At 40.2% G+C, this 121,896-nt stretch overlaps 1 protein-coding gene and 1 long non-coding RNA gene across 2 annotated transcripts; one reads left to right on the top strand and one right to left on the bottom strand.

Annotated features, from left to right (window-relative positions):
- Positions 1-2,619: 2,619 nt before the first annotated feature.
- On the bottom strand, positions 2,620-102,291 carry UBE2H (ubiquitin conjugating enzyme E2 H). The gene is made up of 7 exons (XM_060156688.1): positions 101,796-102,291; positions 45,501-45,577; positions 44,845-44,919; positions 27,844-27,883; positions 26,483-26,535; positions 11,762-11,890; positions 2,620-6,873 (listed from the first exon to the last, which is right to left on the bottom strand). The coding sequence occupies exons 1-7, from the start codon at positions 101,846-101,848 to the stop codon at positions 6,749-6,751; spliced, it is 552 nt and encodes a 183-aa protein (XP_060012671.1). The 5' UTR covers positions 101,849-102,291; the 3' UTR covers positions 2,620-6,748.
- A 1,167-nt stretch (positions 102,292-103,458) lies between these two features.
- LOC132524570 (uncharacterized) lies at positions 103,459-104,455 on the top strand. Its single transcript, XR_009541920.1, has 3 exons — positions 103,459-103,597; positions 103,709-103,743; positions 104,087-104,455. It is a non-coding gene; the product is annotated as an uncharacterized LOC132524570 (long non-coding RNA).
- The last annotated feature ends 17,441 nt before the right edge of the window (positions 104,456-121,896 follow it).

Raw genomic sequence — 121,896 nt, 5'->3', positions numbered from 1 at the left:
AGCTGGAGAGAACAGAACTTAGGCTGAAGCTTCTCAAAGGGAGCTGCTAGCTCTGTGCTGGCTGATTTAGGTGGTAGGAGCCAAGGGAAGGGGAGCTGAGAGAGACCTGAAGGCCAAACCCTACCGGCTGTCCAGCAGCCCCTTCCCAGGTTAATTGTCAATGATGTGGCAGCCAGAAGGGCCAAGTTTGTCTTTTAGGGAGCCCAGGTCTGTTCCTGCCACCCCCGTCATTTGACACCAGAAGCCAAGTTTGAGCCCCAAATAGCTCTGAGGAGCCCTGGCCCTTTTTCAAAATTAAACATCCTTCATTATAGACATATATGCGTCTACCCCGCCCCCCCCCCCCAACACACACACACAAAGTGAGAGGGGAAACGCCCCTGTGTCTTTTACCTTCAAACATTAAATCCCTAGTAAGGATAACTCTGCAGTTCTAAGAAGTTCTGGGTGCACAAACCCTACCATGTGAGGCACTGGAGAGCAGGGTTGGCCTGAGGCAGACTGTCCCAGGCTCACTCGGGCATCTGAGTCCCTGAGAAGCCTGTGGGCTCCGCATAAGCAAAGCTGCTCAGTCTGCCAGGTGGCCCCCAGGCCTCCGCAGGTCCAAGGATTGTGGGAGCCAAACAAATCCTCTTTGCCCTCGTTCTAGGTAGGGAGCAGAAAACACCAGGGCCCAGTGTCATAGAAATTTATTCCCTGGGGTAGAGAGCAGCCTTCAGAGATAAGAAGAGCTTAAAGTAAGTAAAAGTTCTGGGGCTCTGAGCCCATAACTTTCTGTTCCAGGACAATATGTTTCAGAAACCCTGCATTCCCCTTCTCAGGAAAGGGGCAGTGCCTCAGGCAGGCAGTGGAGAGCCACCTGCTGCTTGGGAAGCAGCTGGACTGAGGCTGAGAGGTAAGAGTGATGCTGGGAGAAATTACTGGTGGGGGAGGGACCCAAGCCCCACTGGATGCACTGAGATTCCTCATGGAATGTTTTTTTAAAAATGAATTTATTTATTTATTTATGGCTTTGTTGGGTGTTTGTTGCTGCGCGCAGGCTTTCTCCAGTTGCGGCGAGCAGGGGCTACTCTTCGTTGCGGTGCGCGGGCGTCTCATTGCTGTGGCTCCTCTTGTTGCAGAGCACGGACTCTAGGCGCACAGGCTTCAGTAGTTGTGGCGCTCAGGCTCAGTAGTTGTGGTGCACGGGCTTAGTTGCTCCGCCGCATGTGGGATCTTCTCGGAACAGGGCTCGAATCCGTGTCCTCTGCATTGGCAGGTGGATTCCCAACCACTGGGCCACCAGGGAAGTCCCCCTCATGGGGTTTTTAAAAGCAGCTGCCTGCGTGAGATCAATAGGATGACTGTTCATGTGACCCACAGATCTAATTCTTTCAGCTGGAAAATGGGTGCTCTAAATTCCCAAAGCTCTTTGGGTCCTAAAACTCTAACCTCTGGTCTTGAAACCTTGGTGTTTTTCAGGTTGATATAATATCCTCTCTCAGGATACTGAGTCCCATGGTATGGTTTCATTTCAGAGCCTGTATGGAGTTCTGAGTCACAAAGTGTCAGAACCTACTAGTTTAGGGACCACATGTTAGAGATGAACCTGAGGCCCACAGAGCTCAAGGCCGCACAGCTGGTTATCAGAAGAGATGGCACCAGGACTCACAGCACTGGTTCCGTCCTTTGGTCCACTGTGACCATGGCTGAGGAGTTAGTGAAGACCAACAGCAAAGCCTTCTGTTGACTGTTTCGTTTCTGAGCACTGGAGGCAGCCAGGGGCGCTTGAGATGTTGGCAGGGTTCCTGGGTGGCCTTATTACCCTCCTCCTCTCTGGTAGATACAAAGCTGTGCCTACAGTCAACTACATCGGGATGCAGTGAGGAAAAAAAGGGAGTGTGGGGGAAATGAATAAGGAGAAGGAAACAGTGGAAGAGAGTTGGGGGAATGAGGGCATGTGACCAAAGGACAACTTCTCCCTTTGTCTAAAGGGTCTTCTAACTAAATCCAGCAAAAGTAAATAGACTAATGAGGCAACATCGCCACCTGGTGGCAGATGAGGACATATGCTTTTAGAAAGGAACTAAATGTTGGGCTAATGCAGTGATCAGCTTCAGAAGCAACACCCACGGCTTTCCCCCTTCCTTGTTGAGGCAGACCAGCCCCAGCAGGAAGCTGTACTGTCTGTGAACTCCAGACCAAGTGGGTACCCTTTGCTCAGCATTAGTTAACAGGGTCTAGAGGTTTGGGCTGAACAGCAACACAGGAGCCATACCTGTTGATCCACATGGGGGTAGGCGGGGTCCTCCAGGCTACAGGACTTCACAGAACAGATGGCTTTTCCAGGCTCTGGTAGAGAAGCCTCAGAGCCAGCCCTGTTTATAGCCAGCAGTCACCTGCCACTCCAGGTATAGGGGTAGGGCTCTCGTAGGCAGGGCCTCTCAGTTACTACTGCCTACATATGACAATCCCTTCCCAAACTAACCCAGTCACCTGCCTCGTAAGAGAGTCTCAGTTAAAAAAAAAAAAAAGCCATCGTCTGCTGCTCAGAGGAGCCGGATGAGTAGGGGGGGGTGTTCTAAAATATCGGGCTTAGTAATCATGGGGGCTACTATCTTATTGATCAAGGTCCAGCCATTTGCCAAGGTATATACACATTTTATTTAAAAAAGTTTACAGTTTTCATTATACACAACTATTAAGAGGTTATAGTCAGAGGAGGCATTTGTCCTGTTGACAGAAGTGCCCACTAGATCATCACAATGCAAGGTAAAATGTGGAAGGGAGGAGAGGGGGCAAGGAAAAAATAAGTGATAAAAAGCTTAGATTTCAATTAAGGGCTGGTAAGTCCCTTTTATCTCTTCAAGTATCACACAATATGTACCAAATACAATCAGTAAATAATGGCCATTTCTTCCCAAGCCCACGGCCAAGATGAATATTTGCTGAATTAAGAGTCCTGGCCCTTCCTCAGGTGAGTGGAGAAACTGCATACCTGAGGGTTTACTCTCCCTTCCCCACAAGGGGCCTCCACTCCATTCAGTCCCTATGGAATCACCAAGGTGTTCAGTGGCCAGAGAAAATATGAACATGGATTCAGAAGTCCAAAGAAATGCAGGTCTTTGAGCTCAATCAGAAATGATTTCAGTCAACAAGGCTGTGAACCCAGTCAGGAAGTTGGTGAGATGAATAAAACTCTAACTTTTGTTAATGGCTTTCACTTTTCTAATTGAGTCCCTAGAACACAGAAGGGTCACATGCCATTTAAAGTCAAACACTAGTTCCCAGAAAGTTGGTATCTAACAACTTCACCACGGGGGCTAGCAGAAGATCTGTCTTTCATGATTCTCAGCCATCCCAATAGGAGGCCTAATAAAAAGCAAGTGTCAGGCCAAGGCCAACTAGGGCTTCAGGGAGCCTTGTGAGGGAAAAAATTCCTTCGAGGGGAGACACTCTTCTGGAGCTTAGATCAGCCAGTTGGCAATTAGAACAGCTTTTGGAGTGGAAGAAATACGTTAGGTACTGGAGAGAGATATGGCAACTTCTGATAATTATCTCACTAGTATAAAACGCTGGTTGAAACTGCACAGCAACCTCAAGTAGCGCGATACGACTGAAGACAAAAGAGCAAATACGCCAGTGTCTAGGTTGGCTACCTTAAAACGCAACCCACGAGGCCCCGGTGCTGGGGCGGCTGGAGGGTAGCGGATTGCAGGCTGCTGTGGTGCAGCCATCTTGCTTGTTGGTGTTTGGCGAGAGCTGGAGCTCAGTCATTTGAACAGGGGCAAAGAATGGCTTGCGCTGGTAAACCACAAGGCAGGATTTCAAAAATGATGGGTACTAAAGAAGGGAAGGGAAGGGAAACTGCCAGAAGCAGCTCTGACCTACCACCACCACCTTTAAAAGCAATAATGTGCAGCCTTTCTGAGGGGCTCTGAATGCTTCTCTGAGTGTTATGATGGGACAACGTGGAAAAGCTTTTGGTGTCATACCACCCCCTGCTCCAGACTCACTCTACCATCTACTACTGGGGGCCCAGAGTCCTCAGAATCACAGCCAGGCCCTCTTCCAGCTTCCTCTCCTACTCCTACCTCTCCCAGGCACAGGGAAGGGACGAAAAGTTAGTGTAAGAAGGGATTCTGTTCAACATATCAAAAGTCAATTTCCAAGTGGAGAGGAAAAGCTCCACACAGAGCCAAAAACATGCATGGGATTAGTGCCCAAAAAGGATAGACTTGCACAGAATGAGAGGGTACAGTGTGATCTGAGCAGCAATTTCCAGGAGCTTCCAGTGCTAGCAGAGAAGCCTAGTTACACCTTTATCACACAGACTTGGATGGGCGCGCACACACGTGCATACACACTGTAGCCATACTCAGATCTGCTTCTTAACCCCTGCAACCTCCAACAAATCTTCATTTGGAAATTCTGCACCAACAGATTCCTAGTGCTGGAGTTCTCGATCACAGGCAAGCCGATGTCTTTTGGTTAGAGAAACATGGATTTAGTCAGGGAGCAGAGCTGTGGCACTGCTCACATACCATCCCTAAACTTGGTTCTACTAGTTTTTGTTTTTGTTTTTTGACAAGATTAAAAGCAATTATTATCTGGACATTATTTTCTTTGAAAGGTAATTAGAACACTATTGTTTATACAATATTGAAAAAATACAGTTTTTTATTGTTTGAACTCAAATCACCACCCAGCACTTTAAGCCTACCCTAAGTCGCACCTACAAATAACGGTTATAGCACAAGCAAACTGCTAATTCAGCAGGTAAGCAAGTTAGACAGTGCCAGCAGAGACCCTCCCTCCCCCAAAGTAATGAGAAGACAACGTGCTAGATAAGAGTTAAAGTACTCCATTACATGTTAAATAGTTAATACTACCCTTCCAACAAGCCACAAATGCTAGATAGATAACTCAGTACGGTTAACTAACCACAGCCCTACATAACTGCACTTTTAATTTTTTTTTAAAAAAGAAAACCTTTTGCTTCATGCCCGTAATTAACATAAGTAAATTCTTTGTTTTTATTTAGGAAAATAATCATGCTAAAAACAAGTTGTACTTTATATAGATTTTCAAAGAAAAGATTGTGCTTTTTGAATAAAAAAGATAGGGTATCTTCAATCTCATTGACTCAAATTTTGTGGAATATAGCACTTATAAACTAAAAACACACAGAGAGAAGGATTAAATTATCCCAGTAGGACATTCAAAAATCATCTCGAGAAGATTTCAGGATTGGCTAATTTTGCTATTGTCCTACTGGTTGTGTCAACCACCCCCCACCCCCCCCACCAGCTAATGTCTGAAGTTCTCCAAATTCAGCAGGCAACACTCAGATCTGAAAGAAACTCTGCCAGCAACCTGGACATATGGTTAGCTGAGTAAACATTTGATTAGCAGGCATTTAAACTGATTTCCTCTTAACACATACAGGAGAGAAAATTCTCTTCCTTCAAAACCTGTTCTACATCATATTTCTGAATCCTTTCCTCCTATTCAGTCTCACTCTGGAAAAAAAAAAAGCTGTTTGTTTTTCCCATGTAGAGTCACTTTGGGTACAAGAACCTTTATTTGTTCCAATTATTACTCATTTTAAATTTAGAATGTGAGTTGGGTCTAAAATACCTATTTCCCACTCCCACGAGCAGACGATGATCAGGCTGCTGCCAAGAGCAGCAGCAGAAGGGAAAACAAAATCAAAACCTGAATGAGAGTACCCAGGAGTCACAGCCACCAGAAGGGTCTTCTTCCCAAGTCTAATGGTCCACTGAGTGGCTGTCCAAGAAGGAGGCCATCTCTTGGTAGGTGAAGATTAAATTTGCAACCTAAGCACAATGCACACACACCAAAAAGAAAAAAAAAAAAACCAAACCCCACAACCATCCTCAAATATAAAGCTCTGAGTCCAGGGTAGCAGTCTCACAGTGGCCAACAATAGGATGAGGATGTGACTCTGCACGTGTTGGATGAGAGGAAACATCTTCCCAGTCACTTTTCTCTTCCTGTCCTGTCCTCTCAAAAAACAGGTCTGGATTACAAATTCTACCCCCAAGAAAAAGAATCAGATTCAGAAAACATTTCCAAAAGGTTCTCCAAAGCAAAACACTTGTGGCTGCAGGGCCTGGTAGCGAGAAGGGCAGGAATCTACATATAAAAATGTACTTAAAATCCAAGTCAAAAAAATTATTAGCTCCCTGTTTTATACTGTTACTCCACAGAAATGGGGCCACCTAGGATGCACAGGAAGAAGCAGCTCTGATTCTGACATGGCTGGCTCTAAATGCTCCCAAGCAGGGGTTTTCCTCCCCAATTTCTTCCTTTCCAGTTTGAAAAAGTACTATTCTATCTTCACATCCAAGAGCTGGTTGGTTTGGTTTGTTTCTTTGGAACCGTCAATAAAAGAAGCAACTTTTTCCTGTTATTTTTACTCATGTCTATCTATCAGAGCGGCTGTTTCTTTTGACAGTTCAGTAGCACACAGGCTGACTTGGCTAAATGGACTTATGAATGCATGCATTCGGACCGCATATTGCTACCAAAATGGAATGTGGGAATATGCTATGCACCTCAGGTTGAGAAATGACCAAGAAATCAAGATCTAAAGGGTGATATATAATATATATATATCAATGCTATTATTCATAAAAACCTTGTTTAGTAATAAAAAAAATTGCTTTGTTTAAATATGAATATTATAGTCTGCTTCTCATGGTTAGGAAATAATAGTCTTTCTGAAAAGCAGGTGCTTTTTTTACTACAACTCCATATCCTGGGCCTCATCTTCCGAAAAGTCAGACATAGAACTCTCCGATGAGCTGTCTCCGGTGCCCTCTTCCTGTTCTTTCAGTGCCTCCTCTGTTGCATATTTCTGGATGTACTCTGCACAGGGAGTTGGGATAAAGAAAACACAAGGATAGTGAGCAGGCAGGCATGTGCTTCAGCGACCCCAAAGCTGGCAAGTCCCAGGGAGGTTCAAGCTTTCCCTATTCGGTTTGGGAAGTAGGGAACAGACAATGACAAAGATGACAGTTATTATAGTCACTAAAACTAAGGGGAAAATTGTGCAGGGAGGTGTCTTTGGAGTTTATGCATTTCACCCTCTTAGTAAGAGAGGCAAATCTGAACACTTGATTTGCAGGGGAACAGATACACTGCACCACCATGCTAGATCTTCTTTGGGCCATTACCTCCCACGTGGATGTGTACAAGACAGCCGAGCACCCTGGGCCTCGCCTGCAAGGCTCAGGAAGGTCGGCAGACGTCCAGGACAGTGTCTGGGGTTAACCAGGCCCCAGTTCTCCAGCCAGGGCGCTCCCACTCTCTCCTTGTTGCCTACTGATATGGCTGCACTCCTCCAAACTTGATGGACGGGGGAAATGTAAACCTCACATTTTCTTTTACTTTCTATGTTAATAAAACTATTCACCCCCCAGATAGAACAGGACTAGTTATGATTCCATAGTAACTTATAAGGAAATCCCCCATCATTTTTAGATTTGCAGTTATATAATTACAGTCAGCCCAAATCTATTATTTTAGAAATAGATTTTAGTCTAAACAGATCCTGCCTGTCAGGTTTTTGAAGCAGCTGGTGAAGACAGTCTCTCAATCTGCTCAGGAATGAGCTGCTACCTGGGGACACAGCTAGCCTGAGTGACTTTACCACCTATTAATTTATTTACCTGAAGATTTATGATGCTATAGCCTAGGCTGTATCTGCTAGCTGAAAAAAATGTTAAGAACTGCTGAATACACAATTAAACGTTTTCCTAAAACTCTAGGTGCAGATGGTTTTTCAAGTAAGTAGCCTACACACAATATGAAAAGACAGGACAGAATCCTATCGAGAAAAACACATCCTCACGTCTGAATGCTTTGTTTTTCCTCCTATGGAGTTGCAGGGACTAGAAGAGAAGGTATATGGGCCAAGTCTGAATGATGCAGTGCAGGGCCAGCTAAGATTATTTTCTATATTTTCAAAGGGCTGTTAAAAAGGAAGAAAGAAAGAAAGAAAGAATGAGTATGTGACAGAGACCATATGTGGCCAAATCTGGGCCTTTACAGAAAAAGTTTGCAGGCTTCTGACTTACAACCCTACAGATTCATTGGAGCAAAATTTTATGCTGAGATAATGAGATTTCAAAAGCCCCTGGCTAGGTAGGAACTTGCCTTCATTTTTTTGAGAGTGAGAGAAATGTTTACTGAAGTCTTAGAAATTGTATTTTTATTCTCTATTGGGTTGGCTACTTTTTCTTCCTTTGTAGAAAGAAGTTGCTGCACTTTGGCACTGCTCTTGGACACTGTAAGTCGACACTATCAGCCTTCTTCAGTATATTCAAGGAGACCAATGTGTATTAAGTGCTTACTGGGATAAGGCCTTTCAGGAGATAGAAAAATGAAGAGCAAGGTCACTAATGAGCAGGAAACACAGACAAAGATAAAAACAGTTAGGGGGTTAAGTGCCATCAATGGGAAGCAGGAGGAAGGGACTGTGGCTCCTGAGAGCCAGGAAGGCAGTATCTGCACTGACCCTTGAAGCAGCTCTGGCAGCTGCAGCATAGGAGACGCCACTCCAGGGGAAAGGCATAGACAGCCTTGCTGAAGCACAGGTGAGAAGGAAGTGGCTGGGATATTAAAACACATTAAGAGAGAACTATATTTGTTTTCTTTCTTTTAAAAAATCTGAAGCAAGTAAGGCAAAATGTACAGGTTTTGCTACAGTTGGATAGTGGGTACGTAAGTTAAGTCACTCTGTTTTTCTGTATGGTTGAAAACTTTCCCTGAAGAACTAAGGAAGCAGATACAGTTGGGTATCTAAAATTCATCCAATTTGTGTGTTACATATTGATATATTTAGAGGAGTAAAGGCAAAGATGTAGATCACACACAGTAACAAGAGAGCCCTGAATGGCAGGCTAAGATGCCACTCAGGGAAGGTTTTTGAGAAGTGACATATCTTTAGACAGCTCCAACGGTGCCCCATCCTACAGACAGTCCAATATTTCTTTTTTCTTTTTTTTTGCGGTACGCGGGCCTCTCACTGTTGTGGCCTCTCCCGTTGCGGAGCACAGGCTCCGGACACGCAGGCTCAGCGGCCATGGCTCACGGGCCCAGCCGCTCCGCGGCATGTGGGATCTTCCCAGACCAGGGCACGAACCCGTGTCCCCTGCATCGGCAGGCGGACTCTCAACCACTGCGCCACCAGGGAAGCCCAATAATTTACAAGATAAAATAGCACCAACTAAATATGAATCATGTTCACGGTAAGAAAGGTTACATACATTGACCTCAGATGTCAGGCGTGGAAACTGACTACCTGGAGGGGATTATCTAAAGCGGTAAGGGGTGAATTAGCTCCCTAATGGGTGGGGGAAGGAGAGAGGGGCCGAAGGACCCAAATCTTATGAGAATGATCACGTTTAGGAATGGAACGAGAAGAGTTTTCAGAAAGGTAAGGGGTAAAATACCAAAGCTGCAGAGAGGAAAATGGGTCATGAGAAAAATCCAAATGATTAAGAAGACAGGAGGACTTTCCTGGTGGTGCAGTCGTTAAGAATCCTCCTGCCAATGCAGGGGACACAGGTTCGAGCCCTGGTCCGGGAAGATCCCACATGCTGCGGAGCAACTAAGCCCCTGTGCCACAACTACTGAGCCTGTGCTCTAGAGCCTGTGAGCCACAACTACTGAGCCCGCACGCCTAGAGCCCGTGGTCCACAACAGGAGAAGCCCCTGATCGCCGCAACTAGAGAAAGCCTGCATATAGCAGTGAGACCCAATGCAGCCACAAAAAAAAAAAAAAAAAAGAGGAGAGAGGAGGGGAAACAAACAGCAGGACTCCTAACGGAGTCCACAGAAACAGATAAAGGCTTCCGACATGGGGATACCTTTGAGTATGGGGGTGGTGGGTAACCAGGAAGAGAAGGAAGACCAACAGTGCTAGGAGGAAGGATAAATGGAGAACAAGATCATGTTGGTGGGGGGACTGGGTCCGAGAAATAAGATCTCTTATTTCCTGTAGTAAGAAACAAAGAAAAGATTGGCGGGGGTGGGGGGGCGATATATATAAAGGTAGGAAGCTGGGGTGAGCTCAGGTCTGATAGTCATGATCTTCTCAGATTACTAAGGAAGTGATAGCCAACACTAATGTTTCAGAAATCTAGAGCCCCCTAAGCTAGAGCTTGCTGTTCAAAGATAAAAACGTAGGCTAGGTTCCTTTTGTAACTGGGACTATAACAGATATGTACTAAAACAGGAATAGTGTTAAATAGAGGCATAATGAATACAAGAACTATAGAAATATGCTCTGCACAGAGATATCTGTGGGTTGCAGACACTGTTAAGTGATTCTTATGTCAAAGTAAGACAGTCTCATAACAGAATTTTATCTGGTTAAAAATGAAATACATGTTTTCTTGAATTATGTTTCTTCGGCTATGTCTGGTTACATAAATTAGATATTAATTTGCAAAGCACCTGAGACCTAAGTAAGTTAATTAGAGTAGATTTATTTTTACTTTATCTCAACAAAAAGTACCAAACAATACCCTAAGCGACCAGGGAAGAATGAGAAGACGAAGAAAAGGAAAAACTACTGTTCAACAAATAGGCCCAGATGCTCACATCCTGTCTCATACTTTCATATTTAAGAGTGAAGACCTATGCATTCTGGGCTCTCATAAATTATTTCTACTGCCATCTCCTGCAAATGTACTCAGAGGGGCTATACACTTTGCAGAAGCTCATGTTCTGAGCTGCTGTGCAGATGAACAAGTCAAGCTAAAAATTGGATAAATACCAATGCCTGCCATTTGTTAAGAAGAGTAGGCCTATTTTCATGGACTTTGAACTCCTCTCCTTTCTGGTGGAACTTTATGTATCTAGACTTTTCACTATGAAAGTTCTCAAACATACACAGAGGTAAAAGGACAACGTGGTGAATGCTGGTAACCCTGTGTGTAGCTTTAGCTGTTCTTTCACAACCACATTTTCATTTTAATGAAATTCGTGTCCCATTAGCCTGTAAACTGAGAATGGGAAAACAGGATCCTAAATCTTAAAGGATGAGCTAACTAGTGCTACTACCATTTGCACATTTCTAAACTTTAATAGCACATTTTAAGTTTTAATAGAAAAATCCATAGCACCAGGGCACTGGGGCCAGGTATCTGCAGTAGAAATGTGCCTTCGATGTAAACTTCCCAAAATGTAAGCAAATCAGTAGGGGACCAAGAAAAGAAGCCAGTTGGGTAATTTTTATTCAACAGGTAAAATGATATAATAAAACAAAGTCTAAAGATGAATTTGGTAATTATTTCCCAACTCCCAAAGTTAACTGCTGTCCTGAAGGGCCAGGATGATTCCATTTATAAACCAATGTGAGACTGTGCCTTTCAATTAATACTTTACTCTCCAGTCCAATTTTCTAATTTTCTAAGACAAGAGGAAGCAAATGAAAGCAAAGGTTCTTTCATATAGGGGGGGTCACAGGGATTTCTGGCAGGGTTATGTCTACTTACCACCCAACTAATAAGTCACCCATTTCCTCATCTTTCCTTTTTTGCTTTCTCTCTCCTTTCTTGCTGAAACCTCCAGCTTTCTAAAGGTGTCTCTGACCCTTGAACCTACAGAGGCTAGTGAGCTCTGCTCTGGCCCACAGCTGTCTCTTTTTAGGCCTGAGAAAAATTACGAGTAACTAAGAAGGGCTTTTAATGATCAAAACCTAACAGACTTAAGTTCTTCTGTCTCAAGGCTAAGCTATTTGCCTTACCTTTAATTTTCTGCTTGTATTCTTCTGGTCGATGGAGGTACATAGCTGCAGCGTCACCATTGAGAGGATCTATGGGGTTGGGATAGGCCAACAACTGGGGCAGGAAGGACTCAAATATATTGGTAAGATCTGAAAAACAAACAAGAAATATATCATGCACGGAACAAGCAAGTTCACCTAAAATTCACTTGAATTCAGTAGTCAACATATTTAACTACACTGATATTTTTTCATAAAACAGTGGTCCATTACATGTGACTTATATATTCCTTTCAATACCAATTTTTAAATTTAATTTTAATTTGAAGAACCAGGTACACTTGGTATTCTCTTTGAAAGGCAACTGTCCCAATTCGAATTCACTCCACTCTGTAAACTGAGATTTTAGAAATACTACATGGTTTATTAAAACTTGTACCCCAATACTGTACAGCACTCTACATTCTTACAAAGCAAGCAGTTAATTTCTTAACATCGCCATTTTCTACAGCTTTGAAAATCCCCACTCTGAAAGTATTCAAGCACCAGATCTTAAAAGAACTGAATACAATTATATAAGCCTTGACATTTAATTCAATTCTCCTAACTTCTAATGGAGGTAAATATAACCAGTTTTTCAATTATTCTAGGTAATGAGGGTAGGAACCTATATGAATCACTTAAAATCATAATCATAAGACAGATAAGTACCAATTTACTGCTTTTATTAATAATCATTTTAATAAACATTAACAACTCCCTTCTTACTAGATTCAGCACAAGGTGCTGGGTGCACATCTACATACACAGCAAAAACAACAAAAACCCTGCAGTTACCTAGTGTTTTATAAAGGAAGTGGGGCTTGAAAACCTGTAAAATAAACCACACATCCACATAACTTCAGAGATGCTCTAACTTCCATTCTATTCGCTGCTCAGTTAGCAGACAGTGAACTGTGGAACCTTAGCGCTTCCATCTCTCTGCCCACTCTAGTTACTCATCATGTTTTATAAAAAACATTTCTGTTTCAAGAGGGAATGCTAAAGTATAGTAGCATAGAAACTACTCTTCAATTTATTCTGCTTTTCTAATGGATTTTGTTTTAGAGTGAGTGCTCTCATGCAGTATTGTAAGTGAATGTTTTGTCAAGCCATGTCACTTTAGATTAATGATTCTCAGCCAGGGGTGATGTTGCTTCCCAGCGGCCACTTGGCAATGTGTAGAGAAATTTCTGGTTGTCACAACCGGGTGGGGGAAGGTGCAGGGGTGCCACTAGCATCTACTGGACAGAGGCCAGGGATGCTGCTAAACATTCTACAATACAATGCACAGGATAGCCCTTCACAACAAATAATTATCTGGGACCAAAATGTCAATAGTGCTGAGGTTGAGAAACCCTGGTCTAGATAAAAGGGGTCAGCAAACTTTTTCGTAAAGGGCCAGAGTAAATACTAATTTAGGCTTGGTGGGCCACATTTGGTCTGTCACAGCTACTCAACATTCAGCCCTGCCACTAGCACAGAAGCAGCCATAGATAATAGATAAACAGATGGGTATGGCTGTGTTCCAATAAAACTATATACAAAATCAGGCAGCCAATGTTTGCTGACCTCTGCTCTAGAAAATCCTATGAGAAGCAGATCATCCTTGTCACTATAAGGTAAAAAAACTGAGCAGTCAAAAAAAACCTAGAGCTGCACTATTCAATAGAACTTTCTGCAATGATGATAATGATCTGCATCTGCTACCAATATGGTAGCCATGTGGCTACTGAGCACGTGAAATATAGCTGGTTTGACTGTGAGGACTAAATCTTTCATCTTTAATTCTAATTAATTTAAATTTAAATAACTACATGTGGCTAGCAGATCCCATATTGGACCACTCAAGTCTACAGAGTGATATATGGACTGTGCTAGCTGTACTTCATGACAGCCAGCACAGTCCTATCCTCATGCACCAGATACTAACACAGAGCAGGTTTACCTTCAACCCCAATTTAGGGACTTGGTATTACTGATAAGGCCAACTTTCCAAAGAACCACATTAAAGTAAAATTCCCACGTACCAGGAAACAAATGCAGAGATCCTTAATCAAAAAAGCAAAACAAAAATGATCTTCCAACATAACCCCAACCATCCGTGGCAGGATTTTCACTGCTGTTTTACATATATATATTTTAAAGGAAGCAACATATTTAACAAACCAATAACTATTCATGGTACAAAATCATTGAAACTATTTGTAAATGCTAAGGGACAGAGAAAAATGCTTATTTTCTAATGCTGAATAGAGAAAGTCTGTAAAATATTATGTTCTCTAGAATTACAATGATGTACACAGTATGATGCATAAAAATATTTTAAAAGTTATGCATAAGAATATTTTAAAAGTTATGTTGGACTTCCCTGGTGCTCCAGTGGTAAAGAATCTGCCTTCCAATGCAGGGAACACAGGTTCAATCCCTGGTCAGGGAACTAAGATCCCACATGCCGTGGGGCAACTAAGCCCGTGCACTGCAACTATCGAGCTTGAATGCCTCAACGAGAGAGCCCGTGTGCTGCAAACTACAAGGCCCATGCGCTCTGGAGCCCACACGCCACAACTAGAGAGAGAAAACCCGCAGGCCACAACTAGAGAGAAGCTCGAGTGCCACAACGAAGAGACCACGCACTGTAATGAAGGATCTCACAGGCCTCAATGAAGATCCTGTGTGCCCCAGCTAAGACCTGACATAGCCAAAAAAAAAAAAAAAGGAAAAATTAAAAGTAAATTAAAATTTTAAAAAAGTTATGTCAAAGCAAAAGGCTTGTATTTTCACACTTCAAATGACACTTTACTTTTTTTGCCTTTAAAAATAGTATTTGCATATAAATGTGTCCTTTCTACTTTTGCATATGTTTGAAACATTTAATAAAACATGGAAAGTCTGAAAAAAATTTTCCTCTCTTTACCCTTAAGTGGGTGGGTTATCAAGGCAATGGTAGAAAATGCTAAAAGGTAAGCAAATTAAGAAGAAAAGGGGTGTGAACCCCAAGTTTTACAAACTGAACATGATCCCAAAGCAGAGTTACAGTAACACTAATAATAGTAACAGTAATAGTAATGGCAGCAAGAGTTTACACTTACACAGCCCTTACTACAAGCCAGGCCCTGTAAACACTTTACATATACACTCTTTTTTTTTTTTTCCGGTACGCGGGCCTCTCCCGTTGCGGAGCACAGGCTCCAGACGCGCAGGCCCAGCGGCCATGGCTCACGGGCCCAGCCGCTCTGCAGCACATGGGATCCTCCTGGACCAGGGCACGAACCCGCGCCCCCTGCATCGGCAGGCGGACTCCCAACCACTGCGCCACCAGGGAAGCCCCTATATACACTCTTAATTTCACTACAGCCAATGAGGTAGGTACCATTACTATCTCCATTTTGCATATGGGGAAAATGAGGCACAGAGAGGTTAGGTAACTTGTCCAAGGGGCTGGGTTTCAAACCTGGGCTTATGCACTACACTGCTTCTGTTAGTGGATGAAAGGAACACTGTCTCAACCATGATGGCAAAAGCTCCCCACATCTCTGCATCAAACTGTATACCCTCAGAAATGGCCACCCTCCTCCCCAAAGTTTCTCTTTCTCACATGTTCAAGGCCAACAGGATGGTCTCTAAGCAGAGAATGTTCAGGAGTAAACTGGGGGCCTCTCCTGCCACATCAGCATTATTGGTGCTGCCCCCAAAAGATTAACAGCTGAATGTCCCTATCAAACAACAAAAAACTTGAAAAAAAATAAAGTGCAGGTTTTAAGTTCAGAAGCACTTCAGGACTTGAGAAATACTGCAGACAACATGTCTCATAACTAGGTGTTTCATGTGTTCCAGGAAAAGATTTTATACCCCTCACCATTACTTTTAAGTTTTTCAAGCTACCAATAAGTGGCTTTGCCTATGTATTTGGTCCAAACAAATAAAAGAACCCTCAATTAAAAAAAAAAAAAAAGAACCTTCAATTATTGGTTTCTCCTTTCCTGTGTCTACTGTCTTCCGACATCAACATACTTTTGATCCACTTTACAGATGTGCTGAGTCACACCTCTAAAACAGAAGAGCAGGAAAGGAAAAGTACGCAGCCCAGTTTTGGGTAAAGATGACAGCTTTTGAAGGCCAGGATGTTGTTGCCATGGCCATTTTAAAGCAGTAAAGTATTCCTGAAAGTGGCTAACAGAATGACTACCATTGAGAGGTTCCTCCCCAAAGAAATATCTCTCAAACATGCAGATGTGCACAAAATCTTCTTTCAAGATAAATATTCTAGCAGAAGAGACATAAACCATAAACCAAGAATGAAATAAAGATACTCATCTTTGGAAAAATCCATCATAATAAAAATTTTTCCCCCTAGAATTGTTAATAATATAAAACATCTATCAGTTCCAAAGTCTTTTAAAAAACACTGACCTTCCACTTTTTGGAAGGGAGAGAACCAGACATGGATCGCACAATCTAGAGATTACAGTCAGTGCCCCCATTACTGGATACCTTAATTTTTTTTTTTTTTTGCGGTACGCGGGCCTCTCACTGTTGTGGCCTCTCCCATTGCAGAGCACAGGCTCCGGACGCGCAGGCTCAGCGGCCATGGCCCACGGGCCCAGCCGCTCCGCGGCATGTGGGATCTTCCCGGACCGGGGCACGAACCCGTGGTCCCCTGCACTGGCAGGCGGACTCTCAACCACTGCACCACCAGGGAAGCCCTGGATACCTTAATTTTTAAAGAAAGTCCCAAGAACCCTGATAAGTATGGTCTACCATGAGCAAACAGCTCTTACTTTTGCCTTGGACTAAATCAGCACTTACCAAAATGCAGTCCATTAGGACTGATTCTTCAACCTGATCTTACAGTATTAATGTTAACAATATTACAACACTCATAGTTCAGCTTAGGCACATAAACTAATGATTTATATCCATACTTAATTTTTAAAAACACTCAAATTATACTTATCTCTCATCAAAAGCAGCATTTACCCCACTCAGTCTACAGCAATGGTTCTTGGGCAAGTCTAGGTCCTGGTTGTTCGTCCATTAAAATTACCCACAGGGTTTTTCAAAATATGCATACCTACCCCAGGGCTTCTGATTTAGGATTGGTTAGCATCTGCATGTTTGTGATACGTGTGCAGAAATGCACTGCCTACTCTACACACTCCTAACCCCAGAGACCAAATGGGAGGAGCTATGTGCTTGTGGGTTCTCTAGCTCAAGAAAATGTTTAGGTCTTGACAGCTAAGCTGCTGAAGAGGCTCTAATTTAGTAGCCCTCCCTGACCCTTTCATTGTCCTTTTTCTGCACACTGCTGTCACCATCATTCACTCCAGGTGGAGGTATTCCAAACTATAGGTAGGAAAGCAGGTCTCTTCCTCTCTGCATCTCAATTTCTTCATCTGCAAAAAGAGAATACTGCAGCTCCTTACAAGAAGAAATACACATTTCTAAAAATGACTATAAAATAGGCTTCAAACTACATCAAAGGACTAAAATATTAATACAAATATGCCATCTTCTCAGAAGAAATTACAGCTACCTGTATCCCTCAAGGAATACTTATTAATAATTAAAATGAGTCACCCACACAAAAATGCACCAATTCTTTTTTTTTTTTGTCTGTGTCGGGTCTTCGTTGCTGTGCGCGGGCTTTCTCTAGTTGTGGCAAGCGGGGGGCTACTCTTCATTGCAGTGCGCGGGCTTCTCATTGCAGTGGCTTCTCTCATTGTGGAGCATGGGCTCTAGGCACGTGGGCTTCAGTAGTTGCGGCACTCGGGCTCAGTAGTTGTGGCTCGCGGGCTCTAGAACGCAGGCTCAGTAGTTGTGGCGCACGGGCTTAGTTGCTCCGTGGCATGTGGGATCTTCCCAGACCAGGGGTCGAACCCGTGTCCCCTGCATTGGCAGGCGGATTCTCAACCACTGTGCCATCAAGGACACCCTGCACCAATTCCTAAAGTAAAGCCACCCTACTCCAGGTGACTCACAAAAAGATGGGTACATGGCTTAAAAGAGAAGACACTCAGGAGGGGATGAATCACATATCTCATGTTTTATTCTTGGCTGTTTATGAACCAGTGACCATAAGTTATTTCTTCTTCCTCTATTTCCTTTGAACATTAAAATGGAAACCTTTGTAAAGCATACTGCTATCTTCAGGTTAAAACCCTGTGGATGCCAAAGCTTGATTTGGTCAGCCCCATCAGGAACCACAATTACCAAGCCAGCAGTCCTCTCAGAGACTTGAACTTGCATAATCTTTGTTTTTCAGATTTAACACCCCAAATGCTGTGACTCAGGAAACACCACCATGGTACAGCACAGTCACGGCCAGGTACCACCAGCCATCATAGCCCTTCTCCCTTCTCCAATGCCACCTATCCTTCCCCCCTTTTCTCACCCCACTCCTTGTTCCCCAGATGTCCGAGGCCCTGGGTTCCTTCTTTTTAAAGCCAAACAAAAAACATACAAAAAAACTTGTTTGGAAAGACATCAGCCACCTGCTCAGCAATGTGAATTCTGTGGTCTTTGTAATACAGAGTGTATTTTATACTCTTACTCCAGGAAGCTCATCATCTCACAATTTTAAAGAAATAAATCTATGCTGATAACTAGCAAATCCTTCTAATTGGTCCTTTACATTTCTGGTCTTAAACATGCCTAAAATTATTTCCCTGAACACCTATTCCTTTCTCCTAAAACCTAGATCGACGGCTCCAAACCTCCGGAAGGACCTTGGTTAGGCCTTCCTCCTTTATTCCATGTACTCAGTCAATTTCCCAGACTCACTATTAATCCTAGTGAAATGCCTCTAGTTCCTCTTCTGTTTCCACTGGCATGTAACTACATCAAGCCCAATGTATCTTTCTAGACCTGGATTAGGACAACCATCTCTGGATGGCCTTCCAGCCTCCAAACTCTTACCTTTGGAAGCAGAGAACACTTCCTTAAAACACTCAGGTCATTGCCCATAAAGAGCAAGTTCCTTTTCTTTTCCTACAAAACTTCGTACTCCAGAAGCATGCTATCCAAACAAACTTACATTTTTCTGACCTTCTCCCTCCTGGAGGACTCCTGGCTTCCAAAGCTCAGAATCACTGAGTTAGCCATGACTCCTTAAGGTATTTAACTGTTTTGTAATTCAATAGGGAGCAGGGCTAAAAGGAGAGGAAGAAAGGAAAAGTCCTGCTCACAATCAGAGAGGTAAAAAGCTGGGTAAAAACCCACAAGAAGTAGATTCTAGTGAACCAGAACCAATGACTGCGACCTCCTCTTTCCATGGCTTTTGGCCATTATAGTTGAAGCTGATGGCTAAATAAGTTGAGATCACCTGGGAATTAAAACCATGTTATCCGGGGCTTCCCTGGTGGCACAGTGGTTGAGAATCCGCCTGCCAATGCAGGGGACACAGGTTCGATCCCTGGTCCATGAAGATCCCACATGCCGCGGAGCAACTCAGCTTGTGCGCCACAACTACTGAGCCTGTGCTCTAGAGCCCGTGAACCACAACTACTGAGCCCACGTGACACAACTACTGAAGCCTGTGCACCTAGAGCCCGTGCTCCATAACGAGAAGCCACCGCAATGAGAAGCCCGCGCACCGCAACAAAGAGTAGCCCCTGCTCTCCGCAACTAGAGAAAGCCCGCGTGCAGCAACCAAGACTCAACTCAGCCAAAAATACAATAATTTTAAAAAACCAAACAAACCCATGCTATCCTTGATTTGCTAGAGAAAATCATCAGCTGACCTTTCAAAATCCCATTGATTGACTTTGCTCATCTTATAAGGAACTGTAATTAATTCATCATATTGCTAAGCAAGCCATGAATTTATAGTTACATGTTCAAAATAAAAACAATCATAGAATTCCATTTCATTTGCTCAAGGTTTTTTTTTTTTTGTCCTTTTTTTTGGGGGGGGTGGTATCTAACTATATGTATGAAAACACACTGACATATATGTGGTCAAAGTTTACAAGACTGAAAGAGGACAAATAAAATTTCCAGATTTCTTCAGGTTATCTAAGAATTTTGGGTTAATTAATAGATCTTTACTTTTCTACTCTTGTCAGCTCTTAAGAAGTTGCACTATTAATGATGAATTTGAGTCTTTTACTTTAATTTTCTTCTGCTTGTAGTCTGTGAATACTAAAAACAGTGAAATTCTACCCCCTAAAAGGAGGAGGAGCCAGAAACCTATACCTCTCTTCAGCTGGAGGATCAGCATTGCATATAGTCAAGCAGTTGTTATGTATGAAAGACTGAGTAAGCAGTGGGCCCTAAAAGGTGACAGACATCCCCTAGAGGAAAACCTCAATAAAGCCAATTAGGAGGAATGCCTTCAGATAGGCAGGTAGATTTGAAAAAAGAAATGGCCTTGAGATTAAATATTCTCTTACTAGCTGTTTGAGGGCACACATGTGGCAAGCTGAAGCAGACCACCACAAAGACTTGTGTGGTGCTGTGACACAGAACCAGCTGGCCACTGAATGCTAACATGCTTTAATGGAATAATACATACAGCAAACCAGTATCCCAGATGATATATTCAAGAATGTGTCCAATCACTTAACTGAGAGGGTCTTCTGTGTGGATAAAATATACAAAGGGTGTGAAACTCATTAGATGTACACATGATCTCGTGTTAGTCCATGCGGATCTTTTAAAGATAGAATAAAGTCTCATGAAGAGGGTCATGCATGCAAAAAACAAAACTCTTCCCTCCTCACACCTCTTAAAAAAGAGAGAGAGCAATCAGCAGGAATTAATAAGAATCAGCAAACACTTGAAGAATTTTTGCAATATTCCTGAGAGATATACTTAATCTCACTACACTACCATTACACTTTTTTAAGTATTCCAAGCTAAAAATAGGTATTCCTGTTATATGTGGGAAAGAGCAATGTCAAAGACATAGGGTACTAATTAAAACTTGGCGGAATACCAGATATATCCTAACTGCCAGATCACCAGGTCACCAACCAGAGGTGTGTAGTTTTATAACACAGAACGTTTTAAAGCATTCCACTGTCTTAGAAAATCATCTTCCATCCATTGCCTAATTGCAACTCCCTCTCCACAATGTATTTAAACCGTAGAGATCTGCAGAAGGAAATGAATGCTACTACATAGATCAGAATGAAGAAAACAGACTTTTGTTCACCAAAAAACATTCCCCTTGTTGCCATGTCGATCTCAAAACACTTCCCACCTTACTTAGGTGTTCTTGAGAGGTCAATTCATCCTGGCTTAAACCTGGTATGACCCTGCTTACCTTAAAAGATTGCAAGCTAAAACATGGTAGTAGGATTTGTTATTACCCTTCTAGAAATGAGGGCAGTTAATGTATAATTAGCTAGTTGGGTATTCTTACAGTCATACTAAAATTCATTATTAAAGTTTTAAATTACTAGGCAATAATTTAGTTTGTCTTTAATGTCAGAAAAGAACAAGATAACTTCATGCAATTATAAGATAAATGACCATGCATGGGGAAAGACTTTACCTAGACACAGTGGTCACAAGCAAATGAAGACAAAACAAATCCATAAAATCACAATGGAGCCCTGAAGCTACAGCCCCAAAGAAAGAAAAACATGGCTGTGGCTGTCTTTCAGGACCATAGCCTGGCTCATATCCCACGATCCACAAAGCCTGGACCACTCCATGGTTCTAATGCTGACTGTCAGTGAATGTGGTGTTTTTAACGAATTTCTGCTAGGTTGTTCAACCCAAGAAAGCCCCATTTTTCTATGTATAGCTAATTAAACTCCTGGGGCACATGCCAACACCAAATCTAAATATTTACAAGCAGACAAAGGAGGTGGATCATGGAGCCAGCATTGTGGAAACCATCAAATCCCAAACTCAGCATATTTCTTCTTTATCTACTACAGCTGACCTTTCTCCATAGTACTAGAAAGAAACTGCTCTACCTGGGTCTGTCTAGGAGACTCATAATGACATCCAGCTGTTCCAAAAGCAGGATGATGTTTGTGATTCCAGCATGGATGGATCAACACTGAGTTCTCAAACCTGTTGAAACAGTGGTTGCTGGCCACTCAATCATCCATGCAGATAGATAAATGTATCTCTTATCTCTGCAACTATACTAAAATGTCTAGAAACATAGCTAGCAAACACTCATGCAGCATAAAGCATTATTTTAAGATAAAGTTACCCTCAGCCAAAATCTGAGTTGTTTGGAAAGATTCACAGGCTACCTGACTGAAAAGAGGTATGTAATAACAATGTACTTCCAACATGAAAAGGCTTAAATTCATTTAGCCGCTTAAAATCATTAGGTTACAGCATAGTACTATTAAGTAAATTTATGATTTAAAATTTTTCTAAATGCCTAGTAAAAAGAAGCACTGTTTCTCCTAATTCTAATCCCAAAGTTCCTGAAGCATTCCTTTTGTTGTAGTCAAACTCATTTGTCTGTTACTGACCGCCCCCCCAAATGACTCTAGGGGAAATAATTTCCCAAAAGTTGATTTTTCTCACCAGCAAAATAAGAGGACTATCCAGTCCATTGGCTAGCAACCCTAAAGGTGAGAATAAAATTATAAACTGCCCAATTTTATATGAAAATTGTCTTCTACATTACTTGTCCACAACTTAGTCCACAAATAAGTAATTTACCAAGTCAGTCGAGAAATGAGTAAAACGAAAGTCGGAGAGAGAAACACAATTTACGAGGGTCAAGTATGCATGGCTCAGAATGGCGGGAGGGAAACTGAAGCTGTACTGCAGTGAAGGTACCTGAGCTTCCAGGAGTGTGGGGTGAAAACACAACTATGGATAAAATATATTTGAGTAAAAAGGAAAACAGAAAACAAGCTACCTATGGCTTAATGAACTTTCCTTTCATCAGTCTTTAAAATTAGTTGTTTTTGAAATTGAAATCCAGATCCCCTTGGCTGAATTTTAAGTTTTCCAGAGCTTTTATCATTCCTGTCTGGAAGAGCACGAAGGGATGTAAAAAAAAAAAAAAAAAAAAAAGATGCCATCATACAGGAAGCCAAAATGAATCAATTCTGTGATGGCATCTGCTACTTTCCTTTTAATGTCACAAAGAGTAACAATAGTAACTTCAAACTCAATAGATAGCTTCATATTGATGACAAGCTTCTTTACAAAATTAACCACTATAATATGCTCTCTTTCAAGATTAAATATAAAATTTTAAATTACTGGGTGATTAAACTACAATTATACCAATTTTGAGCTTCTGAATGAACAAACTGCATGTACACTTGGCAAAGGAAAACAGGAGGAGAACAGAGGCAAGGAGTCAAATGGGCTGCCAGAAATCAATTTTCTTTTGTGGAGTTGGTGAGGGGTGGTGGAGGAATAAACATAAACATTGTTTATTATCAGGTTATGATGAGTATAAATCTGAATTTCATCTGGGAATTGCTGTTATAATAAAAATATGTATATCTATTGCACAGTACATGCATGCCCTGGGGCAAAGGTAATTGCAGGAAATTTCACAAGTAACTCCCTGCTCCTTACCATATTATATAGTAGAGTTGAAACAAGTTTTGGTTACCAAGCTAAGCCTTTTGCTTTTCAGTTGAATATCTGTGTTAACTTGCCAACTTTCTCCTATTAGTTGTTTCGTATTAAGTTAGATTTGTTTTTGTCCTTTGAACTAAAATTCAAGAATCACAGCAGGAAATTGAGTGATTAAAAATTCACCAATGATGAAACTAACCTTCAATGCCGGAGGGTTTAGCAGCTTGTAATAAAAATTCAGTTTAGATCTCAAGATCAGATAAGTCTAAAAGAAACTTCAAGGTCATCTAAACCAACCCTTTCTACCAGTACTTTCATATAGATTGTATTTACGTGCTCCTAAATCTTTCCATGAAAGAAATGTTGAATTTTCTTGAGGAATAGTTTGGACTTGAGAAAAATGTCAAAACAGTTTTCCCATGCTGAGTATAATTTTGACTATACTATAAAAATATTTTCTTCCTGCTTTCCTACACTTACCTGTTAGTGTGTTCATGTTCTTGTATTATGGAACACTTAGTGGTAACTTGTACACATGTAATACAGAAATCAAAATTCACTTTCATCAATGTGGTTTAATTCTTGTTACTTACTAAATGCTTTGCAAGGTAATACAAGAACATATTCTAACATTTTATAGATGTGATGAAACCTTAGTCACATTGGCCTGTTGCTTGAAAGTCTATTCTGAACCTCATACACCTGCTGGCAGGAATGTTAACATGGTACCACCTGGGAAAATAGTTCCTCAAATGGTTAAACAAAGTCACCATATCTCCGAGCAATTCTACCCCCAGGTACATACCCAAGAGAAATGAAAACATATGTCCACAGAGAAACCTGTGCACAAATATTTATAGAGGCATTATTCATAATAGCTAAAAGGTGTAAACAACCCAAATGTCTATCATCTGACAAATAAAAATGATATCTGTAGACCAGAGTATTATTTGGCCATAAAAAGGAATGAAGTACTGATACATGCTACAACATAGATGAATCTTGAAAACATTATATGAAGTAAAAAAGTTAGTTACAAAACACCACATATCGTATAATTCCATTTACAAGAAATGTCCAGAATAGGCAAATCTATACAAACAACAAGAAGGTTGGTTATTGCCTAGGGCTGGGGGATGGGGCTGGGAAATGAGGGGATGATAGCTAAAGGGTACAGGGTTTCCTTTTGAGGTGATAAAAATATTCTATGATAAAAATGTGGGAATGGTTGTAAATAACTGTGAATATACTAAAAACTATCATCAAATTACACTCTTTAAATGGGTGTATTTTATGTATGTGAGTTATAATTCAATAAAACTGTTATTTAAAAAAAATCTGTTCTGAGATGTGAGGTACTTGACAATCAGCAAACCTCTTCCACAAAGCTCTTCTGGTCAGTAGTAAAAGAATTAGTTAAACTAAAGTCCAATTTACTTTATTGTCATTGGAACCAGCTTGCAGCATTTAGTTATGTATATTTCTACAATGTGAATGCAGTTTAAGAAAATACATTATTACATCAGATATTCCAGGCAACCTGCCACAAGACATTTTTACCGAAAAACCATCTTAAAAGGAATCCCTTTAACCAACCTCAGTGTATATGTCCTTTCTTGTTGCCTCATCTCCTTATAAGCTGCTGTTTCCCTAAAACTCTCATGTTAAACAGTACTGGGCATGATTAATTCACTTATTAATTCAACAAATATGTGAACCCTCATTGTACATGGGCTACTGCTTTAGGCACTTGTACATATGTACACGCACACATGCACGCATGCGCACACATGAGACAAAGTCCCTGATCTTGTGGAGCTTACAATCTGACAGGACAAGATAAACAATAAATAAATTTTAAGGTTTTTAAAGAGGGTGCTGTGCTATGGAGGGGCGTTATTTCAGATCAAGTGGCCAGGAAATGAGGCTTCTCTAAGGAAGCATGTTTGAGATGATAAAAGAAGGTGCCAGCTACACAAAGATCAGGGAGGATAACTCCAGGCAGAGGAAATAACTCTTGAAGGAATTAGGAGGAGGAAAAAAAAAAAAAAAGGATTAACTGTGTGCTGCTGGTGACCAACCTCTGTGATTCTTATCACCATCCTAGTACAAACAAGGTGACTTGCAGATGGTGGCTGGAATAAGGGGTCTTATGTACCTTAAGACCGCTAAAAGGTCTCACAACTCTCCAACAAGGGGAGGCCGTCTCTAGGTAACCCCAGCCTGAAGTGATCTTTCCCGCTCTGCACCTCTCAGCAAGTGTTTGTTGTCTGTACCACTCATTCTTACAAACACATTGGTGCGAGGCACCGTGCTAGGAGTGCCAGGACTTAAACACAAATCAGACCAGCACCCTGACAGCCCTTAGGGCAGGAAATAATCCAGTAGCACAGAAAATGTAGGCACAGACAACAAACACAAGGTAGAAAGTAAAAGCAGGCCACAAAAAAAGAGCTATAAAATTTAGGCATGTCCAGAGATTACTTCCAGCTGGAGCATCAGGGGAAGCTTCACAAGGTGGGTGCACGAGAAGAGGGAGAGTCTGTGAAGCCTGAGAACTTGGACATGTGCGGAGAACAGATTGATTTGTTGTATCCCTAATAAACTTTAAATATATTTAAAAATACTTTTAGCTCCCCAAGCAAGTTACAAGGCCTGATAAGGCTTCTCTCTCTCTGTGATCTCAATTTACATGCTGATTCACTGTAAGAGATCATATGTCAATTTCAGCACTGAAGGTAAGGCTAAATTATTCTTTGCTTCATAACAAAGTTTTCACCTTTGAAACAGATGATGATCCCCCAAACCTCTTAATACACCATCTCATTTCAAAGGGACATTCCTAAGAGTTTTTCCAAAACTAAAAGGCATTACAGATAAACATGTATACAATGTGCTTCAGAATAACACATATATAAAATGTCTGCGTATGTATTTGTGTGTCTGCATATGTGTAACACTGTACATTAATTTCAGAATCTTACAAGATAATTTCAAACTTCCACTGCTAAACCAAAGTCTGTACTCATGAGAAAACGTTTTTTTCACTGATTAAACTTTCCCACCGGCTTTCAAAATCCTTTCCCATTCCCAACAAAACATTTTAAACCAGAGAAGAAAATCCAAACAACATTTTTTTAGGCAGTGTCTCAACATCTCTAAAAAATATTCCATGGCCGAACTCACCATACAGAGCTGTCCAAGTTTGATTAATTACATCTAGACACACAGTTCCTGACCTGAAACAGATGGAAAGAATGGCATTTTTTAAAAAATTAGAAAGTTAGCTGCATGTATTTGGCAACTAGTTTAATCATCAGGAAAAATATTTTTAATAGATTAAAAAAAAAAACCCAAAGAATCCCAATTGGGGAAAACATGATGAGGAGCAGAATATACACAAAGTCTTGTGTCTACTTACAGATTGAAAGGGAAAACCAGTAACTATACAATGGAGAAACCAGACAACACCTTAACCATGTGATGAGAATTACCATTGGTTATCAGGGCAGACAAACTTGTGTGCCTCCAAAAAGGATACCCTGAGGAGGACACAATCTCATTTTTTGGTCTTCTGGCCTTAAGAGCATACTCTGAACCTAATTATAAGGAAAAATCAGACAAACCCAAACTAAGGGACAGTATGAAATAACTGGTCTTTATTCCTTAAAAATGTCAATTTTATAAAAAGCTGAGGAATGGTTTCAGATTGAAGTAGTTTAAAGAAACATGACAACTAAATGCAGTAGATGATACTGGACTGGATCCTTTAATGAATGAAAAAAAAAAGTGCTAAAAAGTCCATTACCAGAATATGGCAGTAGATGAAAAAGTACTGCATTAATATGTAATTCCTGAATCTGACAACTATACTGCAGTTACATAAGAGAACATCCTTGTTAAGATGACTGATACATGAAAGTATTAAAGGACCATGGGGCATGATGTATATATGTACATACAACCTCTCAGAGTTCAGAATACTTCATATGTATGCACGTGTGTGCGTGTGTGTAATATCAAAATTTAGTGCCATGACAAGGAAAAACTGCAGGACAAATAGTATTCTAAATAGCACTGGCAGTATAAAATAGGAGGCACTGATATCACATTTTAAAATATCACTAATAAAATATTAGAAGGAAAGAAAGGGATAATTAAGATTCATTAACTGTTTGCTTTACTCTCAACGACTGAGAAATACTTTAAGGGCTGAAAATAATATAATCTGTACACTGAAGACAGATCTCTGGACAGTGTCTATACAAAGAGAACAGAGATATGGAATATTACAAATGTTAGCTGGATATCAAGGGAAATGAAAGACCCATTCATGACAGTGGAAAAAACCAAGGAGTCCAATAGTGGACCCTGAACTAAGGTGGAATATTGTAGTCCTGGATTCTATAATGGAAGTGACCATTCTTACAGTCCGATCTGTTGTTAAAATCCAAAAAGATAATTGAGGTTTTTTTAATCACAGAGAGATGAACTCTAACCAAGAGCAGCTGCTGCTAAGATTTAAACATTTTTAAACAGTTACTTACGCTTCATCAATGTTGGGATGGAAAATTTTATTCATGAATCCTGTAAAAAGAGATGTTAATTAGCAGCAAAAAGTATCCAGAGAACAATTAGTTTAAAAGTATTTCAGTACGGAAACAATTTCAGTATTAGGATAACTCATTACTTTCAATCTTAGATCTTTGGTTACTGGTAAGACTATATTCTCCTGAATGTGTCAATTACTTAAAATACATCAGAGTTCTACTAATCAAATGAGCAAACTCTGAGAGCAATGCAGCTTCTAATACAAAATAATCATTACAAGAAATTATTTTCTGAGCTATGAAGGTACTTGCCAAGAAAATTTATAGTACTAAATGGTTTATAACTAGTGCCACGATAAAAGTTAAGAAAGCTACTCTGACTTTCCTCCCCAAAGTTTTATTGTTCAATCACTAAATGTGGAGGTTCTGCATTTGAACTTCTCCTTCCGAAGCTCAGTTACTCGTATCATTGTGCTACACTGTGTGCGGAACATGAATGAAGCTGCTGAAATGCTAAAGAAGTACTGCTTCCAAACCGCAAAGGATTTCATAAGAACAGTGACCAAAGTATTTCCTTTAACTTTAGTCTACTCATTCCAGGAAACCCAGTTTTGATTAAAATTGGGGCAACCAAGAAATTAGGCAAGGTGTTTAAAAAAATTCTGTAAGATGGCTGTTATCTGTCAGGGATTCAAATTTTTTGATTTATTCCTAGAAAAACAAGTATGTATAGACTTTTAAACAAATATATTGATATTTAAATTCCAAAAAGAAATTATTTTCTAACTCAAAACCAGTGAGTTAATCAGTTTGTATACAAGCAAATGACAGTATTCTAAAGCAGAGATCCACTGTCAAAGCCCTCATTTTGTCATCCTTATCGCCTTACTTCCTTTTTTAAATTTAATTTTATTTATTTATTTTTTGGCCATGCCACACGGCATGCGGGATCTTAGTTCCCTGACTAGGGACTGAACCCGTGCCCCCTGCGATGCAAGCACGGAGTCTTAAGCACTGGACCGCCAGGGAAGTCCCCTTACTTCCTTTTTAGACTTCCTTATTCCGTACCCTCCTTTCAATAAATTGAAGTTCCTTATTAAGTGGCTATCACCACGTCCCAATCCCACCCTCCCTCACCCCACCCCCACCTTACATGTTCTCTTTCATTCATTCAAAATATATCTGGTCAACATCTATGTGTCAGGCACTGTGCTTATTTAGGGTACAAAACCAAATAAAGACAGTACTCTATTCTCGAGGAGGTCACTGGAGCAATGGGACAAGACACACAAAGAAATAATGCAGTGTGCAAAAAGAGGCGACAGGGGGCTTCCCTGGTGGCGCAGTGGTTGAGAATCTGCCTGCTAATGCAGGGGACAAGGGTTTGAGCCCTGGTCTGGGAAGATCCCACATGCTGCGGAGCAACTAGGCCCGTGAGCCACAACTACTGAGCCTGCACATCTGGAGCGTGTGCTCCACAAGAAGAGAGGCCGCAATAGTGAGAGGCCTGCCCATCACGATGAAGAGTGGCCCCCGCTTGCCACAACGAGAGAAAGCCCTCGCACAGAAATGAAGACCCAACACAGCCAAAAAAAAAAAAAAAAAAAAAAAAAAGCCAAGCATTTGAAGCCCTTTAAAAAAAAAAAAGAGGTGACAGGGGAAGCATGTATGAGGAGAGGAAGATGTCAGGAAAGATGCAGACAAGTGGCATCAAAGGAAGATCCTCAAGGATGAGGTGTGACAGAGGTCATCTCCGAAAAGCTAAGAAACTTCTCTAAACTTAGAAAACGGGGATGAGACTATATGAAATCCCAGACATTCCAATCCTCACGTGCTCTAGCCACTCCAAGTACTAATCATGCTTCCAATTTTTGTTTTTTAATCTTTTGTGTTGAAATAGCTTAATGTTTTATTTACTACTATCAAGAGAGCCCATGCAACGTTTAAATTACTCTGACGCAAAAAGATTTGTGTTCAATTACCATTTCACATTCATTTTTCATTCAAGATGTTTCAAAGTCTACATGTACAAGGTATGTGTTTATGAGGCGATTATACTAAGCCAATTGAAATGTTCATGCCTTAATGTTAAGAGAAAAAAAAGCAGAATAAAAATTCTATCGAACCTTAGAAAAACACTAATACATGTGTCCAAGAAGGCCTACGAGGATATCTGTTGCGGCAGTGTTTATAAAAGCCAAGAACCAAGTTCAACCCCATCAACAAGGGATGGGAGAGACTGTAGTACATCCTTATACTGGGAGTCCTATACAGCCAAGGTAGTGAACTAGGTCAGTATGTATAGAGCCAAAGCTGAGGGGAAACAAAAAAGTTGCAGGATGATATATTTACAGCATGATACCATTTACATAAACTAAAACAAAGCAACACTACATATTCTCTATGGTAACGAGTACAGAAAACTGTATTGGACCAACATATACCAAATTTATAAGAGTATTTTAGTGAGGGTGCAGGGTCAAGGTCACGGTGGGAATAGGTAACAGAATGAGGAATGGTGATTAAAGATGAATTTATCTGTAAAACTATATTCCTTTAAAAAAGAGCTAGCTCTTGCTTCGGCAGCTCACATACTAAAAAGATATATGTGCTTGTATATTATTTGCCCTGGTATTTTAAAAAGTGTGCACATAGATAAAAAACTGGTAACAAATATGTACAAATATCAACAGTGCTTAGTTCTTAGTGGTGGGGATATTTTCTCCGTTATCCTTTTTAAACCAGCCCCACCCCATACCAGAAGTAGGATCGCAGCAATGGAAATGGGTTAGAAGGAATGAAGCTTCAGAAAACTAAAAAGAGAATCATCATATGATCCAGCAATCCCACTCCTGAGCATACACCCAGACAAAACTATAATTCAAAAAGATACATGCACCCTTATGTTCACAGCAGCACTATTCACAAGACATGGCAACAACCTAAATGTCCACCGACAGATGAATGAATAAAGATGTAGTACATATATACAATAGACTACTACTCAGCCATAAAAAAGAACAAAATAATGCCATTTGCATCAATGTGAATGCAACTAGAGATTATCATACTAAGTGAAGTAAGTCTGAAAGAAAGAATACAATACAAATGAACCCATCTACGAAGCAGAAACAGAATCATGGATGTAGAGAACAAGCTGGTGGCTGCCGAGGGGGTTGGGGGAGGGATGGAGTGGGAGGTTGGGGTGAGCAGATGTAAGCTATTACATACAGGATGGATAAACAACAAGGTCCTACTGTATAGCACAGGGAACTATAGTCAATATCCTATGATAAACCATAATGGAAAAGAATATGAAAAAAGAATGTATATACGTGTAACTCAATCACTTTGCTGTAGAGCAGAAATTAACACAACACTGTAAATCAACTATACTTCAACAAAAAATTAAAAAAATAAAAGAATGAAGCTTCAATAATTTGATGTCACAGGGAACCTCAAAGGTATAAGTCAAGGAAATAGCTATGGTGAAAAAAGCTTTAAATGTTTATCAAAACTGTCTCTGAAAGATTAAGGTTCCTGCCTCCCTCCTTGTACAAGGTCTGGAGATTACATTTGGAATCAATATAGTTTCCACACTGTTTTCAATTTAATCTAGATTTTGGCTTGGTTGAGTCCAAGACTATATAAGAAAGAGGGCCAAAAAGGGCTTAGTAAACATATTCTTTAGTAATAAATGGGTTGGAGCCCAGTCCCCAGTGCCCCTGATAAATATAAAACCCCATCTGAGCTCTGAGGTGGAGAGCAGAATCGGACTGGAAAGAGAAAAGTACTAATAGGGATTTGGCTTCTAGTCCCAACTCTGCTATTAACTGCAGGCCTTGATCAGGTCACTATACTTCTGTGGGTCTGCTTCTTTACCTGCAAAGAGAAACAGCTGGGCTACATGACCTCCAAAACCTCCACTCTTATTCTGTCTGTAAAAGGACCATCAGCTCTAAAATCTGGGATTTAATAACAATGGCCAGACCTCTGAGAACAGAGGACTTAAGGGGAAATGGCCAATGGTTAAGTCCATAAAGGAAATTAATTCTGTGAGGCACATTTTTAGGTACATAAGTATTCTGGAGAATATAATACAAAGTTACTAACATGCTAAAATACCACAAAGAGACACAAAATCCACTGACTATTCCAAAGTAGGCAGAAATGGAGTTTATAAACTTGCCATTGAGCAACAAGCACAACCAGACCATTTCTACTAAAAAACAATTTCCACACTACAATCATCTCTTCCTATACCAGGCTTTTTCTATTGTTAGAAAAATACCCAACGCAAATAAATGGAAAGGGGTAGATTTATCTATATCTGTGTGTGTGTGTATATATATATATATATATATATATATATATATATATATATCCTTTAAATTTGTCCTTGGACAAGCCGTGGGCAGCATTTCTGGCAAAGCTATTTACATTCTGGATAATGATGGCAACAATGGAACTTCTGCACAAGGAGGGGAGGAGAGAAAGAACAGGCTAGGAATTCAGAGAAGGAACATTCTCAGGACTGAGTGTGTTTGCCCTGGCATGTTTTCCTTCCTTTTGGCAATGCTATCACCACATTAATGAATTTGTCTGCAACAAGAGAATTTTCCCAACACTTGTTTCCATTTGACCAGGAACTATTTTGAAGATATTTTAAGAGAACATATTTTGAAAACTGCTTTTATGGAAACATGATAAGTGGAAGCAGCAAGTCACATTTAATCCATATGATTTAAGATTTTATTCACTACCAGACATTTTCTAATGATAACATTTCAGTGATTTGATCAGATAAAATTCAGAACTCCTTTGTTTAAATTTTTTGGACAATTATTCTCTGGCATGGATCAAGCATTTATAAAAAAGGGGGACAACAGGTACAAAGGTTTAGCTAAAAATCTTACCACCTCTGTCCTCTGTCTTATCAGAAGGGAATCAGGAGATTTATAATTCTGGAGGAGGAATCCAAACCATGCTTAGTTGATGAAAAACTACATATCTTAGAAAACAAAAGCACAGATTATTAAAATAGAAAAATATGCCATGCTTTTGCTTGTTCCACTCCAATACTCAATTGCTCTAGAATAACAAATCTCTTGACCCATAGGCTAATAAAGAGAGAAAGTAAATAACGCTGTGCCGAGTCATGCTGAAAACTGTTTTTTATTTCAGACTGTTTCTGTGTCCAATCCCAGGAGGGGATCTACACAAAGTTGTACACTTTCGAATAACTGATATTGGGGTCAATATGTACATGAAAGAGGCAAAAAATAATTATACTTCCGTCTTTGTTCCATTTACAAGTGGGGATATTTTTAGTGATCAAATTTGTGGATACAATGAAATACCTAAGGGCCAGTCATCTATCCAGAAATTTCATCCAGAATAATCTTGAAGAAATGAGGTCAAACAAGGTGACACATGAAACAAGGTAAATCCACCCTAAGGTAATAGGGTGAAAAGCACAAAAGGCAAAAATGAAAACTTTATCCCAGAGATAAAATGAACCTGGACTGCAGATGGTTGAGGCAGCTGTGGCTGATATGATTTAATTATAAGCTTATGAATTCCTGTGAGAAAACAGTAAATAAATATATTTAATTACTCTGATATTCTATCTTCAGGACAAATACCCACATAAAGTAGACCATTCAGAATGAAACTGATTAATTCTCTATTTTTAAAGTAGATATAATTATTTAAAATATATTTATTAAAGATTAAATCCTATCTCTCCTAGAAGTATCTCAGACTATAAATTTTTTAAGGGCAATAACTTGGATCTCGATTCCAAGCATGCAGGAGGTGATCAGAGTTAGGGTGTTCCAGATAAAAAAGGGGTGGGGATGCTGCCAGCTTCACTGGTGACAGCTATACTGCCAGCTTTGTGCATTAGTGCACTCTCAGATAGATTTTCATCTTACCTCAGACAGCCAGGCCCAGCCCGTGGCAGCCTGCACCCAGGCAGAAGTCTCTTCCGAGAGCTGAGCCTTTCCTACTCAGGAGAGATGGACCTGGGCCGGTCTCTTCTTGGGTGAGGAACCAAGCAAGGAGCTCACTCTCATTGCCCTGTGTCATGGGAACTTCTGAACTGATCCTGTGTGTGTTCAGGAGATCTAAACTCAACAAGGGGTCCTCTTTTCTGTTTCTTCCTTTCTCTCTGATAATATGGAGTCTGAGGAATGGGCTGGATGGATAAGAAAAGTTCATTTATTCATTTATAACTAAGAAAAGGTGAAGTGTTATCCTTCAACAGTGTAACTCTTCTACCAACCTAGCAGATTACCAAAGCCTGCAGCCTTAAATCTACTCTCCTGCACATCCAATTTTGGAAGACTGTAATCTCTTTCCTATCTCCATAGTTTATCTTTCTCTCTCCTGGTCATTCATATAACCACACTGTCTGAATCAGGCAGGATTTATTTTCATGGTCAGAGGCAGCAGAGTATGGACAGAACACACTGGACTTGAAATTTCGAGACCTAATTTCAAGTCTCTGCCACTGTTACTACACAAAGTCGTGGTTAAAAGATCAGGCTCCAGTCAGACTGCCTAAGTTCCACTTAGACCTACTGTATCTCTTTGCCTTTCTGTCTCCTTATTCATAAAGCTGGGTTAAATAATGGTATCCACATATCACAGGACTGTCACCAAGATTTAAGGAATATATATGCACAGCATGTGACCAGTAACTCATGAGCTCAGGCAAGTAATTTCATCTCACTTTTCTCATCCTAAAAATGAAAATATCTGCCCCTACATATCCATCTCTTAATCCTTTAGCAATTGTCAAGAGCATTAGAAGGTATTTTGATTATGGGATTTTTTTTTTTAATAACCCTATCACACTGGAAATGGCAAATACAGTTACTCTAATATTTACTATTAAAAAGATTGTTCTGATTGTATTTGGCATATGGAAAAAACACTGGACTGGAAGCTAGAAGGCAGACTCTGCAACTAATTAGTAATAATATATCTCCGCCTTCCTGAGTCTCATTTTTACAATCCTTCAAATAACGGAACAGGATGATATAATCTCCAAAGTTCCTTCTAGCAATATGGTTTTCACCAACACCAAGAATATGAACAAATCTTGAACTGTGTGAACAAGCTTTTCCAAGGGAACTAAGATATTACTCTTATTTGTTTTTAAAAGAATTTCAGTTTAACTAAAGAAAAATGAAGCTAAGAATATGTTTTCATTATAACACCAATCCTAAAGGGAAAATGAATTTTATGCCCAGAAGATGTCAGAATAACCAACCAGCTCAAAAGCTAGAGGAACTAAAGTTCAAGTAGGAACTAACCTAAACAGCAAGTTAGGTGGAACTTTTATACAGCAAATGGGAAGATTATATAATAATGAATTGCCAAAGGCAGAATTAAAACTGACATAAGCCAGCCTCAAGAAGGAAATGCACAAACCTTCTCACAGAAGCAAGCATGTGCAAAAGCAAGGTTACCCCTTAGAGGTGGCCTGGGGAAGGGAAATCAAAGCCGACTATTATTTTTACTCTGGCTATACAGCAAGATGAAGCTGAATAAATTTAGATATTACAAACTGCTAACAACAGGTTTTTCATTGACAGGGCCAATTTGACTACTGACTTCTTCCATCATTGAGAACTTCAGCACCTAAGCCAAGTCTCTCCCCCACCAACTCCTGTCATTTTTAGTGACATTATTACCTACATAGACCACCCTCCTCACACCCTGGGGCCTCTCAGTTCTCTAAGCTTCTTCTTAATGATCTTTCCTCAGTTCTATCTCATTCACACTCCCAGGACATGCCTTGAAGTCTGGCATCCCTACAAATAGCTTCACTTCCAAAATCACAAATTCAGACATACCCTCTCCAACTACGGTCTCCTATCCTTGTCAAAGAGCTTCCCACCCCATGAACAATTCTTTCACCTGTGAACTCTAATCCACTCACCCTCCCTCTTTATTCCTACCTACCACCCTCTTATTTTCATGTCTTCCCCTAACTAGATTTAAGAGTTATCACCATCATCACTCTCTGGCAATTCTCTGCAAATCCCCTGCCCTCTCCCCTCCAAAATACCCATCTACAACTGGAGAAAACCAATCATTCACAATTCTTGGACTTGAGGATGTCTCTAAATAGGCATTCACTCATTATTCACTAACTCACTCAACAGATATTCTTCTGCAGAACAGGCAATGTATAAAGCCTGGAGGTGGGGAGACGGATTTTTAGTAAAACAGACCCAGGAACTGCCTTCATGGAGTTTATATCTATTGGGTTGGCAGGGAGGAGAGATGTAAGTAAACAAATGTATCAATTTTAAAAAGTATGCTCTATAACAACTTTTGTGGATTCAACATCCCCTATAATTTTCCTCTCTTCTTTCTCTAGTAGCTTGCTCCCCCATTCTCCAATGACTTGGACATTTTACCATTATTCTGCAAATCTCCCATTCCCTTTGCCCCTCCATTTCTCACTTTGACTTAATAGCCCTGCCCATTTTTTTTGGAAAATGGGTGCCAATTGGCAGGATCCCTCATCATCCCCAACAAAATCCAGCCGCCCACATGCTAATTCTTCCTGCCTCAACAGCTTGCTCAAATGTTCATGTTCATGGTCTTCTCAAGCACCAGTCTTCTATTTGTGTTCTGATCTTGTCCCTTGCTACAGTGTCAAAGGCATTGCTCCTTTAATTCTCCTCCTGACGTCCAACATCACCAAGCCTTCCCTCTCTTCTAGACAACTCCCTGCAAGGAGCAAAATCTCCTATTCAAGAAATAAAAAGTAAAGCCTTCCTTTTATCTTCCTCTAGGTAACAGCCTCATTTGTATGCTTTCCTCTATATAGATAGGTTTCTTCAAGTAATGTGTATCTATTGGGTTGGCCAAAAAGTTCATTCGGTTAGTGAATAATTGTTCAATAAAAGTATTGGTGAAAATAAAAAATGTGTCTTTTATTTTTACTTAAAACCGAACAAATTTTTTGGCCAACCCAATACACCAGAGTTTTCAACCTTGGCACCTTGATCCAAACCACCAGTATCTCTACTCTTTCCCCACAACAGCAGAGTGATCACTGAACCTGTTTAAAACGTTGCAATGATTTTTTTTCCATTACATTAAGAATATAACTCAACCATTTAACCTGGCCAGCGAAGCACTTCAGGACCTCGCCCTGCCTACCACCTGGACCGCTTCTCATATCTCATACTCTCGACCCAGCCTCCCAGCCTCATCTCTCTTCCCTGAGCATGCAAAGCTCCTGCCTCGGGGTCTTTGTCTTCACAATTTCTTCTGCCTAAAATGCTCTCAATCCCTGACCTTGGAGGATCAGGGCTGGCTTTTTTCCCCTTTTCATTTAAACCTCAGCTTAAATTTACTTTGTCAGAGAAGCCCTTCCTGAATACCTAATCTAAGATAGCTATCATGTCAATTCTATCACATCAGTTCTCTGCATAAAGCTATCAGACATTTAAAATTTTGTTTTATCTCCCCCTCCCATCATCACAAAAGGATTTAAGGGTGAAGGGAGCAATTTGTTCACTTCTGTATCCCTAGCACCTAGAATAATGCCCTGCACACAGCTGGTATCTGATAAATTTGTGGAGCTGATTAGAAGACATGATGCAAGATGTATCCATTTTATGAGAAAGCAGGTTGTGCCTCAGCTGCTAGACATAATCTTTTCAAAAATCTATCCTGAAAAATCTCATTTTCAGAACTCCAGTAAAAGGAGAGCTTTTAACAATGGCTTACATTCTCATAGCATTATCTAAAAAAATTTTTTTAGGAAACTTTTCTACTAGAATGTAACTGAAACAGGAACTAAATTCAAACCCAAGGTTGCAAAAGTAGAGAAGTATATAGGTGATCTTAATGGAATTTGCTTCCTCAGTCTAAGAATTCATTCTATTTGTGGAAATATAGTGGTTCAAGTAGTCTTTGTTAAATGACTGACCCCAAACCTCTCATGCATGACACACTCCTCTCTACTCCCAATCCTGGTCTACTCCTGACTAAGCAGGGCTCAGTTAAGTTACTCACAATAGTTCCTGAGGGAGTAATTGTACAATGTTTCCAGCTAGGAAGACACAAAGTAAATGGTAAATATTCTAAACTCTACAGTTAGTCATACCATATGTTATAAAACTCCATTCCAAAAATACTGTGAGGTAATTTCTGGCCATAGTGAAATAAAAAATGTATTATGCCAGAAGAGTCTGTGAATCTGCCAACGAAAAAGGTGAAAACATTTCCTTTAATCACTGGCACAAGTAAAAAGAATATGGTGCACTGAATATCAGAATATCTTTTAATTAAAAACTGGTGGCAGATTGGGAAATTTAGAAGGAACTCAGACAGGTTATCTAGTCTAGTTTCCTTTGGAAAAGAATGACCTAAAACCATTCTATTTAGATGACAGTCTGACCTAATTGTAAAGGCCACTGGTATAGCTCAAAATACCATTCTAATTTTTGTTATTGTCCATGACTCTTTCATTTTGTTTCTATTTACTCAAATGGACTTGGCTAGCTCTTGCCATATGCTATTGACATCAATTACACTGAAGAATGAGCTTGGGTTTTTCCCTGGCCATTCTATCAACATTCGGCAAACACATTAAGTGGTCTCTCCAGAATCTTGTTCTCAACCATTCCTCTTACACAGTCAGCTTTGGTATCATCAAATTACAGTCCAGACACACATAGCATATAGCCTGCTCCTGAGAGGGTCCTCCTCACTGTTAATATGGAGATACACACAGGCAGTATTTCAAAAGTGAGTTTCTAGACTTGTTAGCTGGCTCTTACAAAAGAGTTTTCTATTTTAAAAAAGTATAAATGGTGACAGAGTTCCCAGGCTGGTCTTAAGGCTATCTACAAAAGATTCTAAAATACTCTATAGTTCTATCTGAAATTAGTAGAATACATGTCTATTAATATACTAGTCAGTAGACATTTAAAAATAAGATTAAATGACAACTTTAAAATTTTCTGTTGAATGCTAGTGTTTAAGTAAAATAAGTAGATCTGATGGAGACTACTGTAGATCTTGAAGGGAACTTTTCAAGGTACTTTCAAGACCTTTAGAGCAGGGGTCCCCAACACCCCCGCCATGGACTGCTAGCGGCCTGTTAGGAACTGGGCCATACAGCAGGAGGTGAGCGGCGGGCGGGTGAGCGGAGCTTCAGCTGCCACTCCCCATCGCCTGCGTTACCGCCTGAACCACCCAAGCCCCCACGCCCCCCGCGGAAAAATTGTCTTCCACAGATCCAGTCCCTGGTGCCAAAAAGGTTGGGGACCGCTGCTTTAGAGGCTGAAAAGCTTAAATTTAATATTGTATGTTGTATTTTATCAGAAGACATAATTTTGCCCTCTTGGGTGAGGTTTTTCCAAAGTATTACTGTTACTGGATTTCCATGGTGGTGCAGTGGTTAAGGATCCACCTGCCAATGCAGGGGACACAGGTTCGATCCCTGGTCCGGGAAGATCCCACATGCCACGGAGCAACTAAGCCTGTGCGCCACAACTACTGAGCCTGCGCTCTAGAGCCCGCGAGCCACAACTACTGGAGCCCACGAGCCACAACTACTGAAGCCCGTGTGCCTAGAGCCCGTGCTCCGCAACAAGAGAAGCCACTGCAATGAGAAGCCCACGCAACGCAACGAAGAGTAGCCCCTGAGTGACTCAATGAAGACCCAACGCAGCCAAAAAATAAATAGAATTTAAAAAATAAAAATAAATAAAAATAAAAATTCTGCCTGTTGAAAATAAGAGAACAGATTCTCCCCTCCCCTTCTGTTTAAAAAAAAAGTATTACTGTTATTATTAGCTGTAAACGGGAGCCTTCTTGGTTCATATGAAGAGAAAAATGGAACAAAGGGAAACACAAGTGGAGGAGTCAGACTGAAAAAAGAAGCAGATAAGAATTGCTCAAGTAACAAGGGAAGGGAAAAGGGAAAGGAAGAAAAGGAGTGTAGAATAGCTATACTTAAAGGTTTATTCCAAGATGGAGTAAACTAAACTGTAAGCAGAGAAACAAAGGAAATAGTAGGTACACTTACACGCACAAATAATTAAAACTGAAGGTAAAAAAGAAAGGAGGGTGGTGGGAAACATGGGGGCCAACAGGCCCTTAGCAAGCTACCAGGTAAGAATTCTGGCCAAGGATTGCTTGGTGGCTTTCTAGAACAAAACACAGGAAAAGCATAGACTCAGACAAAGATGTAGACAGGACACTCAAAAGACATGCACTTGCCATATGTTTTTAAATATTTACTTTTATAATAAAAGGGAACTTACTGCAGAATATTTGGGAATTACAGAAAAATGGTTTTAATTCCCTTAACAGCCATGGATAACTATAGCCAGTATTTGGCATTCATACTTGGAATTTGCGTGGAAAAAATTATTGTTACACTATATAATGTTATACATTTTCCTGTGTGTTCCATTATTTATTTATTTATTCATTCATTTATTTTTTGGCCGCACTGCACGTGTGACTTACAAAATCTTAGTTCCCTGACCAGGGATTGAACCCAGGTCCCTGGAAGCGACAGTGCCAAGTCCTAACCACTGGTTGGCCAGGGAATTCCCTCCTATGTGTTCCTTTAAAGATGGTGTTAAAATATGAGTAATGGTTGTGAAACATTTTGTCCATTAAAATGTACCACAATTTAACTACTTTATTATCAACTGGGTGATTTAGGTTGCTTCCAACTTTTAAGTTTTAAAAATAACACTGCAATTTACATACTCTTGTATATAAATCTTAGTGTACACCTCTGGGTATTTCCTTATTTTAAGTAAAATCACTCAAAGGATACAAAATTTTATCAATATATACTGTTAGGTTGGCTACATCATAATAACTTTGCCAACAATGTTTAACCTGCCAATTTGATAAGTCATATATTCTCTTATTTTTTTAATCTGCATTCTTTGGATTAGACACAAAACCATTTGTATCCTATGCTTATCGATTATTTTTAATTTTTATAAAAAATTGCTCCATGTGACCTCTGTATATATGTGATCACTCATTTTTATTTCCCCACACAGCAACTGCAAGTCTTATCTTTGACGGATAAAAGCTCTTCCTTAGTAGATGAGCACACGTGTAACGACTGAAAACTGTGAATCTGGAGAAGTATGGAATATGGCAGTCTCTGTAGAAACTCCTCTGCATATAACATAATCTTCATGGGCTGGGCATTACTTCGGTTTTGAAAGAGTATTTGTAAAGTCCTTACGTTCGCCTTCACATCTCTGAAGCTTTGTAAAGACTATTCTCAATATGTGAAATACAATTCTTGTAAAAGCCTATCTCCTCCATATACTCTTTCTTCCTCAACTGAGCTGCTAATTCACACTTCTCCTAAAAAGCAAGGAAATGCTGTCACTAAAGCAAATGCAGTATTTTGTATGTGTTGACTTTTTCCTCCCAACTAGTGAAAGCCTTACACAGCCTTCCTAACTATTGGGTAGAATGCCATATATCATGTATTCTGAGTATTTAATACATTGGTCAATATCAAACATGCAGAGTTCATTTAATTCCATTATCTCATTTTCTAGAAGAGGAAACAACAGTTCTGATAAGTATCATTCTCACAGTCAAGGAGAATCAGGGCCAGAACCATTCTTTCCCACTCTTTCCTGAACCAGTCCACTGACCAATCACATTCGCCTAACTACACAGTGACACACCCAGCAGCACTGCTAGCATTCTAGGAATGTTTCTGAATGAAAAAGATAAAAGTCTGTACTTTCAAATAAATCAGAACTTAAAGATTCAAATATAATTTACATCAAAGCAGTCTCTCTGGAAAACAATGCAAATATTTCAATGACATTACAATTGATTAAAGGAGTTTTATAATTTCCTTTTGACAGAGCCCATAGGGCCAGTTTAAAAGAAAACATAATCCTTAAACTTAAGTCACTTTCACAACCATATTTCATTTTAGATTTCAACTGATGTTACTTTGTTTTCAATTCATCTTATTCTCTAGAATTAAATGACCTTTAGCCATTTCAAAAATTTATATCCAGCTTCAAAGCATCAAGATTTGCCATCACTCATGATATTCAAAGAGAATGTAAAATTCCAAAAGATGAGCTTAAGATGTTTGGAACAATGATGGCATTGTAAGAGTAAGCTCATAACTTCCCCAGGAGTCTGTTTATATTCCTTCTCTTTCCACAGAGGAGTTGAGGGAGTTTATTGCTATTTGGGGGTAAAAACTTACTTAAAGACGTAAACTGTTTCTGAAAGGACTTTTGTAGTTATACCTCATGCAATCATGTAACTACTGAAAACTCTCTAAAACTGTATTTGGAGTATATACCAAAGATGAGCCTGTCAAATTACATTGCATATACACTTATATATGCATAGAAAAATGTTTTAAAGTACATTTTTATGCACTTTATGCAAATAATGATATCTATTGAGGGATAGGACTATAAGACATTTTAATTTTTCTTTACTTTTGCTCACCTGGACCTTCTCACATTCCTACTGTGGATATGGAGCATTTATACAATTTAAAAAATACATAGTAATATTAAACAAAAATGTATATACATATACATTTTAAAATTCCAAGAGCTAAACATTAAAATACTTAATCTAAATTTGCACATCTCAAAATTTGGCTCAGAAAGAAGGGTATGCCTGCCTAGATACTATAGAGGCAGGGTTTAAAAAGAGCAGTGAAGTTGGATTTATCTTATCTCCTTGCCCTTCTGTATAATTCTGCAACTATCTATACAATTCAAAAAGGAATCTTTGCCTATTCTACATGAGCCACCACCTCTCAAAATGTTTAACGCACATTCTAACAGTAATTACATTGTTGACGACCTGAAAATGGGTCACCCCACACAACTGATTAAAACTCTCCTATGCAATCTTCCTTTGGAGGAAACAAGGACAGCTTGTACAAATATTTCAACTAGATCTACTTCCCTAAGAGAATATGGTACACATTTGCAGGTATTACCAAGTTCTAAAAGCACACAGAAAGGCAAAGGAAAAATTATAAAGAAGTTAAATTTGCCTAGTCATTTGTCCTAACCAATTTCATGTTACATCATTAATTTAAGAAAGTACAGAGGCTTCTGTTGTGTCATTAGTTAATAAACAATGTCTGAAGTTTAGATATTTACACTTTGAAAGTTATGATGAAATAATTATATTACCTGGAAATATATGTTAAGACAAGACTTGAGAAAAAACTACATTTCTACAGGATATGTAATTGCATTTCTATAGGTTCATTGTTAGTTTCAACAAGCTATACTGTTTCCTTTCTGACTAGGAATCTAGGGTAACAAAACTAGATTTACCAAGCCAATTTTTAGTCTTTAAGTAAATAGGTATGTATGAAATATATTTGAATGAATTTACATGGTTTGGACATTCTGTTTGTAAAGGTTTAAAGATCATACCACTCAACTACATAGAAGTTTTAAATGCCTATATAGAAAGAAACACCCTAAAGTTAAAAGACAAATGGGGGATAGGGAACCAATGTGACACAAAAGCCCTCCCGAACTGAGTGAAACCTACATTCCACCACACTGGAATGGAACTGAGAAAGGGCTGGTGTCCCAAGTATGCTAAGGTATTAAGTCAGATACATTCAGGGATTGTCTCAAAGATTCAGCACCTCACAGCACTCTTCCTACATCACCAGCTGATAACTCTAAAACTTGGAGGCCCTTATAGTAATTCAATTATCCATAAAGTATCTTCTCAATTACTGAGTTTAAAAACTCAACTTTAGGGCCCTTAAGAGGAAATCACCAGTTTATTCTTAAAATGAGCACTAAGAATCCCAGTCTAAGAAGCGATTATAGATGCTCTGTAGTATTTTTATAGCATGAAATTCTAAAACATATAAAGTAGCTAGATGTCAGGGGGCTAGGCCGTTGCATCTGACTGGGAATTAGCCTGTGACTATTCTAACGTTCCTGCATTATTTATCCGAGACAGAAATGTGGGGGCCTAGAATCAAAACATATAGCTCAGAATGTCTTTGGTCCACCTCTTTTAAAAAACCCTTTTGGGGTGGTGGGGCAGTCTAAATTCCAAGAGTTCTGGCATTAGCTCTGAAGACAAGCCCACAGCAGTAGCAAGATATCTGAAACTAACAATTCTGAACATGCGGTTCAGTGTGACAGAGAATGCTCTAATATATTCCAATTTTATCTTCTTCTTCCTTCTTAAAATTGGTCAATATTTTATAGCATTTTAAAATCATCTACAGAATGAAATTTTTAAAAGTGGGCTTAAGTTAGCTAAGTTACTACCATTCTACAGTCTCAAATTATTTAAAGGTTATCAATCTTCAATCAAATATACCTCTATAGCATCTGATGCTAAAATACCTAAATTGTCACTAAATGCCTTAATAGGGGTAATAGGTTAATATCAACAATTAGGGCAGAAGATGAAGGTGAGGAAAAAAATACCCTTTATACAACCCCACTGAGGTTTCTTCTCTACTTTCTTTAGCTGTTTAGAGGGCTAAAAAGATTGGGAATGTAGAGAATGGAAAAGGGTACCCAGAGTTGGAGTGAACAAAAGTAAAGTAGGATATACACAGGATTTTTAAATGGCAGAATTAGAATAGGCACTGTAAAATATTAATTCCAACAATCTGGCATTTAAAATGAGATTTAAGATGTTTATTATTTTACTGCTAATAGCCTGAATGGACAGTGGGTCTTAAAATTGTTTAATCTGACCCTGACAGAAAAATCTAGAGTTATAGTCATTACAAGCATGCAAAGGGTATATTTAAACATTTTCTATCACACTATGGAAGTACCCTCCCCACCAAATTACTAATTAACCTAAGCCAAAAAAGGAAAAAATTCAGTTAAGTTAATATTTCTGGAATTAATGATCTCCCATAAAACGTAGGATTTTTTTTTTTCCATTTCAAAACTCTCTAAGGAGAGAAACTGGGTAGTTACATACCTATAGATGGAGATTTGAAAGGGTATTTATCAGGAAGATCCACTCTAACTTTCCATACTCCACCTTCATATGGTGCTGAAATAAAAGCAAAAAAGTTAAACATTAGGATTGTGCCTCCAAATCAGAAGATAAATCTGAATGTAAGTTAAACATTAAATCCTAACCTGTTTTGAGAACCTTGCAAATTAATTCCTTCAAGAGTCAGGAAACTCTTATAACTAACTACTATAACTAGTAGGTACTCTATGTTCAATTATAATACTTTTCTTTAAAAAATCTAGAGTTAGCAAAGGTTCATTTTCTCCCCCAAATTTACCTGATTCTTTAAAGTATCAAACACTGTTCAGTTATTTGGTAAGTAATAGCCTACTGTCTCAATCTATACCATGCTCACCTCACCCCCAAAAAACAACAAAAAACATTTCCACAAAACCCAGAATTCACAATTCATGTTTAATACTGTCACACAGAGATAAAAGAGAAAAGCATATAAAGTAATTATGATAAGAGCAAGATTTCCTCACTGCTTCTAGAATTAAATTAAATTTACTTTTCAAAAACTACACATATCACCATCTCCCTTGATATTCTCACTGTCTATTAAGGAATAGAGTAAAAGATTGTAATAAAAAACACATACCAACACATATACTTACTTCCTTGTGGTCCATAAAACTTCACTACAAATTCATTGAGTCCTCCTAGGATCGTAACCTCATGCTTACTCTCGATGCTAAGGTGGAAGGTAAAGGAAATTACACAGGCTTTATATTACCCAGAAGAACTAAAGATGGCTTCCTCAAGATATGCCATTTAAAGTGTTACCAACATTTTATAATGAAAGCAATAAAATATAAAACATGAATAATTCTTCTTGTAATTTAAAAGGCAATATACGCTCTTGTGAAAAGAATATGAATGAGCTTTAGATTCAGAGAAGCTGGGGTTCAAATCCTAGAACTGCCATATACTGAATTTGAGCCTAGACAAAATAATGTAAACTCACTCCCTGAGCCTTTTGTTCTCCTTTGCAAATCAGGAAAACACCACTTTACAGACCTCTGTGAAGATTAAATGGGTTAAGTATGTAAAATGTGTAAGACCACATTGTATATATAAGTATGAAAAATAGGCACTTAATTTTAGTTTTTCTCCCCTCTGTACTGTCCCCACCCCATCCTATCCCCAATGACCCTTTAACATAAATCCAGCATTCCCTTTAGTCAAATTCAAGCACTCAGCAAAACACCGATTCTCCTGAACTGGAAATGCTGTGCTCCTAAAATTACACATTTACTAAGGAAGTCCCCATAATTTTCTCCCTGGCTTAGAGAATAATCAAAATAACTAGTGATATAACCTTGCTATAAGTAGCATTGCCAAATGCAAAAGACAAGCAAAAAAAAAATTTTTTTTTTTAAATCTTATCTGTAGTATTTATTTTCACCTACTCTTTTCCTCCCTCTTTTCTATCCCCTTGAGACTGGCCTCTAGGTTCTTATGTGCTCGGGGTTGGAATCACAGAGCACTAACACTTCTGTGTGCCCTTCCTCAAAAATTTACTTGTCCCGAGACCCACCCCTTTAAGGTACTAAGATTTGATTATAGAAACCAAACCAACCCACATCAGCAGAAGAGAGGGCTACTGGCTTAATATCTGTTTTGTCTCTGCTTTGTGGTCTAACCCAATAATGACTCTACTGAGAAAAATTTTAGATGGTGGGGGCTTTCGGGAGCTCTCAAATCCCACTGTAACCTTAAAAAAAACCACCACCAACAACCAGATATGACAGACTGGTCTCATCTTTCTCAACCACCAGTGCAAATTACATTTTAATTATGTGTACTATTATACAAAAGAAAAAAAGTCAAAGAAATTTTAAGTGATCTCTTAAATAGAGAAAAATGTTAGTTTTAAAGGCTTGAAATTAAGTATTTGGCTCTCCAATCCTTTATCCTGTAGGCCACAGAACAGAGGCCAGGTGTATTTTTGGCAAAGTCCTTGCTCAAGAGCAATGAACAGTATCCACTAGAGATATTAAATAATAAGATAATTCAGCCTATTTGATCTCATTCTTTTTGAAAACTATTTTAATAACATGCACACTGAAAGGATTCAAATAGTATCCACATTGGAAAACTGGCTTCATTTCTCATGGTCAAACGAAACATGCATGCATGCTTTGGTGTACTAAATTCTTCCTGGCACCTCCTTACAAAATATTCCAAAGCTAATGCTAATGTAATAAATTAAAGTACATGTTTAAATTGTTTTAAAACAAAAACAACCAAAAAAGCTCCCTTGTGTTAGTAAAAGTCAAATCTAGTTACAATAAACAAAGTTAATTACAAATAACTAAGTTCTCAAAAAAAACAAACAAAAAAAACCTTGGGGATAAAAGGCTTTCTTAAGAATGACACCAAAGCCAGAAACCACAGAGGGAAAAATCAGCAGATGCAAGCACAGACACACATTTAAAACTTCTATATTATAAAAAATAAAGTCAGGACAAAGGACAAACTAAAAAGAAAAGACCAGAAGAGCCAAGTTGAGAAAATTGAAATTAAGCCATAAAAAGTCCAACTCATTAGTTTAAAAATGAGATATTTTCCACTATTAATTCATAAAGATGAAAGAGCTAGATAAAACCCAGTGTTCAGTGGAGTATAAATTGGTATTCCTGAGGACAAATTTAGCACTATACTACTTAAAATGAATTTACTCTTTTACCCAAATTTCACTTCTTTCAAGTTATTTTTAAAAAAACAAAAAACAGACACTGCTGGTGGGAGTGTGATACGGTTTCAACCACTTTGGAAAACTGTTGGCACGGTAAAGCTGCACACATGCATGTCCCACACTCATCAGCACTATTCCCAGTAGACAGGAATAGCTATGTTCACCAAAACACGTTTAAGAATGTTCGTATAGCACTACTTGTAATATCCAAAAATTAGGTTACAACCCAAAAGTTCATCAACAGTAAAAAGGATAAATTATGGTACAGTCACCCAACAGAATATTACACAGCAATAAAAAATTAACTGTACATGTAAATGGATGAGTCTCAAAGATATTACAGTAAGTGAAAGAAAGCAGATACCAAAGAGCACATACAATATGATTCCATCTACACACATTTCAAACAGGCTAAATGAATCAAGGTGTTAGAAATTAGGATAGTGGTCACCCTCTAGTGGGGCCTGGTCATTGGAAAGGGGTTTGAGAGGGACTTCTAGAGTGCCGATTACACTTTTATTTACAGTTCCATTTATCAATGAGCTACAAAAATGATTTGTGCACTTTTTATACATATGTTACTATTTAATAAAAGAAGTTTACTAAATATAAGACTATCTGATACATGTACAGATATTTTTTATTTAAATTTTTAAAATGAAAATAATTTAAGTATTTATCAATAGGAAAAAGAATTATAAGCCATTTATGCAACAGGCTGCTACTAGTGTCTATTATTGTTTACTAGTGTCTTCTCCCCAACCAGAGCTCCTCTAATGTATGTTTCTGTTTAACTTGGGGTATCCAGAAGTAGTCAAAATGAATACACTGTAGTACCACATATAAAGATATCTCAGACATTAAACTAAATAAATTTGCACGGATAATAATGAAGTAAGGTAGAGGATTAAATGAGTTTAACAAAAGAAGTCAAACTAATTTTACAATATAAGAATCTGTAAAAGCAGCATTCCCTATCAATCAGACTTAACTTGCTATGAATGACACTAATCTACAGCAATTACTCTTAATTAATCATTTAAAATTATAAGTTATCCACATGAATGTCCCCTCTTGAAAACTGAAGATATCTTTTCTATCTTTTATGTAGATGCAGTTAAGTCTGGGTTTCTTCCATTTTGTGATCTGTTTGGGATTTAGTCCATGCTGTTACCTACTTTTCAAAGAAGATTCTCCTTTTGAAAAGGTCATGTGAAAATGAGATTAGAAATTAATGCTCCAAACCTCCTCTTTCCCATGATCCCTGGTATAACCCACATTCCAGATACACTGGGTCTGTCTTAAATTACACATTATACTGTAAATTAAAGTGTTATTATAGTCCATTTCACATGAAAAGCTAAAAGTAAACTGAATGAAACCTTTAAAAACTTCTACCAAGTTGGTAAAATGAAGAAGCTGTACTAAATTTATGCTGCCTTGGAGTGGTACAGACACTAAATCAGATGGAAAAAAAGAATTTAAGTTTAGTTGAAAGAAAAACACTGCATTAAAAATAAGCCATTCCATCACCATGAATGAATGACTTACCCACAAAAAATATAAAATTACTTGACTACTGTTACCATGTATATTTATGGTAGAGGCCACGAGTTTCTTTCTGCTCCCTGCTGCAAAGTCAAGGGCAAGGAAGGCAAATGAGAAGGCAGGTTACAATGACAGGTTACAATGATCTATTTCTGAGATGTGCTGGTCAGGCTAGTAGCCTGGTGGGAACTCACTAGAAGGTTCCTTCATTACTTTCTCACTTTCAAAGCTTGAAAATATAAAATATCCTTCAGATACTGTTCTGGTAAAAATATGTTAAATAAACCCATAAAAATCACATTTTACTCACCTCTAAGTTATTTGTAAAATACTGCTTTTTACTTACTTAGCATTTCACTATTAAGGAATGTCAGCATTTTCAGTAGAATAATGATTAACATTCCCAGGAACCCAAGTTCATTTCACTTTTAAAATGCCAGCCACCCACCAACTTATTTTCCCTGAATGGCATTATGATTACACAATGTAATATTTAAAGGTTAATGCCAAGCCGTCAAGAGATAACTGACATTCTTGGCAAAACGTGTCTGTCGGGATTTTAGAAATGATTTTTATATACTTCTGGGATTTTCCAGAAAGGGAGCCAAGGGCTAAGCCTGTTAACAGGTCAAGGATTCAGACAGCATTGCTTCCTAAATTTGCTGATAGTGAGTCTGTAAGATAAAGGAAGGTGGCCTCCCTGAGCTGTGCCCATGGCAGTAAGGGACTAGGATAAAGAACGGGTTGCTTCTGTGCAGAAGGTAAAAGCAATTTGCGTGGGCTTTCTATCCACATGTTCAGACCAGTCTGCTTAAACTCTCCTTGAGATTAATCACATCACGAAAGTTGAAGAAACTGGGCAACCTTCACTACCTAGTTTTCTTGATAAAAATATGGTATGTCTACTAATCCACTAATGAACAAAATATCACAAAAATAATACTGTGAGGGTTATGTTTATAAAGAAACCTTCTCCTTTAGAGATATAAATTGAAATATTTACTAATTAAAATGTAGGTCCAGGATTTGCTTCAAAATAATCCAGTGTGGGAAGAGTTAGGAGAGAGAGGTACAGAAGACAGGACATTGGTCCTGAGTCAACAATTACTGAATCTGAGTGATGGGTACATGGGGTTTTCATTATATTTTTCTCTCTAGTTTGAATTTTTTCGTTATAAAAGTTCTGAAAAATTAATGTAGTCAGTTATCAGAACTTTAGCATTTAACAAGCATGACAATTTAGAAGAACTTAGCTACTGCAGCTCTCTTAAGAGCTTATGAGGGACCTTCTCTGGTGGCACAGTGGTTAAGAATCCACCTGCCAATGTAGGGCACACAGGTTTCAGCCCTGGTCCGGGAAGATCCCACATGCGGCATGCAACTAAGCCCATGCACCACAACTACTGAGCCTGTGTTCTAGAGCCGGCGAGCCACAACTACTGAAGTCCGCGCGCCAATAGGATTGTCTATTTTGTTCACTGCCATTTCCTAGCGCCTAGAAGAGTACCTGGCACACAGTAGGTACCCAATCAATATGTATAAAATGAACACATGAATGAAGCTGTAAGGCAGGCATAGACTGAGGCTGCCAGTCTGAGATCTAAGGATAGATTTAGGTTTGTCAGAGAGATGAGGTGATACTATTAAGGGCAAAGTGGAACAAAGATGCTAAGTTCAGTTCTGAACATGCTAAATCTGAAGTATAAATGGACGAACCAAGAGGCAATATACTGTAAGCAGCTTGGGAAACTTGCGATTTAAAAGGAGTCACCTTGTAAACTGCTTAACTCGGAGTTTGTTTCTTAATCTCTAAAAAAAAGGGGGGGGGCTTTACTTTGGGGAGGGGTTACTACATCACAAACAGAATTGTTGAAGATGAAATGATCTATCTACAAAGGTATCTACCTGGCTCAGCGTCAGACAGAACCAGGAATTCAATTTTTTTAACATAAAATAAATACACAAGCTGACTAATTTCCATGTGACTAAAATTTACTTAAGCAACACTTTTTTTTTTTTACAATATCTAAAAAAATTAAGTTTCCTTCTATATCCTTAAGCCTTTCTTTTTTTTTTTTTTTTGTGGTACACGGGCCTCTCACTGCTGTAGCCTCTCCCGTTGAGGAGCACAGGCTCCGGATGCGCAGGCTCAGCGGCCATGGCTCATGGGCCCAGCCACTCCGCGGCATGTGGGATCTTCCCGGACCAGGGCACGAACCCGTGTCCCCTGCATCGGCAGGCGGACTCTCAACCACTGCGCCACCAGGGAAGCCCCTTAAGCCTTTCTTCATGTTAAGTCATCATTATGAATAATAGTTGCTATACAGTACTACAAAATACAATGATGCCCTTAGGAACCGTAAGGGATATACTTATTTCCTGAAGTAGAAATTTCCCATACTCTTAGGCTGAAGGGATTGGCAGGTTCTTTTCCTAGTTTCTCTTCCTTCTTTAGCTGCGTTTGAGAGCCGTCACTGGGCTACCATTCCTTCAAATGTATCTATGGTAGGATGCAAAAATCAGATAACCAAAGTTCACGGAATTTTTTTTTTTAAAAGGGTAAATAATTCTAAGCAAGACATTCTCCAGTAAATAAAATACATAATTTTTAGCTGTATGTTTTCAGGTTTACAACTAAACTAAACAACTTCAGAGTGAGGAAGTTATCACTTATTTAAAAATAGCCTCTTCAAAATAAATACGTATTGTCCAGAAGTAAGTAAAGCAAACAATTTGACAACTTACTATGATATACTGAACACTTAAGACTCACTAAGGGGTAAAAAGTAGCATGCATGTATTTCTTAAATTTTACAAAGATAGTGCAAAAATTAAGTTAAACAGCAAGCATGTTCATTACCACCCAGCAGACTGTAAATCATACTAGCCTTTGGAGTTTTGGGGCTTTTTTTTTTTCTCTTCTCAAGTTTATGCTTTCATTTAAAGCTTCCATGTCAGAAACCAAAGTAAACACTGGCATGATATAAGTAAATGTTAAATGGGAAAATCATTATAACTTAGCTCTTCCCTAGATGCATTATTCTGCTACCAGATTCCCAAATAATAAAGTAAAAAACTCAAAAGAAAAATTAAGAGTCATAAGTTATGGAAAATAATTTTTTCAAATAGGTTTTAGAAAAAAGAAGTGTATCAGAGAGATACATAAGAAATCTAAGCGCCATTCGACCCCAACAAAATGTTTTATACAGCAGATTTACAAAGTCAGATAGTCAGAAATGACCCAGTTGCAGAAGAAGTGAGAGAGAGAAAAGCAAAGGGAAATATGGAAAAACAATGAGGCCATCTTGAGACCAAGAAAATACTCAAAACAGAAATAAGATTTACATTTTCTAAAAAGTTCAAATTCCTATTAAACACCTCAAAATATTTAGAAGGCTATTGATAAAATAGAAACAGCTCTTTAACATACAAACTTTTCTTTTTTTTTGATCTTTATTTCAAGTTGGACAACTGCAGCCCAGGACTTTCTTTTTTCATTTTAGTTATTTATTTTTGGCTGCATTGGGTCTTTTTTGCTGCATGTGGGCTTTCTCTAGTTGCGGCAAGAGAAGGCTACTCTTTGTTGCGGTGCGCGGGCTTCTTACTGCAGTGGCTTCTCTTGTTGCGGAGCACGGGCTCTAGACGCGCGGGCTTCAGTAGTTGTGGCTCACGGGCTCTAGAGCACAGGCTCAGTAGTTGTGGTGCACGGGCTTAGTTGCTCCGCAGCATGTGGGATTTTCCCGGACCAGGGCTCGAACCCGTGTCCCCTGCATTGGCAGGCGATTCCTAACCACTGCGCCACCAGGGATGTCCCTAATATACTTTGATGCTTTGCTATTTTATGGCAACAAAGCATTGCTTATTTTTAACTAAAAATATACAAATCCATGTACATAAATTAACAGTGTATTACTTAAATAGTATTATTACTCTTAAATAACTCATAAAAGGTTAATGAAAAGCTTACTTTTCAGAATTTGGTTTGTTACAGCTTGATTCACAGTACGTTAAAAATAAATCACCTTCCCCCAAAACTGCTTATTTTCTTAAGTGTGATAATGTCATTATGCTTATTTAAGAAAACGTTCACATTTTTAAGAGGGGCCTACTGATATATGTAGGTGTTAAATGACAACAATGTCTGGGATTTACCCTAAAATATTTCATAAAGAAGAGAAACAGATGTGAGAGAAAATACTGATAACTGTAAAATTTTAATTTGGATAATGGGGATTCATTAATTTTTTTTTTTTTTTTGCGGTACACGGGCCTCTCACTGTTGTGTCCTCTCCCGTTGCGGAGCACAGGCTCCGGACACGCAGACTCAACGGCCATGGCTCACGGGCCTAGCCGCTCCGCGGCATGTGGGATCTTCCCGAACCGGGGCACGAACCCGTGTCCCCTGCATTGGCAGGTGGACTCTCAACCACTGTGCCACGAGGGAAGCCCTAAAGTAATCTTTAATCTTGTGTACACTTGAAAATTTTAATGACATTATTTCTTTTTATTTAATTTCCAATACTTATCATTTCTTTTTTTTAAAATCAGAAGACTGTATATATTTAACTACACTCTACTTATGTAGATAGGGGACACTCACTGCTAAAGAACTATCAGCTGGTCAAACACCCAGTTTAAATGTGTAAACTTGGAATACAACTTTGAACTGCTGAGAAAAAATAAAGACTTGCAAAATTCTCAAGATGCAGGATACCCCAGAGACATCAAGTTGACAATGAAAATCCAAACCAATGATCTAGAAAATCTGTTAAAAATTTTTTTAGAAGATAGGACATATTAAAAGAAAGAACGCTGTCATTCCAAAGGCAGACTACCTAATCACAGAAGGCTGGAGAAGAAAAACACATGAATCACAACCTTATAGATGACAATAGCACCTGAAAACTTCAAAGTCCCAGGCAACGTATAATTTCCCCAGAGATGAATTCCCCACAGTCAGGTGGCCATCTGCAAAATCCTAACGGAAACGTCTATTTAAAACACATTCTACCTCCCCTTCTGGGCTACTTCACCAAGCCATCCACAGTGCAGAGCAAAGTGCATCATGAAGCAGCTTCTCAGTAAGAAGCTAATACTGCTTTATGGAATATCTATGCAGTGTATTTGTAATCATGTTTCCAGTGTTCTTCTCTTCTCAGAAAATCCTTGAGAATTTTACTTCTTTTATTCATTTTAAATATAGCAGACCAGGTTTTACCCTAACACCTGACATGCAGACTACAATGCCACTCAATGAAAATAGAATTAAGCTAAGTGTTTGATAATCCCTATCCACAGATATTCTAATCAAGGCATATGTGAGTCTTTCACAGTAAGCAGTGACATTTTAAAGCAAATATTTTCTTTGCCAGTCTCCAAGTGAAATATAGTACATTACAAATGCAAGGTGATGTATGAAAATTAATAAATACCATGAAAATTAACAAATACCAAGCAGTGGTACCCATTTAGTAGATGAAGATTATGGAAGAGTGAAAAACAGTGGATCACAGAAATAAGAAGGAGATCTTAGATATATGGTCATAGTCTTAAAAAAAAAAAAAAAGAACAATCAACACACCTTGAAGTCATGGAACTACTGATGGAAAGACCCAGGTCTGCGACCCAGGCCATGGCTCTTCTTCCTTTCCTTCTCTGCACTGGCTAATTACGAGTTTGTGTCTCTAGAGACCAATGATTCCTCATCGTAATTTTATGACTTCAATAATCTCAAGGAAAATTTCTTACAGCAAGCTCTTTAAAATTCAAATATAAATGCCTGTAAACCCAGAACAAAGGGGGAAAGATAACAATTGGCTTGCCCTTATAAATCACTGCTCTGTAAGCCCTGGTCTCAGTGCCTCCTCACTCCCTAGTTCTTTCCCAGAACATGAATGACCAATGCCTGCCATTCCCTTTACTACTCCATGTTCATTAGGCAGAGTAGATGTCAAATGTTAATAACAACCCTGATTTCATAAAAAGTATAAGGGGGAAGTGAGCAGCACAGACTCAGGCTTTTTTAAAGCAATACATGTACAAAGGAATAAGTGGCAGGTTCAAGATCACTGTCAAGATTTTATACTGAAAAAAGCACAACTACAGATGAATACACTGGATAGGATGCTAAATTAAAGCACAATCCACCATGTAGAGAACTCTGCATTCCACAACAAACGAATATGCTTTTATTCAATTGGGCCCAGTTTCTATTACCCATTTGGAAGACTTATGAGAGGTAACATAGCAAGTATCTGTTGGAAATTTAATAAAGGCTTGGCTAAACAGTATAAAAAAGGATTAAAAAGTAATCTAAAGTGATACAGAAAATAGCAGTGTCTTCTTGATTGAAATTCTGCTTAAAAACTATATCCAAGGGTAGTTGGTAGGCAAATACTCTATCTGATATGTTCAAGTAGCCATTATAAGCTGCCTTCATTTATTACCTTTATAAATAATTAGGATAAAAAAATGGGATAAAAAATTACCAGAAACTTTAAATGTTGCTTTAAAAAAAAAAGTCCATAAGGAAAATAAGCGAAAGAAATAATATTTTAAAATAGAAAAAAAAAGTTTCTTTTAAAGAAACATCCTACCCTAAGAAAAAGAACCCCAATGTGACTGAGTTAAGTAGAAAACCCTGGAAAGTCGAGAGATGTGGGGTGAAAGTGGACTGTAAACTAGGTGTGCAATGTGATACAACAAGGGAGGTTGCAGCTATTTTAAGCATCATACAAGTAACAGGTGACAGAGCTGAGAAAGGAAGCTTTCTTCCTATGTTAGTAAACTTGCTAGCTCAAGACCAACAGAAATGATTAATACATACTAAGAAATGGGTTGTCAGGTACAATTAAGAGACATGGGAGTGATAAATATGTGATAAGCTAGCCTAATAATTTAAAGTAAACAGAAGTTTGAGATTTAAATATACACACACAATAAAGTGAATAAAGGCTGTATTGTTATGAGTTATGGTTAAGAAGTTAAAAAATCAAGGTTCTCACTAGGAGTGTTTCCTGAATAATTAAACAATGAGGGGAAAAAAATTGGTTATTTAGCAAAACAAGAGAATATAAACCTAGACATACACAACAGTGGGTATATATATAGTAAGAAAATTTGGCATTGAAAAGGTGACAAAACTATTAGGTTTCCCTCTCCCATGTCTGTACCATGGGGAGAAGTAGGATTGATAGGCTCAGGTGCCACTAAGTGAGACAAACAGTTTGCTGACGGCACAGTCACAGGGCAAGAGTGCAGTTCTGAGAACGCCTTACAGTACAGCTAAATAACCTCATCTGGTGAAGCACTGAGTTCTAGGTTTTTAAAAAATTGTCTTTTAAAATGTGTGTGGGGCATAAAGCAGCCTCCCCATTCCCTTAACGCTCTAATCCCACTGCCCAGATATTATTATTGTCTATATTAATGTTTATATATACACACATTAACATCATCATGTACACCCAGACAGACAGGTGTAAACTCTTCTGTAAACACCTTTCTTCAGGTTATATATGGAGGACCTCTTTATTAGTACACATAGATCTAAGCTCCCGTAAAAAAAATGCCTGTGCAATGTCCATGTACCATAAGTTAAATAACTAAGCATCCATTAGTGAGCAGGTAGGTTGCTGTTAGTGTTTTGCTATTACACGGTTACAATGAACATCTCAGTATGCGTATCTTGCTGTACTTTTTTTTTTTTTTTTTTTTTTGCGCGGTACGCGGGCCTCTCACTGTTGTGGCCTCTCCCGTTGCGGAGCACAGGCTCCGGACGCGCAGGCTCAGTGGCCATGGCTCACGGGCCCAGCCGCTCCGCGGCATGTGGGATCCTCCCAGACCGGGGCACGAACCCGTGTCCCCTGCATTGGCAGGCGGACTCTCTACCACTGCGCCACCAGGGAAGCCCCTTGCTGTACTTTTGATAGTGCCTAAATGTCTTTCAAAAAGGGTGCATACAGTCACTTTCTAACCACTGTCATATGACCCAACCTGTTTTCCTCATACTCTCAACAATATTGGCATTAAAGCTTTTCCCACTCTGCTGACCTTCCTTCTTGCCTCTCCAACACAACACCTGATTGTGAAGGTGGCCCTCCAAGATTCATGAACAAAAACACACTAGGATATGAAGCCCTTTTCACTAACTATCTCAAAGACAAAGCTAGCCAATTAAATCTCACTTAACTCATCGAATAGGTTAACTCCAGAACCTGGACAGAAAAAGCTGAAAACAAGGAAAGTTTAGTCTGACATGGCATCACTCAATTAAATGACAGGAGTAGTATCTTACCTACTTCTCTAAATGCTTAAATCTTTTATACGTCTAAACTTATGCCCCAACTAGGATGTGAAGTTAATTTCTTATTTCTTGGGTGAATCTGATATTTTAAATAGTTCTCTTTAGACCAAACTACGTTTGCTGTTACAGCATACAAAATAATGAATTCTCACAAAAGAATTACAGATTTGAATACTTCAACAACAGATATTTAACATTTAAAGAAATACGTTAGTCTCCAACTTACTAAAAGCCACACAGTTTACCCCTATTTAAAACAAATGAGAGATCTTGTAGTAATGACCATGTAAATATTATTCACTGCTGAGCCATACAGTACTATAAGATTTTTTCTTTTCAGTATTTTTTCTCAAGGAAATAATCACTGCCTTAAATAACTAAGCAAACAAGAAACCAATGGATCTATCATTATTTGTCCCTCAACTCTGACAGAACTGTCTCTTGATGTTTAAACCCATCAAGATGAATATCTGTATTTGAATGTTTCCCCTCGTAAATTTACCTGCCTCACTCTTTGGCTTGATCAGGTACCATGCATTCCCCAAGCTGACACTGGCTGGACAGCCAAGGAAGGTGACTCATGAACATCCCAGCTGACAGAAGGAAGCCAGACAGGGATCAGTACCTGACCGCACTCTGCCCAAGAGTAATTAAGAATTTTTCTGCTAAAACCACTAACATCGCTTTAAAAGAAAAAGAATATCCAACATCAGCATTATTTACAGAGTAAAATCCAGGACTGCAGGGGCACATGCTGGAGACTGACAGGACGGCAAAGAAGTCCTACCTACCTCTGCCACTCGGTTTTACCAGATCACCCAGTTGCAGAGGACCACTTCCCCAAAGGAAGACGGCTCTTTCCCAGGAACAGAGATTTCAGAGTAAGTCTGGAATTCTAGTGGTTAGAGAGTGGGCTCATTAGTTTGAATCTCAAGATGCCATATGGGTCTTGGGCAGACCATTTAACATCTCTGTGCCTTGGTTTTCCTCAATGTATAAAGGGAGTAATAGTAAATATATCATAGATTAAGGAAAGGCTCAGTATTTGCTATTATCATTAATACTTCCAAAACAATAACCTCAGATTTAACAAGGTACATCTATTAGTCTAATCTACCTTAGTTACTAACCTACAAAGCTGAAATTACGGCTCTTCAATTTTGAGAAGAGTTAAGTACACAATGACTTTTTACCTTTAATATGCCTAGGTCCTTAATATATTGACGTTAGCAATTGCCAATGAGGGGATTATTAACCTATAATTTGTTCCAAAGATAGCATTCAGCCCAACTTCCATGATGGTGCAGCCCCTTCCGAATTTTAAAAATTGCTACTTCCCCTTTAGTCACCAATATTAACAACAGCTACCCTTTCAGCAGTTACAATGCACTGAACACCATTCTAAGCCTTCTGTACTAACTTATAACCCTTACAACAGCCCAGGGAGACAAGTTATTATTACAAAGACAAGCTAAGTAACCTGCTCAGGCTCACACGGCCAGTAAGTTGTAGAGCTAGGGATGAAACCCAGGCAGGCTAGTTCAAGTCTGTGCTCTTAGCCATCCAGCACTGTCTACACAGACCAGAGCTTTTGGAAAGGGGTGTAGCATGCTCAGACTTGTCTTGATTTAGGAAGACTAACTCCAGAGAGACTGCGGAGCAGTCTGGGAGACCATGATGGGAGGAAGGCCAGCTGGGACCTGATGAGCAAGAACAGGTAAGAGCTGACAGGGAGCAGGGGGCTGGAGAGGAAGCCACATTTCAACAAGATTCTGAGAACTGAAAGAACTTCGTGACTAATTATACGTGAGGGGAGAGAGGACTCAAGAGTATCTGTTGAGGTAGATGACACTGTTCTAACATAAATAAAAGGGAAGGCAGGAAGAGGAGCAGATTGGGGGTGGGGTAAGAGCAATATGGGACATTTAAGTGTAAGGTGATGAGACACCAAATAATTGTCCAATAGACAATATGAAGTAATATTTCCCCATTTTTAATCTAGCCCTACACTTCTTTAAAAAGGGGATACAGCACATTAAACATTCTAAGTAAATGTTGAACTAATGAATAAAATACAACTTCAGATTCTCACTAGTCTAAGAAATTATTAAATAACCAACTTACAGGTCCCTCAATAAAACTCTTGTTCCACTGGTGAGAGTTAGGGAAGTTCTCTGGGTGGTGGAAGGCTTTGGAATAGAGCAAACCTGGGTTTCAGGCCCAGCTCCACCACTTTCTAGGTAAGTAGCCTAGGGTCTAACTACTCAAGGTGGCAAACTTGTTAGAAATGCAGAAACTGGGTCCCATTCCAGACTAACTGAACCGGTATCTGCACTTTAAAAATATTTGCCATTAATTTGTGCGCACATAAAAGTTTGAGAAGCACCAGCCTAGAGCAAGTGAATGTTCTCTAAGGCTTGCTTTTCCCGCCTGTACAAAAGTGGAGATAATCATATTTATGCACAGGGTAGTTGAAGGTTAATAGGTGCCAAATACTTACCAAGCCTCTACAAAGAGATGTTAGTGTCATACATATATTACTTCATTTAATCCTCTCAATGCCTATCATGCAGGTACTTCTTCCACTATAAAGATGAAGGTATGTCCAGTCTGTGACGCCTTCCAAGGTAAGTGGTAGAGCTGCTACTCATTGTCTACCTACTCAGGATTCTGCTCCCCATTAAGCCCAATAGTGCTTAAGCAACCTGGGCAGAGAAAGGCACAAAATGGATGAGAAGGGAAGGAAAGTAGTCTTGCACCTACCAAAAATCCAAACAATAGTTTTTAAAAATATATAGTTTTTAAAAATATAGATTTATTTATTTGTTTATGGCTGCACTGGGTCTTTGTTGCTGTGTGTGGGCTTTCTCTAGCTGCAGCGAGCCGGGGCTACTCTTCGTCACGGTGCGCAGGCTTCTCATTGTGGTGGCTTCTCTTGTTGCAGAGCATGGGCTCTAGACATGCGGGCTTCAGCAGTTGTGGCACGTGGGCTCAGTAGTTGTGGCACGTGGGCTCAGGAGCGCAGGCTCAGCAGTTGTGACGCACGGGCTTAGTTCTTCCGTGGCATGTGGGATCTTCCCGGACCAGGGCTCAAACCCATGTCCCCTGCATTGGCAGGCAGATTCTTAACCACTGCGCCACCAGGGAAGCCCCCAAAATATAGTTTCTTTGTTTGTTTTTTAATTAATTAATTTATTTATTTTATTTTTGGCTGTGTTGGGTCTTCGTTTCTGTGTGAGGGCTTTCCCTAGTTGCGGCGAGCGGGGGCCACTCTTCATCGCGGTGCGCTGGCCTCTCACTGTCGCGGCCTCTCTTGTTGCAGAGCACAGGCTCCAGACGTGCAGGCTCAGTAGTTGTGGCTCATGGGCCCAGTTGCTCCGCGGCATGTGGGATCTTCCCAGACCAGGGCTTGAACCCGTGTCCCCTGCATTGGCAGGCAGATTCTCAACCACTGTGCCACCAGGGAAGCCCCAAAATATAGTTTTTTAAATAGTATTTTAAAGTTACCTCAATCATTATAATTCAAAATTCATGAGTACAAAACAAAATGTACTCATACAAGTTTAAATCAGCTATGCTTATCCTGAATTGGTTTTCAGATGAGGATATCATATTAAATTAATAATATTTATCTCAAGAGTTGTGCTGAAATAGTAGATCAACCAGCAGAAAATAATGACAGTCAGTAAGACTAAGTAAAAATGCTCAGTATGATATAGAAGGCTTATCTGGCTGTACTATAGGCTCCCTAGGGATAGAAACTTAGGCATAAAAAGGAACTTCCTATGAGTGTTTGGCCAATTGTAGGCTATGTTTCACAGAAGACTGAAATTCTCAGTTCTCTTTCAATCATTATTTGTGAAAATTCACTTTCCAGAAAGGAATATGCAAAAAGAAAACTTAGAATCACAAGTTCTAACAAATAACCAAGTTCTAGTTCCAAACAAATCTTAACCTATGTGAATCACTGTATCAACAGTTGTCTTATTTCACTCATCCGAGCCCATAATATGACCGACACAGTACATTCATGGCCCATTCTTCCTTTGTTTCTAGCTACACTGGTCTTTCATTTCCTGAAACACAAGCTCTTGCCCTCCTCAGGGCCTTTGCAATGGCTACTTCTGGCTAGCCCTGACTTCTTTACTTCTACAGATAGCTTGCTTCTTCTTATCCTTTATGGTGTGTCTTAAATGCCACTTCCTCAGCAATCTTTCTTATCACCTGAAGTACATACCCCAACAGACCCCCAACTATTCTCTACTTCAGCCCACTGTCTGTTTCCTTGTATGTCTTACCACAGTACTATTTTGTCTGTTTACATCCTCCCTCACCTCCAGAAAATCTAAGTTCCAAGATGGCAGGGAACCTTATCTGACTTATTCTTTGTCTGGCTTATGGTCGGTGCTCAACAAACACTGGTTAAAGTGAATTATGTAAATGGGTGCCAGGCACCATGCTAGACAGTGGGATCAGCCCTCAGACAGCTCAAGTTCTTATGGGGAAACAGACAGGCAACCAACTACCAAACGGTGAAATAAATGAGTGTTATGATAAGGGTTACCCAGAGGTGCGAAGGAGGTATACAGAGGATGCTCCAAACCCAGGAGGGTGGGGAAGGGAGAGGGTGTTTTCAGGAGGTAACGTTGCCAGCTGAACCCAAGGGGAGATTAGCCTTTTGCTCTCAGCAGCTACAATGAAGTTTTCTCCAAACACAAGAAATAAGAAGGCCCTCAAACTTCAACTCAAGATCAACACATAATGACTAGTAAGAGAGGGGTGCAAGCCATCTAAAAGAGAAAGTCTGGTTTGCCACAAAACAAGATTCAAGCAGAGCCAGAAAGAATGTATTCATACATGTAAAGAAACAAGGTATTCAACAGCAATGGTCTCCCCTGCAAGCACTGAAGAAGAATTAAAAAAGAGAAAGGCTGGCAGGGGCCAGTGAAGCAACTAGGCAGGAGAGGAGGAGCCTTTGCTCATAGATGAGTTTTTTGGTCACAAGGGATCTCCCTGTTATGAGACAGTGGTATCGTATCATCTGATCGTGACAAGCCATTAAACATTTGATTTAGCTTTTGTTCTGATTCCTTCTCAGATAACCTTCTCTAATTATGGTATGGGCTCCTGGCTATGTCTAGGAGAGAACACACTGAAAATTATATACTAGCTTTCCAATTTCAGACTCATGAGCTCGGTTAATCTGAAGCCAGGGAAGTGGATCTGCTCTTAGCTCACCAATTAAAGACTTGGGGGGTGGGGAAGTCACCCTCCCAACAAAGCATGAGGTTAGCCTGACTTCAAACAGAGTTAAGGAAAAGGATTTAAGGGAAATGTTTGAGGTGAATCTGACTGATATGGAAGGTGAGGGAAGAGGGACATGCCAAGGATGATTCCAAGGTTTTAGGCTTCAGTTATTTGGGGATGGTGATACCATTCAGCAAGACAGCATCAGCAGTAAGAGAGGGCATTAGACTTGTAGAAGATGTCCCATTTAGGACATGTTGAATCTGTGGTCTCTGAAGGCCAGGTAATTGGAGATATCCAGTAAGCATTTGCCTATCCAAGACTGGAACTCAAGAGATATGGAATTTTTAAAATTTGGAGACACTTGTATTTGGGCACCAATAGATGAAATCACCCAAGAAAGGCATGGCAGCTACCAAAAGATGAGGAACCTGAGTAAATCCATTATTTAAAGGATGGAAGAAAAGAAACCAGCAAGGTAGGCTGTGAAATAGAGAAAGGCACCTATAATTGTCCTAAATATTTGTTAGGTTATCTTTCAACGTCAGATTTCTACAAAGCACATCTGCACAGAGAAAGTAAAAGAAAAAGAAAAACAATCTTACAGTAAAGTTACTGAAAAAGACACAAAAGTTCTTTCAGAATACCATAATATGGCTTCCTGGAACAGGAAGGAAATCAATGAGATACACCCTACTGACTTCTTACTAGGACTCCAAAAAGTGAAATAAAGCTGGTTGAAAGGAACAAAGAATTTTCTTTTGGGACCTACTTTAAATGTTTAAATCTTGCCAAAAGTTCAAAGTCCATGATGCTAACCACCTTTGGATGAATGTTCAAGGCAGATATAAAAGCTCCACTGTGTATTTTAATGACTAACACTGGTTTTGAGAGACTTTACTGGCCATTTATAAATTTATACTCCGTGACAAACCAAACTTTCATCCCCTAAGAGATCTATGATATAGCACAGTACTATTCGCCCCAACAGTGTCACTGAGTTGGTAGCTGATTTGGAAGAGCCACTGAAAAGGTTACTGTCATCAAGAACCATTTATTGGGCTTCCCTGGCGGCACAGTGGTTAAGAATCCACCCTGCCAAAGCAGGGAACGCAGGTTCGAGCCCTGGTCCGGGAAGATCCCACATGCTGCGGAGCAACTAAGCCCGTGCACCACAACTACTGGGCCTGCACTCTAGAGCCCACGTGCCACAACAATTGAAGCCGGCGCGCCTAGAGCCCATGCTCTGCAACAAAGAGAAGCCACCACAATGAGAAGCCTGCACACCACAACACAGCCACAACTAGAGAAAGCCTGCGTGCAGTAACGAAGACCCAACACAGCCAAAACTAAATAAATTTAAAAAAAAAGAAGAACCGCTTAAGTCTTTTTTTTTTTTAAACAAAGCCACGTGCTAAAAATTGAGCTGTACGACATTTTCTACCCTATCATAGTTTACAACTTTGCTAGGGAAGACCAAATTACTCCATAAAAAATCTGGAACTTCAATATAAGTTGCAAAGTTAAGTGCCAAACAGTGGTACAACTAGGTCAGATGAGGGAGTAATCACTAAAGACTTGATTGTATAAGAAGAAAATGGGATGTGAGCCAGATTTGCGGAAAGGCAGGACAGTCAAGAGAAGAGCAATGTGAGGTTACAGTAGTGTTGCAAGCAGGGTACAGACACGAGCAGAGGGACAGATACAGGAACTGTGTTAGAAACCAGCTGAACAGTTTTTGTTTTGTTTTGTTTTTTAATAAGAGATTCACGTAGCCAAGCCATAGTAAACAAGGCCAGAGAAGCCAACAAGAGGCAAGATGGTTGAGCGCCAGGCTACGGAATTCTGCACGTTATCGTATGAACAGTATATGGCACAGGTGAGCAGTGGATGCAAAGCAAGATCTGGGGAAATCCATCTGGCGACTGCACGCAGAAGAGGCAATAGGTGTCAAGACTGTGGCGGGGCACACATTCGTCAAAACTCATCAAGCTGTACATCTGAAACTGCTACATTTTGTTGTGCGTAAGTTATACATCCATAAGGCTAGTTTTTAGAAAATAAAGGACAAAAGTACAGTCAGGAATGAGACAAGTATTAAAAGTACCGGCTGTAAGATTTTAAACATTTAGTGGCTGAGGTGAATTTGGCAGTGTGCTGAAGCCAACTGATTATATGCATCTCTTCCCAACTTCAAGTTCAGTGACCTCACCATCTGTAGTCTGAAATCAGGCATGGTGGAGTATATTTATACCTCAAAAATCAGTAAATGCTACAAATCAGGGCTTTATCCCCCCATAGGTGGTTGTTCAGCATTCACCAGCACACCACTGTGTCATTTCTACACAAGGTCTCGTATGAATATGGCACTAAATGAAGTGACAACATTTTCTTCTAATTCAAAATAATGACATAGTTCTGAAGCACCAATTCTTAATCTTAACCATCGACAGATGGTTACTAAAAAAGTATAAGATTTAAGAGCCTAACATTTATTTAGTTTCAAGAACTAAAGCACGCCTATGAATAAGAAACCTTTGTCTGCATCTCTCAATCAAGGTTTTCTAGCTATTATGCGGTTCCCCTGGGACTAACATCAATTGATGATAATAATACACAAAAAAATTCCAGCATCCACTCCATTATAGTAAAGGCTAATTGCATGGGCCTATTATTGGAATATGCTTTCCTAGTTCAAACTAGCTGCATTTCAATAGAGTAAAGAGGGTTTTCTGGAGAAACCCTACTGTGAAAAGATGAACTTTGTCTTAACAACTTTAGTTTCAAAAACTATTCACTTATAGATGCCTATTTCACATCTCTGAAGCAAAATGGCTCATTTGTTATGTAGATTACTAAGCAGTCATTTAAGAATAAAGAGCTTTCTTCTTTAGAGGCTCCAGCTAACTATCTGCATAAACTCAATCTCAAAACCAGCAAAGTGTACTCTAAATATGACAGCAAATAATTGTTTGAACCTTTCTGATTTGACTGCAGAGAAATACAAATGTGCACCTCCTCCCCATTTTCCAACCCACCTTCCAGAGGGCCCAACTTGGAGTTCCTCCCAAGAAATGCTGCCTTTATAGAACTTCTAGGTCACTATCTGCAAAGCTAAGAAATCGGGGTACTAAAGGAGGGGGGGGTACAGCAAAGGGTACAGCATGATGGTAACTTCACCACAGCAGGTAAGCCCTTAACTAACAGACTTAAGTTTTGTTTCAAAATTTCTTAAAACTCAGAATGTAATTTCTCACAAATAAAAGCCAATTTAACTCATATCTGAAGTACACTATTTTATTTGGATTGTTAATCCTCATCTATATCAATATTTCTATTAGAAAGTACCAATGCATCCAGAGTTGTACACTGAGATGCTAACATCATCATCATTTGAACTTCGCTGCATCTAGAGCCCCTCTCTCAGAAGAAGGGAAATAAGACATTAGAAGAATCATCATGAAGAACTCTGAAATGGAAGGAACAGGGAGAAAATGTCAGGTGGGAGAAATGACTGGAAATGCAAAGAAGAAATATACATGTAGAAGAATCAACAGGACATGAACATCCGCTGCCCCTACTGCTAACTGGGTGGGGATAGTGGGCAGTAGGTATTCATCAGACATGCATACATTCTTTGAAGCACCACTGCTCTAGGGAGTGAGCTGCCAGGCCATGAAGAACATGTAAGGGGACAGTTCTAAGCCCCAGGCCTGTCCACTGTGCATTCTTCGTACCACAGACCCTAGCCCAAGGATCTTTTCCTTTTGCCACTTTCCTTAGGCTTTTAATTCCCCTGGAAGAGCAGAAATAAGAACCCCCCCACTAAAAGGAAAGAAAAATGTACATGTGTCCCCACCTCTTTATTAATGAATATTTACCACTCTTCAAAATGTCCAAACCCAGATGTACAAGAAGCTAGGGGCAAAGGTATAAAAGATTCAGGATATATCCTCCAAGGGGCAGCCTGAAAGAGGTGGGAGTTGGAGCCACAAGCACAGCTGCTAATAAAGTGGTAACGGCTCATCTGAGGGGAAAATAAAGGGTGCTATTAAAATAGGTAGAAGGCAGGAAAAGCATCTAAGGCAAATATGGAGATGGGGTGTTTGAGAAAGATGCAAAGCCTAAGGTGAAAACTAAAGAATAAACCAAAGTTAGCCAGAAGAAGAGAAAGGAACTATGTAGAACAGTTAGGAACTGTCTTCTGAGAAGGCTGGCGTACTGCAGGGTGGGTGCAGCACCACATCTCAGACTGTCAAGTAAGGAGGCAATACCTCTCTATTGAATTGACTTTTATACTAAGGTTAGGCTTTAAACCACAGAGACTAAAGAACAACTGAGGGGTTTTAAGCAGGAAGTGGCATGATCAAATGTACTAAAAACAGGATCACTCTAGCAGCAAAACGAGAGGCAGACTGGAAGGAGACAGAGGCTAGACATAGGGAGCTCTGAAGTTGTGAGATGATTTGCAACAGTCCACGTATATGAATAAGTGCCTGAATAAAGAAGTGGTGGTAGGGATGGAGAGAAGGGGAGAGAGTAGAGATTTCAAAGGGGCAGAATAAAGAGGATGAGGGAGGAGTTAAGGGAATATCTATGTTTCCCACTTGGGTAACAGATGAGTGAACACATAAAAAGACTACAGTCTGATTTTGAAGGCTACAGTACTAAAATCAGTATCAGACATGTTAAGGGGCTTGTTGGGATATTCTTGGAGAGAAGTTGGAAGGCAGGCAGCTATACTAATTTAGAGATTGGGAAACAATTCAACTGAAGATGTGTATATATGAATCATTTTATGGTAAAGGAAGTGTTATGTGAAAAGAAGAATGAGGATAAAGCCCATGGGAAAACCAACCTTTGATAAATCTACATTAGCCTACAGAGAGAGATGTAGGACCAAGGTAGGGCTTTACAATGAGATAGAACTGAATATGTTTCTTTAGTCCAGGGGTGCACAAACTATGGCCCGTCGTCTGTTATTATAAATACAATTTTATTGTACCAGGCCAAGCCCATCCATTTGTGAATTGTTGATGGTGGCTTCTGTGCTGCAATAGCAGAGTTGAGCAGAGCTGCAAAAAAGACTGTGTGGCCCACAAAGCCTAAAATATTTACTTTTTGGCCCTTGGACAAAAGTCCATCCCTACTTCCTACCTCAGTTTCTCCACTTGAAAAACAAAAAGTCCATTATATTTATATTTAAATGCAACAAAAACTTAAAAGGCTCATGAAAGTTGTTAGTATCAAAGCCTTTCATCAACCAATGTATTTCCAATTAAAATCAAGGTTTTAAAGTATACAAAAATTTACAACATATAATTTGAGAATACTGTAGTATTTAAATTCCGAGGCAATTTACTGATTTACATGACTACAAAATAAAGGGAATCCCAAACTTTACCTTATACCCAGTTCAGAATGTTACACCACAGTCTACTCCAGAAAATATTCACCACTACAAAAACCTTTGGTAACAGAAGAGATGGCCCACGAAGGAGAATAAATCATCACCATCTCCATCACCACTGCCATCATTTCCAGAACACCTTCCATGTCCAGATACTATGCTGAGCACCTAATGCTTTGTCTCATTCTAACCCTACAATGACAGTACCCATCCATTTTACAGATGAGGAAACTCAGCCTTAGAAAGGTTAAGACTCATCTCAGGTCACCTAGTAGAGAGTGGGTGGGAGAACCAGTAACTAGTGCAGTCACAATCAGAACCAGGTCTGACCTCAGAGGCTCCACACTTATCCTCAACCCCATACTTTATAGTTTGTTACCTACACCAAGGGAGATAACATCTGTAAAGGGACAAACGGAACCTGGAAACAACTAGGAACACATATCTGCTTCTCTTACTCCCTTGGAACTCAAAGCAGGTCTTAGAACCCAGGTTGGTATCACAGCGTAAAGAAGGTGAAGCATATCGATTGTCCCAAGGGGCTCTGGCCTTGGAACCATAACCAGGTACAACACTTGTTGCCAGCAGACAATGTATTCTGAGTTCCAAACCACCACCTCACAAATGAACTTTTTAAACAACTCCCTCTCTAAACTGAGGGCAGCCAACACAAGAAATAAAAAGATCTTAGTAAATCAGATATTACAGTAATGTACTCTAAGAGGTAATACAATACACTTAGTGGAAAGAACACGGGTGTTCACTTCAAACCGACCCAGGTTTGAATTCTGGTTTCAACACCAGCCTTATGACAGTAAATTACGTATCTTCTCTGAGTCCACTCCCTCCAGGAAATAAGACCACCCCCTCCTTGCCACGTGGTCTGAGGAAATACCAGTACTACAGTGTGAGTTTAGTGGCTCAGAGTCAGAGAGCCTGAGTTTATCACCCAGCTCTGCAACTTAGTTGGCATGAGACTGGAGCCTAAACCTCAGGTTTCTCATCTGTGAAACAGGAAAAATGACAATAGGATCTACTTATTGGGGTTTTTTGAGGATTAAGCAAGATATCCAAAGTGCTAAAGCACAAGGCCTGGCACACAGTAAACACTCAAAAAACCTTTTTATCAGTTTAAGTTACAGACCAAATGACAAGTCAACTTCCAACCCTCCTAGAACAGATCTTTAAGGGAAGCAACATCTTTCCCTGAGGATATGAAATTAACTTTTACAGCTTTATAGGAGTAGTAGTAGAAAAACATTCCCTCCACCCGAAAAAAAAAAAAACGGTGGCTTGGCTCCATTTTGTTAATGTCGGGAAGTTTTCTTCATCTCTTGCCTCAAACCTTAAAATAAATATTAAATAATACTATTGGTGCTTTCAGGCAGGCAACGCCCTTAACCTTTAAACAGAACAAGACTCTTTCCCCCCACATATGGTTTTCAGAAAGCCAGGAAGAAACACTGGAAAGGCATCTGTTTAGAAGCAGAACTTTAACTCTTTGTAAAACAGCCTGCCTGCACCTGTGGCCAAAGCAGAAGCAAACAGGCTAAGTGGCCCACGACCCCAGTCTGCCTGTCTTTCAAAAGAACTCCCCCTGCCCCCAACACGCAGTCACCTTTAAGTCCCACCCCAACTCAAAAGCCATAATAGTACTGAGTTCCACAGATTTTTCTTTCAATCATTAGCTCAAGATACAGAAATAGATCACAGGCAATGCAAAGACATTCTATAATAAAAAAAATTCCTTGTCCTTTACAAGCCTTGTAAGTCCATCCAACTAAAATGTGTCTTTCACACCAAGTTCAATTATTAATGACAAGAAATCCATAAAACACTCTGACTCTCAGAAAGCTTTCTCAAATGCACTTTACATTTTCAAATGGCTTATATTCCTGCACCTGTTCATTTTTCTTCAAATGACTTTAGCGATTTTTTTATAGGCAGATAATCACATTTATTTAGTCCAGAACTCTCATACTCTAAACACAAAGTTTCGATGGGCACTATAACTGGCTTAACGTAGAAATCCTCTGCCATTAAATATATCCAGTTCCAAAGGGATCTAAAAAAAATAGGAAAACAGTCTTCAGATATGACACTGGCTTTATCTACTACAGAAATCAACATGCTTAGCTTGGGCTTCCCTGGTGGCGCAGTGGTTGAGAATCCACCTGCCAATGCAGGGGACACGGGTTCGAGCCCTGGTCCGGGAAGATCCCATATGCCGCAGAGCAACTAAGCCCACGCGCCACAACTACTGAGCCTCTGCTCTAGAGCTCGCAAGCCACAACTACTGAGCCTGCATGCCACAACTACTGAAGCCCGCGTGCCTAGAGCCTGCGCACCGCAACAAGAGAAGCCACTGCAACGAGAAGTCCGCGCACCACAACAAAGAGTAGCCCCCGCTCACCGCAACTAGAGAAAGCCCGTGTGCAGCAATGAAGACCAAATGCAGCCATAAATAAATAAATAAATAAATTTATTAAAAAAAGAAAATGCTCAGCTTATACAGACCTCAACAGATTGGTAAATTTCTCAGCCATTTGCTATAGAATATGCACAGTGATCAATGTCCTGGGCTTTCCTCTCATTTTTTCAAAACCATTTATCTATGTTCAACTTCTAACAGAATTTTTTAAAAAGGGAAATCCTCACCAAAAATCAAACCCGGGAACAGAGCCATCCTCTCCAGCACTATGCAACAGTCTAGTTCAGATTATAAACTTCACTTTTGTTTTGAAAGCTAAGAAGTAGCTTTTCTGTTTTAGATTTCATTCCTGGGGAAATGGAAATAGATGCAAGTCTTCAAGGTTATACAGTACACACAGAGAACATCCTATCCACTTGCCTAACATACTCCTAGCATGCTCACAGTTAATGGCCAAACCACCTGCAAAAGTCTCATTTGCTCAGTCTCACATGTTGCCCACGAATTCAAGATTATGCTGTTTCATTTTGTTTATTTTAGAACAGTCACCTTGTATCCAAATGACCCAGCCTACTTCTGCTGCCAAGATGTTAACATGTATTACATTTGCTAGAGGCGGTAAGTAAATACAACAGACCTAGCTCCTACCCCGAGGACAGACCCTCATATCCCTACTCCTTCCCCACCTGTAACTGTGTGTGTATGTGTGTTGGAGGCTGGGTGGGTGATTAAGAGATGATGAGGCTGAGAGAATCAACACTGTGGGAGGTTCTGAGAGGAAAGGACACAGGCAGGATGACTGGGCAACACAAACTTCTAGTTCTTTTAATCCCAGGCATGGTCCTCTCCATTAGAGTTCTCCCTGGATTAAGTCCTATACTAATAAAAAGCCCTTTTAGAGATCTCATGGAGGGAACCGGGTATTTTTAGGGTATCAAGCAGCTAGGAAAGACAACTAAGACTTTGAACTGTAAGGTTTAGAAAAGTTCGTTTAAGAATCTACTTGCAAATGATTTTCCTAAATTAAAAATAATATCTATGCAGTACTCAGTGTTGCCCCAGCAACTCAATGAACATACCTCTGAACACTCTCCTTAAAACTAACACAAGTGTGAGATCTGTTACAAGTGTTGACTGTTCTGTGCTAGATGTTTAACATTCATTCTTTTAAGGCAGGGAGTTTTTCAAAATACTGTAACTCTCTCCAACCTGGTCTCTAAAATCGCTTCCATTTAAATTAGGTGCTGGGAGGCCTCAACTTCCATGCCTTAAAGCAAGACAAATACTCCCATGAAAAAGAACTGGCAGCCGAGGAATGCCCAAAGTGGCAAGGACCCCCAAAAGACCTCTCAGATCACCTATACACACACACATACACACAGAGCTGGCTGACAAAAAGCACTCAAGCTTCCTAAAGAAGTTCTTTCAACTATACAATATTTGCTATGATGTAGCGAAAGACATGAAGACTGAAAATTCCTTACAAAAGGCATTGTCCAAAACCACAAATTCTTAAAATTACCATCTCTGTGCAAACCTATACCTATTTGATAACAGAAATAAAATACTGTGAAGACCATCTGCTGTCCCACTTAAAACCAAGGAGCATGGATGAGAGCAAATGCATCATGTGCTACGCTATAATTATTTCTATTTTGGAAAGCAAGTGACCAACTCCAGTTCGAAGGAAAAAATATCAATTTCTATCATCTTTCTGTTTCAAATGGGCAATAATAAATAAGAGACAAGCTAGAGCATGAGGGGGTGGAGCCTCAGGCACTCCAGGATCATGACGAGTTGCAGCAGGGACAGGGGAGGATGGGGGCGTCGGCTGCTTCTTCTAGACACTAGGGAATGCAGCTGGACCTGGATCCAAAGCAGGCTCTCCATTATCGACTAGGGCTGGAGGACAACACCTGGCTGGAAGACCGAGCAGAGTGCAGAAGGCTGGCCACCCTGTGTCGTTGGATTGGAGAATTTAACCCATTTACACGTAAGCCGTGTGGCTGACAGGGTCTTGGTGCTCCAGCCGGGTGTGAGGCCTGAGCCTCTGAGGTGGGAGAGCCAAGTTAAGGACACTGGACCACCAGAGACCTCCTGGCCCCATGTAATATCAAGCGATGGGAACTCTCCCAGAGATCTCTGTCTCAATGCTAAGACCCAGTGCCACTCAATGACCAGCAAGTCCACTGCTGGACACCTCATGACAAACAACTAGCAAGACAGGAACACAACCGCACCCATTAGCAGAGAGGCTGCCCCAAATCATAATAAGTTCACAGACACCCCAAAACACACCACCAGATGCAGTCCTGCCCACCAGAAAGATCCAGGCTCATCCACCAGAACACAGGCACCAGTCCCCTCCACCAGGAAGCCTACACAACCCGGTGAAGCAACCTCACCCACTGGGGGCGGACACCAAAAACAACAGAACTACAAACCTGCAGCCTGCAAAAAGGAGACCCCAAACACAGTAAGTTAAGCAAAGTGAGAAGACAGAGAAATACACAGCAGATGAAGCAGCAAGGTAAAAACCCACCAGACCAAACAAATGAAGAGGAAATAGGCAGTCTACCTGAAAACGAATTCAGAGTAATGATAGTAAAGATGATCCAAAATCTTGGAAATAGAATGGAGAAAATACAAGAAACGTTTAACAAGGACCTAGAAGAACTCAGGAGCAAACAAACAATGATGAACAACACAATAAATGAAATTAAAAATTCTCTAGAAGCAGTCAACAGCAGAATAACTAAGGCAGAAGAATGGATAAATGATCTGGAAGATAAAATATGTAAATAACTACCACAGAGCAGAATAAAGAAAAAAGAATGAAAAGAAATGAGGACAGTCCCAGAGACCTCTGGGACAACATTAAACGCACCAACATTCCAATTACAGGGGTCCCAGAAGAAGAAGAGAAAAAGAAAGGGACTGAGAAAATATTTGAAGAGATTATACTTGAAAACTTCCCTAATACAGGAAAGGAAATAGTCAAGTCCAGGAAGCACAGAGAGCCCCATACAGGATAAATCCAAGGAGAAACACACCAAGACACATATTAATCAAATTATCAAAAATTAAACACAAAGAAAAAATATTAAAAGCAGCAAGGGAAAAGCAACAAATAACATACAAGGGAGTCCCCATAAGGTTAACAGCTGATCTTTCAGCAGAAACTCTGCAAGCCAGAAGGGAGTGGCAGGACATATTTAAAGTGATGAAAGGGAAAAACCTACAATCAAGATTACTCTACCCAGCAAGGATCTCATTCAGATTCGATGGAGAAATTAAAACCTTTAGAGACAAGCAAAAGCTAAGAGAATCCAGCACCACCAAACCAGCTTTACAACAAATGCTAAAGCAACTTCTCTAGGCAGGAAACACAAGAGAAGGAAAAGACCTACAATAACAAACCCAAAACAATTAAGAAAATGGGAATAGGAACATACATATCGATAATTACCTTAAATGTAAATGGATTAAATGCTCCAACCAAAAGACACAGACTGGCTGAATGGATACAAAAACAAAACCTGTGTATATGCTGTCTACAAGAGATCCACTTCAGACCTAGGGACACATAAAGACTCAAAGTGAGCGGATGGAAAAAGATATTCCATGCAAATGGAAATCAAAAGAAAGCTGGAGTAGCAATTCTCATATCAAACACAACAGACTTTAAAATAAAGACTATTACAAGAGACAAAGAAGAACAATACATAATGATCAATCCAAGAAGAAGATATAACAATTGGAAATATTTATGCGCCAACATAGGAGCACCTCAATACATAAGGCAAATGCTAACAACCATAAAAGGGGAAATCAACAGTAACACAATAGTAGGGGACTTTAACACCCCACTTTCACCAATGGACAGATCATCCAAAATGAAAATAAATAAGGAAACACAAGCTTTAAATGACACATTAAACAACATGGACTTGACTGATATTTATAGGACATTCCATCCAAAAACAACAGAGTACACTTTCTTCTCAAGTGCTCATGGGAACATTCCCCAGGATAGATCATATCTTGGGTCACAAATCAAGCCTTGGTAAATTTAAGAAAACTGAAATCATATCAAGCATCTTTTCCAACCACAACACTATGAGACTAGAAATCAATTACAGGAAAAAAACTGTAAAAAATACAAACACATGGAGGCTAAACAATACGCTACTAAATAACCAGGAGATCACTGAAGAAATCAAAGAGGAAATCAAAAAATACCTAGAAACAAATGACAACAAAAACACAACACAAAACCTATGGGATGCAGCAAAAGCAGTTCTAAGTGGGAAGTTTATAGCAATACAATCCTACCTCAAGAAACAAGAAAAATCTCAAATAAACAACCTAAACTTACACCTAAAGCAATTAGAGAAAGATGAACCAAAAAACCCCAAAGTTAGCAGAAGGAAAGAAATCATAAAGATCAGATCAGAAATAAATGAAAAAGAAATGAAGGAAACAATAGCAAAGATCAAGAAAACTAAAAGCTGGTTCTTTGAGAAGATAAACAAAATTGATAAACCATTAGCCAGACTCACCAAGAAAAAAAGGGAGAAGACTCAAATCAACAGAATTAGAAATGAAAAAGGAGAAGTAACAAATGACACTGCAGAAATACAAAAGATCATGAGATTACTACAAGCAACTATATGCCAATAAAATGGACAACCTGGAAGAAATGGACAAATTCTTAGAAAAGCACAACCTTCCAAGACTGAACCAGGAAGAAATAGAAAATATAAACAGACCAATCACAAGCACTGAAATTGAAACTGTGATTAAAAATCTTCCAACAAACAAAAGCCTCAGACCAGATGGCTTCACAGGCGAACTCTATCAAACATTTAAGAGAAGAGCTAACACCTATCCTTCTCAAACTCTTCCAAAATACAGCAGAGGGAGGAACACTCCCCAACTCATTCTACGAGGCCACCATCACCCTGATATCAAAACCAGACCAAGATGCCACAAAAAAAGAAAACTACAGGTCAATATCACTGATGAACATAGATGCAAAAATCCTCAACAAAATACTAGCAAACAGAATCCAACAGCACATTAAAAGGATCATACACCATGATCAAGTGGGGTTTATCCCAGGAATGCAAGGATTCTTCAACATATACAAATCAATCAACGTAATACACCACATTAACAAACTGAAGGAGAAAAACCATATGATCATCTCAACAGATGCAGAAAAATCTTTTGACAAAATTCAACACCCATTTATGATAAAAAACCCACCAGAAAGTAGGCATAGAGGGAACTTTCCTCAACATAATAAAGGCCACATATGACAAACCCACAGCTAACATCGTTCTCAATGGTGAAAAACTGAAACCATTTCCACTAAGATCAGGAACAAGACAAGGCTGCCCACTCTCACCACTCTTATTCAACATAGTTTTAGAAGTTTTAGCCACAGCAATCAAAGAAGAAAAAGAAATAAAAGGAATACAAATCGGAAACAAGTAAAACTGTCACTGTTTGCAGATGACATAATACTATACATAGAGAATCTTAAAGATGCTACCAGAAAACTACTAGAGCTAATCAATGAATTTGGTAAAGTAGCAGGATACAAAATTAATGCACAGAAATCTCTTGCATTCCTATACACTAATGATGAAAAATCTCAAAGAGAAACTAAGGAAACACTCCCATTTACTATTGGAACAAAAAGAATAAAATACCTAGGAATAAACCTACCTAAGGAGACAAAAGACCTGTATGCAGAAAACTATAAGACACTGATGAAAGAAATCAAAGATGATACAAACAGATGGAGAGATATACCATGTTCTTGGATTGGAAGAATCAACACTGTGAAAATGACTCTACTACCCAAAGCAATCTACAGATTCAATGCAATCCCTATCAAACTACCAATGGCATTTTTCACAGAACTAGAGCAAAAAATTTCACAATTTGTATGTAAACACAAAGACCCCAAATAGCCAAAGCAATCCCGAGAAAGAAAAATGGAGCTGGAGGAATCAGGCTCCCTGACTTCAGACTATACTACAAAGCTACAGTAATCAAGACAGTATGGTACTGGCACAAAAACAGAAAGATAGATCAATGGAACAGGAGAGAAAGCCCAGAGATAAACCCACACACATATGGTCACCTTATCTTTGAGAAAGGAGGCAAGAATATACAATGAAGAAAAGATAGCCTCTTCAGTAAGTGATGCTGCGAAAAGTGGACAGCTACATGTAAAAGAAATGAAATTAGAACACTCCCTAACACCATACACAAAAATAAACTCAAAATGGATTAAAGACCTAAATGTAAGGCCAGACACTTTCAAACTCTTAGAGGAAAACATAGGCAGAACACCCCATGACATAAATCACAGCAAGATCCTTTCTGACCCACCTCCTAGAGAAATGGAAATAAAAACAAAAGCAAACAAATGGGACCTAATGAAACTAAAAGCTTTTGCACAGCAAAGGAAACCATAAACAAGACAAAAAGACAACCTTCAGAATGGGAGAAAATATTTGCAAACGAAGCAACTGACAAAGGATTAATCTCCAAAATATACAAGCAGCTCATGCAGCTCAGTATCAAAAAAAAAAAAAACAAAACCCAATCCAAAAACAGGTAGAAGACCTAAACAGACATTTCTCCAAAGAAGACATACAGATTGCCAACAAACACATGAAAGGATGCTCAACATCACTCATCATTAGAGAAATGCAAACCAAAACTACAATGAGGTATCACCTCACACCGGTCAGAATGGCCATCATCAAAAAAATCTACAAACAATAAATGCTGGCGAGGGTGTGGAGAAAAGGAAACCCTCTTGCACTGTGGGTGGGAATGTAAATTGATACAGCCACTATGGAGAACAGCATGCAGGTTCCTTAAAAAACTAAAAATAGAACTACCATATGACCCAGCAATCCCACTACTGGGCATATACCCTGAGAAAACCATAATTCAAAAGGAGTCATGTACCACAATGTTCATTGCAGCACTATTTACAATAGCCAGGACATGGAAGCAACCTAAGTGTCCATTGACACATGAATGGATAAAGAAGGTGGGGCACAAATATATACAATGGAACTTTACTCAGCCATAAAAAGAAACGAAATTGAGTTATCTGTAGTGAGATGGATGGACCTAGAGTCTGTCATACAGAATGAAGTAAGTCAGAAAGAGAAAAACAAATACCATATGCTAACACATATATATGGAATCTAAAAAAAAAAAAAAAAAAAAAAAGAACCTAAGGGCAGGACAGGAATAAAGGCGCAGACATAGAGAATGGACTCGAGGACACGGGGAGGGGGAAGGGTAAGCTGGGAAGAAGTGAGAGAGTGGCATAGACATATATACACCACCAAATGTAAAATAGATAGCTGGTGGGAAGCAGCCACATAGCACAGGGAGATCAGCTCCGTGCTTTGTGACCACCTAGAGGGGTAGGATAAGGAGGGTGGGAGGGAGACGCAAGAGGGAGGAGTTATCGGGATATATGTATACATATAGCTGATTCACTTTGTTATACAGCAGAAACTAACACAACATTGTAAAGCAATTATACTCCAATAAAGATCTTAAAAAAAAAAAGAGACAAGCTAATGAGTTTGAAACTGAAATTAAAACAAAAACTAGATTAACTTTTAAAATACACAAATTCATTTCTAGACTTAAAAAAATCTCCTGCTAATACCCTGCGCTTAAAACTTTCACCAGTGACTATGGATGCCTGCAGTACTTAACTCCTTCAGCCTGCCCATACGTCTGCAGATTCTCCTCTGCCTCTCCCTTGGCCTCCCAATGCTGGGACTCTACGCACAGTCATTAACACTAAGTTCTTTGAATGATGTGGTTTTACAGCTCTATTCCTTTGCCTAGTTCCCTCCTCTCCACGTGTAATGTCCTTCAACTGTTATGTGCTGTCTGAAAATGCCTACTCACCTTTCAAGACCAAGGTCAAGCTTCATCCCTCGCAACAAAAATACCCAAGTGGGCTGCAAATTGCCCCTTCCTCTGTGTCCCTCTGCTACTCATAGATCGACAAAGTTCACCTCTCTCTCCTAGAACAGAGAAGCCATGTCTCACTTGTCTTGGTAGCATCTTTCCTGCTTTGCAGAAGGTCTGACAGAGAAAAGGCACTCAAAATATTTGATTAGAAACAGGCTGAGAAAACATTAGGATACCATATCACATTCATTAGACTGGCAAACATTAGAAAGCTAGACAAGTGCTGGTGTGGATATGAGTAAACAGAAAGTCTCACATGCTGCTGAAACGTAAAGCCTGGTACGACCACTTCGAAGAGTAATGTTTTCATCTCTAGCAAAGCTGAAGATGTGCACCATTAAGACCAGCAATTCTACTTCAGGTTAAATACACTGGGCCATTATTTGTCAAAAGTAGAGCATGATTAGCATTTTTTCAGAGAGATATCTCAAGGGTGTATGCCTAAACTTTTTTTCAGAGTAAATATTATTATAAAAGTAAAATTTCTGTGTGTGTGTGTGTGTATATATATATATATATATATGGTATGTGTGTGTGTGTATATATATATATATATATGCTGTGTCTCACTGTAAAGTATATTTGTTATTGTGTCCAATGAACAAAAAAGTCTAAAAACACTGTCGTAGAGAAACACATATGCGCTCAAAAAGACATTCATAAATGTTCTTTACAGCACTATATATAATGGTGAAAATCAGGAAATAACCTAAATGAAAATTAACAAAATGGATAAGTAAAATATGGTATATGCATGTAACTTTTACAAACGAATTAAAAATGAGTTACAAATGGAGACCACCAGAGATGCATGGCTCCCCCTGACCATCACGACAGCAATAAGAGTACCAACAAGAATGATGATTAGTGATAAACGGTATAATGGAAAAAAAAATGAGTTACAAATGAAGTAGATCTACTTCTATCAACATCAAATCTCAAAAGTAATACTGAACTAAAATGTATGCTATCATTTATTTAACCATGCAAAACAATGCTACATATTTATGGATATGTACATATATAACAAAGTCTTTTAAAATGATTGGAAAGATAACTCAACACAGTAGCTACCTCTATTTCATAAGCGAGGGAAGGAAGTAGAATCTGGGAGTATTTCACAGGGGGATTCAATGTAACTTCAGGTCTTACTTCTTTTTAAAAATGAATTCTCTGAAGCAAACAAGGCAATATGTTAAGACCTGACAAAACCTCTTTTACTATCATTATCTTACTCCTCATATTTGTTGTGGTGCTCAAAATAATTCGTCATTTTAAAAACATTCTAAATGAGTAAATAACTAGAATAAATCAAAAGAAAAAAAAGTAATCTTGCAAATGTCCTGGTGTCTATAGCTCCAAATCAATACGTACACATTTTTCTTTAAAGCTAACATTTGAAATGCTTACATATCAGACACTGTGTTAAGCTCTAGGTACACAGTCTCACTTAATTGATTCAACAGCCTCTGTGGCAGCCACTATCATTTTTCTATTAGGATGACTATATCACTGCCTCTGGTCTTTAATCTTGAGGGTCCAATTGTATTTACCATTCCACATTTTCTGAGGGCAGAAAAATGGATTAATCTATTTTTAAAAGATTTTAATATAGATTCAAATCAAAAGGGTTTCTTCTGCTCAATTTTCAGTTAATCCAAAGAATCTATTCCAAAATCACATCCAGCTGAAATTTTACTAAAATGTATCCTACCTTTGCAGTTTGTGTAAAAAAAAAATACATATACAATGAATGCTAATCTAGGCTCCATTTGGTCACCTTGCTTTAAAAAATCAATTCAATGAATATGGGGGTACACTTCAAGTTAATTCTATGTAAACTGCTAAATTTTTTTAAAAATTTATTTATTTCATTTATTTTACTTTTGGCTGTGTTGGGTCTTCATTGCTGCACGCGGGCTTTCTCTAGTTGCGGCGAGCGGGGGCTACTCTTTGCTGAGGTGCGCGGGCTTCTCATTGCAGTGGCTTCTCTTGTTGCAGAGCCTGGGCTCTAGGCATGTAGGCTTCAGTAGTTGTGGCTCGTGGGCTCTAGAGCACAGGCTCAGTAGTTGTGGTGCACGGGCTTAGCTGCTCTGCGGCATGTGGGATCTTCGCGGACCAGGGCTCGAACTCGCGTCCCCTGCATTGGCAGATGGACTCTTAACCACTGCATCACCAGGGAAGCCCTAAGTGCTGAATTTTTAAAAGATGTGCAGCTGTAACAGCTAATTTAAACTCTAATTTAAAAGCTGGGCTTAGGGGCTTCTCTGGTGGCGCAGTGGTTGAGAGTCCGCCTGCCGATGCAGGGGACACGAGTTCGTGCCTCGATCTGGGAAGATCCCACATGCCGCGGAGAGGCTAGGCCCGTGAGCCATGGCCGCTGAGCCTGCGCTTCCGGAGCCTGTGCTCCACAACGGGAGAGGCCACAACAGTGAGAGGCCTGCGTATCACGAAAAGAAAAAAAAAAAAGTATATGCATTTCAAAATACTATCTTAATCATTCTTATATAACTTGCCATAAAATCCATGTATTCCCTTCTACTAACACCATTAAAATCCTGCCAATCCATGACCAGATTTCAACAACCTATGTGAGTAAATTCTTTACCAAGAGTCCTTCTTTGGTTGACTAAAGATGAGAGATCATACCTCCAGCAAATAACAGGTGTGGCCCTACTGGTTCCAGAGTGTCCATTAGATGATAAAAAGCAACAAGACTCAGCCTGTTCACCTTACAGCAACCCACATAATCATGGTCACACACACTGCACTCTAGTACATACATACTTACAGTGACAAATAATTTACAACCTCTGATCCTTTCATCAGTCTAAGCCACCAACCACCTGCCATCCCCACAGGTACCTTTTTGCTTACTTACCTCCTGTCTCTATGAAATTCAGCTTCCTCCAGAAGCCTTCTTGAATAGACTCAACTCCTTACTTTTCCAAGCTCCTACCCTCTTTTTAAACTTTTTTTTTTTTAATTAATTTATTTTTGGCTGCATTGGGTCTTCGTTGCTACGTGCAGGCCTTCTCTAGTTGCAGTGAGTGAGGGCTGCTCTTCGTTGTGGTGCGTGGGCTTCTCATTGTGGTGGCTTCTTTTGTTGAGGAGCATGGGCTCCAGGCACGTAGGTTTCAGTAGCTGTGGCACGCGGGCTCAGTAGTTGTGGCTTGCGGGCTCTAGAGCGCAGGCTCAGTAGTTGTGGTGCATGGGCTTAGTTGCTCCGTGGCACGTGGGATCTTCCTGGACCAGGGTTCGAACCCGTGTCCCCTGCACTGGCAGGCGGATTCTTAACCACTGCACCACCAGGGAAGCCTTAAACTTATTTTTAAGGATGCCTTTGTTATTTATTTGTACAGTATCTTTTAATCTTCGTATTATGGTCCTATTCTTTTTTTTATAGAATTAAACAGAGGCACAAGGTTAATAATAGAACCCAGTAACTTATCATTTACTAGACCTATTCAAGAGAACAGAAAAAGCTCTAAAGATGAAGAAATGAGCATCTGTACCTCCCAGGTCCTGATAAAACCATGCAGAATAAATATTAACAGCGTTCAGATTCAGAATAACAGACGCCAAAAGTGAACTTGTGAATTCCTCAAGCTTCAGTAAAGTATTAATAGATTTAAAATTTTTTTAATCAAAAGAATTTAAAAAAATTTAATTCTGCTACTCTTCTTCATTCATTTTCTAAGAGCTACACAGTAAAACCTTCCAAAGCCTGCTTTACAACAGAAATGGGAATAACTCAATACTCACCATTATGGTCCATCAACAATATGATTAAATAGAAAAACAAAAAACTTTACATATAAAAAAACCCCAAATTTATATCATGTTCTACGTTTTATCTTAAAAGCCTGAATTCCAGCATTAGAGCCTAGTCTTCCAGCTTGGAATAAAGATAACTGCTTTATGAATGGAATATTCTGACAATGGGCCCACTGTCAACTGCCCATAGTCAACTCAGTGCCTGACAAAAACATTTAATGCAGCATATACTGTAGCCCAAGAAGTAAACTGCTATCCAATGTGTTTCCTCCTCATCTCCACACAACAAGCACTACCTTATTTCATCACATCTACGACACACCAAGAAAGAAAACAGCTGACAATCAAACCGACTCACGACCAATTCTAAGACTTCTCAGTTTCAAAGACGTTAAGGGAAAAAATGTCTTAGAATCTGTGAAATATGATGTAAACCTGACATTCTTTACTATCATAAAATCACTTGCCATCTTCACACATCAATTTTCCTTCTTGGCTAAATATGTATTTACATGGTTTACGTACAATTCAATCTGATTCAAATATGTTATTAGAGAACCTACTATTTTGCCAACACTATGCTATATACAAATAAAGTGCATCCTAGACTTCATAACAACATGACAACCTCTCAACTGACACACATTTGTTAGAGTAGCAGTTCTCGAACTTTTTGGTCTTAGCACCCTTTTCACTTATAAAATTGATGACCCCAAAGAGCTTCTTTATGTGGAAATATCTATTGATATTTACCACGTAAAAAATTTAAAACATTAATTCACTTAAAAGTACTAATAAGGGACTTCCCTGGTGGTCCAGCTGTTAAGAATCTGCGCTCCCAATGCAGGGGGCCCAGGTTTGACCCCTGGTCAGGGAACTAGATCCCGCATGCCGTGACTAAAAGATCCTGTGCGGGCTTCCCTGGTGGTGCAGTGGTTGAGAGTCTGCCTGCCGATGCAGGGGACGCGGGTTCGTGCCCCGGTCCGGGAAGATCCCACATGCCGCGGAGTGGCTGGGCCCGTGAGCCATGGCTGCTGAGCCTGTGCGTCCGGAGCCTGCGCTCCGCAACGGGAGAGGCCACAACAGTGAGAGGCCCACGTACCGCAAAAAAAAAAAAAAAAAAAAAAAAAAGATCCTGTGCGCCGCAGCGAAGATCCTTCCTGCCACAACTACGAATCAGCGGAGCCAAATAAGTAAATAAAGAAATAAATATTTTTACAAAGTACTAATAAATCTTACACGTTAACATATCATCTTTATGAAAAAAATAACTAATTTCCAAAAGAAAAAACAATTTCACAAATCTCTTTGATGTCTGGCTTAATAGAAGTGAGCTGGATTCTCAAATTTGCTTCTGCATTCAATCTGGTACAATGTGTTTTGAATGTAGTTAGGAAAGAGAAGAATACTTCAACAGACTTTTCAGAAAATTCTGGACGTTCTTCACTGATATTACACCAAAACTTGACAAGTGGTAGATTCCTAAAAGCTAACTGCAATGTGGCATCTGAAATAGTACCAATGAAATTTTCATATTGTTACATTAAAATCCACTAGTCCACCTTGTATTTTAAACAGATCTTTTATCCAAGCATGATTTTTCTATCATGCATTAGCTGTTCAGAAAATACTGGTTCACTGACTTACACAGATCTTCCAAACACTGGCACATTTCATCACACAATATCAAAAAATTATGTTAATATCACCACTGATCTCATCAGAAATGTCTAAGTATTAGACAACTGTCAAGCATGTGGTGGCAGATACAAGTTTTCCCAAATTCTGATTTTCACTTTAAAGTTTGTATATTATCATCAGCAACACACACTATCAGTTTTCCTTAAAGTGATGGGCTCACTTTGTTCCCTTCTGAGAAAATGTCTGACAAACATCCAAGTCTGAATAACCATAGTTTGTCAGTCAGTCATACTTTCAAGTTCAAATGGCATTCAATTAAAAACAAACAAACAGCTGGTTGCCCTAAGTGCTTTTTCTGGAAACCACCACCATACTTTCAGTATGCAGGAAAGGTGCTCCCCATTTCAACACACAGAAGAGTAAAGAGACGTACTTGAGGGTCAAAAGTTATTGTCATTACTCCTTATCAAGAGCATGTTCAACTGAAACTGTCTTTTTAAAAAACTCTACATGTGTTGTGATGAAGAATGACTATTAATAAGGTTTTGATGTGCTAAGGCTTTGAGAGTTTTGTGTGTGTGTGTGTGTTTTTTTTTTTCTGGCCACGAGGCATGCAGGATCTTAGTTCCTTGCCCCCTGCAGTGGAAGTGTGGAGTCTTAACCACTGGACCGCCAGAGAACTCCCAAAGCTTTGATAGTTTTATCCATTGTTGGTTTTGGCCTTTGCACCATCAGTACAAATGTCACTACAGAATAAACAAAAAAGGCAAAAAAATTAATTAATGTAACTATGAAACAAGTTTTGACCTTACCGTCTCCCTGAAAGTATCCTGGGGATCCCCAGTGGTCTGCAGGCAACTTTGGAACCTCCAACCTTTGTTAGAGGGTTCAAATGACTGAAGAACTTACCAAAAACCTAAGGAGCAAAAATTTGTTCTTTCCTAAGAGCCTGTGCATGCACACAGAAAGAAAAAAAATATACTCATGTGTCTATACAATTTAAATATATCACTAAACCTCAAGTTTTGCATCTGTAAAATGAGATTTTAAATATCTCACTGTTACAAAGACATGGAAGCAACCTAAATGTCCAATGACAGATGAATGGATAAAGAGGATGTGGTACATATATACAATAGAATACTACTCAGCCATTAAAAAGAATGAAATAATGCCATCTGCAACAACATGGATGGACCTAGAGATTATACTAAGTGAAGTAAGTCAGAAAGACAAATACATGATATCACTTATATGTGGGATCTAAAATGTGACACAAATGAATTTATTTACAAAACAGAAACAGACTCACAGACATAGAAAACAAGGTTACCAAAGGGGAAAGGGGGTGGGGGAGGGATAAATTAGGAGTTGGGGATTAGCTATTATATATAAAATGGATAAACAACAAGTTCCTGTATAGCAACTGTATAGCACAGGGAACTGTATTCAATATCCTGTAACAAACCATAATGGAAAAGAATCTGAAAAAGAATATACATATATACACACACACTCATATATATGTGTGTGTGTATATATACGTAACTGAATCACTTTGCTGTATACCAGAAACTAACACAACATTGTAAATCAACTAATACTTCGATTAAAAAAAATTATTTTTAAATATCTGGCTATTACATTTCCCCCATTATTCTGAGTAACTAAAAATAGACGGCATATAATTTTTATAGCAGGTGTGAGCTGTTAAAGCATTTCTGAAATCTCCTTTCCTCACAGAGTATGGGTAAAAGGTAAAAATAAACACAAAATAAAGTAAGGTCCTCAATAAAATCCTATACAAACCAAGAAGTTCATAGTATCAAATATTAAGCTAGTAAAAGTCACCTTCAGAACCACTAATTTGTAAGGGGGGACTTGAGACACTTTACAAAGTACAAAATAGAGTACTAGTAAGCTAAATGATTTGATGAGTTTAAGGTATTCTATTTTACAAGTGAAGTAACAAAAGTTTCAGCTGTTTCTTTCCCCAATCCCCAATCTTAATAATTTCCTTTGATCTTAAATAAAACCAGCAATCAAGGAATCTTTAAAAAGAACTCCTCTGAAAATGGCATTTGATAAACTAAAGTACTAGCATTTAGGACAATTTCAGAACACAAATACACGTCACATGTGGAAAAATGAACAGTGTATATGAAATGGCAAATGGCATCTGCACATAAAAGAACTGAAGTTCTTATCATATAAAGAAGATCTGCCTCTCTCCTGTGAGGTTTCCATATTGTTTCTATACAGAAACAAAGTTCAGTCTAAAACTGATCCAAGGACTTGGTGGAAACCTGTGGTATATTATTTATCAAAATTCATTTAACAGGTGTTTCCTGAACACCTACTTCATATGCAAAGATAAATATGTGCTAGAAGGGACAAAAGCATGAGAAACTCTCATAGGCTCCAGACCCATCACAAGGAGGACTTAACTCTGTGATCTCAGCACTTTCAACCAATCTCTGTAACTCAGGTTTCTTATTTACATAAAGTGAGTCGTAATATCTCAAAGCAAGGATTGTACCAGAATAAATGTGAAATATATTAGAATGAGAAGTAGCACATTACAGAACAAGTATAATGGGATAAGAAACGTAGAATTGACGATAGAATGGGGCAGCAGTATAAAATTCAGCTACTTGCTACTAAGAGATTTTTTTTTTTTTAAGTACAAAGGCTAATCTGGAAAAATGAGAAACCACTAAAAGAGTTATTAGCTCTGTTCACAAAAAAATGGCTCACCAAGGTGAATGGACAAACTGTGGTACATCCAGACAATGGAGTATTATTCACCTCTAAAAAGAAATGAGCCAAAAAAAAAGACAGGAAGGAAATTTAAATGCAAATTACTAAGTGAAAGAAGCCAATCTGAAAAGGTCACAAACTGTATGATTCTGAAAAGGTAAAACTATGGAGACAGTAAAAAGATCAGTACTTGCCAGGGGTTGGGGTAAGGAGGAATGAATAGGTAGAGCACAGAGAATTTTTAGGGCAGTGAAAATACTCTGTATGATACCATAATGATGGATACATGTCATTACACATATGTCCAAACCCACAGATGTACAACACTAAGAGTGCACCCTAATGTGAACTGTGGACTCTGGGTGATAATGATGTGTCAGTGTAGGTTCATCATCTGTAACAAACACCCTACTCTGGTAGGGGATACTGATAATGGGGGAGGCTGTTCATGAGTGGGGCAAGGGGATATAGGAAATCTTTGTACCTTTCCTTCAATTTTGCTGTGAACCTAAAACTGCTCTAAAGAAACAGTCTTAATTTAAAAAAAGCCATCCAGGGCACTCAAACTTAAGAAAGTGAGCAAAGGAAACAGGGATACAAAAGAACCAGCTGAACATCTGCCCAGAGTCATAACGCCAGTAAGATGGCACTAAGTGCCACACTATTGACTCTTAGCACTGACATGACATCCAGGTGCTCGCATTTAAGGTCAAAGGTCTAAAAATGCACCACCAGGGTCACTAAACCAGTAAACAGCTGGTTACAAACACTTGACTCACATACCACACAAAAACCCAGGTGTCCCCATGAGTTGATAAATACTGAACTATTCATAAATTCTGAACTATTCTCTACAGTCTTAAAGAATATATTACTACTAGCAAGATAGTAATTCTTGCTACCTTGCTACCACAATTTCCTCACTATTTTCAAGGACTCCCCTGAGACATAAATAATTTGGCTTAAGTTTTTAACCTAGAAACCAAATGGGTTTGGCCAAATTTTAACCTCTAATACTTCTTCAGAGGTCACTTACCCAATAACCTCAACTATAAATATACTCTGCTCAAGAAAACAATGTTTTATATATACTTTAAGACTTTCATCATATGAAAATCAGTTAGTGTTATCCCAGGGAGAAAGGAGAAAAAAATCAGCCAAAATAAAAACACACCAAAAACTGTCAAAGTAAACAAGTTTTCTCATTTAAAGGAGTAAGCTTCAATTGCTTAGAAAATTCTGAAGAAAAAGTGAAGTTCTACACAGTTAATCTTCCCATAATAATTGAATTTCTGGTTAATATCGCCAACTACAATTATGTCAAGGTTTTCACTGAAACTACAAATAGAACTGCAAAAAACAAAGAAAAAACAACCAGATATCAAAATGGTGAAAAATATGCTCCTTTAAGATAGAATAAAACGTGTCTATGGGCCAAAATAATGACCCTTTGCTAGAATTCACAGCTAATAACATATTCTTCTAAGTTAACTATATAACTAGTTAAGAAGGTATACAGAATGTAATGGCATTTTATCACTACCCCATTCCCAAATTCTTTCTGATCTAAAACTCTTCAAGATGATAGAATTCCTTGAGTTATAAGGCTTTTAACTAATATTTTTGCAACTCATCTTAAGTTTATCTTCATTTTCACATGTTATTATAGATCTAAAATCAGCCAAATGCTGAAAGTTAAATTTGCATGCAAACTGCTAAATAAACAAACCCATCAAATCTGTGTGCTCCTAGACCACATCCTCATATTTTTACATCCCATTTTATTTCAAAAAAGGCAGTACCAATTTACACTTCATTCAAAATCAAGTGTAAGTTCTGTACAAAATCCACTAATAACTAAGATTAATGCACTATTACATTATGATCAAAAGTCAAAAACAGGGCTTCCCTGGTGGCGCAGTGGTTGAGAGTCCGCCTGCCGATGCAGGGGACACGGGTTCGTGCCCCGGTCCGGGAAGATCCCACATGCCGCAGAGCCTGTGCGTCCAGAGCCTGTGCCCCACAACGGGAGAGGCCACAACAGTGAGAGGCCCGCGTACAGCAAAAAAAAAAAAAAAAAAAAAAAAAAGAAAGTCAAAAACAATTACTCCCTCCAGGAGGTGGAGCCTAACTCCTCTGGCCCCCTTGAGTGTCAGGTACACTTAGTGACTAGCTTCCAAAGAATAGAATACAGAAGGGAAAAACAGTAACTTTACAGTGGAGAAACTTGGCAAGTGCCACCTAAACCAAGTGGATCAAAGTTAACATCACCAGTAACGTCATGAGGACACAGGTAACCCCCACACACACACCCGACTTGTGATAAGAAGAGCGCTTCACCTCTGCAGTACTCTTTCCAAAACCCACAATGAGTTTGGCTAAATTTTTTTTTGGCTGCGTTGGGTCTTCGTTGCTGCGCGCAGGCTTTTCTCTAGTTGCAGCAAGCAGGGGCTACTGTTCGTTGCGGTGCGCGGGCTTCTCACTGCGGTGGCTTCTCTTGTTGAGGAGCACAGGCTCTAGGTGCACAGGCTTCAGCAGCTGTGGCACGCAGGCTCAGTAGTTGTGGCTCACAGGCTCTAGAGCACAGGCTCAGTAGTTGTGGCGCACGGGCTTAGTTGCTCCGTGGCATGTGGGATCTTCCCGGACCAGGGCTCGAACCTGTGTGTCCTGCAGGCAGATTCGTAACCACTGCACTACCAGGGAAGTCCCTTGGCTAAATTTTAATACCTCACTATTATGAGGTCTAATCATGAGGGGAAAAAAATCAGATAAACTGAAACTGAACACTCCAAAAAATACCCGACCAGTACTCCAAAACTGTCAATGTCATGCAAAACAAGGAAAGAGTGAGACACTGACACAGACTAGAGAAAGCTAAGGAGACATGACCACTAACTAATGTGTTATCCTACATGGAAGCCTGGAACAGAAAAAAAACACATTCATGGAAAAACTGGTGAAACCTGAACAAAGCCTGGAGTTTAGTTTATAGTAACATACCAATGTTGGTTTCTTAGTTTTGAAACACGTCTCAGTAATATAAATAACAGGGGTGACCAGAACTGGGTGGGGTACAAGAACTCTATCGTCTTTGCAATGTCTCTGTAAATCTAAAATTAAAAGTTTACCTAAAAAAAGTAAAAAGTTATCAAAATATTAAGGCAAAAACAGTAGAAAAAAGGCAGGGCAGCTTATATCCCAAGCTTTCTGTTATAAAAATCATCCCAACTTTTAAGAAACTAAGCATCTAAAGTACATGTTTGGCTGTCTTGAGACTAATAATTAAAATTACCATAACACAAAGCAAAACTGATCCACTAGAGACACTCAGTTTAAATATCAATAAAAATGTAGGCAACTAAATTTTCTTCAAAAGATATATTTTAAATATCTGGAGAGTATTAGAAGATATAAGGTATCTATAAGCACTATTATTTCCACTTCATGACTTTGCAGAATGCAAGATATTTTAGTAATGCATTTGTGGCATTATAACAGAAATATCTCTATGTCAAAATTTAAAATATGATCTAGGGGGGAAAAAAGGACAAAGGTAAAAAATATTTAGATGCTTAAGTACCAAACTGTTTCAAACTCCGATAGGATCCTTCACTGGTTCTGGGCATATTCTTTTACTCAATTATACTCACATTCCCTAACTTTACCTTTTAAAAACCAAAATATAATTTAGGTAATTAAATACATAAAATTTTGAAAGAACAGCATGCTGCCATTCTATCCTGATAAAAGCTTTCATAAATCAGGCACTTTTACAAGGCTTACTTTATTTAAAAATTATTGACAGGGCATATATAATTCAGACATCTCAAGAATACCAAATGCAATGCCATCTAATCTACTGTTGTAAAGAGATAACATAACATTTATATTAAAACCTATTAAAGTCATTTTTATTTTTTCTTTATGACACATTCATAAATAGAATTAACTAAGGCATTAGGCTATATACTGCTTTTATTCTATTTTTCACATAACAAATGTGATTACTAAGAAGTAAAACTGATTTTATAAGTCACAGATGAAAAGCAGACTCCTTATTTCAACTTTGGCTTCTATTTTTTCTATCAATAATGAAAACAAAGTTACCAGAGTTTACTCTCCTAATCTGAAGCAGTACAGCCAAGCATTAGTATTTCTCAAACTGTTACTTGAGGCCACAAACGATATTGCCTAAAAAGAATACAATTATTAATTTCAACTCAAGGAGCCCTTATATTCAGAAAGCAACCATTGCTTTATAATACTATTATCTGCATTCCAGGTTTTCTCCAAGTAGAAAAACATGCTAAAAATCTATGAAAGTGTAATACCTACTAAAATTTAACTTCAAATAATAAAATGTCATCAGAACTTCAACAGAGCTGGCAAAACACTATAGGAATGACATTTAAGAAATAAACCAGCCAGAACTGACAGACTAAAGCCATTACGCTTTACCCAATTCTTTCAAATGAGTAATAAGCCCTGATTTAAAAGCATAAATCATACACTAACTTTTGATTCTATAAAAAATAGGATTTCTAACTCTATTTTTCACTAAGCAAATAGAAAGATAAGACATGTATCTCTGTCAATTAAGATAATCTAGTTCAAAGGCTTGAGCATATATACCGGATCACCCCGCAAAATGGAGAGTAAGCACAAGTAGATGTGGTATTTCGTTAGTCATTCTCTGAATTACAAGATGCAAAGCGGGGGACTCCCTGGCTGTCCAGTGGTTGGGACTCCACGTTTCCACTGCAGAGGGCACGGGCTTGATTCCTGTTTGGGCAAATAAGGTCCTGCATGCCATGCAGCGCGGCCAAAAGAAAAGAAAAAGAGGCAAAGGGGCTAAAACTTAATCCCAGGAATAAGCTCCCATGGGGCAGGGGACTGCTCCTATCTACCTTGCCTGAAGAGCACAGGAGAATGCTGAGTGAGAGAGACCTCTAGATTTCCCACCTTGAAGACTTAAATACAGTCAGTTAGCAGCTCCTGAATCTCAGAAACACTGGCTAGACTGTATAAATTCAGCTTAGAAAAACATAATTCTTCGGAGGCAATGAGAGACAAGGGCCTTTAAAGTGTAAGAATGCAAGATTCAGGTGCCAAGGTCCATCATGTCTCACTTCACTGAACAGAGAGTTAAGACAAATCTAAGGCATAGCCTATTTTTACATTCAGAGAATGGATACCAAAGTTGTAAGCTACTATACATTTTTAGCATAAGTAAGTTCAAGTTTGATATATAATTGCCAAATTGCACAAAGTGAAATAGGCCAAGTATAGTCTGATTTTCAAACTTCTAGGAAAAAGAACCGGACCTCACTACTACTTTTAATTAAGGAAACACTTTCTCTCCAAAGGTTTATTTGTGTACTTTCCTGCCAGTAATTTTAACTCTCTTGTTTGATTTCTAGAAATTAGTCAAAGTATAAGCTAGGCACACTAATAGAAAAAAGACATACAGACTGAAATATATGAAAAGAAATTAGTCTTTATGAGCCACCAATATAGTCTTCCTGATATATATAACTGTTAACATGTTACAAAACTCTTAGCTAAGTCTCAAAGGAAAAGCCACATTAATTACTCAAAGACAGATAGAATCTGGTACCTAATAACTATTCTAACCCAAGAGCCTGTAGAAAGAGAAAAGCAAGTTAAGTATTCACAAAAAGGTGAATGACTCAATATAGGTATACTCAAATATAATCATTTGATAATCAAAGCCAGCATTCAAGAGCAGCAATCCAGATAATGAGACTAAAGAACACACACACTACCAAATGTAAAACAGATAGCTAGTGGGAAGCAGCTGCATAGCACAGGGAGATCAGCCAGTGCTTTGAGACCACCTGGAGGGGTGGGATAGGGAGGGTGGGAGGAAGGCACAAGAGGGAGGGGATATGGGGATATACGTATATGTATAGCTGATTCACTTTGTTATATAGCACTGTAAAGCAATTATACTCCAATAAAGTTGTTAAAAAAAAAAAGAACACACTCAAAGGTGTACTTCCTCTCCTCCTTCCACTCATAAAACAAACCTGATTTAAAAGTACCTTGTTTTTTTTAGTCTCTAAGGATACAAATGAATAGAAAGGCAAAATGCAGGGTTTTTTGGTTTTTTTTTTTCTTATTATCATCAAGATGGCAGCTCTGGTGAATTGAATGAATTAGTTGGCAAAATCAACAGATGCTAATAATGTCAAAATTGTGTTGCCAAGATCAGTAATTCTGTGATCAAATATACATTATGTTCTATATTTTAATATACTTACTTAAATATACTCTAAAGCAACATTGAGATCAGCGACCAAATTAAGATAAACAGTTAAAACTCCTCTTGTCAGAAAACGCCACAAGCATTTAAAATGCATTTCCCTCCTGTGTTCATCCATTTCAATGTAAATATAATTTGTAATAAAGATCCAAAATGCCCAAGAAATCATCATGGGATGATTTCATTGTAGGAGCCTTAGTGTGGATTAGTGAACTGACCAAGTACCAATTCCCAGCTGTGAGACTCTTAAGGTGACCATTTGTTAATGAAAAAAAGCCAATCCAGTTTCTTTCCTTTGGAGTGAAACAAAAAGTGTGATCTAGTTTCAAGCTTTGTTGCCAAGGAGACTTACTAATTTATTTACAGATTTAGATAAATAGATTAGCCAAAGGGTACTAAACATTCGGTAGTCTATAAGACCATAAAACAATATATCTAACTATATCACGCCTGGTGATCTCTTATGAACACAAGTCTAACCGACTCAACGTTCTACAGATAGACACTACAATGGAAATGTTTACCCGAATTTTTGAATTAATCAACTGTCTACACAGTAGAAAGTCAACTGATTAAAAAGCAATATTCAGATAACCAAAGTTATACTGGACCATTTGAACAAAACAACTAAATCTATATTCACTAAGCTGAGTAGTAACCCAATTGCTTATGAAGTAACAAGAACCAGGCACACACTGTATCTAATTTTCTATTTATATTACATCAACTAAGATTTCATAATCCAAGAAACCTTGAAAAGTGTGCATGATAAAAACATAATACATGAAAAAAGAAATACTTTGCCTAAGACTAAAAAGAAAATGCATAATTTACAACATTAATAACAATTTCACATGTAGGGAATATCTCTTACTTTGATACATAATGCCTCCACGAATCTGAACATAAAGACATAAAGATTCCATTCCCTGATCCCTAAATATGGTCCCTCCAAGTGCTACAGCCCAGGTACCTTTTGTGAACCCAAAGACAGACCCAGCAGCCATGCCTGTCCTGATAATGACAAAGTCCAGTCAAGCCTCTCCACTTCACATGGGTTTCCTACTCCTCCCTGACTTCACTGCAGGGCCAGGTCAAAAGATCAGTAGCACCTATTCAAACCACCTACCCAATGCCCTAGACACCTAAAATGCACCGGAAGGCGGAAAGGATCCTTCATCCCTCATGTGCACAGAACTGCCCTGTGGGGCTTTCCACAGGCTCTTGAGGATTTGGGTTCTGCCAGGCTTGGGCAGGTGCCCCCACAAGCACCAGTCTGCAAACAACCAGCCACCTTTCCCAAGCATCTGATGAGGTACAAGACGAAACCTTAATAACCTTAGCACCCCCATAAAAGTATAACAATTCCTCTCATACCCCACCTGAGAATCACTAAAGTAACAACAGACTCTCAAAAGTACACAGTGACTTCTCTGTGTTTTCAAAGATTTCTACATTGCACTTGAATTACACTTCGCCAATCTGGAAATAATACACTCTAATATATATATGCTCGGAGCACCATCCTCGTGTTTGAGGACTGAACCAAAGTCTACCCACCGAATAAACTGTCACTGACTCCAACATTAAACAGGTTGTCTTTCTTCTTGTTAACCAAGCTAAAAATTCCAGTTGTCAGTAATAAGATGTTAACTTTTTAAGCAACATGCATGTAAACTCCTAACTTTTTAAGCAACATGCATGTAAACTCCTATATCTAAATTCAAATGTTTGTAATTTATAAGAATGTGACAGTAACAAGTTTTACAAAGCAATGTCTAATTTTTCATTATGGCGATGTCTAATAATTAACTTATAAAATAATTTACATAGGATGCCAAAAAGTAAAAAAGCAAAACAAAAAGCCCCATCATTTTGTTAAATATTAACTTTAAAAAAGATTCCAGGAATACATATTAAGGGATGCCCTCTTAGAATCTGTTTCCAGTTCTGCCACTGAGTTGCTGTGGGTTCCTTTTACCCGAGTTTAGTCCATATGAAAATTGAAGATACTATTCAGACCTTAACAGAGTCCTATGTAAATATTTTTAAACTGCTGTAAATGTAACTGGAGGTGCTAAGTAAAACTAATGTTAAAAAATTCTTATCAATACTCTACAAAAAGCAAGAAAAGGGTACCATCAACAAAAAGTGTGCTTACCTTTCCAAGAAAGTATAGTCTTACTAGCAAATGCAAAAATAAAAGTTATTTGTGACCATAATTCTTGAAGTACCACTTCAAAGGGCCACAAAACAAAAATATTTCACAATGAAAATTTAATTCAGTAATTTTGAATGGGGGAAATGGAAGAGCATCCACAAAACTAGCTTTGACAGTTAGGTTAGAAATCAGTGCTTAGGATCATGCTATTTAATGGGATTCCTTTAAAACACACAATTGAAACAGGAATTCAATGTCACAACATAATTGTGTTTGAAATAGAGACCATCATCAGTAAAAGTTAAATTCAAGCTACCTGTTAAAAAGTTAAACCTACACCTATCACATGATCCAGCTATTCCACGCCTATATATTTACCCCAAAGAAAAGAAAGCATATATCCACAGCAGCTTTATTTGTAATAGCCCCAAACAGAAAATAACCCAAATGTCCACAGAAGTGAATGTATAAACAAATCGTGGTACAGCCATACAATGAAATACTACTCAGCAGTAAAAAAGGAAAGAACTACATGGTAACAACATGGGTGGATCTAAAAAATTCACACAAAAGGAGTATATACTGTATGATTCCATTTATATAAAATTCTAGAAAATGCAAAATAATCTACAGTGACAAAAATCAGATCACTGATCTGATGGGGGCGGGTGTAGGGAAAGACTACCTAGGGGCAAGAGAAACTTCGGGAAAATGAATATGTTCACTATCTTGATTGTGGTGATAGGCTTCATGGGTGCTACTTATGTCAAAACTTACCAAATTATACTTCAATAAAAGACAAAAGCAAAAAAAAAAAAAAAAATCAAGTCACCAAAACTAATTCTACAGCTCTTGCCAGTCAGATCTATCTGCTTATGAATGTATTATGTCTAACCTACCAACTCACAGTAGGCACTCTGAGAAGTACAAAAGTATTCCTAATTCAAAAATCACTATTATCACAAAAAAACGTGAAAATAAATAGAGATCAGAACTCATCTTTCATCACCACGCCAGGCTGACTGCTTCAGTGTTGAAATGACCAACTAAAACACAACAAAGTGAGAGCCCACTGAGTGTGGGGCCCCAAGATTTTTAATTAAATATTTTAATTCAAAAGCTTACCTTCTTTGATCTAGAATCCCATTTCTGGGAAATAGAAATAATCCAAAATGGCAAGAAAAGCCTTATGCACAAGATGTTAATTTCAATCTTATTTATCACAGAAAAATGGCAAAGAATTAAATCAATGGCACAGGCATGGAATGGCATATTACATGAGCTATTTATTAAATCTGATATTTTTAAATGGGAAAAATAGTTGCAAAAATATTAAGCAAAAACAGGGCACATACAGTATGATCAACAGGTTGACAATAATACATCCTGGGGGGAACCTATATTTGTAACTTATATTTTCCTCAATTATCTTACTACTTGTATAATCCAATTAAGTTTTTCATTAAAGTACTTTACTAAAATGTACACTGTAGGTCTACAGTTAAAAAGCTATTACACCGTAAGCACTTTTGCAGGTCTGAATTGCATGCCTAAAACTCCCATGATTCTTGGAAACATCAAATCTGGTAAGACTGAGATAAGATACCAAATTATATATATAATTATATATACATTTAATATATAGATATAACATGCAGGTCAAGGTGCTGGGGAAACTGCACAATACTAGAAAATCAACAAATCCAGGTTCTTCTAAAACACACACACACACACAGGGTAAGGGATTTTTATGGGTCACATCTGCAAAGATTGTTTTCCCCTAAAAGCTGAATTTTTAGGCTTGTGTGTAGTTTACTAGAACTGTACTGCAGGAATCAGATGTTCTGAACCTGTGAACGCTTACTCATGTAGGTTCCTGCTTAACCAAAATAAGTACCAGTATGTTATATTTGTCACCAAAATCTAGGCAGAGAAGACAAATTCAGAACACTGGGAGTTGACAAAGCTTTAACTTTTAGCTTGAAGACCATAAAACTGTTCTACCTTCCATCTCATCATCTCAGTAAAACAGAGACCACAGGAAATAAAAGGCAAACCACAGGTTCCCAATTGACACTGCAGCTAGTTAAAAGATAACAGAACAGTCTACACTTTGAGCACAAATTAAAGAGCAACAAAGACTACTAATTTAGGGATAGTTACTAAACTACTGATTAACAGCAAAATACCAAAGCTGAAGTCACAGACAAATGGCTACACTTTTTAATGCTTGTTTTTGTTTCAGTTTTTAACATCAATCTTTTAAAGAACAAAAATATAGATCCCCATACATCCCATCAACATAAAAGTCACTTTAAACTTTCTATTTCTTGAAGTCAATTCTGAAAGTAAATACAAGTTATTCAAAAGGCAAGGTGATACATACAGTGCTCACCTGCTATAAACACAGTCTGTACTCTGATTTTTTCAAAAATTGTTTAACTAGTTACATAAGCACACACCAAATTTTTCACTACTAAACCCCCAGCATCTAGCCCCAAGCCTGGCACAAAGAGGGCACGGAAACGTCTGAGGGGATGAACTTACTACTGAAAGCTTCTGAAACCCTAAGGCAGACAACCAGCATTCTGTAAGATTCACTAACGCTGTTAATGAATTTAGTATAAGACACTGCCCTTTCCTGACCATTATTACTCTTAAAGCTTTTGTAGGGGAAGCTTACATTTCTACCATACTTTTGAATTCCTGCAGGAGTCAGTTAAATAAATTTAAATTGGTAGCCATCCAGGTTTAAGTTACCACACTCCCTCTGAAAAAGGGACTCTTTGAAAACTCTCGGTATTATAAAAATAAGTTCCAATATCTCACACCAATAACAAATACAGTGTATGCCAAGTCCCCATTACTATCAGATCCACTTTTCTGATTTAACCTTGAACATTTCTTGTACTCTAACAGGTCAGGTTTTCCTCTCCTCTTTTTACCCCTTGAAAACACACTTGATCCTGTAACACCACTCACAAGGCCTCCCCAGCCCCTGCTTCTTTTGTATATAAACACACTCTGGTCACACACTCCATCAGCTGTTTGGTAGCTCCGCCCCTCCTCCTTTTCCGGGTAGTAACAGAGCAGCCAATGAGCTGTGAGGAGCTGTGCCTGCGGCCTTTTGCCTGCATACGCTTTTCCAAAACAAGCAGCTCCAGCCTTCAGCAGGGGCCACTGGTTCACAGATAAAAGGATCACCAGGCTGTGCAACAGGGTGAGACGAGTAACCCCCACCAACAAGGAAACCCGTGTAATCTGAGCTGTTTGTTCCTCCACCCAGGAGAACTTAAACCGATATTCCTTTAGGGCAAATCACGCTTTAAGGTCACCAGAGTCCCAGTTCTCAGACAATCTAAATAATCAGCCGGGTTCTAGATGGAAACCCCAAAGCTTGCCAGGGTGGGAACAGCACAGTTATCACCAATCTACCTCACTCTGCAAACAATTGGCAACACTATTCAACCACCATTCCACAGGATTTGGGCTCACTGCAAGTTTCTTGATTGGGACACATTCCTACAGGGCCCAAGTCATGTACCTCAGTTTGAGGTTTGCACAACCCTCAGCAAAGGATCAGAAGAGAAACAATGAATGAGTCAGAGTTTCAGAACATATTCGCCCAGCAGATTATTAAGTGCATCGGTGCAAAACACTCACTCCCTCCATAACTTGGAAGTCAGCTCTCCTCCTACCAACCCGTCACAAAAGAAATATCACCGACTCCAAACAACAACCAGAGACCAAAAGAACCTAACGAGGTGGTGGAAGGCGGTGGCCAATTAGTTACACATCCTCTTTTCTCCCTACCCCCCACACCACTACCTTCCTACTATACAGGTTCCCTGCCAGGCTGTAAATCGTGGTGGCATAATTACACTCAGGAGACATCCAAAAATGGGCTGAAACAGGAGACTGCAAGGAAACCAGCTATCAGCCTCCACACCAAAGAAATCAAGGGGCACTGAGGGGCAAAAAGCAAGTACATTCCTTCAGACCTTTTCTACTTCCTCTACACCTTCCTTCATTTTCAACCCTCAGCCCTTTCACACAATTGTATTCATTTTAGTAGTGTGTTGCTTAAATTCTGTGGTAAGTGTACCTTGCTCAAAAATTGTTGTCTCCATTTGGGCCTACTAACGTGAATTCAACAGAGAAAGGAGGCCAGAAAATCTCTCACGCCCACAACACACATGCACACACAAAAGGAAATACAAAAAATTGAACTTAGACAAGAAAATAACAAACACGAAACAAAGATAACCCCTGGCTTTTAAATCCCGAGACTGTTGCCCTCCTACCTCAGACATCTATGATTTTAAAGCGCCTCTGCTTTCTTTTGTCAGAAAGGAGGAAGGTGGGGAAAGCACAGAAGGCCAATGCATCTATGCCTTGCTTCATCTTCTACTAAAAATAAGCTATGAAATAAGCCACTTAGGGAAAGAAAAAAAAGAGAGACACCCTGCTGTTCTTTGTCTGTTTTCCTCTCCCTCTCCACCCCCCCCCACCCCGACTCCTAAATACGGTAATCATTCTAGATGCCTCAACTACTAAATGAACAAAAGGCACTGTATGGAAAAGGCATCAGGTCAAGTTAGGCCTCACCCTTTATCCTCAGTCTTCTAAAAAATATATAGGTCTACAATTTGAGAACCTGACATTGATCAAAGACAGCTGGAATTCTCTCTCCCAGCCCCATCCCAATTAAACATTAGGTAGAAATTTGCATTAGGTGTGACAGCAAGTCTCAATTCAAGATAAAAATAACTCAGATTCTGCCACCATGTCATTTCCTAGTTTCTAAACAAAAATAAAACCCGATATTGCTTTGTGTAAACTGTACACACAGCCATAGTTACAAGTTATCCTGCCACCTTATGAAAAGCCAATGTTACTGGTATCATTCACACATTGACAAAACTCAATCACAGCCACAAACAGCTCATAAAGAGTCAATTTCACTTGTGCCTAGACATATATTTGGTACATAATATATACTTTATTACTTGCTCTTCTCTCTAATCCCCACTCCCACCTCCCCAAAATTCTCAACTTCAAACCCTAAAACTTAGAAGTTCATCTACTGTTCCTAATTTCTAATCAAGTTTTGCTGAGTGAGGAGAAAAACACCTTATTCCTGAAAAGATTACGGTGGGGGGAAAAAAAAAATCACTTGCCCAGGCAACTTCCCTCCCATCCCCCACTTCCAAACCAAATGCAAAATCTACTTTTTAAAAACTTCAGCGAATTCCATAACTGAGTATCTAACAATAATCACTGATCTCTACAAACAGGTAAAACATCCAATCAAAAACAGCAACAATAAAAGGAATAAAGAAGGAATTCACCTGAAGAATCTAGCCAAACAACTTGAGTTATATAAACAAAACCCTGCAACAGGGGGAAATGGTGGGGGGATGGGGGTGAGGGACAGACAGAAGCAGGAGACAGGACTTTTTAACTGCGTTTCACACACTACCACTCCCCACCCCCGGGTCCCCCTCTCCCCAGGGATTAGTTGTTCAGAACACTGGGCTCATTTCCTCTCTCCCCCCACTCTCTAAATTACCCCTCCAAAAATGTCTCGATTTGTCACAGGAACCTTCGCGAATTTCTCAAGCTAGTCATGAAATAATCAGCCTGGACTCCAACCAAAACCACTGCCTGAAGGACTCTTATCAGTTATAGCTTTCCCACTGCTACCTTCAAAGTACATAAAGTTGGGGAGGGGGGGCGGGGGAGGAGTAGAAAAATAGAGGGTGTCACTTGGCAAGATCAGGGCAATTATTCCCCAAGAACCTTATTCTCATATGGAGAGTTTGCTTAAGTGGCTAGTACAGGGGCTATTTGGTCAAGGAGATCCTCTTTCTCTCCTTCCCCCTCAGCTGTCATAGCCACAATATGGAGGGTGGCTTGCTGGAGGGACTGGGGGTCCTCACCATATACAACTATGGGTGGGATAGGCTTTGTCGGTAGGAAGAAAAACAGTGGGGTTCTTCTAAGAACCAGAAAGCTTAATAGGGGTCTCTGGTTTAAAACACTCAGAGCTCTTTATTACAAGAGGGGGCACTGAGCAGACTACTCTCTTCCTAATATAGAAAGGAATTAGGGATAAAGGAGGTCACTTGAGTTACCCCAGTTCAAGAAGCATTGTGAGTGGAGGGAGTGGAGGCATCTCAAGAAAAGGAGAAAGGGAATTCTTCGCTCTCGGGAATTTCTACCTCGAGTCCCTAAATCCAGAGCGAGCAAACAGGAAAAAGAAGGTGGGCTCGGTGGTGAAGAGAGGCGGCTGGTCCTGGGGGGTGGGGGGGGGGAAAGGCCTACTTGGGAGTCCAAACGTCGTGAAGAAAAGTCACGGGCACTGGGGGTGAGGAAAGAGCGTGGAACAACGCACATTTCGGGGTGCTGCAGATAAAGGGGGAGCTGAGAAGGCTCTCGGCTCCTGGGAGGTGCCAAGGAGCCTCCGTAGGCACTAGGGGGAGGGAGATGGGGGAGGGAGCCTCGGACAGTGGCCTGGAGTGCCCCTGGGCCCCTGCTTAGGTTTCAGGGGGTGCCCTGGGCATCCCCAAACCGCCCCCCACGTACAGCCCGAATTCCCAGTCCACGAAGGATACAGCTTGACCACGTCCGTGTCCATCCGCCTCTTTCCCGGACTAGGGGATGACATGGTGTCGCCGCTGCCTCCCCGTCGCCTGCGCCGCCGCCGCCTCTCTCCCTTCCTCGGCCCGTCTGTCACGGGCCCCGGGCCCCGGCTCTGAGGAGCCCGCGGCCGCGCCGGCTCCTCGGTGGAGGTGGCAACACCCCCGCGGTCCTGACCGGTCCCGTCAGCCGCCGCCGCCGCCGACCCCCGCACGGGGGAACACCGGGCACCGTCCGGCCGAGTGGGGGTGGGGACCCCGCGGCGCCCGGCTCGGGCTGCCCCTCTTTGGCTGTGAGTCTCCGCTGCCCGGCCCCGGCGCTCCTCTGCGCCGCGCGACTCTCCCTCCTGCCTGCGCTAGCTCACTCGCCTGCTCGCCCGCTCACCCTCTCGCCGGCTCCCTAGCAGCCCCCACGACAAGCGGAGGACTCCAGCTCAGTCGGCCTCTCTACCCCAGCCTCGCTCTGGGCGCCGTGACGTCACCTCTGTGACGTCATCGGAGGGGGCGGGCCCAGCTGTCGAAAGGGGTGGGCCGCCGCGGCCGTAGCGTGGGCTTTCTCGAGGGATTCTGGGAGTTGTAGTTCCTCTTTCTCCTGCCCTCCCAGCTCTCTGCCCCCTCCCCCAACTCCCCCACTCATTTAATAGCTCAACTGCCAGTGTTGTTATCATCATCATAAACGATAATGGTTAAAGAATGGAAGTATTATTATATTCATGTGTTTTAGGGTAGGAGATTCTGATTCAGAAGGTCTGGGGTGGGCCTTGGACATCCAAGTCTTTAACAAGCTCCCCAGATGATTCTGATGCAGGCCAAAGTTTGAGAACCACTGCTGGAAGATTCCAGTAGGCATCAGCACTTTCAAAACACCTGCCTGACCGCTCCAGGTGGGTCCTGTGCTTCCATAATGTCCTATGAAAATAAGGACGTTTCCTCCCCACCTGAGACCAAGGTAGCAGACTTAAAGGATCTGAAGCTATTTTTTCCAGAACAGAAAGAGCTGGTCAAGGATGGGACACTTGAGAAAGAAGGGCATAGGGTGGATATAGAGATTTTCCCGTGATGCTTTAATCTTCACAGATGTTATGATGCTGTGGTCTAAGTACTAAGCAAAAATCATCAGAGGAGTGTTTAGTTAGAGAGACTTGTTCTGGACCACACTGGGGAAGGTGAGGCTGCTCTATTTAAGAATGCCATGGTGATTTAGCCTCTGAGCAGTCATTGAAAAGGAATCACCCTTCCTAGTAAGTATCTTAGCCCTGGGTTACTTAGGACAAACCTGCCCCTCCCCAGCTCTTAATTATGCCTCAGTTAATCGCTTATATCCTCCCAAGACTCAGTTTTCTCATCTGTAAAATGTGGCTTATAATGCCCTACCCACTCGAGTGGGTTGATGGAATAAATGGAAAAGATGAATGTGAAAGCCCCTTGTAAACTATAAATTGCTTTTTATGAAGACAACGTGAAGTGTTGATTACAAGGTGTGATGATATTACTGATGGTATTATTAATATTAATCCCCCATTTGCCCCACCCCTTATACACTTGTATGTCATTTAAGAAGAAGAGCATTCACTTTTGGGGGGGAGGGTATTTTTAATTTAATTTTTTTTTTTTTTTTGGCTGCGCCACACGACATGCCGGATCTCAGTTCCCCCAACCAGTGATCGAACCTGTGCCCCCTGCAGTGGAAGCGCAGAGTCCTAACCACTGGACCACCAGGGAATTCCCATTTTTGGTATTTTTTTAAAGACGTCACAGTGTCGATCTTTGTGGTGAAGGTATGTTCACATTTTTACCAGACACTTTTCTCTCTGGGCATTTCGACGTCTGCTCCTTCATAAATCCACCTCCCTTATTCTGACTTCCTCCCCCTTTCCTCCTCTTTCCAGAGCTTCAGAGGACTCCTGAGCCTGCCCTTGACCAGGTAGGTTCAAAAAGTGGCTCCAAAGTGGTGCCAAATGACAGTCTTGGTTTGACTTATTTTTTGCTTATGGACCTGGAACTTCCCTTGAGCGGAGTCAGTTTGTGCTCACCTTTCCCCCCAGTGTCTCAGCCACTCAGAATGTCAATAATTTGCTCTAAAACAACACCGGGACCTGGGAGTGTCTGTTTATATGTGTGCACACAAGGCAGTACCCTGGAATGAGCCATGTTCTTCCTTATCGGGGACAACCAGGGGCGCTGTGAGGGAACAGCTGTCCAGCCTTGCCTGACGCGTCAGTGTTGCAATCTGGGAAATGTATTCAGGCCTGTTTATCTCTCCCCAGGGCAGGGCCAAGCTTGACCAATGGAGCCTCTGATCTCAGGAGCAGCTTCTCAAAGGCAAGAAAACAAGTTTGCAGAGAATATATTGCTTTGAGCAAGACACTAAGAGGGAGTAAGATGAAACCCATCATTCGGTGGAGTGAGTCGAAGAGCCCAGCCCAGAAGCTGCTCTATCTCTGAAAGGTCCCTATTAACCCAATGGCTCTAAAACTAAAGTGAATTTATCAGTATCCCCGCCAAATGTGAAAGTCCCCCAAATAAGGCTTCCTGATTCCATTTGACCATTTCTGTTGAGAAATAGGTTCATTTTAAATCCGGAGCTCTTGGTATCTGAGATCACAGGTCCAGACCCCTCAAGAGGGCAATAATATCAGCAGTTTCCTTGCTGCCAAGAAATAAAAGCTTAAAACTCATTTCAAGTCATCTCCATGTAACCCTGTTATAATTTTTCCCCATAGAAGCAGTCAGTGGGGTGCAAGAACAGCCAGCAGCAGAAAGGATGGAAAGATTGTACAGAAAGGATGGAAAGATTGTATCTCCTTCACTGCTGTCATTCCCATGGGATTCTTTGCTTGCTCCCTCTGGCAGCTGGCCCCCTGGGGAAGCACCAACCTCCCCCAAACAAGTGTGATTCAATGAGAGTGTGGAACTTGGAGACAGATGCCCCCTCATAGTCCCAGATCTGCTGCTACCTGTTATTGTTGTAACTTGGGCAAGTAACCTAACCTTTGTGTCCCACTTTACTCATCCGTAAAATGGGATGATAGCACCTACATTACCCTTGCTTAGATCAAATAGGAGAAGAGATATTACAATTTCTAAAGATCTAGTCATGGATAAGGTATTATCACGTCCCCCTTACACATGTGCACACACACACACACACACACACACACACACTCTAATGCCAAGGCTCAAGGAGAGAGCAAGGCTGGGGAAATTTTTCACACCTACATTATTCTTCGGGGCCAGCACCCCTGTTTGGAACCCTTGTTTTGCCAGTCGTGGCTTCCTGCTTCCTCATTTCCGTGATCTGGAAATGCTAGAGGCTCCAGGCTTGGTCTCCAGGCCTCTGTTCTTCTTTATCTACATTTAATTCCTAATTGATCTCATCCAGTCTCAGAGCTTTAACTGCCCTCTATGCTCTGACTCCCTAATATACATTGCTGACTGGGGCCTTGCTCCTGAACTCCAGACATGTATATACAGCTGACTATTCAACATCTTCTCATGACCAAAAATAAACTTCTGATAATCTCCCCACCTCTTCCTCGCATAGTTTTCCCCTTCTCAGTAAATGGCCACTATTAAGTTAGAATATATGAAATAACCTTTTTTATTTTTTTAAGGTTAAGAACAGTCAAGTATCAGCAACATCATTTGGTTCAACCAAATACATCCTTCCAGCTGCTCAGGCCAAAGGCCTTAGACTTTACAATCCTTGACCCCTCTCTCTAATTCTGTACCTTGAATCTATCAGGAAATCCTGTTGGCTCTACTATCAAATATATCCACAATCTTTTCCCCACCACCTCTACTAAGCCATTATCATTACTATATACAATCACTTTCCAACAGGCCTCCTCTCTTTAATCCCTGAATTCACTCAGATAGAAACCAGTGATCCTTTTAAACCATAAATCAGATCCCCACTATTCAAAACTCTCCAAGGACTTCCCATTTCACTCTATGTTAAAGCCAAAGCCATTGCGGGCTTCCCAGGCCCTATAGGAGCTGCCCCTACCCTCTTCCCTGACTCACAGCTTTCTAGCCACACTGGCCTTCTAGCTGTTCCTCAGATAAACCAAGTATGCTCCTGCCCCAGGGCCTTTGTACTTGCCACTCAGTCTGAAACATTCTTCACTTAGATTAAAAACATGGCTTCCTCCCTTCTCTCCTTTAGGTCTTTGCAGAGATGTCACCTTCTCTGTAGAGCCTTCTCTGGGCACCCGATTTAAAATTGAAATCCCAGGGACTTCCCTGGTGGTCCAATGGGTAAGACTCCGCACTCCCAATGCACAGGGACTGGGTTCGATCCCTGGTCGGGGAGCTAGATCCCACATGCATGCCACAACTAAGAGTCCACATGCCGCGACTAAAAGATCCCGCATGCCGTAACGAAGACCCAGCGCAGCCAAAATAAATAAAATAAATAATAAATAAATAAATATTTTTAAAAAATTGCAGTCCCAGCTCCACCGCAGTGCCTCCTCTTCCCCTCCCCTGTTTTGCTTTTCTCCCTAAGATTTATCACCATCTCATATATTACATGCTGTATATTACTTAGCTATGTTTGTCTTCTCCCTCCATCAGAATGTAAACTCTATGAAGGCAGAGGTTTTGTCTGTTTCATTCACTGCAATACATCCAATGCCTAGAACTGCACGTGGTACACAGTAAATGCTCAAATACCATACGACTAAAAGGAAGAAAGGACGACTCTAGCTGAAAAGGCAACAAAAGATAAACAGCTTAAAGCAGTACTTTGGATGCTCAGAAAGTTAGTTCTTCCTAATGGTCTCTATAGAGTAGCAGGAAGCCTTATATGTTGAGCACCTACTCTGTGCCAGGCGCTGTGCCAAGGTGTGTTACAACCTAACAACCTGGCAGGACAGTTGTTATTTTGCCTATTTTACGGATGAGGAACCTCAGGTTCAAAGAAGTTAAGTAATTTGTTCAGGGTCACATAGCCAGTAAATGGCAGCATCGGGATTCAAACCTGCTGTGCCACCCTGTTTGTTAACCCACATGAAAACCTTAATTTGTTGACATTGATGAACTTATTTTGAAGGCCCAACCCCAATTCCAGCTCCTCCATGACGACAAAGACTTCCAGGCCATTCTAAACCAAAGTAATGTTCCTCTGGAAAGGAAAAGCCTGTGCCTCCCCTCCAGAGGAGGTGGCGCCATTGTCTCAGCAAATGGCGCCACCATTTGGCCAGATGCTCAGACTGTCCTTGGAGTCTCCTTTGACTGTTTTTTCCCCTCATTCCCACACCCAGTCCATCAACAAACTCCGTGAGAACTCCCCTTCTGGGACATAGTTGCCAAAACTAAGCCCTTCTCCCTGTGCCATCACCTAATCTGTGACGCCACGCTCATCTGCAATAAATCCTATTTATCAGCCTCTCTGTTTCCACTCTTGTCCACTATGACCCCCACCCTCACCTCATAGCCTATTCTCCACCCAGGAACCAGAGAGATGTTTTAAAATATAATTTGACCCAAGTAACTCTCCACTCATGGTCCTTTAGTAGGTCATCCTTAAACTAAAATCTTAATTCTATGATGCTGTGTAATCTGGATTTAGGCTACCTTTTCAACCTCATCTCCTGCCTCCCTCACATCCCCTCAGCCTCTCTCAGTGCTTGTGTCCAGGGATACACCAAGCCCGTTTCCACTTCAGGGCCCCTGAGATGGCTGTTCCCTCTTCCTGGAATGCCCTTCCCCTGGGTCCTCATGGCCAACTCCCTCCTTCCCGCATTTATTCAAATGTCCTGCCTTCAGAGGCCTTCCCCGACTACCTTGTTTTAAAAGATATGCCACTTACTTTTATGTCCTTACCTTGCTTTCAGTTTTTTTTGCTTTGTAATTTTTTTAGATTTTTATTTTGGAAATGTTCAAATATGCTGAAAATTTGAGAAAATAGTACAATGACCACCCAAATACCCACCATCCAGATTTAACAACTGTTAACATTTTGCCATATTTGTTTTACTTGCATGTAGTCAAGTGTGTACCTTTTTTTTTGCTAAATTTTTGAAAATAACCTTCAGACACCATGACACTTCAACCCTACATACTTCTTCAGCATGCATACCCTGCAAATCAGGACATTCTCCTTTATAACCATATCATTAGCACACATATGAAAATGAGCAATGATTCCCTAATGTCATCTAATTTCCAGTCCACAATCAGATGTTTTTAACTGTCCCCTCTACGGCTTTTTTTTTTGAGCCAGAATCCACTGAAGATTCACCTAATGTATTTTGATTTTATATCTCTTTAGTCAGAGGACAGTTGGGGAATTATATTTATAGTTCTTTGGGTCTCGGCCCTCCTACATCCTTTCCCTCACCCCTACACCTATCACTGTGCTATATACACAAGAGGCAGTTAATAAATAATTGATAAGGACTAACTGGAAAGTCCTACGCCTCCATATAAAAACTTGTACACGAACGTTTATAAGCACCATTATTCATGATGCCAAGTGGAAACAACCCAAATGTCCATCAACTGATGAATGGATAAATAAAATGTGGTGTAACCGTACAGTGAGATATTACTTAGCAGTGAAGAGAAATGAAATATTGATTCACCCTGGATGAACCTTGAAAATATTATGCAAAGAGAAATAAGCCAGTCACAAAAGACCACATTGTATGATTTCTTTTATGTCAAATGTGCAGAATAGAACTATGTATAGAGACAGAAAGTAAATCGGTATTTGTCTAGGGCTGGGGGAATAGGCAGAGTGGGGGGCGGGGTTACCACTAACGGGCATAGGTGTCTTTTCAAGGTGATGAAAATGTTCTAAAATTCTGGTGATGGTTGCACAACTCTGTGAATATACTAAAAAACATTGAATTGTGCACTTAGAGTGGATTGTATGGTATATGAATTATAGCTCAATAAAGGTATTATTAAAAAAAAAAGTCCTACTCTTCCTTGTTGCTCCGAGTCACAGCAGGAACAACTGTTGACCAAACATCCTCTTCCCTCCTCTCCCATCTTTTCGCACCCTCTGTTCTCTCCTCTCCTTGAAGAGCCACAACTTTTCTTTTCACTAAATGTCTTACTTTACCCTCTCTGGGGCAGACACCCCATTTTGCCCCAACAAATGTGGGGCTAGCCCTTTCCTCCAGCTTGTGGAGCTGCAGCACGTCCAGGTCCCCTTCAAGGGCAGACGCAGCTGCCCGTCTGAGGCCACCTGCTGGAGTCACAGGCAGGCTTGCCAGGGCCCATGTGTACCCAGCACTTCTATTTCATGTGTGTCACGTGGTTGGAGTGGCTACTTGTTTCTGGTGCAGCTTCCCTACTGCCCTGTAAGACAGGAATAAGCTGTCTTATTCCTCTTTGTATTTTCTGTGCCTAAAACAGACATTTGCTCTTAAAAAAAGGCAGAATGTGTGGAGTCAAGGCTTCCACACTCAGCACCCCAATCTGGCTCTCTGGGAAGGGAGGGAGAGGCTCTGGCCCTGAGGCAGATGGCCTCAAAATCTGGGGTTCTGAATTCCAATCCCAGCTCTCATGGGGCACCTGGGGAACTCATCAGCTCGCCCCCAATAGACAGTGGGGAAAACTGCCTAATACCAGGAAGGTTACACATGGGATACTTTACATTGAGTCAGGACCTTAAAAAATTTTTGGTTAAGTCTGAAAAGACTTAGCCATTTTTTTCTTATTCCTCTCAATGCCTGCCAAGTCTCTTTTGCTATGCAGGGGGAGAAATGAAGAAGTTGCATTAGGGGAAAGTGAGGTGTATGAATTTGCTTAGTTGAGCAAAGAAAAAGAAAAAAGTGAGCAAATGGGACTCCTGTTCCCTTTTCCTTTCTAAATATCCCTCCTCTGACTTTCTCCCAATGTCTCAGGAAGCAGTTTGGTTTTCCCTAGGGCGCTCTGGCTGCCTTGGCCTTACTCCAGTGGTCAAATGGCAAAGGGTCCAGGAAATGTGCCCTCAGCTGACTGGCTCGCAATGGCAGAAGGTGGGGAGGGATGTTACCAAACTCTACCATGATAGCTTTGATTTAATCACATTCTTCTTGGTTAAAATGAACATTTCAAAATATATACATATATCAAATCACTATGTTGTACATCTGAAGTGAATATAATGCTATGTCAATTATAACTCAGTTTTAAACAGTACACATTGATATATACATACATAAAGTAATAAAAAGATATGCATCAACATATGTTTTTTGATTTAAAAGTTTTGTACTTCAAAGGACATATCAAGAAAGCGAAAGGACAACCCAGAGAGTGGAGAAAGTATTTGCAAACATATCTGACATAAACACTATCCAGAATATATAAAGAATTCTTACAATTCAACAATACATAGACAAATAACCCAATTTAAGAATGGGAAAATGATTTTTTTTAACTTTTTGTTTTATACTGGAGTATAGTTGATTAACAATGTTGTGTTAGTTTCAGGTGTACGGCAAAAAATGGGAAAATGATTTGAACAGAAATTTCTCCATGGCCACTAAGCACGTGAAGAGATGTTTGACATTATTTGTCATTAGGAAAATGCAAATCAAAACCACAATGCGGTATCACTTCTCACACGCTTGGGTGGCTATCATCAAAAAGACAGGCAAGGGCTTCCCTGGTGGCACAGTGGTTGAGAGTCCGCCTGCCGATGCAGGGGACACGGGTTCGTGCCCCGGTCCGGGAAGATCCCACATGCCGCGGAGCAGCTAGGCCAGTGAGTCATGGCCACTGAGCCTGCGCGTCCGGAGCCTGTGCTCCGCAACAGGAGAGGCCACAACAGTGAGAGGCCCGCGTACTCCAAAAAAAAAAAAAAAAAAGAAAAGACAACCAATAAGTATTGGTGAGGATATGCAGAAATTAGAAGCCTGAGAGATTGCCGGTTGGAAAGTAAAATGGTACAACCACTTGGAAAACAGTCTGGCAGTTCCTCAAAAAGTTCAACATGTAGTTAATGTATGACCCAGCAATTCCATTTTTAGGTATGTACCCATGAGAAATTAAAACACAAAAAGCTTGTATATGCATGTTCATAGCAGCATTACTCATAAGAGCCAAAAAGTGTAAATAACCTAAAGGTCCATTAATTGATGAGCGGAAAAATAAATGTGACATATCCATACAGTGGACTATTAATCAGCCATCAAAAAGGACTGAAGTTCTGATACATGCCACAACGTGGATGAACCTTGAAAACAGGCTGAACAAAAGAGGCCAGTCACAACAGGCCACATATTGTATGATCCCACTCATATGAAACATACAGAATAGGCAAATTCACAGAGAAAGAAAGTCAGTTAGTGATTTCCTGGGGGAAATGGGAAATGGGAAATGGAAAGTGACTGCTAATGGGTATGGGATTTCTTTTGGGGTTAATGGTAATGTTCTAAAATTAATCGTGCTGCTGGTTGCAAAATCTTGTGAATGATCTAAAACCACTGAACTGTATATTTTAAAAGAATTAATTTTAGGGGCTTCCCTGGTGGCGCAGTGGTTAAGAATCTGTCTGCCAATGCAGGGGACATGGGTTCGAGCCCTGGTCCGGGAAGATCCCACATGCTGTGGAGCAACTCAGCCTATGCGCCACAACTACTGAGCCCGTGTGCCACAACTACTGAAGCCCACACATCTAGAGCTCGTGCTCTGCAACAAGAGAAGCCACTGCAATGAGAAGCCTGCGCACTGCAACCAAGAGTAGCCCCTGCTTGCTGCAACTAGAGAAAACCCGCGTGCAGCAACAAAGAACCAACGCAGCCAAAAAATAAACAAATAAACAAACAAACAAAGTCTCCCAACATCATTAAAAAAAAGAAATAATTTTAAAGTACGTGAATTATATCTAAAAATATAATAAAACCATATATAGCTTGAGATAAATAAGTAAGTTAAAATTGATGCTGCTCCATCCCACATGCCGCGGAGCAACTAAGCCTGTGCACCACACAACTACTGAAGCCCGCGTGCCTAGAGCCCGTGCTCTGCAGCAAGAGAAGCCACCGCAGTGAGAAGCCTGTGCACCGCAGCGAAGAGTAGCCCCGCTCACCGCAGCTAGAGAAAGCCCACGCGCAGCAACGAAGACACAACACACATAAAAAAATAAAACTGATGCTGTTCCGATGCCATGTTTTTGGCTGTCGGGTCAGCGATTAGAACAATGGTCCAGGCTTCTCTGGGGTTGCAGACCCAGCTCAAATTTGCAAGGCCTCTGGGCCCTTGCAGACAGTTGCATCATTTCATCATGAGGAGAGAGCACATCCTTTTTTTCAACCAGCGCTTACCAAAGTTGCAGTCAAAAGACATCTGACTGCCCAGAGCGTCAAGGGCCTGAGCAATTTCAGAATCAAAGACAGTTTTTTCCTAAGTTACTGTCTGGACCCAGTTTATATACCTTCCTAGATTGGCTAAGTCCCACCTTTTCTTCAGTCTCATCTTGCCTCGTCTTGCCCTGCCTCCCAGCTAGAGAGGTGCTGGCTTCTTTCTGCAGCCCTGCAGTCACAGCTGCTGTCCTTGTGCTGTCCTGTCAGGTGTGACCTCAACTGCCCCAAGGGAGCCAGGGCACAGCATCCAAGTCCAACGCAGCTGGCCTCCAGGAACCTCTGGCTTCCCAGCAGCTGCTTAGAGGGGCTCACACGGCCCAGACATGGGGAGTTAACCCCCAGGGGGTAAACTTTGACCAAAAAGGGAGATGAGACTGGGAGGGGCTGGCAGTTGCTCACTCTGCTTCTTTCTCTCCAACTGACTCTTCCAATCCCTGGAGACATCCCAAGTGAGTGAGTGAGCAACTTTGTGTATTTTCTTGTGGGCCCGTAGCCAGTTTGATAATGCACAACCTTGTGTTTGCTCCCCCTCCTTCCCGGCCTCACCTCTTTTCCTCACTCTTGCTGCTCTGGGCTTGCAACCTCTCCACAGAAACATTAACCCTTAGGCTTTGTCCCAAGCTCTGTTTTCCAGGAAGCCTAGTCAAACTCTGCATTTACTTGAGGGTAAAGTGTTTATAAACCCTCAAAGGCTCTTTGGGCTGTTTTCATCAGCCTGCATTCCTACCTTGCCCCATTAAATAGAAACTTCTGCTGGCTTCTCTGGGAGGGAATGGTACTGGAAAAATAACTTGAATTCTCGAGACCTCCCGCACTCCATGGGGTAAGCAGCCAGTCTTGGCAGGAAGGATGGGGGTGTTTGCCCTGCAGTAATCCAACTGCTTTGCTGAAGACTGTGTGGGTAAATTTAAATCTGGGTAGAAAAAATAGGAAGCCCGTTTGGTTGTAGGTACCAGCCACATTTTCCAATCCAGCTTTATCAGAAATAAAGCTATGTTTTCATCTCAATTTTTCTCATTCCTCAGCCTTGTTCTCATTTGGTTCAGAACCTGTCGTGGTTGGAAAGGATATTCCTGTGAATATTACAGTAATGATAATGAGCCCTCGTACTCCCCCCCATGTTAGAGTAGACATCTAGAGACCACCCGGGCTCTCTCCAGCTCTCTCCAGGGACTTCAACATCATATTACAATGTCCTTGGGACTTCCCTGGTAGTCTAGTGGGTAAGACTCTGCGTTTCCAATGTAGGGGGCACGGGTGTGATCCCTGGTCTGGGAACTAGATCCCACACGCATGCCACAGCTAAGAGTCCCCATGCCGCAGCTAAACACGCTGCAACAAAGATCCCATGCGCCGCAATGAAGACCCAGCGCAGCCAAAATAAATACATAAATAAATACTTTTTAAATAAAGTGTCCTTGTTTTGCTTTGGACATAAATTTAAAATGTGCTCACAATACTTAAGACACGTAGTTTAGGTCTTTGCTGTGTCGCTGACAGACATGACTTCCATTTATTAATTCTAGGCGTTTTTGTTTTTTAGTGGCTGGGCTCCAAGTGTCAGATTGGGGGTTCCCAATAGTGTGCCAACATGTGGGTTACAGGTGTGTGGAGGAGATGAACCCTCACAGCCCTGGAGCAGCTGGCGCCTGGTGACAGCGTCCAGCCTAACACAGTTTATCCTTCATGTCACATAAATATTACACTTTACCGTGATGTGTGCCATGATGTGAAAAAGTCTGGCAAGCACTGAGATACATCACGCTTTAATAAGGGCTGTTTTGCCTTTCCTGAAGTGGCCTGCTAATTGGAAATGTTTGGGAATTATTGATGCAAGAAGCAGGTCAGAGAAATATGTGTTGAATGAATCTGAGAGTCAGTGACACAACATGAAGACAACTTATTTCTTCTCGTGGCCCCTTCTGGGGAAATAAACCCAATTTACCTGCACGGGGAGATCATTTGGCAAAGGGCAACAAGGGAGAATGAGAGCACATGCTAGAGGAAGGACAGCAGGGTGTCCAGAGTTTCCCCCTCAGGCCTTTCCACTCCAGCCCCTAAGAGATCTTTCTTCCTTCCCTTCATTATTTGCATCTCCTTGACATATAAGTAACTCTGTCTCCCTTGAAGTTAGTGGTAGACTTTCTGGTCCCCTGAGGCCGGTTTCCTTTTCTTCCCACCTCTAAATAGAATATCCCAGTTTCCCCAGGAGGCCCCAGTCCTCACCTTCCTCCTCCTGCCCTCAGTTGTTGTCTGTGCCTTTGTTTGCAGCCCTGTTCATCCCTGGGCTACTTGAATTTTGAACTCCTGAAAAGGAAACTTTCTGATATTCACTGGCACTGATTAAAGACAGGAAACACTCTTGTACTGTGGAAGGATCCTAGTATGTGCTACATTGTCTAAACTGTCTCCTGGCCCAGGATTTTTGACCAGTACTAAAACAGGGGTTAAACCTCCTACATCCCTTACCCAGGAGCTTCTGAAACACACTAAAGGTCTCAGAACCACAGGCCTGGCCTCTTCCTAACAATGAGGCTGGTTACCAGTTACCAATGATTACCAGTTGGGTACAACACTTCACCCAGCCCAGACTCAGCCAGGGTTTATCTATCATCCTTGATATTTCCCTTGTTCCATTCCTGATTTCTAGGTTACCCCAAATTAGCAAATACTCCTTCCCTACCTTGAAAGGGAGGAAAAGGAGCACAGTCAGTAGTTGGTGGGAATGCCTGTCTTTAGCACAGGGAAGCTGCCAGGCAAAGTCCCCAGAGCCATCTCTGCTTCTCCCACCCCAGAGACTTCATTGCCCTGCCTCAGCTAACCTCCCTCTCCCCCTCCCCTTCCCTCTCCCCGTCCCCTTCCTTCTCCCCCTTCCCCTTCCCTCTCTGCCTCCCCTTCCCTCTCCCTCTTCCCCTTCCTTCTCCCCCTTCCCCTTCCCTCTCTGCCTCCCCTTCCCTCTCCCTCTTCCCCTTTCCTCTCCCCCTCCCCTTCCCTCTCCCCCTCCCCTTCCCTCTCCCCCTTCCCCTTCCCTCTCCCCTCCCCTTTCCTCTCCCCCTCCCCTTCCCCTTCCCTCTCCCTCTTCCCCTTTCCTCTCCCCATCCCCTTCCTTCTCCCCTCCCCTTCCCTCTCCCCCTTCCCCTGCTAGTCACAGAACTATTTGCCCCGCCCCTGCGGTGTATGGAGTCACCTGCTCTCCTCCCTGGGAGGGCAGCCAAGACCTGGGGATTGCTATTTTCAAGGAGTGCCAGGAGGCCCCTCAAAACTTACTGAACCAAATGCTCACCCACACCTTGCCAGCCCTTAGTTCCTTAAATGGAAACAAAGGGAAGAGGGAGGAAGCAGGAAAATGGAAGAAAAACTTAGAATTCAAAACTCAGCCTCAGCTGCTTACAGGCCTGAAATTATTGTTTTTCATTTGTAATAACCCTTTTCTGATTTTAAAAGTGATTTCTTCCCAGTGGGAAAAGCTTAGAACGTGTGAAAAAAAGTAACAGTCATCCTAATCTGATTTCCCAGAGCAAGCTGCCTTAATATTTGGCATATTTTTGTTTTTATGTTCACATATTTTTACACAGTTGAAGTATCTTGTATATATGAGTTTGTATCAACTTTTTTTCACTTACTACATCATGAGTACCTGCTCCTATTGTTTTTAGCTGTTGCAAACTATTCCATCATAAGGATGTGTTTAACTGTTGATAGGTTCATGGACACTCATATCCCTTTTTGTCTTTGTTATAATTAACACTGCATGCTTGTGCAACTAATTTTTAAGAATTTCTTACGTTATATTTCAAATAAAGTGGAACTCCTGGGCAAAACTCTGTAAGATTCTTGATTTTCAGAAAGGTTGGACAGCCAACTGCCAGAATATTTAAATAAATAATGACACCCCCTTCCATCCCAAATGAGCTTAATTTTGTTCATTAACAGTTTGCCTCCGTAGGACGTTGAGGTAAGAAAGATATCCTCTGAGATCTACAGGATGTTGTGTTCGAGCTGAATATGTCTTTGGCCGTAGCTGGAGAATACAGCTGGTGTGACAAAGGCAAGGCCCTGGTCAGTACCAGGAGACTAGAATATTTGTGGAATGCCAAAGTTCATGACTGTCATCGTGGAATTAATTGACTGATGTCCATCTCTCTCACAATACTAGAAGCTCCGTGAGGGTGAAAACCAGATCTCTCTTATAATACATTCCTGGCGCCCAGCAGAGTCACTGGCATATATAATCAGGTGCTCAATAATGATTTGTTTTTTTTAAAATATCTTTTATTTTATTTTTTCTATTTGTATTTATTTATTTTTTAAACATCTTTATTGGAGTATAATTGCTTACAATGGTGTGTTAGTTTCTGCTTTATAACAAAGTGAATCAGTTATACATATACATATGTTCCCATATCTCTTCCCTCTTGCGTCTCCCTCCCACACTCCCTATCCCACCCCTCTAGGTGGTCACAAAGCACCTAGCTGATCTCCCTGTGCTATGCGGCTGCTTCCCACTAGCTATCTATTTTACGTTTGGTAGTGTATATATGTCCATGCCACTCTCTCACTTTGTCACAGCTTACCCTTCCCCCTCCCCATGTCCTCAAGTCCATTCTCTAGTAGGTCTGTCTTTATTCCCATCTTGCCCCTAGGTACTTCAAGACCTTTTTTTTTTTTTAAGATTCCATATATATGTGTTAGCATACAGTATTTGTTTTTCTCTTTCTGACTTACTTCACTCTGTATGACAGACTATAGGTCCATCTCCCTCACCACAAATAACTCAGTTTTGTTTCTTTATATGGCTGAGTAATATTCCATTGTATATATGTGCCACATCTTCTTTATCCATTCATCTGTTGATGGACATTTAGGTTGCTTCCATGTCCTGGCTATTGTAAATAGAGCTGCAATGAACATTTTGGTACATGACTCTTTTTGAATTATGGTTTTCTCAGGGTATATGCCCAGTAGTGGGATTGCTGGGTCGTATGGTAGTTCTATTTGTAGTTTTTTTTTTTTTTTTGCGGTACGCGGGCCTCTCACTGTTGTGGCCTCTCCCGTTGCGGAGCACAGGCTCCGGACGCGCAGGCTCGGCAGCCATGGCTCACGGGCCTAGCTGCTCCGTGGCATGTGGGATCTTCCTGGACCGGGGCACGAACCCGCATCCCTTGCATCGGCAGGCGGACTCTCAACCACTGCGCCACCAGGGAAGCTCTATTTGTAGTTTTTTAAGGAACCTCCATACTGTTCTCCACAGTGGCTGTATCAATTTACATTCCCCTCAACAGTGCAAGAGGGTTCCCTTTTCTCCACACCCTCTCCAGCATTTATTGTTTGTAGATTTTTTGATGATGGCCATTCTGACCGGTGTGAGATGATATCTCATGGTAGTTTTGATGTGCATTTCTCTAATGATTATGATGTTGAGTATTCTTTCATGTGTTTGTTGGCATTCTGTATATCTTCTTTGGAGAAATGTCTATTTAGGTCTTCTGCCCATTTTTGGATTGGGTTGTTTGTTATTTTGATATTGAGCTGCATGAGTTGCTTGTATGCTTTGGAGATTAAGCCTTTGTCAGTTGCTTCATTGGCAAATATTTTCTCCCATTCTGAGGGTTGTCTTTTGGTCTTGTTTATGGTTTCCTTTGCCGTGAAAAAGCTTTTAAGTTTCATTAGGTCCCATTTGTTTATTTTTGTTTTTCTTTTCATTTCTCTAGGAGGTGGGTCAAAAAGGATCTTGCTGTGATTTATGTCATAGAGTGTTCTGCCTATGTTTTCCTCTAAGAGTTTGATGGTGTCTGGCCTTACATTTAGGTCTTTAATCATTTTGAGTTTATTTTTGTGTATGGTGTTAAGGAGTGTTCTAATTTCATTCTTGTACATGTAGCTGTCCAGTTTTCCCAGCACCACTTATTGAAGAGGCTGTCTTTTCCCAACTGTATTTTCTTGCCTCCTTTATCAAAGATAAGGTGACCATATGTGCGTGGGTTTATCTCTGGGCTTTCTCTCCTGTTCCATTGATCTATATTTCTGTTTTTGTGCCAGTACCATACTGTCTTGATTACTGTAGCTTTGTAGTATAGTCTGAAGTCAGGGAGCCTGATTCCTCCAGCTCCATTTTTCGTTCTCAAGATTGCTTTGGCTATTCGGGGTCTTTTGTGTTTCCATACAAATTGTGAAATTTTTTGCTCTAGTTCTGTGAAAAATGCCATTGGTAGTTTGATAGGGATTGCATTGAATCTGTAGATTGCTTTGGGTAGTAGAGTCATTTTCACAATGTTGATTCTTCCAATCCAAGAACATGGTATATCTCTCCATCTATTTGTATCATCTTTAATTTCTTTCATCAGTGTCTTATAATTTTCTGCATACAGGTCTTTTGTCTCCTTAGGTAGGTTTATTCCTAGATACTTTATTCTTTTTGTTGCAGTGGTAAATGGGAGTGTTTCTTAATTTCACTTTCAGATTTTTCATCATTAGTGTATAGGAATGCTAGAGATTTCTGTGCATTAATTTTGTATCCTGCTACTTTACCAAATTCATTGATTAGCTCTAGTAGTTTCCTGGTAGTATCTTTAGGGTTTTCTATGTATAGTATCATGTCATCTGCAAACAGTGACAGCTTTACTTCTTCTTTTCTGATTTGGATTCCTTTTATTTCTTTTTGCTCTTTGATTGCTGTGGTTAAAAATTCCAAAACTATGTTGAATAAGAGTGGTGAGAGTGGGCAACCTTGTCTTGTTCCTGATCTTTGTGGAAATGGTTTCAATTTTTTACCATTGAGGACGATGCTGGCTGTGGGTTTGTCATATATGGCCTTTATTATGTTGAGGAAAGTTCCCTCTATGCCTACTTTCTGGAGGGTTTTTATCATAAATGGGTGTTGAATTTTGTCAAAAGCTTTCTCTGCATCTATTGAGATGATCATATGGTTTTTCTCCTTCAATTTGTTAATATGGTGTATCACATTGATTGATTTGCATATATTGAAGAATCCTTGCATTCCTGGGATAAACCCCACTTGATCATGGTGTATGATCCTTTTAATGTGCTGTTGGATTCTGTTTGCTAGTATTTTGTGGAGGATTTTTGCATCTATGTTCATCAGTGATATTGGCCTGTAGCTTTCTTTTTTTGTGACATCTTTGTCTGGTTTTGGTATCAGGGTGATGGTGGCCTCGTAGAAAGAGTTTGGGAGTGTTCCTCCCTCTGCTGTATTTTGGAAGAGTTTGAGAAGGATAGGTGTTAGCTCTTCTCTAAATGTTTGATAGAGTTCGCCTGTGAAGCCATCTGGTCCTAGGCTTTTGTTTGTTGGAAGATTTTTAATCACAGTTTCAATTTCAGTGCTTGTGATTGGTATTTTTTAAAAACATTTATTTATTCATTTAATTTATTTTGGCTGCACCAGGTCTTAGTTGTGGCACGTGGGATCTTTAGTTGCAGCATGCAGACTCCTAGTTGCGGCATTTGAACTCTTAGTTGTGGCATGCATGTGGGATCTAGTTCCTGGACCAGGGATCAAACCCAGGCCCCCTGCATTGGGGGTGCAGAGTCTACCCACTGGACCACCAGGGAAGTCCCAAGTGCTCAATAGTGATTTGTTTATCGTTGCTTAGATGGAGTCCTTTACCTCCTTTTTCTTATTTCACCAGGCCCCTTTCTCCAGTTCCATCTCAGGTGGCCATTGCCCAGGTTTATGTGGTGAATTTTTCTCCCGGACTTCCTTGCCTTCTAAGGAAGCCCTTGGGGATTCCTGTGGCAGAGCGGCCTTCAATCCTCCAATATTCCCATCCTCTTTCCATTTCCCCATTCTGCTCTGTGCCCTCCTCATTGGATTCTGTGTGTGGCAGATACATAGTGTGCTGGTTTCCCCTGTTGCCCCTCCTGTGGGGAGGCCTCCATTTGCCCCTACTGGTGCTCATCCTCCCCCTGCCCAAGTCACTCTGGCAGGACAGCCTCACGTCTAACCTGAGTGTGGCTGCTTTAGCATCGAGGGGAGTATTTTCGATTATAGTCAGAGGGCTTGCTTCCCACTGCATTCCAGCTGTAGACCAGATCAGTAATTAAGTCGGGGGAAAAAAGAAAAGAATCTATAAATGTGTTTGGTATGATTCGCTTTGGAGAAATAAGTGTTTGTTAGTTATTAGATACCTTACTCTCAAACCCTGCGTTTTGATTGGTATCCCTTGAGCTCCCACACACAGATCTCTGGAATTAAATTCCTCTCACTGAGGGATAACAATCTGTCTGTTACTGAGATAACTAAGTGCCTTTCCGAGCCCTTCTCTGTTTCTAGGGGAAGGGAAGGAGATCTTGAGTCACAAGTACTAAGAAGAATGTGCCAAGGAGCCCTCCTTTGGCTGCATGCCTTCTGGGATGGAATAACCCTACTTGCCGTGGTCATTTGGGCTAATAATGTTCATTTTCAGCACAGGTGGAAACATTTCATCCCATGGCACCTCGGTTTCTGGGGCAGTGTGCTGATTCAGCTGTTTATTATTTGGTCAGTTTTACTAACACCCTGAAGCCAAGGTTTTGATGGAGCAAGCCCAAAACAAAACAAAGCACAACAAAAACAAGACAAGCTCCCCCCCCCCAACACAAACAAATGAAGAAACAAAAGGCTTGCCCAACCACATGAATGGTCTTCCAATGTTTTCCTCAGGTGAAAATATTCTCGAGTCTGTATTTGCTAAATTATTAACACCTTGGCCCTTAACTGCCTGGAATCAGGAGGGTCAAGTCTATGGACTGACCATGGAACTGATGTTCACAAGTTGGCAAAGACTTGGCCACATATGATAGAAAATTCCAGTACAAACATTCTGCCATTCAAACGTGTCCCCAGTCTAGAAGACAAGCTGCTATCACACTCTGAAAAGCAGGAGTTCTTTGTTAGTAAAAGGGACTGCCAAGCAGGCCTTGGTATTTAATCCTTGTGACATAGCTGGTAAGTACAATATTGTACTGAGTTCTGAATTCCACAGGCAATTCGTTTATTCAGCCAACATTTATTAAGCACTCATCTTGGGAATACAAAGGTTTGTAATACCGGGTATCTCTCCTCAAGACCGGCCTAAGGCTATTTATTAGGGAGACTGAAACGTACATAATTACAGCACAGGTGAACGTTCTTTTTCTTTTCGGTTAGGGTGAGATGTAAATGTGCGACATGAAGCAGAGTAATAATCTATTAAGAATCAGCTTTTGCTGCTGTGGATGCTGTAGGAGGGAATGGAAGGCATTTTTCCCCTTTCAGGATGGTGAGCAGGCCTCTATTCAGAGTCCTGAGAAATCTTTACATCCAGAAGGTGATAACAGGAGGGGGTGAGGGTCACTTGTGTAATCGCCTATCAGTGAAATTAGATTTTATTATCTAAGAAAGGGGTGGGAGGTTCAGGGGGTAGGAAAGGGGCAGCAGCCAGACCCCAGGAGAGTCTCAAGGACTAGGAAGAAGAACTGGGTTGGGAGAGATTTTGGAGCCTAGGGGAGCGGGGGAGATGCTGTGGAGCCGGCCTCCATGAGGGAAATCCTTAAGCTCTGAGCAGGGAGCTGGACCAGGAGGCTGCAGGATCCATGGAACAACAATGACAAAGAAGCGGTCGCGAACGGGTCCTGGTGCCAAACAATGAGCGGAGGCCTAGGTGAACCCGGGCCTGAGAGTCAGGGAAAGCTTTGCAGAGGAAAAGATCACGTGAAGGAGGAGCAGGGGTTTGCCTGCTCCTGGTTGGCACCAGCCAACCAGGGCCTCTTCCGACTGGAGGATGGGGAGCCTG

The sequence above is a fragment of the Lagenorhynchus albirostris genome, chromosome 8 (assembly GCF_949774975.1).
Source record: "Lagenorhynchus albirostris chromosome 8, mLagAlb1.1, whole genome shotgun sequence".
NCBI classification, from domain to species: Eukaryota; Metazoa; Chordata; class Mammalia; order Artiodactyla; family Delphinidae; genus Lagenorhynchus; species Lagenorhynchus albirostris.
Note: the sequence above shows the minus strand (reverse complement) of the source record. Positions and strands in the feature narration are given on the sequence as shown.

Excerpts from the sequence above, each read along its gene's own strand:
- UBE2H (XM_060156688.1), bottom strand. The coding sequence starts at position 101,848 with ATGTCATCCCCTAGTCCGGGAAAGAGGCGGATGGACACGGACGTGGTC. Across the intron at positions 45,578-101,795 it reads GACACGGACGTGGTCAAGCT|CATCGAGAGTAAGCATGAGG; the intron begins GTATCCTTCGTG and ends CTTCCACCTTAG. Across the intron at positions 26,536-27,843 it reads CATCCCAACATTGATGAAGC|GTCAGGAACTGTGTGTCTAG; the intron begins GTAAGTAACTGT and ends CATCTGTTTCAG.